This window comes from Cavia porcellus, unplaced genomic scaffold, assembly GCF_034190915.1.
Source record: "Cavia porcellus strain 051 isolate PalLab524CR breed Dunkin Hartley unplaced genomic scaffold, mCavPor4.1 scaffold_19, whole genome shotgun sequence".
Taxonomy (NCBI): Eukaryota; Metazoa; Chordata; class Mammalia; order Rodentia; family Caviidae; genus Cavia; species Cavia porcellus.
Genome location: NW_026947502.1, coordinates 30,600,825 through 30,722,720, shown reverse-complemented (window position 1 = coordinate 30,722,720; position 121,896 = coordinate 30,600,825). Strand labels below are relative to the sequence as shown.

At 51.2% G+C, this 121,896-nt stretch overlaps 2 protein-coding genes across 5 annotated transcripts; one reads left to right on the top strand and one right to left on the bottom strand.

Annotated features, from left to right (window-relative positions):
- Positions 1–662: 662 nt before the first annotated feature.
- Positions 663–16,318, top strand: Hk3 (hexokinase 3). 3 transcript variants are annotated; one of them, XM_063230829.1, is made up of 19 exons: positions 663–788; positions 2,438–2,559; positions 6,376–6,538; positions 6,680–6,834; positions 6,917–7,036; positions 7,123–7,218; positions 8,078–8,177; positions 8,258–8,441; positions 8,859–9,014; positions 9,168–9,401; positions 9,710–10,005; positions 10,129–10,268; positions 10,347–10,466; positions 13,062–13,157; positions 13,329–13,428; positions 15,043–15,226; positions 15,332–15,487; positions 15,672–15,894; positions 16,003–16,318. In XM_063230829.1, the coding sequence occupies exons 2-19, from the start codon at positions 2,464–2,466 to the stop codon at positions 16,306–16,308; spliced, it is 2,925 nt and encodes a 974-aa protein (XP_063086899.1). In that variant the 5' UTR covers positions 663–788; positions 2,438–2,463; the 3' UTR covers positions 16,309–16,318. The 3 variants fall into 3 exon arrangements, with proteins under 3 accessions (XP_063086899.1, XP_003473407.2, XP_063086900.1); XM_003473359.4 differs by having other exon boundaries at positions 15,672–15,905; XM_063230830.1 differs by lacking the exon at positions 663–788 and adding an exon at positions 2,933–3,072 and having other exon boundaries at positions 2,432–2,559.
- On the bottom strand, positions 16,291–76,263 carry Unc5a (unc-5 netrin receptor A). Of its 2 annotated transcripts, XM_003473235.4 has the most exons (16): positions 75,993–76,263; positions 32,269–32,490; positions 27,112–27,255; positions 26,748–26,851; positions 26,403–26,583; positions 25,629–25,796; positions 24,884–25,048; positions 23,326–23,514; positions 22,916–23,218; positions 19,839–19,926; positions 19,472–19,640; positions 19,034–19,267; positions 18,768–18,917; positions 18,528–18,692; positions 17,699–17,877; positions 16,291–17,467 (listed from the first exon to the last, which is right to left on the bottom strand). In XM_003473235.4, exons 1-16 carry the CDS (start codon positions 76,060–76,062, stop codon positions 17,302–17,304), a joined length of 2,697 nt encoding a protein of 898 aa, XP_003473283.1. In that variant the 5' UTR covers positions 76,063–76,263; the 3' UTR covers positions 16,291–17,301. The 2 variants fall into 2 exon arrangements, with proteins under 2 accessions (XP_003473283.1, XP_003473284.1); XM_003473236.4 differs by lacking the exon at positions 25,629–25,796 and having other exon boundaries at positions 75,993–76,258.
- Between the last annotated feature and the right edge of the window lie 45,633 nt (positions 76,264–121,896).

The window sequence follows — 121,896 nt, the reverse complement described above, 5'->3', positions numbered from 1 at the left end:
GAGACGTAATTCAGTGAGAAAATAGTTTGGTGGCCAGCAACTCCACAGAAGCTTGAGTCTCCTTCTTTCTTCCAGTAGAGAAGTCCCAGTGTAAACCTTATCACACCACTTGGGGTGATACACCAGAAACTAAAGGTTGGACTTCTCAGTCTGACTGTTAACCTTCTTTCCCACCATACATCCCACCTACATGTGTCCTCTGTGGGCCCTAGTAGTGTGACCTGTTGCAACAATACCCCACGGGTGTGTTGACCGTGACCGTGTTGACCTGCCCTCCTCTGTCCGCATGCTGCTCCTCAAGGCTCAGCTTCCACAACTTTCCCTGCCCACTCTCTGCACAGTCAGTCCATATTACTTCTTGCTCATTAATACTTAGCACATTTTGCAAAGTTGTCTATTACACGGCGTACTTCCGGAGCTAGGGTCTTCCTGCTTTTCCAGGGATGAGCTACCATCTCAAAACCTGGACTTCAAGTGTTTGTAGAAGGAACAGAGCTCTCGGCATTGCAAAGGCAATGTTCTGTAATCCCCGACTCAGTTCAGCACTGACTTGTGGCTATCTTGCTTAATTTTGCACCATGGCTCTGCCTACCCTCGTCTCACAGTTAGTAGGAAGTGCATTCTTATGAATTAGTGGGTGTCTGGTAAGCAGTGACTGAGGAAGAGGGAGGAGCTTGGAGAGGTTATACTCCAGTCACGTCTGAGTTTCTCTAATGTCACTGTGGTGCCTCAGCTTGATTGAGAGGGAAGAGCTCAGACCTGAGCGTGACTAACAGTGCGTCTCCCAGGTAAGCGCTTCCTTCCGTCAACTTGCCTGCTCCATTCCCAGCCTTCTTGGACTTTCCCTTCTCACTTTGCTCACAGCAGAGGAAAATAGAGGCTGAAGGACCAATGCACTGATCCTTCAGCAGGAATTTCTGGGGTATTTTCAGAAGGAAGGCACACTCCACGTAGCTGGTTCAGCCGAGGGACACCAGGTAGCCCTTAGTTCCAGTGTGTGTAAACTCTGATCTGGGCTCAGGAGATAGAACAATGAAGGAAATGAGTCCCTCCTTACAGTAGCCCTTAGCTGGAAGAGACAGACCTGAATACACTGACCTGGCGTTTAAATGCTGGGGTGACTTAGAGGAAACTTCACAAGCTAGAATATGCTGAATAAATATCAGATGGCTGAAGGGATGAGTGAGTGATGGAGCTAGCTGGTCCTTGAATGGAGAGAGTCATGTATGTACTAGCCTTTTCCAAAGGCAATTGCCTCACTTACCTCATTTCATCCTTGAAGCAGATCATGACATTTATGGAATGGATATTCAGCATTCCCATTTGACAGCTCTGGAAACAGATTTGAGTTACACATGATTTTGGGGGGAGATTTATCAGAAATTGATTTCTTGTGGGGGCCACATGGACAGGAAGGACTATATTTCCAGAAGTTGGCAAGGACAGGCAGAATGCTCAGAGGACAAATGCCTTTGTGTCCATCTTTAGCCTGCCTCTGTGCTTTCCTTGTCTCCTGAAAAGCGCCTGAATCAATCAGAGTGTGCACTCTGAGCAAGATTCTTTTGCTGTCATTGTCTCATTTGCCCCACGCATCCCATTTCACAGATGAAGACCTTGAGGTTGGGAGTCCGGGTATAGCTGCCTTGTGAGAGCTGGGCCTGGCCTCTGAGCGCAGCTTTTTCCACTCTGCATCACTGCACTTTGTAAAACCCATGAGCTGAGCATTGCATTTCATAAAGCATCTCCCCAGGCTTTACTCCGTTTAGTGTTCACGACAGCCTGCTGAAGGTATTATTTCCTCCTGCTTTACAGATGATGAAACTGAAATTCAAAGTCATAAATGGCTCCTCCAAAGTCATGCCATTAGTGGAATCCTTTCTTATAGCAGATTTGATTTCCAAAGCACAGACCCCTTGCTATGTCTCCCTGTCATCCTCAGGATGAAATTTATATACCTTACGCTGACATAAAGGCTGTGTGTAGGCCAGCTTGCCTGCTTCTGTGATGGATCTTTGTTCCCTTATTACGCCTTATAGCTGCTAGGACATTCCTGGCCTCCCGGCCACAGCTTATCTATTACATGTGTCCACCTCTATCGCTGCCTTTGCCAGACCTGCTACAATTGTTGGTTCATCTATAGCCCAACGTCCAGCACATTAGGCATCATCAGGAAGTAGTGGATGAGAATGAATGACTGACAGATAAATGAATGAATGACATTTGAACTTGAAATCAGCCTTCCCACAGCTCTCATCCGAGCTTCTGGAAAATAACTGCTTTCAGGTCATTACTAAAGAATCTTTGATGGTCAGAGGTTCTAAATTCTGCCCACTTCCTGGTCCCCTTCAGAAAGAAGGAAGTTGAATGTCTCTCTGTAACAGCCTTTTGGGGCCTATAGGTTAAGTAGCTGACCCTGGCTATCCCCTTTCTCCTATAGGTGGCCAGACTCCATTGCGGACCTACATGGACTCCACTGAGCCTGCTGATTTGAAGCCTGGGGAAGGAGCCCCAAGCTGTCCCCAGAAGGGCTTACTCCAGCCCTCCGACAGCTCAGAGCTGGTAAGCTCAGCACTGGGGCCTATTTTCTGCTTATTCAAGGCTGCCAAGAGAAGGATGACTGGAGATGCTGTGCCCCAACACTCACATTTGCACAGTTTCTTTCCAGTTTACTAAGCCGTTCCTTTCATCTGATACCTCTCTCAGGTTCCAAACAACTGGAAGGTGGGAATTAGTGCAGGGTCTGGAGAGGTGCAGTGACTTGGGTTTAAGGTCGACAGAAGCTGGAGCTGAGGTGTGTCAGCTCTGACATAACAGTTTTCCACCTGGTAACACACCTCCCCTGCCCTAAGTGGGCTGGTGTGTCCAGAATGGGCCCTCCTAGGATTTTATTGCAAAAAAGTTGTGTTCTTAAGCCCCTTTCCCACTTTTCCAGTCCCTCCTGGACATGTCCCTGACCTCGCATGGCCACTGCAGTCAGGCACCCCGAGAGGACTATGGTGCCGAACTTGTGTTGAAAGTTATTATGTAGTGTGGAAGCCTTGGCTGCCATATCCTCAAGCAGGAAATGCTTGTGTAAGTCATTTCAATATCTCTTGGTCTCTGTGTTTCCACACAAGGGAAAATATAGTTGAATACTCCCTTCCCTCGGAGGGTTAAATAAACACATGGGGATAAAAGACCTGTCCAGAGGAGAGGCACTTGGGAAATGGTTCCTGAGTCATTTCCTTGCAGTTTCTGGCTAGTTCTAGCATCTGCTTAGCTTAGTGAGGCTTTTCTAGTTGTGGAACTTTATGGTATTTCAAGCTTGCCCAACCTGTGCCCAGACCCTGCTGTTAACATTTCCTCTGTGTTCAGCCATAGCTGGGCCGCAGGCATGAGCAATAGCTGCTCTCTGTGGTTTGTTCTGAGGCCTGTCATCATCTCCCTTCTCACTTCTTGACCATCTTTCCTTTTGTGCAGATACACCTATCTCCACTATCTCCATTACATGCGCCATAGTTTAAAGACTTCTCTTCGGGCGAGGTATACTGACACATATCTATAATCGCAGCTCCTCTGGAGGCTAAGGCAGGAGAATCAAGGCCAACTTAGGCAACTTAGTGAGACTGCTTCAAACAAATTTTTAAAAAAGGGCTCTGGAGATGTAACTGAGCGGCAGAATACTTACCCAGCCTGCATAAGGTCTTAGGTTCATTCCCATTACCACATTAAAATTTTTTTTCCTTTGGATTTGGAATACCTTATAGGGATGCCAAATTTTTTATGGTCTTGCACACCACCTCAACACTCCAGGGCTCACTACTGGCTCCTTTCCTGCAGTCTTAGGTTAAAAGAAAGATTAATCACATGTTATCAGTGTCCAGCCATTCTCATAGTCTCTTCTTGGACCTTTCCCCCAACTCTTTTTTTTTTTTTTGTCACCAGAGAGGGTGCAGAATCAAATCCTTCTAAGCCAATTGTGCTTTATGAGCAGAAGAAAGGAAACCCCTAAATTTCATCATGCAGTTCCTTTGTGTCAGACACTATTTCAATGCTTTACATCTAGTGTCTTCTCAGTGTTCAGGGCATCTTTGAGATGAGCACTATTACTGACCCCCTTGATAGAAGAGGTAACTTGCTCACAGAGGAGAAGTAAGGGGTCCAGACTGACTGACAGCAGATTAATTAAGGAAGACAGTGTGGAAGCCAAATTGGACTTCACACACTCCCTAATGCCGCGCTCCTTGCTCTCTTGACTGAGGTCTCCCCACTCTTACTGTGAGGGAAGAGGACAGTTCTGCTAGATTTTCCTGGCTGGTGAAGACCCTACCAGAATCTACTAGAGAAGTTCTGTCTTTCTCATGGCTTTAGTTTAGTTCTCTCCTCTTGAACCTCTGATTGTAGTCAGAAGGAAAGGGAAGAAAAACCATCAACTTTTGCATAACTCAGCTGGTTTCATTTAGCAATACTAAAACACTCCTTGCTTGTGAACAGCATTTTTCACTTTCACATCCATTATCCTCTTTAACCCTTATGTCACCATTCAATCAACAGCTCCAGAGAGCCTGCGTGGAGCCAGCTGTTCAACAAGGTCAGGGGGATGCAAACACGATGGGGCCTCTGGCCTTGTAGGACTTCTGAATAGTATTATTTTCTCAGTTTTGCATAAGAGGTGACTGAGGTTTAGAGAGAGGTGTGACTTTTCCAGGAGCACACAACCAGAAAGAGGGTGAGGGATCAGGACCTTGCACTTGCCAGGCAGGTGCTTATGCCGCTGAGCTAAATCCCCAGCCCTGGGTGAGGATTTTGATGTAAATTTTCTCTTGCCAGGTGATTTGGGATTTTCCTCCTGCAATTTCCATCAGCATTGGATTCTTTTCAAAGAAGCTAGCTAGTTTTTACAAGACTTTAGGTTGAGGTGGGAAACATCTGCATCATACTGCTCTGGGTTCACAATCCATACCCTGCTCCTTGCAGTAGTGGTTTGTTGGGCAAGGCAGTGATTTTGCTTCCTCCAAGCCTCCCTTTCCTCATTTGTAACATGCACATAACCACTCTTAGTGTGCATGGTTGCTGGAAGCATGAACCACATAATGGAATGTCTGACACTCGCGTTAGGATTGTGGGCCTCCCTAAGGGGATGTTTTCCAACATCTTCCTAAAATAGGGCGTGTAACTGAGTCCTCCCATCTCCCTCAGTGGAAGCCCCTCCTCCCAGGCTCTCCTTAGAGGGGATTTATTGTTATTCAGGTGCCTGGGTTAGTTTTTCATAGATATGGGTTCAGTTTGGGCTAGGGTCCTTGGAATTCCTATGTGACAGGAGACTGGCTTTTGGAAACCATGAACTATGGAGTGGGCTGCTGTACTATGACAGTGGATCCAGGGAGGCTCCTGGGGCTTTGACAGATGGACAAAGGGGTGTCCACAGTGGGGTCTGCACGCAGAGGTGAGGTCCACAGGGCTTGTTAGCACCTGGGCTTCTGGTGGAGTAAGAATCTGGGTGGTTACACCCCCTGCCTTCTCCCACCTTCTCGGCTCTTTCTTCTACCTCTGCTCCACTTCCCGAGCAGTCTTCCCCTAAACCCATCCCTTGCCCAGAGAAGATCCTTTTATGCTCTTCCCCCAGACAGTTTGCTCATTTCTTTCATTTAGGTCACCTCCTCAGGGAGGCCTTTCTGGACTCATGTCTAAAGATAGTTCTTTCTTCCTACATCCTTTTCTAATGTCTAAATCCCTTTCTTTTTGTAGTCACCTTTATTACCAGAATCATATTATATGTTCATTTGCCTATTTTCTGTCTCCCACACTGGAATCAGAGCTTTATAAGAGCAGGACTCAGTTATGCTACTTAGCATAGTGCTGGGGTGTGGTAAAAGCTTGGTCAATGTGTCAGAAACCACCTTCCTTGTCTTTTCCAAGCTTCTGGGCTGGGCTTGTTCAGCCTTGGATTTGAGAGTGGATCAGAGCGACAAACACTTGAACTTGAGGTTTGTTCACACATTTATTCATTCAACAACTTGTTGCGAAGTTTTTTGTTCTGTTTACTGGGGTGCTGGAGAGTAACCAGTCATAGTGACGGGAGGAGAGCCTTGCCAAACACTGAAATCAAAAAAGTGGAGGGGCAAGGTAGATGAGGCAGGAGTGGAGAAGCCATCAAGACACACAGCAGGAAGAGGAACATGACGGCTTCTGTCTCCTGAAAACACAAGAATGAAGTGCAGGCTGTGAGCAACAGAGTGGGTGTGACTTATGCAGGTGTTAGGTGCAGCCCCTGGGGAAGCTGAGGGCTGGGAGGCTGGATGTGAGCTGAGTGGGGCGGGCTCTGCCCTACTTGGAATTGGGGGGTATGCTGAGCCCAGTAGGCTCCTTTCCAGATATTGGCTTGTTTTTCTCCAGGTATGGGAGTGCCTGCAGCAATTCAAGGTGACAAAGACACAGCTGCAGCAGATCCAAGCCAGTCTCCTGGGCTCCATGGAGCAGGCCCTGACGGGAGGGGCCAGCCCTGCCTCTGGTGTCCGGATGCTGCCTACATATGTGGGGTCTACCCCACATGGCAATGGTGGGTGGCACAGAATAAGATGGGTGAGGCTTGTGCCCATCTCTAAGGCCCTTTAACTAGATTCTGAGGCCTTGGGAGTTTCCCTGGGAGGCAGAAGGTGCTAGCTAGTTACATACCTTTCTTTGACCCGCTTGCCCCTAGAGCAAGGAAACTTTGTGGTGCTGGAGCTGGGGGCTTCAGGAGCATCACTGCGTGTCTTGTGGGTGACTCTGACGGGCATCAAGGGGCAGAGAGTGGAGCCCAAAAGCCAGGAGTTTGTGATTCCCCAGGAGGTGGTACTGGGCACTGGCCAGCAGGTGAGCGTTCACGGTCCAGATTGGGAGGCAGGGTTGGGTGACTGGGCCCAGTGAGTTAGAGTAAGAACCTGCTGTCCCACAGCTCTTTGACTTTGCTGCTCGCTGTCTGTCTGAGTTCCTGGACGCACATTCTGTGGGAAGCCAGGGTCTGCAGCTTGGGTTCAACTTCTCCTTCCCTTGTCACCAGACAAGCCTGGACCGGGTGAGGTGGAGGAGGATGGGGACAGTGGGTGGAAAGGAACCCCTGGGAAGGCCTTTGGAGGAGTAACCCAGCTTTTTTGCCTTCAGAGTACTCTCATTTCCTGGACCAAAGGTTTTAGGTGCAGTGGTGTAGAAGGCCAGGATGTGGTCCAGCTGCTGAGAGAGGCCATTCAGAGGCAGGGGGTGAGTGCGGAAGTAGAGGGCGGGTGGGAGGGCTGCTCTTGCTGGCCTGGGCTTGGTTTCTGTAGGCTGTGTGTGCTCTGCTGGTAGATCCTGCTTTTTTCTCCTGTTCATAGCCATTATCCAGTTTAACCCTGGGGTGAAACATTGCTACCATTCCCATTTTATAGGCAAGGAAACTGAGGTTAAAAAGACTAAAATAAAGGTTGGGGACTGTGGGAGAGGAGAAAAAAACATGAAAAGGCTTTGACCCTGTCCTTGAGGACTCTGTCCTCATAGTCTAGTGGGAGAATACATTCTAATGAAAGGCGGTCCCTGTGTTTGGATGACTTTGGCAGCACAGGGGCTGGGGACACAGGACTTAAAGGAGCAGTTTGCCTGGTGCTTAAGATGAGCTGGAGAGGAAGATCTAGTTCCAGAGAAGGGCATCTGCCATGCCTGGGTACTGGAGAAAGGCAAATCTGTTTGCCTGACCTTGAGGTACCCCCTGTAGAGGCTAGAGGTCAGGCTGAGAGCAGCAGCTTGGGGATCCAGGTCAGGATGCCAGGAAGGCAAGGGAGGAACAATCTTCAAGGGTATGTTCAGTCTTGCAACCCTCACCCCTATTTCTGTGAGGTGCACTGGAGGTATGGCTGAGGGTGGGAGCCCCTGTAACCCTGGGGGTCTAGATTAGTAGAGGGAGGAGTCGGGGTGGGATGGGAGGACAGCCACCTATGGGAGCCTGGAGTGTGTGTGGAGCATGCAGCCATGTGTTTCATTGACTGGATGTCCATCAAAGCCAGGGCCCCAGGCCAGCCTATTACCCAATTCTCCACTTTGGCCATTCAGGTTGGCCCTGACCCCTGCCCTCTCTTTTGCCCAGGGCTACAGCATTGAGGTGGTTGCCGTGGTGAACGATACAGTGGGCACAATGATGGGCTGTGAGCCAGCTGTTGGGCCATGTGAAATCGGCCTTGTTGTAGGTGAGCCACAGGCTGTTTGTGATGAGGAGTGGGGATACAGCTGCCCATTGGCAGGCCCTAATGGATATCATTCCTACTAGACACTGGCACCAATGCGTGTTACATGGAGGAGGCACGGCACGTGGCAGTGCTGGATGAGGACCGGGGCCGCACCTGCATCAGCATTGAATGGGGCTCCTTCAACGATGATAGGGCCCTGGGCCCAGTGCTGACCACCTTTGATCATGCCCTGGACCATGCATCCCTGAATCCTGGTGCCCAGAGGTGGCTTGGCAGGGGGGAATCTGATTCTGTTCTAGGCTCTATCCCTGCTCTGGCCCACACCTCTGCTGACCCTGCATCAGGCCCATAGATGTCTCCAGATTGCCTCCTGGGAGACTCTGGCCAGGTGCAAAGAAGAAAGGCCTCAAGGTTTCAGCTCTTGGCCCTGCCTTATTCTTGACAAAGGTTGGGGGTTGAGAATAGTGACTCTACCTTCCCAGGTTCCTGTTGCCCCTCCAAAGACCCCTGAATCTAGCCTACGTCAAGAATGGTGGTAGACAAACATCTACCTCTCCTGTGGGAAGCCATTTGGTTCTGGATCCTCTAGTCTGGGGATCTTGAAGCAAATGATTTCTCGCTGGGAGCTTCCAGAAGTGGAGCCAGGGCAGCTCAGGTCTTAGCTCCTGTTCCTCCCTGCAGGTTTGAGAAGATGATTGGGGGCTTGTATCTGGGGGAACTGGTACGGTTGGTGCTGGTCCACTTGGCCCAGAACAGAGTCTTGTTTGGTGGCTACACCTCTCCTGCTTTGCTGAGCCAAGGCAGCATCCTCCTGGAACATGTGACTGAGATGGAGGAGTGAGTTGGGGAAGCAAGCAGCTTAAACAAGGGGATTCTCAGCTTGGGAGAAGGGAGGATATTCTGTCCCTGAGGTGGCTGTGAGGCTTTGGTGGGATAGGGAACTACTGGGCTGTCTGAGTCCCAAACCAGCACTCTGTCCCCTATTCCCAGCCCCTCCACTGGAGTAGCCCGTGTCCATGCGATCCTACAGGACCTGGGCCTGAGCCCGGAGACCTCAGATGCTGAACTTGTGCAGCGCGTCTGTGCAGCTGTGTGCTCACGGGCTGCCCAGCTCTGTGCTGCTGCCCTGGTCGCCATCCTGTCCCACCTCCAGCACAGCCGGGAACAGCAGACACTCCAGGTTGCTGTGGCCACTGGAGGCCGAGTGCTTGAGCGGCACCCCAGGTACTGTGACACCGTGATCTATAAATGTGTGTTTGTGATACACACTCAGAGGGCACTGTATAATCATGCGTGCAAAGCCAGTGGATACCAATGGCAAGGGCCAGACTGGGCTGTGGGTGCAGGAGACATCCAAAGAGAGAAAGAGGCTACTTTTGTGTGTGTACCTGAGAGGGGGTCATCCAGGAATGGGATGTATGATTAGTTCATAGAAAAGATTCAAGATTGAATTGATTTAAACTGGTAGGACTTTAAATCAAGTCCCGGGGCTCAAATGCCAAGTTGGGTCTACCTGGTGTATATCTGTGTAGGTTCCAAAGCATCCTACAGGAGACAGTGACGCTCTTGGCCTCAGAATGTGATGTCTCCTTCGTCCCTTCTGTGGATGGTGGTGGCCGGGGTGTGGCAATGGTGACAGCTGTGGCTGCCCGCCTGGCCTACCACCGACGTCTGCTGGAGAAGACCCTAGCGCCATTCCGGTTGAGGTGTGAGCAGCTGGCAGCAGTGCGGACACAGATGCGGGATGCCATGGCCAAGGGGCTACGAGGGGAGCCTTCCTCCCTCCGAATGCTGCCCACATACATACGGGCCACACCTGATGGCAGTGGTGAGGACCTAGCCTGAGTGCAGCACTGAGATATGGGCTCGGGGTGGGAGGTGGAGCGTAATAACATATGCTAAAACTGGAGGTACGAGCTGTACCCTGACACTGAGGGTCTCTGCCCCACAGAACGAGGGGACTTCCTGGCTCTGGACCTCGGGGGCACCAACTTTCGGGTCCTCCTGGTGCGTGTGACTGAGGGAGGTGTGCAGATCATCAACCAGATCTACTCCATTCCTGAGAGTGTGGCTCAGGGATCCGGGCAGAAGGTACTCACTGCTCGGGCTGATGTCAGAGGTAGGGAAGGGCCAGGATGGAGCCCACTGTCTGACTTGCCCCACCTACAGCTTTTCGACCACATTGTGGACTGCATCGTGGACTTTCAGGAGAAGCAAGGCCTGAGGGGACAGAGCCTCCCCTTAGGTTTCACCTTTTCCTTCCCATGCAAGCAGCTTGGCCTGGACCAGGTAAGGGAAGGAAGGCCAGAAAAAGCGACCCCTCTGCGGGGCTCCCACCCACATATCCTTCATGGCCAGGGAATAACCCTGACTCATGGTGGTGGGGGAGCATTGCTGGGCTGGGCCTGTCAGAGTCCCTAGATATCATGTGCCTATGGTTAGGGTCAGGACATTTGGGGGCAGCACATGCCTAGATCAATGCTGATCAGAGGAGAGTGCCCGTTGAAGCCATGGCACTAGTGGTCTGCATGAAGCTATATTTATTCCTTTTTCTGGAAGGGGTAAGAGACTGCACTCCTTTTTTGTTTGTTTGTTGGTGTCTGTTGCATTCTTAGACACCTGTGGGAAATGAAGCTCTACCTCCTTCCCCATCAGCCTGCGTGTGCAGTTTTCATCCTTTCTTCCTGTCTGATCTCTCTTCAACACTCCACTCCTTCCCTTTCTTCTTTCTCACTAAAGTCCCTTTGGATGGCACAGTTGCCACCTTCCCTCTGCTGGTGTGTCCAGCTAAGCGTTCTTGCTTCTTTCCATTATTCCTTGCAAGGAGGGAGAGGAGGTGTCACTCGGTGTGCAGCTCCAGGCATGCAAGAAACCCAGTCTGATTACCTGTCCGTAACTAAATTTAATTCCTGTGTTGAGCCTTTGAGCCCACATTCTTCCCCCACCCTCCTCAATACTGGGGATCAAACCCAGGATCTTTGCACTGAGCTACCCAACCCCCAATTTTTTTTTGGAGACAGGCTCTTGCTAAGTTGTCCAGACTGTGCTCAAACTTGCAGCTCTTTTCTCAGCCTCCCAGAGTGCTGGGTTTACAGGTGTGAGCCGCTGGACTTGGAGAGTCCTCATTCTTCTGAGAGGTAAATGTTTAATGTTAATTGCTGGAGGGAGTCCTTTTCCTGGTGTAGGGACTCCTCTCAGCTCCACAGCATCCTTTCTGTTCAGACAAAGGAGCAAATCTGAGACATGCCCAGGCCCTGGCTCTCTGGGTGCCCTCCTCTGTCAGTTCATCTCCAATCTTGATACCTCCCCGGTACTTTCCTTGATACCTATGGAAGAAGGATAGTGATCTCTTCTGCTTGCGGATTGCTCGGATCTCTTCTGTTTCTCTCTTCATACCCACTTCCAGAGCAGTTTAGCCCAGGAAGGAGGGCATAGGACACCTTTCTCAGGAATCCACTAAAAACCTGGATCTGGGTATGATTTCTGCTCTGCTTCCCCTTCCCCAGAACAGAGAGTCTGTCTCATTTGGGAGCAGGGAAATTCAGCTATTACACATCATCTGGGCTGTCTCAAACTGCTTTTTCTTCTTCCTCCTCCTCTTTCTCTTCTTTCTCCTCTTTGTCTTTCTCTTCCTCCTTCTCTTCTCTTTTCCTCTGCCTGTTTGTCTCTGTCTCTCCTCTCATTTCTGTTTTTGAGATAATGACCATAGAACACCCTAGTTGCTATACAATGGGAAAGAGATTGAAGGAAATACATTAGGGGGAAAAGGTTGACTTACTATCTCTCAAATCTCCCTCCCCAGCTGGCCACAGCAGCACACCCAGGTAGTCCCTTTGGAGACTGAGTCAGGAGGATTGCAGGAGCCTAGGAATTTGAGGCCAACACAGTGAGACCTCTGTCTCAACAAACAAAGACAGCCAGGAGTGGTGAGCCATGCCTGTAATCCCAGCACTCTGGGAGGCTGAAGCAGCTGGAGAATGGCAGTTTGAGCCCAGTCAGAATAACTTAATGATTCAGCAAGACCTGCCTCAAAATTAAAAAAAAAAAATAGTTAAAATAAAATAAGAGGGCTGGGAATGTAGCTTCGTGAAAAGTCCTGGGTGCAGTCCTTAATACTTTAAAAAAAAGTCTCCTGCCTCAGAGGTTTTCAGACCTGATCTTGGTGCTTCTGCCTCGGACAGAGTAGTCATTTCCCTGGCAGGTATAGTCTCATTTCCATTCTCTCTGCCTCTTCAGAAAAGCATGCTAAGAAAAGGACAATCCTTTTCAGGTACAGTCAAGCCCTCTGTCACTATTCTAAATCCAATTGCTCACAATAAAATTGTGTCTGCCCGGCCCCCTCCCATCCTGCACAGAGTCTGGCTTTTCTATTTGTCTTTCACCCATAACTGGAACAAAGGAATGAATTTCACATTGACACAGCTCCATCCCTTACTCCTTTCTTTCAAGTGATTCTTGCAATTTCTCTCAGAAAGTGTGCATTCTGCTGGTGTTTGGGCCTTTGTGCTTTCTCTGTCCTTCTCTTTCTTACATATAACATTCACTTTGCCAAATCTGTTCATTCCCAACCCAATTAAAAAGGGCCATTCCTTCTGGGCAAATGTCTTAAAATGGCCAGTCCCTCAGACCATCCGAGCATCCTAGAACTAATAATGGAAGACGTAGGTCAAATTATTATTAATAGGTCTCTTCACATTGAAAACCTCCTGGGGAGTTGGGAGGGAGTTGGAGGCAAGGTCTTCAACTGCAGGGCAAAGTGGGCAAGGAATCCTGCTTGAGGCAGAGACAGGAATCATGTGCTTCTGGGGAAACGTAGGCTTTGAGGAGGCAGACTGAGATTTAAAGGGATCATTCCGCTTTCTGGCCCCTCTTGGTTCCCTCTAGGGCATCCTCCTGAACTGGACTAAGGGTTTCAATGCATCAGGCTGTGAGGGCCAAGACGTAGTGTATCTGCTGCGGGAAGCCATCAGGCGTAAACAGGTAGGAGCCTGCCTCCAGGGATGCTTTGGGACCATGGCAGGTCTTGAGGAGACGAAAGGGTCTTCTGCTTCCCGAAAGGGGGGCCCTCTGCAATAGATACCTCTGGGTCCAGCACTGGTTGCCGTGACGACTGCTGTTGCCCAGTAACTAGCAGCATCCTTTTGTGTGCAGGCAATGGAGTTGAATGTGGTTGCCATTGTCAACGACACAGTAGGGACCATGATGTCCTGTGGCTATGAGGATCCCCGATGCGAGATGGGCCTTATTGTTGGTGAGGAGGGCCCTGCCCTTTCATAACTTACTTCCTCATAATTTGCTGTTTCCTGTCAGTTCTTCAGGTTGGGCTTTGGGGATGTGGGATTATACTTATCTGACCTACTAGGACTTCAAACACTAAGTTGGGCTGGGAGTCTGGGACCAAGCCCTTTAATCCAACTCAGTTACAGATTCACAGTCACTGAATCTTTCTGAGTCTCAGTTTGCCCATCTGGCAAATGAATCTCTGCTTTGTAGTCATATGGATTTGAGTAGAAATACAAGCTCTGACATTTCTACCTATATGACCTTGGGCAAGTCACTAGAGCTTAAGTTTCCTCATCTTAAGATGTAGATAATAACAATGCCTGTCTCAAGGCATCATGAAGATGCAATGAGAGAGAGGCCAGTGTGGCACAGTACTAGCTCATGGTTCATACTCAGTGTTTGAAACCGGGCTGGGTGTTGGAGAGTGATGAGCTAGAGAGTCCTTCAGCAGCCTAAGATTTCAAGTCTGTTAAGCCTCTACTCTGTAGCCAGCTGCTATCTAGAAAAAGGGACAAGAAAACATATAAAAGAAGGGAAAATCTGCCTTCTCAGAACTGACCATCCAGCAGAGCTTGGGCCAAGAACAGCACTGGCCAAGAAAAGAGCTGGCTGACTCCACATACAGAAGGCAAAAAGGCCAAAATCAAAAAAGAACAGATCCTGAGAAAGTAGGGTTTGAAATAAAAGCTCTGAAGAGAAGATTTGCTGGGTATTGGAAGAGGACTTTCAAGCTGCTTGAGCACTGGTCTCTTAAGAGGATAAGGTACATGGTGGCCACCCATGGATGGGAACTTCTTGAACACAGAGCCCAGCATGGGTAGGTGCTTGGGAAAGGCATATCCATGTTGCCGTGTGCATAAGCTATGGAACAGAGGAATTTAGGTGGGGCCAGCAGGAGTCTACTTGCCCCAAACTGGAAATCTATAGGCAATGGAGGAAATGCCTTTATGCAGGCTGTGCCTGCTGCCTGAAATGTCTTTTTCTTCTCCTTATACCTCTTGGGTTCAAAGCCCAACTCAAACATCACTTATTGCCTATAGCTCTTCTGACTTTAGGCAGCAAGACCCACTTTGTGTTCCAGGGCTCCCATAGGCTGTCCTTTGGCTTCTATCAGGGCTCACAGACACATTGCTAGAACTGACCGTTCATTGACCACCTTTGGCCAGTTTGCATTGCCTTGTGTTGGATTCCTATGTCTCAGCAACTGACCCACTAGCAATTAGTTTGACTAAAGGCTTAGAACTCTTGAGAGCTTTGGACTTTTACCACCAGTTAGATAGTGGGGCTGTTGCACATCTCCCAGAGCAGTGACATATCTGGGGGGTGTTGTGGGAGCACTTTAGGGTAACAAGGTAGATACACTGGTGGTGGTGCTGGTAGGGGAATCCATGGAGGCTTCAAAGCCTTAGTGCTAGCAGAGTCTCATTAGGGACTTCAGGAAGGAGAGAGGAACAGGACCAGGGACAAGTTTTGAGTACAGAAGATGAAGCAAGGACCCAAATTTTATCATTTTGGTGTGGTATGTGCTCAGACGTGCCTTGTCTGTATCAGTAAATGAATACACTTTGTCTGGCCTCTGCAGGAACTGGCACCAATGCCTGCTACATGGAGGAGCTCCGGAATGTGGCAGGTGTGCCTGGGGACTCAGGTCACATGTGCATCAACATGGAGTGGGGTGCCTTTGGGGATGATGGCTCTTTGGGCATGCTCAGCACCTGTTTTGATGAGATGGTGGACCAGGCATCCATCAATCCTGGCAAGCAGAGGTGTGGCCTGGGCCTGGGCAGGGGTAGCTGCCATTGGCTGGCACTGGTGATGTAGCTGGTGGGGTCTCCTGCCATAGGTAGACATGTATACACACATTCTTGTAGATTCGAGAAGATGATCAGTGGCATGTACCTGGGAGAGATTGTCCGCCACATTCTCTTACATTTGACCAGCCTTGGGGTTCTCTTCCGGGGCCAGCAAACCCAGCGCCTTCAGACCAGGGACATCTTCAAGACCAAGTTTCTCTCTGAGATTGAAAGGTACCTGAGGCCTGAATTGACTCCCCACCTCCCAAAGGAATCTGTCTTCCCACTAGGAGAATGCTGGTGGCTGGTGTGTGGGGTCTAACCTGGCGGACAGAGTGGAAGGAGTCTTGAAGATGGGGTGCAGGGGAACTAACACAGGACTGTATCTTTCTGTGTTCTGTTCCTTCCTGGCCTTCAGCGACAGCCTGGCCCTGCGGCAGGTCCGAGCCATCCTGGAGGATCTGGGGTTGTCCCTGACCTCAGATGATGCCCTGATAGTCCTGGAGGTGTGCCAGGCTGTGTCCCGGCGGGCTGCCCAACTCTGTGGGGCAGGTGTGGCTGCTGTTGTGGAGAAGATACGGGAGAACCGGGGCCTGGAGGAGCTGACAGTGTCTGTGGGAGTGGATGGGACCCTCTACAAGGTGCATCCTCAGTGAGTCTGGATGAAGGGGCCAAGCAGGGCAGCATGGGTAGGTGGGGCCAGGGTCAGTGTCTTGGCCTGCGCTAACCTCAGTCCCTCTCCCTCACAGCTTTGCCAGTCTTGTGGCTGCCACAGTACGGGAGCTGGCCCCTCGCTGTGTGGTCACCTTCTTGCAGTCAGAAGATGGGTCTGGGAAAGGTGCAGCTTTGGTCACTGCTGTTGCCTGTCGCCTTGCCCGTGTCTAAGGAAATCTCCAGGAATCACAGTATCTCAGCCCCCGCCTTGTTGGACCAGGGCTGGGCCTAGGTACCCAGGACTCCTGAAACAACCTCTATGTGACCTCTCTGTGGCCATCTGCCCAACTCGTTGGTTTTCACCAAGAGAAGTAGCACAAGGGTTAGCAATATATATATAATTTATTTACATTCACGTCCGCTAAAATCCCTACGTGCCCCGGCGGCCGGGCAAGGCTGTGTACATAAGGCCAAGTGTAAGTGCACAAAAGCACTTAAGACAGAGTCAGGACACAAGCTTCACACGACAGGCCCCACGCAGGGGCACTGGCCAGCCCCAGGAACGGGCACACCATGGCACACACACTCGCCATTGTACAGCCCGGGACTCCCATTGCATATTCACACGCCCCGCCAGGCAGGACACCTCGAGGCTGGGGACAGGGGGTAGGATCAGGGAGGAGCCGTCGGGTGTCCCTGGGTGGGTGGAAGAGGGCAGCATGTGAGAGGCAGATGTGTACCAACACCGGGCGTGAGAGACGTGAGCGGCCTCTGGGTGACAGCGGGAGATGTGTGTGGTGGTGGCGGTGGGGTCTGCATGACCCAGGAGTGGGTGTGTGTCAGATGAACACACAAGGCATGCGTGGGCACATGCCTGTGTGGTGGTTGTGTGCCTGAATCCAGGGGCAGCCCCCTCTCTGGCTGGGCTCTCAGTCCCGCAGGCCTGGAGCTGTGCCCTTCCCCAGCAGGCACAGAAATGTTTGCATAAGGCCCAGCTCTGGCAGGAGCTCCCGGGCCATGTCCGAGCCCAGTGTGTGCATGCATGCCGTGTGTATGCGGGGCCCTTGGCGAGGGACAGAAGGAGAGGTAGCATCACACGCACATATACACACACAGATGGGCTGGGCCCCGCCCAGGTTCCAGGCACTGTCCCCCCAGAGACCCAGGGCTAGGACAGAGTGAGCAGGTGGCTGTGCCTGCCTGGCTAGGCAGGCCACGGAGGAACTGGAGTTCAGGCAGGTTCTGAAGGACCAGCGTGAAGGGACAACATTGGCCAGGAGGGGGCCTGTCCAAGCAGCTCTCCCCAGTGTGGGGTAGGGCCCCTGTCCGGCTTCTGCCTGTCCCTGGCGGGTGCCAAAGCTGGTGAGAGTGTAGGCATTTTGGCCTGGTTGACCTCAGCACTCGGCCTCTGACACTGTGAAGAGGCCAGCATCTGGCTGGCCCAGTCCAGCCACTGCTGCCGCCAGCTGGCTGAGGTTGCCATTGGGAAAGTGTCGCGCCTCCCATAGGTTGAGGATCATGGCTGTGGGGCTGGGCTTGGAGGCAAAGAAGCTGAGATGGCTGTGGAAAGGAGAGAGCCTATCAATGGCCGGGCCTCACCCCAGCCGGCCACCTCCTGTCTCCCACCTAGGCAAGGGACAGGGCTCCCCCCTCAGCCACATGCACTGACTGTCCAGACACTAGAGGACGTGGCACAGACGTGCTGGGGCTCCGGTCCACCCCAGCCAACCCACCTGCCTCAGATAGACTGTGGGTGGCCTTTGCAGCACCTTCCCACCCATTTCCACCCACCTGTCTAGGTGGAGTTTCTGGGCTAGAGTCCGCCAGTCGGCACCCCGGCTGCATGGCGGATCCAGGCTGGTAATGATCTTCTGCCGAATGAGGAAGGGGATCTTGAAGGCACTGGGGCCCACTAGGGCTGGGACCCCCCCTTCACTCTCCAGAGCAAGCAGCTCAGCAAACCTCGTGTCCTAGGTGGGGAGAGACAGGGAGGAGGTACCTGTGAGAGCCTGGCCACTGCTGCCTCCTGCTGGCGGAGTTCCCAGACCACTCCAGAGCTGGGGACAGCAAGGGCACTAGGGCTTCCCAGGTGCCTCTCTGTCATGTGTCAGGCCCTACTCTGAGCCTAGGGCTTAGAAGAGCTCGATCTGTCCAAAATCACAGCCAGGAGCAAAAGAGGCCCCTGGTCTCATTCCCCTCCATTTCGACCCTCACCCTTAGTTTTGCCTGCCAGCCTCTGCTGACCATTTAGCACTCTCTGCTCTCAGGGCCTTTGTCCTCCCCACTCCATTCATGCTGCCACAAATGTCCTTCCCACACTGATGCCTGTCAAAGCCCTGCTCACTGTGGGATCAGTGCAAAGCCCTCCTCACTGTGGGATCAGTGCAAAGCCCTCCTCAGGGAAGCTCTTTAGGGCTCCTGCCAGCCCTCCTGTTCCCCCACCATTTGGCCCAGGTTCCATTTGCATCTGCACCTCTTATCCCAGGACACTTGGAAGGAGGTGTCAAGGGGCTTCTAGAAGGAGAAGGTATAAGGAAGGGAGAAGGGGCTTGTGGCAGGGTGGAGCAGAATTGATCCGAGGAGAATATTTCTAGTGAGATCATGTAACTCTCCTGCCCACCTTGGTGATATTGAAGTTGATGTTGAAGCTCTGCCCATCGCCCTCCACCTGCCACACCCACACCTTGCAGGCCAGGTCACTGGTGCTGGAGCTGACGCGCTCCAAGGTGAAGGTGCAGTGCAGGTATTGCTGCGTGCCATTCCAGATGTGATAGAAGGGGATCTCCTGGGGAGTGCAGAGGAGATGTCAGGTGTGCCCAGTTCCAGCCCCTTGGGTGCTGGTGGTGGGCTCTGCCAATACCTGGTAGCTGACAAGCAGCTTGCTCTTCCACAGGGAGCTGGGCACGTCATGGATGGACAGGCGCAGGTTGTGGTAACTGTCCTTGAAGTGCAGAACTCGAGGCTCCTGAATCAGCTGTCCACCCAGCTGCTTCTCCAGCTGCACCACTTCCTGCAGGGCCCAGGTGGTCAGCAGAGCCTGGGGCCTGTGAGGTCCCCTCCCTATTGCCCCTGAGGCAAGAGGCCTCCATGCCTAGGGCTTGGGGACAGGGAAGGGGTCGTTGGTACCTTCAGTGCATCATGGGTGTCATGCAAGCAGTAGACACGGATGTTATACTCAAGGGAGGTGCAGGCCACAGGGGCGAATAGAAGCAGCTTGAGGCGCTTGGCGGCAGCCACGCTGAGAGCCTCTCCTACGAGGGCGAAGCGTCCCAGCTGCTCAGTGAAGATGTAGCAGGCACTGGCCTCTAGCTGGCAGTAGTAGAGGTGGGAGGGTGCCTCCTCACCCAGGTGCAGCACATCCTGCAGGCAGAGCCCAAAGGGTGAGTTCCACCAGTCTCAGAGCCCTCCAGCCACCTCTGCTCTGAGATGCAACTAGAGACCGAGGGGGGTCGGGACATGGTACTGAGCCACATAGCTACTGAGAGCCCAGGGAGAGTGTGCAGACCACATCCCACGCTAAGGCCAGTGCTTGGGTGGGCAAGCTTAGGGCTATCTCCTACTTACCTCCCAGCTGCCCTCGCATGATTGTTTTTTGAGGCACAGGCTCCAGCTTTCAGGATTGGGCTCCCCACAATGGTCCATGGCAAGGATGACTGGCCGGGTGAGCAGGACTCCAGGGGGACCACAGCTAACGATGGGACTCAGCAGGGTCTGACAGCCAGCTAGGGGCAACCTCAAGTGGGGAAACATGGGTGGAAGGAGAAAGGTGTCAGTAGTCTGTCAGGGAAATGTCACCCTAGGTTGAGAGGCTAAGAGCTGCTGGGCTCTTCCCCTTCCCTCCCTCAAGCCTGCCAGACCCAACAGGGTGCACAGTAGGCAAGTGAGATCCCAGGGACTCTACCACCCCCAGAAGCAGGGCCCAAGTCCACACCTCACGTCCTCTGGCTTGTGTAGTGTGAGGTAGATCTCATAGATCTTTCCTCGGGGGATGGCGTCTGGGGGAATGAGGAGGCTGATTCCTGTAATGGAGCAGGAAGAAGCCCAAGCTTACTTGGTGCAGATACCCAACACCACACCAGCTAGCCCTTCTGTAAGTCTTGTGCTGGACATTGGCCAGTCCCAGCTTGGCTTGAGATCACAAGGGCTGCAAGGACTGCCATGCTGTCCAACCCCTCACATAGGGATGAAGCTGAGTCAGTCCGGGGACAGCTAAAGAACAGCTGGGGTGGGAAAGCATGCATAGTTAGCTTGGCCACAAAACTCTGGGACCAGGTCTGCTGTCCCTACCTTCTGTATCACCCAAAAGTCATTGGCTAGGACTAGGACATTTCCTGCTTAAAACTTTCCCTAACTTATGGTCCAGCTTCATGGTCCCAATGTCTTTCCAGCAGCGTCTCCAGCCCACCCATGCTCCATACTTAGAGGTTCTGGAACCACTACCCTGCTCCAGCTTCTCCCCTCTTCATTGGCCCAGGCCCCTCTGGGCCCTGGCCACTGCCTGCCCCTGTCTCTGTCTTTGCAGGTGTTGGCAGGTTAAACAACTCCATGGGCTTTGTTAGCCCTCCTAGATTTGGGTACTGGCACAGAAGGACTTCCTAGGTCTGGCTGCTCTGTGTGCCTCTGCCCCAGTGTCTTGTAGGAGAAGGATCAGAGCATCTGTGGAGAAAAAGGCTTGAGAGAGGGAATAGGACAGGGTATGTCAAGGACAGGCCCTGGAATTTACTTCAGGGTGCAAGTAGCTCTCCTCCACCTAGAACAGAGAGCCCCTATGTCAGAAAGGAGCCCCTGGCTCAGCACAGGGGAAAAGCAAGACAGATAATCTGTGACTTTAATCCCAAAAGCAAACATACTTTCTAGAGTGGGTAGCTCTGAGGTGGGCCAAGCTGCAATGGCACAAGTCATGCTCCACATATTTCCATTGATGACAAACTGCCTATGTGACGATGGCTGCATGAGATTCTATCACCAAGTGACACCAGAGCTAACCGGGCTTTCTTTTTTTTCTTTTGTCGTTTTGGGACAGGGTCTTACTATGAGGTTCAGGCTGGCCTTGGGCTCACTTTGTAACCCCAGCTGGTCTTGAACTTGCAATGATTCACCTGCCTCAGCCTCCGGAGTGCTGGGATTACAGGAGTTATACCACCACGCCCAACTACTAACTAGGTTTTCATAATCCCACTCTGTGATGTCTACACAATGATGAACTTGCCTACGGGTGCATTTCTCAGAACACATTCCCATCATTGCGTGATGCATGACTATACTTTATAGAAAACTGGGGTCCAGCAAATAGAGACATTGAGGGCATATTTACAGTGATTGCTCCCTTCCCTAACACATGCTGCCCTCTAGTACTTAGGGGCTGGTGTTGGTGCCCATCCCAGACATCCTGGTGTGAATCCTCTTGATGGGGAGGTACACATCCTTGTGTACATTCCAAGAATACTAATACGGGACATTCAAGAAGGCCAGAGAAACAACAGACCTGCTTTCATGAAGCTTAGCCCACTAGGAAGAAAGAAAAGTAAACTTCAGAAAGGATGTGGGACAGGTGGCATCCCTTCTCTACCAGGGAAATGGGGGCTGGTGGCCACCGAACATCTCCTGTTTGCCTGCCTCTTTGTTAGCACTGACAGGAACTACCTTGCCACCTCTAATAGTCCTCTGAGAGGCTTATGAGCATTCTCTATCTGGACGGGACTGAGGCATAGAGCACTAGAGCATTAGGATGCAGAGGAGCCAGTGGAAGGGGCACAGGGACTCTTGGGTACAAATGGAAGCAGGGTGTTTTGGGGTGCGGAGAGTGTTATGTGGCTGCCATATATCGGAGAAGAACACGTGGGAAGGAAGAGGTCCAGCAGCCTTGGCACCTCCCCAGCAGGGAGCTCCAGGAGGGGAGGGATATAATGAACTCTGGATTCATTGGATAAACGTTTGGGGGCTGGAAATGAGATAAAGGATGTGGCGGCTCTAGCTGGGAGAAGCATTAGGGTAAGATAAGAGGCTGGTGGGGTAAGAGCTACGGAAATGGGAGGACACACAGGAGCTGGTGTGTCACTGAAGCAGGCACGGAGTTTAGGGGACAAGTGAGGAAGAGCAAGAGGTCATGTGACCCTCAGCTGGTTTCTGGCTTGAGCAACTGGACTCCTGGACTCTGCTGTGAGCTGGGGAAAGCTGCAAAGGAGGACACACTGGGGGAAGGTGGGAGGCAGCTTCGGTTTAGGCACAAGGAATCTGAGGTGCTGGGAGACATCCAGATGGAGCTGCCCAGGAGACAGCTGGGTGTGCAGTTCTGGCACCCAGGGGTGGTGGGCTGGGGCTGGAGGAGTGGGAGCGATTGGCACAGACATGGTGACTAAAGCTGTGAAGAAGGGAGGTCACAGGAAGAGAAGGGTGCTGAAGTGGGCTCCGAGGAATACTTAGGTTCAGCCACCAGGAGCAGCCAGGGAGGGGCGAGGAAGCCAGGGCACGCTGGGTCACCTATACTAAGGGAATACAGAATTTAGCCTCACCAAAGGCTGCGATTCTCCCAAGATGGCCACAAGAGTGTCCCTGGATTCCCTAGTAGGGGGTTTCAGAGACCCTGTCAGAGAGATTACTGTGAAGTGCAGGATGGAAGCCAGGAGACAGGGGGGCTGGTCTGCATTTGTCTCTGCCATCTCTTTGCCTATTTGTAAGTCCCCTGGGGCTGGTACATGTCCCACCTGAGCCCAGGGCTCAGCGTAGAGCCCAGCACATGCAGGCAGTCTGTGTAAATGAATGGACAACAGTCTCAAGTCCACAGGCAACAGAAAGGAGGCAGCTGTGGCCATAGCCCCAGTGCCAGTGCTCCTGCCAGCCCCCACTGAGTTCTCTCCACAACTCTAAGCCTTGCTTGGTGGCTCAGCTCTGTCACTCTAGGGTGAATGAGCTGCCCAGGAGGAACATCTGGGCTGTTCTTGTGCTCCCGGCGGGAAGCAGAGGCTAGTCTTGCCTCTTGGGCTGCCTGGGGTACCAGGCCCTTCCTACCTGTATTAGGGATCATCAGCCGGCCCCCGAGGAAGTTGAAGGTCCCATACGCCATGTTGCTGGTGCCGCGGGGTAGGGAGCGGAAGTAGTTCTGAGTGGAGAGGCGGGAAACGAAGTCCTCGGCCTCCGAGGTGGGCGAGCTGTGGTGCAGCGTGTGGCGACCACTACCCAGAGGGCTGAGCAGGTGCCCGTTGGTGAGCTGGAACTTGGGGCTGGGCCCATCTTGCCGGGGACACAGGCTGCCCTGGTAGGTGGTAGTGGTGGTGCTGAGGTCTGGCTGGATGGTAAGCAGATGGGGATTGTCTGCAGGGATAAAGACAGGCTCAGGGAATGGCGCCGAGGGCTGCCTCTCCTCAGGGTAATTGGTATAGAGGCCTGGGCATAAGTGCTGGGGGCAGGGGCCATCTCACCTGCTTTGCTGGGCTTGATACTGACAGGCTGGAAACCTGAGGTGAGGATAGATGAGTCGGCCACATCTGAGTCCAGCCCCTCCTTCTTACGGCAATAAACAAGGATGAGGACGAGCAGCAGCAAGACGAGGCATACAGCCACAGCAATGAGGCCCACGTAGAGGGCCACATCCTCGGGGCCGGAAGCAGCTGCAGAAGAGAGCACGGCCGTGGGAGAGGCAGGGGTGTGGGACTTGGAAGCAGAGGTCAGTGGGCAACAGCCAGGAGGATGAGGCCTCCAAAGGAGCATCGGCACTGGCTGGGCAGTGGACACTTCGGGCAAGGAGCATGAAGCTGGCCTGTGTACTCTCTAGTTCTGTACCTGCCACTACCTTGCTTGTGATTCTGAGTAACTCACATTTCTCTTAGGCATGAGATTCAGGCTAAGGCGGCTGCCAGAATAGAGGCGGAGAGGAGCTCTGTCCCAAAGTGGGCAGCCTGGTGCCTGTATACTAGGTTAAACCTGCTCTCTCCTAAACCTACTACTGATCACTGCCCCAGGTAGCTGGGGCAGGAGTGAGCCTCTGGGATTGCCAAGGCAGGATGCTATTTCCAGGGTGCTTATATTAGAAATCTGGTCCTCAGTGTGATGGTATGAGGTGGTGTGACTTTTAAGACAATAAGCTCAACTGGAAGTCTTTAGGTTAAGGGGTGCTGTCCTTAGAAGGGGTTAAGGTATTTTTTGTGGGACCCTTGTAGGCTCTTGTGAGAGGGTTGTAAAAGGGTAAGACTAGGTCCTTGCTGATCTCTCTCTCTGGGTTCTTGTCACACTATGTGATCTCTCCCTCTTGCGTGAGCTCCCACCTTGATGCTGCTCACCATTAATTCATGCAGGTAAGGGGAGCCTTGCCAGAAGCACTGCCATGCTATTTGGAGGTTTTACTTCCAAAACTATGTGCCAAATAAACTCTTTTGTTTACAAGCTTCAGGTATTTCACATAGTAATGGAAAACAAATATGCATGGGATCCACTTCCTGTGTGGTTCCTGGTCAGTCCCTAGGCCTTTCTCCTTGTCTGTCTCTCCCAGACCTGGAGCTGGGCTGGGGACAGGGAATTGACTGCTTGGGGGAAGCTATATTGATTTTTGAAGAGTTTTGCATAATGGAAGAAATGTCCATCAGAAAGGAATTGACACAGATAATTAGATTTTTAATTGAAAGAACGGGGGAGGGTGTGTTCTAGAGAAAAAAAATCCAACAGAGATCTTTAATTGTTAGTTATGGCCTTGTAATTAACAGGACTCACAAGCCTGGCGTCCCCATGGGATTTGTGTGTGCACCTGGGGGTTGGGGCGGATGTGAGGCTGTAGGAGGGGTGTTTGGGTGAACAGATGGGTGCACACAAGTCAAGGTTGAAATTCATGCCTGCTTCAGGAGGCTTGAGAGGTGGTGCGCATGCGTGGGTGTGTGTGGCTGTGTTAGGGCTAAGGGCGGCTCCCGGAGTCCTGCTTTGGAGAAGGATGCAAACTGTGGCAGGGGAACGACTGCCTTAGCCACCACTTCCCCAGTAAAGACTCACTGTGCACACAGAGGTCGCTGGTACAGTTGCGGGTGTCCAGGTCAGTGCCCCTGCATTCCTCGCCCCCATTTCGGGGTGCTGGGTCGGAGCACTCACGGCTCCGCCAGTGTGTGCAGTCGAGCCCACAGGCTGACCACTTGCTCCACGGGCTCCAGCTGCCATCCACTAGATGAGAGACAGGCAGAGAGGAGACGGGGCAGTCAGCCTGGGAAGCCAGTCCAGTGTAGCCCCCCTAGGCATCTGGATCAGGCAGGACGAGCTGCCCAGGACCTGGCCATGCTCCCAGGGCCAGGCCCATCAATCTGCACGCCCTCCAGTGTCCAGCTGGCTTTGATGACACATGCTAATGACGTGGAGGCGTGGATGACGCCAGGGGCTGCTTGGCTCTCCCCACCCCAGGCAGGCTGTCTTAGTTCTGGGCTAGTAAAAGGCTCTCAGTCAAATGATGACCCTTCCGATCCCAAGCACAGGTAGATTCTGTGGCCCCAGGCTGAGCTCCAGACCCTGTCCTAGATTAAACTTATACTCTGTGACTTAGAGCCTGTGTTGAACCACAAGTCTGGACAGTGACTGACCTCTGACTCTGAAGACATACTGCATCAATAGCCCTGCCTCAGACTTAGCCTGGCCCTGCATGGCGGGCGGGTGGGATGGAGCCATGGGGGGGCAGGCTGGTGGGCGCGATGGAGCCAGGGCACGGAGATGACGTGGTGAGAACGATGTGGGAGGCCGTGGGCGCTGGTACCTGGGCACAGGGTGGCGCAGGCTGTTTTCTGGACATTCTGCCCCTCACAGAAGGCGCCCCCGTTGAGAGGCGCCGGGTTGGTGCAGCTCCGGCTCCTTTTCTGCCAGCCGCGCCCACAGCTGGCACTGCAGACGGACCACTCGGTCCACGTCGACCACCCACCGTTCACTGGCCGGACAGAGAAGGACTGGGGTCAGGGAGCGGGGGCTTTCTCAAACACGCTGGCCCAGGGGACGGGAGTGAGCACAGGGGCTGTGAGTTGGAAATGGTGGACTGTGCCTGCACTGGGAGAGAAGCCCTAAAGGGAGGGCCGAGCCTGTGCCTTCTGTCCCAGGGGCTGACAGAGTCCCCTGCAGGACCTACCCTTTTCCTGGCAGGTGCTAGGGCAGCTAACAGGACTGTGCTCACCAGACTCCGACCTCTCAGAGCAGCTCCCACATCCTACTCTGCCTGCTCCTGGTGTGCCCAGGACCACTTGGCTCTCCTTCCCATTCTGGGGACTCAGGAGCACAGGGGATGATTTGCTGCCTTCCCTAGATCCCCATCCTATCTTTTTATCTCCTGCATGATGCTTCTTTCCTACAGATGACTAAAAACCTGTCCTACTCCTCTTACCCAGTCATATCCCTGGCATCACCAAGCACTGTATGAACCCTGGCCAGGCCACTGATAGGTCTGCCTGGTCTTAGCTCCACGACTTTCTCTACTGTGCCAGTCACACATCACTCCCACAGTGGCACCACAGTGCCACCAGTAGGGAGCCTTGGGACCCACCGTAAACGATGACAGCAGCGGAGGCACTACGGCGACGAGCCACAATGTTCTTGGCCACACAGGTGTAGTTGGCTGTGTCAGCCAGCCGAGCCTGCCGTACAACCAGGCTGTGTTCTCGCGTAATGTACACATTGGGGTCCAGGGATGGATCCACCAGGTCCTCGTTGCGAAGCCATTCCACCTGGGGGAGGAGCCACAAGACTGCATGGCCAGCCCATGCTGGCCCTGCCCAGAGCACAGAGTGGCCCCTGGGGAGAGGAGTAGGTGGCAGGGTGGAGTCCAGGCAGATAAACCAGAGAACTGGGAGCTTTGCCCACCTGGAGTGGGCATGGGAGCCCCTCTCACCTCAGCTGGGGGGATGCCTTCTGGGGGGCGGCAAGGCAGTACAATACCCTGCTCCAAGGATACCTCCTTGGCCAGCGGTTCCTGCTCAAAGTTCTTGCGCAAATCTGGAAGAACAATAGTGTCTTCTCACCTGACTGCTTGCTCAGCCTGGTCAGCTCTATTTCATGGTCCTACAGGGCCATGGTACATGGCAGGAAGAAGTATCAAGTGCCCAGGAGTTTCAGGGGGACTTTAGTAACATCCCTACAGATTTCCTCCACCCAGTACAGGCAGGACAATGGGGTTTTCTGACCACACCCCTTCTTCTGGGAAGTCTGCCTCATTCTCCCCTGGTGACACCCTGGGGGAGTGGGCTAGGACTCACAGGCAATGCGGATGTAGGCCTTTTGACTCTTGGTGGTGCCTGAGGAGCTCCACGCCACGCACTGGCACCAGTATTCCTCCAGCCCGAACACCTTCTCAACTTGCTGCCTCGAGACGTTGATGCGGACCTCCATGGCTGGCAGCCCTGGGGGCACAGGGGCCACTGCTGAGCCTCCCCACCCAAATGGATGATACCCTGTCACCCACAGCAGCAGAATAAACAAGGAAAAACCTCCAGTTGGAGGGCACTCCAGTTATCCCAAGGCAGTGCTGATTTACAGCCCCTGCAGGCCAAGAGTAGAGTTTAACTTCCATTCATTCTATTGTTACCCAAGGCCTATTCCCCTGGGTCACTGACAGAATTATTCCTGGCCGGGGATAAAGCTCAGTGGTATAAGCACCTGCCAGGCAAGCTCAAGATCCTGAGTTCAATTCCTGGAACAAGAAAAAAAAAAAAAAAACTATTCCTAAGGGGGCTTCTGGCGGAGCAGGTTCTCACCTCTAAGGACCCGGAAGAGAAACAGTTGGGCAGACTTGCTGAGCTCTGGGGCCTCTGTGGGCACAAGAGGATGAGGAAGGGTCTGCCTGCCTCTTTGGATGGCCAGTGGGTAGATCCTGACGGGTAATAAGATCACAGCAGAAGACTCAACAGCATAACTGCTGCCCCCTTGTGTAGTCTTGGTAATAGACCCCTGGGATTTAGTGAGGGTTTCCTAACTGTGTCCGTGGGGGATACTGTCTCACTCAATCTGCTCTTGTGATATTGCTCCCACCTGGACAAAAAGCCACAGAAGAGCACAAACTTTCCTAGCACATGGAGCCATCTGAGTCTAAAGTGTGGTCAGGGCTCTGAGATCACCCCACTATGGCCTGGGGGTGCCCAATCCAGAGAGCAATGGTAGTGGGCAGCCAGCAGAGGGGAAGCTGGGCAGTGATTAGGGACCCAGAGTCTGCTCTGTCCAATGAGGGTGGGCTGGGAGACCCCCTTCCAGCAGTCTCGGCTCCCCACCATCTGCTACACCCAGCCCCGGGTAGTGTGGTGTGCTAAAAGGGCTGGGTCCCTCTGATGAGCCTGAAGACAGATGACAGCCCTCCTTCCCTCCTCTGGGCTGCAGCCAAAACCAGTGTCCCCAGGAGTGAGAAAAGACTGTTTGTTTCCAATTTCTCCTCCTCCTGACCCCAATTTCCCTCGGGTCATTGGCTTATCAGAAAGAGGGAGTGAGGCCGGGCAGCCAATGTGTTTCCATTGTTAACAGAGAAATTCAATTAGGCCTGCATCGCAGGAGGAGCACAGCCCAGCTGAGCTGGGCAGGCCGCGAGAGTGTTTTCCCTCTTAATTTCTCTAACATATCTTTTCCTGACCCCTTCCCAGCTCTTTTCTCGTGAAGTCTGCCCAGCTTGTACACTGGGCCCAACTGCCCCTGTCCTCTTGGCCAGTAGTAGGGGGTGCTCCTTTGGCTGAGATTGCTATTGCTAAGCTACTTCCTCCCTTCTGAGTAGCATCTCCTGCTCTGCCTGGTCCTGCTCTCTAGGACACCTGGTGTGCGTATCTCTGGTGTGGGATAGGGTTGAGAACCAAGGTCCGTGAACAGGAGAGTGTCCTGGGTAGCAGCCACTTTTCAAGCACATGCAGACTTGAGGTGGCTGAGAAGGAATTGAGAGTAGCTCCTTCTGGTTTTTTTTTTTTTTTTTTTGTCCTTTTTATTTATCTTGGGGGTTAGAGGAGGGAGACTTCCAGAACATCCTGAACCAGGAACTTTCCTGTCCCTGTGTGGAGAGGTCTATCCATAGCCCCACCATCCCTGTGGTGCCAGTGGAGTAGGGAGAGGGTTGGCAACCTCACACACACCCCAGGCAGCTCAGCTCGAGGACAACAGCGCTCCCCCTCTTCTACCCTGTCATCTCCTCTCCCTTGAGCCCCACAAGCTCTGAGAGGTTGAGGCCTGTGCTGGGGACCTTACCTCATCCTTATGGCAAGGGCTATGCTCTTCTTCCTTGCAGGTAACTGAGCAGCCTAGTCTCTGGGAGCAGTTTCTGGGTTCAGCTGTGTGTGCCCCTATTGGTAGAAGTGAAGTGCTAGCCTTGGGGAGGGATGGAAAGAAAGAAGGAAGAATCCCAGGCTAGTTGGCCTGGGAAGTGTGTTCATGTGTGAACCACGAGGGCCTTTACACTGAGAGGTAGAGTTGGCCTACGTGCTCTGAGGCCTAGCTTAGAGGTTCACCTTCTCAATCTGCTTCTAGTAAGCAGTTAGTTTATTTTAACAGGCAACAATCATTCTCCCAATGCTTAGTTTTGCAAATATCAGGACTTTATAGTGACAGCAGTCTTGGGTTCTAGCATTCTCAGGCTTTGGTCCCTTCCCTTGGCTTTCTAGTGGTGAATAATTGCAGATGATGAGCGCCTGCCTCCTGGGGGTGTCCATGCTGCCTACCACCCAGCCCCATATGTGAAGAGGCAGGGCTGCAGTGCTGGGTGAACCTCTGACCCCTGCCACAGCTGTCTGACCACAGAAAGTTACTTGTTCAGAGCTTTGGTCTGTGTACTTGCCAGGCGCCACTGCCATGGCGTCTTTGTGGGTAAGTAAGCAAAGCCTTTCTCCTTGACTCCAGGCATTTAATGGCTCTGAGTTGAGAAATCAATGGGATCAATGAACATTCAGATGCACTGGTCACAGGAGGCCTGAGGTTGGGAGTTCGGGCCAGGAGGGGTCTTAGTTACGAGTGGGGCATGTTTCCATGATCTTGGCTTCACTGCTTGGCTCGAATGGAGAAAGTTTAGAGGGGCTGCTGGGAATATGGGCTGGGGACTATCAATTTGTATGCTGGACCAGGTCAGTGACTGCTCATTTCAGCAAGTACTTGGCTCCCAGACAAATCACGCTCCTGAGACCTTGTGATGGCAGTGAGCTGTGTGTGTTGGTCAGACAAGAAGAGATGCACAGGAGCCTTCCACGAGGTTCAGGACAGGTCTTCAAAGCTGCAGCAAAGCAGGTCTCTAGCTGCAGCTTCCTCCATATCTATCTTTTCCCGGTGGATCTGCCCCAGCAGTGGGAGGACTCATCATGCTGCAAAGTGGTGCTGGGCCCCAGGCATAGTGTGGGAAGAAAGGAAAGGGCTTATGGAGCTCCAACTGGGTTCCCTTCACTGACCTGTAAGGGTTCTCATCTCCATTTTAAGGATGAAGAAATTGAGAAGGGGGGTGGCTGGGGGAGCTTACCTGAGGTTCCCAGTTGATCCTCCCACTGGGACAATTGGGCCCTAAAGCTGTTCTCATGGGTCCTGGGAGACACTGCAGGTGCCTGGAACCTTCCTGGACTACACTGGTCACTAATGCTCTAGCTACCTCCTCAGGGTGGAAGGCACTGCTGGATCACCTTTTCTGAGAGCCGCACAGCTTGAATTGCTAGTACCTAACCTGGTACCACAGAGCAGGTGTGCAATGAACACCTCAGATCTGTAGGCAAGAGGTAGCAACCAGCAGGCATGCATGAGACCAGGACAGTGGAGGGCACAGAGGCCTGCCAGGAACCATTACTCCAGAGAGGTGGCAGGAAAAGCCAAGTCTTCTGGTCATTCGGGGTTCTGGTTGGTGGGCTGAGCTGAAACTTGGGGATAGGACACCACCTTCCTCAAACCCTAGTGGAGAAGGCTGAGGTGAGGGTGACTTCTGCACGCTAAGGTTGGACCTGGTTGGAACACTTTTGGGCCAATCTATAAAAACCAGGCCAGTTCTGAGCACTAAAGATAACTATCTAAGCTCAGGGCTCTTCAGCTGATGCTCAGATTACTGCCAGTTTCCAAAAAAATTCTCCCCAGCCACAGCCTCGCTGTACTGCTGTCCCATCTGCCCTGCATGATCTTCCCGTGGAGCTCCTGTGACACAGCCCACAGTCACTTTCCCACCCCAAATCTGACCCACCTAAAGGGCCTGGTATCTGAGCCTGAGCTTGGTATTGGCTTGAGTCCTAGGTGCTGCCTGATGGCTCCGGCCTCACATTAGCCTGCATGTCCTGCACGGGTTGGCTGAGGCCTTGCTGGGAAGGGGCTTAGGACTCAACTTAAGGGCTCTTTTTGTATGGGCTGTTTTGCAAATTGGCAAGGAAAAGACAGGTCTTTGTCAGCTTCTGCCTGTCTGGTGGTCCTGTTCTTGGAGAGCAATGGAAACCAAACATGGGCTCTGTCCAATCCTTATGGCCCACCTGCTGCCTAGGCCAGCGCAGGGAATACAGGAATGCAGTGTGTGGACAGGGCACCTGGCTCTGTCTGCTGGCCCAAACACCCCTGTGCCTCTCAGTTCAATCCTGCTGATTCCCTTTCCTTGTGTCTCTGGTTCTGTTCCTCTGGTCAGCAACCCCTGAGTGTCGCTAACAGATCTGGCCACAGAACTCAACAGTCTGCAGTCCAAAGACAGTGACATCTTTTCAGGCCTCTTGCACACCTGAACCCTCCCTGCTGATCCCTGGCCAGTATGCTGGTCACCTGCCTTCTGCCTTTATGTTTTGTGCTGTGTCCCTTGCCAAGAGTGCTTTTCCTCTCTTCTCTTTCTGGCCTTCTCTCCCTCAGTTTACCTCCCCTGAGGACCCTCCCTGTGTGCCTTGGGCAGTCTCAGTCCTGTTTTCCTTTCCCTGAGAAGTCTCCCCCTTACCTGCCTCTGTGGCGCTGTGCACCTGTCAGGGGTAGGTGCTCAGGGAATGTGTGAATGTATGCATGCACGAATGAATGAACAAACACTTCAGAAATCAATCACAGAATGTGAAGTCTGAGTTCTTTGATCATCTGGGACCCACTCCCTCCAGCTCCCCTTTCTTTGCTGGCACCTCTCACCACGTTGTCCCTGGCCCTGCCCAGTCTAGCCTGGCTCAGACAACTGCCCCGTGCTGCCTCTTGCTGTGAAACACTAGGGCATTTTGAGGGGGACCTCCCTCTTAGTCCCCCACCAAGCTGCTGAGGCAGGGTCTCCCAGGGAAGGTCTCTATGTGTACACATTGAATCCCAGGCCTGGGAATCCTGACTGGTGACATGAGACAGTGGGCACAGAGCCGGTACCATCAGGGCCTTGCTGCTCACAGGTGTGCAGGCAGAGGCCCGGCAGGCCGCTTTGGGCTGGCAGAGCCTCATTTCCCCTCTGCGGCCCTCCCAGCCACCCGAGCCGGCCTTACCACTGCTCCCGTCTGTGCTGCGCTCGATCACGTGGTCCACCTGGCGCACCCACTCGCCATTGCACTTGAAGAAGATCTGTGTGGCAGGCACAGCCTTGCACACCAGCAGCACCGGCTTGTTCTTGACGATGTACACATCCTCAGGTTCCACCAGGAAGTGGGGAAGCAGGTCTGGGTTGGCGCCCGGCACTGGGTTGGCTACTGTGGCGCTCTGCTGGGCATCTATAGCAGGAACAAAGGGGAAAGTAAGCGGAGGCCTCCTTGGGGCTTCCTGAGGCAGAAAGGCTCCAGCTTGGAATGGGGCTGGAGGACAGTCAGTGCGGACTCAGCCACTTCCAACCAGACAAAGTCAGGCCGCTGGACACCCTCTCTGAGCCTCAGTATCCTCCTCTGCACACCAGGGGAAGCAGCAGCCCACACACTTCTGCAAACTGGTGAGACACAGTGACACTGCAGCGGAAGTTTCAGAGCTTAGAATGTCCTGGACACAAGACAGAGGTGAAGGTTCATTACTTCCCGAGTAGAAGCTCAGAGATCTGGCAAAGCAAGCCACAGGTCTGGGAGGTTGAGGGGAAAACCGGAGGTAGGTGGAGGGGATCTTTGCAGGACAGAGAGCAGCATGGGATGGAGTCACTTTACCTGGCTTCCTAGCCTGTGGCTGCTTCCAGGCCCCCGCTTTGGCTGGTCCTTGCATATAGCAAACGCTTAGAAAATGCAGTGACTGAAGGAAGGGAGCAGTGTGGAAGGGGTGCTGGGTAGTGACACTGAGGGCCCAGGGGAGCTGGGTGTGGGGAAGGGGCTGGCACGGTGGGGCTGCTGGGGGAAGGAGAACAGACAGCAGCGGGGAGCCACTGTGTGTCGGGGAGTCCTGGGGACCTGGGCCACTTCCCACCTCTTCAAGGAGATCTGAATATGGGTTTCCTTCCAATTTTAACCAAAAACCACAACCATCCCACAAGTCATTTGTTTCTAATTACACAGGTAATTGGCTCTGAGGCACTGGTGAAGGTAGATCCCCTGGAGCAGTCTGGCTTGACAGCGAACAGCAGGACCCGAGAGGGGTGGGGAGAGAGTGGGGGCACCCTCAGCTCTGTCTCCTCAGGCAGGCAGCCCCGTGACCTCCCTCACTCCCAAGGCTGTAGTGATCTCCCACCAAAGGACGTCCACAATTAATGAGAACCTCTGGGCATAGGGAGAAGAAAACAAAACCTATTTTGTTCCTTGATACTGGGAGTTTGGTGGTGGCCTTGGGAAATCACTGGCTTCAAAATCTGTGATGTGGAGATCACGCTGGGCCTGTGGGGAGTCTGAGGCTCCTCATGCAATTGGCCTGTTGGCTACTGCAGCCCCCAGTCTAAAATTCACAGTGGTTTTAAATGGGAAAGACTAACTCCTTGTCCCCACAATTGCCCCCAGCAAGTACCCACACCAGGGCTCCTCTCTTTCCAGGGCAGGAGTCTGCCTCTCTATCTCAAGCCCCTGGCAGTGATGGTGTGCACGGGGGTCCTGTGGCCATCGGTACAGAGTGTGCATGGGTGGCAAATTGGGGTTGCTGCCGAGAGGCCTCAGGGCCTCAGGTGACTTTGGGCAAGTCTACCCCACCCAAAGCCTGCAAAATGGGAAGACAGAGCGAGCTCAGTTCTGAGTTTTAGGGTGAAATGAGGTACCTAGTGCAGCTGACATCAAGACCCAGGGGTTTCGGTTCAGCTCAGAGCCAGCTCTTAGGAATAAGGAAACTGAGGCACAGAACTTGCAGGCACCTTGTTTTAGGACGGCAGGGGGGTGATTTACTAGTGGAAGGCCAGCTGTGCCCTTGCTGCCAGATCAAGGCACAGTGGGTATGGCAGGGTGTGACACAGCAGAGTGAGGGTGTCCCTCCAGCACCCTCCCTTTCCTCCCATCCCCCTCTGCCGTTCCCCACAATGTGTCCAGACTCTCAGTTTTCCCTGGGTGCCCTTCTCCAACTTGTAACCTCCACTGGTAGCTATCTGCTCACATGTTCCTGCAGCTCCATAATGAAAACCAGCCACATGTGCAGCTGGTGAATGTGAGGTCCCTGTCCCTGACCCACTGATCTGAGCCACACTTTGCTTGCTAGGTTTAAGGTCCTGGAAGTGGGGGATGCAGCACAAGGGAGCTGCCATCTAGAATGCTGAGTCTGTTACCTCAAAGCCCAGCTTGGACTCTGGATTCACAAGATGCCCACTGGGCACTGCCTCATGACGTGTGCATGAGGTGCTGGGATGAAACCCAGGACCTCCCACATGCTAAGCACATACTCGATGACTGAGCTGCACCCCAGCCCCCGCGTGTTTTCCACTGCTCCTCAGCAGCTACTGCCCAGCCCCTGAGCCAGGCAATGGGCCCAGGGAGAGAAGGGCTGAGCCTGGCTCTTGAGTGTGTGAACTGTGTCCCAGGCCCATCAGGCTCCCTAAGGTCTGGAGAATGAATGGCAGGGGCTGATGGTTCTGGAGTGTGGGGGAGAGCAGGAGCTGGCAGCCCAGTGACCTCTGTAAGCATTGGTCAGGACAAGCCATGCATCTCGGTGGATGCCAGTGCTCCAGAGAAGACTGATCATGCTGGACCCCAGAGCAGGGGGTCCTGGAATAGGGGACAAGCATCACGGAAAGCTCCCTGGGGCAGATTTGTACCTACTTCCACCAAACTGCATAACAGACAGAGGCCCCCAGTGATGGCTGAGCCTGTCTCTTGCCTCATGGGCAGGGATCTCTGGCTGGAGATGTGGGGCAGGGAGAGGTGCACAATTCTCCAGATTCTCCAGTCTCCCGATCGATCACCGTGCCAAGCACTGCTCACGTCAGCCGCCCGCTGAACCCGGCACAATCCCTCATGTCTGCATTTAACTGCTAATGAAAAATAAATGTACTGTGACCAATAAGGGACATAGCTCACTTCTCCAGGGCCTCCGTCACGCCAGGCTGGTGTGCCCACCCCCACCTGGGGGACATTTATTGTGTGGCCCCAGGGGGCACCCTGTAGGCTGCAGTTATGCCCTCCAGCAAGGACACTCTAGGGCCATGGGGGTGGTAAATTCAGGCCCTCCTGGATGTCCTCTAGAGATGCTGGGGTGCTGCCTGGGCAGTCAGAACTAGCATCTCTGCCGTCTACCTCCCTGAGCTCACCCCTGCCCTGTGGTCACTACCTTTGACTGTTGCCCTCTCCACAATATCCCAAGTAAGACTGCTCACCTGGAGAAGGCACATCATGAACCTAGGGTCTCTCCCCTGCCATGTTGCAGGCCGCAGCAGCAAGCATGCTTTATCTCCTGCATGACACCTGTACTTGTTTATCAAGGACAACATCAACCCGTGCATGCTCAGAGTCGAATGATCTAAGACCTTTGCCAATACAGTATGAGTGCCCACCAGTGCCACAGTCCCCACTGTTCCCTATTGCCCTATGCTACACCTGCTTCTTCTACAGCCCTTGTGTCCCCTGCTCCCAGAGTTGACTCAGGAGGTACCTTTGGCTGGCATTCCTGAGCCTTTGTTCTGGCTCCAGTCAACCCTGCAGGAAACCCACTGATAATTCCTGGGCTCTAGCATCTCATCTCCCATTCTTTCCTCTAACCAAAACCAGAAAAAGCACATATCCCATCTCACTCGCTCTGTACCTGGAACCTGCCCTCCCTGGTGCTGTAGCTCTCTGCACAGGAGGAGCAAGTGGGTGGCTGAGGCATCTGTGCCACCACCTGACTGCCCCTCTCTGCTCATTTCTGGCCTCTGCCACCTGCTTCATGCAGGTTCTGGCAACTGGTGATGGAGTGGGATGCCTATCATTGAGGATTTGGAGGCTATGGGGGGACAGCTGTAGCAGGAACAGGTACACCTGGGTTGCAAGTGGCTCCTGGGCCTGTAGGAGAGTGGGCAGGCCCAGCTGTGTCCTGAACCCTGCACACCTAGTTTCCCAGAGGCCTCAGTCAAGGGTTCCCACTCAGTGAGATGCCACCCAGCTGCTCTCTAGGAACTGAAAACTCTTCTCTCGTTTACAGCAGATCCCCACTCATGTTTGGCCACCACAAACTGCAGACGGGCCTGCGGAGATATTACAGGTCCTGAAATGAGAACCCCCTTTGCAGTGAATCGCCTGGCTGGCCAGCGGTCCCTGCTTCTTCCAGGAGAGCCTGGCTGCCTATGTCAACCAGCGGGGGCACCTCAGCAAGAGTAAGAGCAGCAGTCCTAGCAGTCGCTACTCCCAGTGGCTTTGTAGGGGCAGAGAAAGAGGGGAGATGTGCGTGTGTGCGCGTGTGTAAGGAGGCCGGGGACCTAAGTGGGCGGCAGCGGTAAAAGGAGTGGTCCCTGGTTGAGAGCTGACCCTAGAACACATGCCACTTCTCCCATGACCTGAAATGCATTTGACAAATACCAGTGCCTGCTATGTGCCAGAAAGCGCTCTGGGCACTGGGATACAACACTGAGAAAGACTGACAGAGGCTCGGCTCTCAGAAGCTCAGGGAAACAACGCAACAAAAATCCAGACTTTCCAATGTGGACAAGGGTAATGAGGAACAGAGAGGGGAATATGTTTCAGAAAGGGGTGGATGGTGAGCGGGCTCTGGAGTGGAGGTGGCTGAGGGGGAACATCTGCCAGCGCCTGGACGCCAGGCCAGGTGGAAGAGTGTCGTGGGAAATGGAAACAGTGAAGGCCTCGAGGCAGGAAGCAGCTGGCTTGTCTGGGGCCAGGCAGGCTGGCAGCATGGCCGGAGCAGAGCGAGTGCCGTGGAGACTCCCAGTCGGGGAAGCAGCAGGGCAAGACCTCAGGGACCTTCAGGGCGGAGCAAGGAGGTGAGATTTCCATGCAAGGGCCCCGGGGAGCCACGGGGGACTGTGTGCAGGGCTTGGTGGTGGTAGTGGTGGGGGGGGGGTGCAGCAATGGGTAGCAGACGGGGAAGCTGCTGTAGGCATTTGGCAGAGTGGACTGTGATGGGCCTGCCCGACCTGGGAAGCACCAGCAAGGCTGTTGCCTCCTCTGGGAGGTCTTCCTGGACCCACACTCTTTGTCACTCACCCAGGTAACTGTCCCATCTCCTGTGCCTCCTTCCCGGGCTTATGCCACCTTCAGTACTGGTGCTGCCTCTCTCATCAACACCAGAAACTCACGCGGAGCAGGAGCCGGGGCTGAATGCTGTGGGAGTGCTTGAGTGGCTGAGTGATGCCTGATCCTTCTCCGTAGAGACTAGGAAGATCTATCCAGGGGAGACCCAGAGAGGGCTGAGTGAGCACAGGCAGCCCAGGGAGGGAGAAGGCCACTGATCCCCGGCTCCCCAGCCACACCTGGACACACTGCTCTTTGAGGCTGACTCCCACCCGCTTTGCTCACCTGCAATCTGAGGAGATAAGAGCTGCCTAACTCGCAGGCCCAGGGTAGGTGTGACTGTGCTTTCAAATGTTTTATTTTTAAAAGCACCACGAAAATAGGAGGTGTGATTAATCAAGCTATTAATGAACTCGTATTCACTGAGTGAGGCCCCTGTCTCTGGAAGCAGGGTAGGAGGGCGGGGGGCAGGGTGTCACCCGGCCTCTCACAGCCAGCAGAGGTGAGGGCATCTTCCCCGGAGCAGCCTGCACCCCTAGCAGCCCCCACTGCCACCTGCTCCTCTCATGATCCCACTGGCCCGCCAGAAGCATGGCAAGGGCCAGACCGTAAGCCACTTTTTCTACTTCCCTGAAAAATGTTCTAACTTGAAAGGAGTCAGGGCAGAGGCTGGGGCCCAGTGATCTCTGTCATTCTCTTGACTGACTGCTTCCTGGCCGCCAGCCCAGTGCTGTCCCCTCCCCAGGGGTCCTGTGCTCCCTGCCTGTCAGGGGAGCCTCATAGCTGTTTTCTCTGTGAAGATTTGCAGTTGGCAGTCTGCTTGGGACCTGGATGTCCAGTTCAATAGGTGACACAGGTGCCCAAGCTGCAGAGGAAAGTGCCAGAAGATAATGCATCAAGGGACTAACTCCCTCTGTGTTCTGGGATACTTTGACTCTCTAATATTCAAGGGCTTTCACCCACTCTGTTAGGGTCTCCCTCCCTTGTACAGCATAGCTAACTGTGCCTGATTTCCCTCCAAGTGGGCCACCTCTTGTGTGCTGACCCCCCTGGCCCCTGTTGGGCATGCTCCCTCTCCCATGAGAACCCCCAAGGCCTTGCTCCCAGACAGACATGCGACATGGAGGTCTCTTTGTCAGAAGAAATAGGACTCTAGGATCTTGGCTGGGCCAAGGGAAGAAAGAATCTTTCTGCTGGGCTTGAAGCCATGGATAGGCTGGAGTGTCGGGGCTACCAGTGGGAGAGGACTGTCCTGCACCTCTGCGAGCCAGGGTGAGAGCAGATGCAAGAGGAGGCTGTTCACGGTCTGCAGCAGGAGCCTGGAGAATGTGACAAGCAAGTCGAGAGAGAAACTGACTTCCCACTGCCAGCATGCTGGACTTGAAGGCCCTCTGGATCCCAGCCACATGAGCCATAGACACCAACCCGCCCCGTGATATACTCTTGTTTTGGCTGAAGCCAGCTAGAATTCAGATTCTTTCATTCCACTGATCCACTTGATCATCGCCTACTGGTCTGGCTGACTTCTGCTCATCCTGAAAGTCCTACCTAAATATCCTCCCCCATGAAGCCTTCCTTGACCAGCAGGCTGTCCTGCTACAACTCCTCTGAGCTTCTAGAGCTCCCAATGGAAACTATTCTCAAATGGTCAGAACGCTGTAAGCAGGGACTAAGCATTTATATCTCCTACCTGTCCTGTGCCTGGCCAGTGTCAGACACACAGCAAGGGCCTGGGGAGTGTTGGTTGAACCTCATTCCTTGGAACAGAATCACTGTCCAGAAAGGAAGGGCTGGGCATGGAAAACACAAATTCTCATTTGCACCAGGACTCAGCTAGACTCACCTTCCAGTTAATCAATAAACCAAACAATTCTTTGGGAAGGGAAGTGGAGTCCTTGAATGACCGTGCAGATCTTGCAGAGGCGGAGACCCTGCTGTGGGGAGTGCCATCTCCAAGGTAGGCAGGTGAGGCAAAAGTCCCTGGGCACTGTGGTGGGGGGAGGGAGGTGCAGGGACCAAGCATGGCCCCACCTAGGTCTGCAGGCACACAAGGGAAGCAAGATCTGCATTCTTCTCCCAGCTACGTGCTGTGGCCTGAGATGGCTGCATGAGTTATTACTTAAACATGGACAACTCTGTGACGAGGCAGCTGCATGAGAGGGTCTGATATGTAGAGCCAGTCAGACAGACAGAGAAGAAGAGACGACAGAGGAGAGCAGAGAGAGGGAGGAGGGAATAGAGGAAGAGTGCACAGACCCCCCAACCCCACCAGAGGCTCCAGATCTGGAGGGGGCACATTAAGAGCCTTGAGGTACCAGGAGACAACACTGGGGGTGGTTGGGGTGCGACAATTCTTTCAAATCCCTCTGCGCTGCCCACCACCCACCTCCCTGGCCTCATGGAATCTAGCTCCAGACCCCTGTGCAAACCGCCTATTTCCAGATTCTTTGTGTTTCCTCCTTTGAGAAATGGGACAAGGAGCGTTGCCCTGGACAGGTCAAGGTGGGGCTGGGAACGCACAGCCCTTCTCCCTTCTCGGGGCCTTCATCCATCCCTCAGTCTTCTGTCCCCTGCCTGTTGCTCCCAACAGCACAAGATCCCCCAGAGGGCAGGGACAGATCAGAGTCCAGACTTGGCATGTGCTGAATGCGTGAAGAGGGATCCATGAGGTCTCTCCCATTCAGGAGCATGCAGGACATGGGGTGACCAGGTGGGGTGGACAGCCCCTTGCAGTGTCCCTCAGAAGGGAGGCTGCTTCCCCAACCTGTATTCATGCACAGACGTGTGTATGCAGCACTCTGGTTTCCATGGTGACACGTTCGTGAAAGTGTCACAGAAGTCACAGCTACCTCCCTGGGATCAGAGGAAAGTCACCCTCTTCCACAGTGGGCTCCTGGGGCCTGGTCACAGGGACAGGCACAGGTGCCATAAGAAGACGCAGATAGGCTGGTCACAGAGGACAAAGTGGGCAGGTGGGGACAGCGCCACCTCGCCAGCTCAGAAGGGGTGGGTGGCTGGGCTCCGCTGCCCAGTGCCACAGACCAGGTATTATCTGGCAGCTGTGCTCAGTTCCTTCTACCTTCATCTGGTGTTTTGGATAGGGAACATGAGGCTCAGACGAGTTGAAGTTGTGTGACCCAGAAAATCAGAGGGACTTTTGCCCAAGAGCTGGGGCCAGACACGAGGCAGGCAGGCAACCTGGGTGCTTCCTGGATCACTATCTGGCCTTATCTACCCATGTAAACTCTTTGTTTGCAAACCTACCACAGGGCCTTTGCATCTGCTTCAGTTGCCTACAATTCATTTTCTCTGGCTCTCCCCATGGCTGCTTCTCCCAAGTCCCTCAGTCTCAGCTCCAATGTCAGCTCTTCTGAGATTCCCCCAAAGGTCACGTTCAAAGTAACCCCTGCTACCTTCTATCCCTTTCCCTATTTTCACTTTGCTTGCTTTTTGTTTTCCTTTTCCCATAAAATGTATCACGACAGAGGGGACCATGTTTTTCTGTCCACTGCTGTAGTACCAGCACCCACACAGGGCCAAGGCCTTACACAAGAACTAATTGTACCAACGCAGAAGTTCCGCCTCCCCAGTCCAAGTCTGCTTCCCAGAGGCGCATCTGACACTTTGGCCATGGCTGAGAGTCTCTGAGCCCACCAGTAAAGGAGACCCGGTACTCCTGGGGCGGGAAGGCTGTGATGGGGGGACAGGCGCCCGGGACCCCAGCCCAAGCCCCCATCCTACAACGGGACTTGCCTAAGGCCAGAGAAATAGTTAATAAAGCGGAGGTCTAAATAAGCATTTGATTAACAAACGATAAAATAGCTATTGTGTCCCCGAATTAAGCTGTAATTGTGGCTGATAATTGGCTGGTTAGAATTTAATAAGCTGCAATTAAATAGAATGGAATCCAGGGTAATTATGTGGTCACAGAGCCCAGGGAGAACCGGGGAAGGAAAGCAGGCAGGCTTCTTCCTGCTTTGAATGTCTTGCTGGTGTGGTGTGCGCGGCTGTGGGCCCACTTCTGGTTTGGGTGGTGGTGGCGGTGTGTGTGTGTGTGTGTCTGTGCGCATGCGTACGTATGTGTGTTTGGGTGGGTGTGGATGTGTAGGTGTGGCCTCCTCCATCTCTCATTTGGCAGAGGTGGCCAGACAGTTGGCCCGGCCCCCTCATCACCACTTTATAAGCCTGGCATGCAGCTTTGAGCCCTGCCAGGACCTGTGACAGCCCCAGCTGATGGAGACATAAGAGAATTTCTGGCACAGTTCCTTGCAGGATGGGAGACCCTGAGAGGGTAGCCAGGAGGGTGCCTGGGACACAAGCATGGCAGGTAGGTGGGGAAAGGCCATTCCTATCTTCCTTATAAGGAAACCAGTTCAGAGAGGGGAAGCATCTGCTCAGGGTCACACAGCAATCAGAGCTGGACTAGATTCTCAGATAGGCCCGTGGCTAACCAAGGGGAACTGCATGGCCGTGTAGGCAGAAGGATGACTCCTAGGTCCCCGTACCAGCTTCCAAAGCACCCTTGTTTCCAGTACTCAGTAGGAACGAAGCAAGTGTCCCACAATTGCACCCTGAAGCCAAGACCCTTGGTCCCAGCCAGGTGGAGGCAAGAGCTGTACCAGCTACAGAGGCTCCTGTTGCCGCTCCTGATGGCTGTCTCGGGCCCCATTGGGCTACAGATATCCCTGGTGGCTGCAGCCTGCTGTGTCCAGCCCTGTCCGCAGCCCAGGGAGCAGGGGTGAAACGTGTGGCAGTCTTCACCTGCCAATGGTCTCACAGTCCGTGTGGCCCCTGGCAAGTCTGAGTCCGTGGAGATGATAAATAGCATTGCCTATGCTGCTGTTTATGACCCCATCAGCATTTTTACAATGTTGCTGGCAATTAATTTAATTAAAGACCCTGTCCTGGATATGGTGGCATTTCATATCTCACTGGTTTAATGTGATCCCAGCCAGAGTGGGGCCGGGGTGGTTCAGGAGCAGCAGCAGCTTGGGGTGGGCAGAACAAGGACTAGAGCCCAGAGACACAAGGAGAGTCACAGCCACCTGCCCTTGGCCAGTAGGAGACACTGCCAATAGCCACAGCCACTATGTGCGCATGTGCACACACGCACACACACTATCACAGCAGCAGTGGTGGCTAACTTCTCATGCATTTTCTTATTTAATGCTTATCTTTACAATGCTCATGAAAGGGAAGAAATAATTATTATTATTATTGTCTTTTTGAGACAGGGTCTCACTATGCAGCTCAGGCTAGCCTTGGGCTCACTTTGTAGCCCATGCTGGTCTTAAACTTGTAAATGATTCTCCTGCCTCAGCCTCCCAAGCACTGGGATTATAGATTTGCACCACCATCCCTGGATGAAGGAATTACTTTTCATTTTGAATTTATGGGTGAGAAAACGGAGGCATGGAGAGGTGAGGCAGTAAATGATTCCTACCCAGGCAGGCTGGCTGCAGTGTCCTTGACCAGGGCACGTTCACTCAGCAAATATCTGGTGATACCATGCTGTATTGTGTCTGCCAACTGACCGTGCTTGAGGTGGGCTCACTATTCCTGCTCTGAAGGAGAGGCCTCATGACTCAGCCACACCCGGAAGTCCGGGCACAGCCTCCCAGAATCACACTGCTGCAAACTGGCCTCTAACATCAATAGTGTCATTGCCCATTGTCTTTTGGCCTAAATCTGGCCTGGATAGAGGACGCAACAGGAAAATATAGTCACCCAGTGATGGAGCCAGTTCCCCCCACCCATGGGCTCTCCCAGCCACAGGTGGTGGCAGTGGCAGTGACTGATACACAGCAGCTCATCATCTCAGCCTGATGGCTGGCATCCCTCATCCATCTGGGGTCTGACTGTCCCTTGCCCCTGTCTAGAGGCCCACTTCCACAGCCTTCCACCCACTTCTGCTCATGGGGCCCCAACCAGGCTCCATTGTGGAGCCCTGTCCCAACACGTTCACTGCTCCCAGAGGCTGCCCTGGGAACCTGTCCCGAGTTAGCTTGGTGGCTTCCCCAGATCTCCAGCTCCCTAGGATTTCAGCCCACCAGGCCTCTGCCTCCTGAGCAGCCTCTGCAGGAATCTCAGGGCAGCCACCTCTCTGCTTTCCACCATCCACTGTTCCAGGCCTGTGTCCCCTGACTCCCTTCCTGCTTCATGGTCACTGGCCCTTACCCCTGCAGCACGCCTGTCCTGGACTAGCACAGCCTTTGGTATCAAGCTCAACTACGCCACCATGGTGCTATTTCTAGAAAGAAAATCTGCCCCACACTGACCACAGGCAGAGTGTCCTGGTTCCCTGTACAATCCCACAGCACCAATGCAGCGGCCTTGTCCCTGCTGGCCCACCCTCCCACTCACCCCAGCAGCAGACTCGGCCATACACACTGATTAGAATTGGAGCCCTCACTCCAACTGTCCCGCAGGGCACCTGCCTACTCCCACTGCCCCGGCCCCACTGATTCATAATTCTAGATGTGGTCTCTCCTGAGACATCTCTCCATGGTCCTCTTCCCATGGTGTGCACGGCAGGTTCAAGCCTTCTGGTCAACAGCATCCAGCCCAGGGGCTGACAAGACGGGAGGTGACCACCAGGTCCTGTCAGCTCCCTACCTCGCTGTGTGACCCTGGGCTAGTCCCTTCCCTCTCTGGGTCTTAGAGGAGGTGGCCCTGGGTCAGGGGCAGCACACTTAGCTGCCTTTGGGGGCTGGGTGGGGCATCAGGGGCATCAGGGGATGCAGAGAGATGAGGTCAGCTCTGCCCAGCCAGCTGCTGACTCCAGGGCAGGCTGGCCAAGATGGGCAGGAACTTTTTCTTTCGAGAGAAGGTGGAAACCCGTTTTTAGGTGAAACCTTCTGTATTAAAATGTTGACAACTAATTTAAAATTTTAAACACTGTGTGGGCCAAACAAGTTGGCAGGCCAACACCAGGCTGGACAATGGCCAAGGTCTCTTCTGACTTTACAAATCAGGGTCACAACAGGGCCAGGGGAGCCTCCTCTCCCAGCTTTGGCACTGCCACATGCTCTAGCTCTGTATCTGCTTCACCCTCTTAATCCCCTCTCTGGCCACTTCTTCCTGTCCTGGCCAGCATTTTGGAGGTCCCTATGACGATGGCAGAGCTGGACAGGTCAGCTGGCTAGGGACTAACCGCTAGCGCAACATATTCACCACCAGCTGAGAATTGCGGGCACGGCTCCTTTTCAGCAGTGAGGGCGCCTCCAGAGTAGAATTCACGAGATGGGGTCAGGGGAGCAGGCTGAGAGCCCCTGGCTTCACCTGAAGTTGGTGTAGACCTCAGATTGCTACTCAGGGTGAGCCAGCAAAAGGATGCTGGAGACAGTCATGGCAGGCTGGGGATGGGGAGCCCCACAGAGGAGACCCCTGCAAGGTATGCCCCCCCACTCTGGGTGAGAAGGAGCCCAGCCACTGTGACCTTCCAGCTGGGAAGAGAGTGTCTGGCCACACCCATCACACCCCTGATGAGACAGTAATGAGCCCTCACCCCATTTTAATTACCCACTGTCCAAATAATTACCAGCTTGTTTATTTGACTTAATGGCAGCCGTACTTTTGTCTCTTGGTATTGATTTCATGTTTTCCTGGCTTGTTCATTATCTTTCCTGCCCCTTTAATGGGCTCCCAGGTCTTGTGGGTAGAGAAGAAGGGGCTGGAGGGAACACAGAGGAAGGAGAGACGGGTGGCCAGGGCTTGTTGTGCACTCCAAGGTGAGCTGACGCCTTCCTGGGCCTTGAGTCCGAGGACCCTGGACCCCTGCACACCCTCTTGTCCTCCACTAGGTGGGAGGCTTAAAATGAAAGAAAGCAGAGGGGTAATGGGAGAGGGAAGTGGATTTACTTCTTCCCCAAGAGTCCCCAAAAGACAAGGGGTGAGGTGGAAAGGGGAAGGGGGCCGCTAACGCCAAATGGGGCCCAGAGGAGGCTGTGCTGAGGACCCACTCACGGGGGACGGATGCTGGGTGGACAGGTGTGGAGGGGCTGGTGGGCGACCTCCACTTCTTGTCCTCAAGGAGCATCACCTCCCAGGAGCCCAGCCCCGGGCCTGACCTCCCCCCTTGGCCTCTGCCTCACCTGCCTACTGTCACCATGGAAACACAGGCACTGCTGCCGCTGGTGTCATCTGGGATTTGGAGGAGGAGCCCATTTCTCTGGTTTTGGTGGGGGAGGGCAAATGGGGGCTAGGAAGAGGGAAGGGGAAGCCCAGGGCCTCTTTGGGTGAAGATTTAGAGTCTCTTGAAGAGGTTATTAGCTCTTTAATAAATCACTAATAATTGCATGAATATTTAAATCTTAATAAAAAAATACAGTGGCCCAGCGAGTCTCCCCGTGTGGGTATTTACGGCTATTGGGCTGGAATATATAAAAGTTGGTATCGGTCTGATTGAACTGCTGTTATCGCCACAGCTAAATGGGTAATTGGGAGTGAGAGACGCTATCAGTGGATATAAATTACATACAGTAAACCGAGGGCATTAACTGAGGGTTTATTATCAATTATCTCTATACTTGTTCCCCCTAAAATGAACTTTAAGTATATTAATGGGAAAATTTACAGGCCTTAATGAATTGAGGAAAGCAAGAGAGTGCACCCCCCTACCTCGGCACCTGGGACCCTCGGTAGCCTGTTCCTGGGAGGGGGCTCCCACTAGGAGGGGGTGACCCTAGAAGGAGGGTGCAGGGTCAGCACACCTGGCCGCATACAGCTGCACAAGGCCAGGTCCTGCTCCCCCACCTGCAGCCAGGACAGCCGCTCATTGCTGGACGCTGGGCCTGACCCTCACTCACTGGCCCTCAGCCCCGAGAACAGCACAGGATGTGAAGGGGACAGTGTCATCGGAGCCCCCTTTCCTCCACTGGAGACCCCACCAGGGCCTGTTGTGTGCAGAGAATCAGCTGGACGTGGACCTTCCTCTGCCCCCGAAGCAGAACATGGGCACCACCATCAGAGCGGCACAAATGGAGTGTGAGGGGGGATGGGCAGCAGGAGGGCTGCAGGCGCCCATCTTTCCTGGCTCCCAGGGTGTTCCCTGCGGAGGCTCCAGGAGAGCAGAGCATTTGTGCAGCATCCGTCCATCCCACTCCGGAGCACGTCCGCCCCTTGCTGAGATCCACTCCAGCCGCTCAGAACAGCCCACAGGCCAGCTCGCTTCAAGGTCAGCGTGACCTCCTTCTGGACCAATTCACCACCCGGCAGCCTGGGCTCCCTCCGGGGCCTCCACGCCAGAACTGTGCCCGCTCTTTCTGGTGTCTTCAGCCTTTCCCACCACGTGCCAGGCCCTGGGTGGCAACTCAGATTTGCCACGCGGGGGGGAAAAACCAGGGTTAGTCCCTGTCTGGAGCCCACCCACTCATGGCGGGGCAGACTCTGGCCAGATCATCAGGATGGTTAAGTCCAAGGTTTCAATCTGTAGTAGAGTTTGGTCAGGAACTGGTGCACAGGGCCTGATCTGGGATGGCTTCCTGGAGGGGGTGTCACCTGGTTACGTAAGATGCCTCAGTGCAGTGGTCCAAAAGTCTCTCAGGCTGTCCAACTGCCCTCTGTCATAGACTGAAGCCATTCACAGGACCCTTACTGCTCGTCCCTGCAGCCTGGGACCCTTTTGTCACTTCCCTTCCACATCAGGCCTCCCTTCTTATCCCTTTCCTGACTCAGCCCTAGCAGTCTGGCTTCAGCCTTCAGGGGAGGCTTCTGTGAGGCTCCCTCACCTCCTGCCCCCCTCTTCCTCCCTGGTTTCACCATGGACCTCAGAGCAGAAGGCTCCCAAATCCTCAAGGCAGGACTTCCAGACCTGTCACCACAGAACATTACGGCCACTGCAAATGATGAGCATCCTATATAGACAGCACAGTCGCAGCTGCAAACCTGCTGAATGTGGCTCTCCTGTCTCCTTAGGTTCCAGATATCAAGGTCCCAACACCTGGCTTGTCCTGTTCTCCCAGCCTTTTAAGCTCGGTGCTGCCTCAGGACCTTTGCACCTTGTTTCCTCTGCCCGGCAGCACGCTGTTCCCTCAGATGTGGTAGGTCATTTCTCACTGTCCAGATTTCAGCTCATAGCGCGACCTCAGAAAGCCCTTCCTTGCATGTCTCATCTCAAAAGGGCCTTTGTGATGCCCCATGCCAGGTGCCCACTGGACTACTTGTTTCTTTCTTCCTGGAGTACCTGCTCTGTGCTAGGCCTGGAGCCCTGGGCTGCAGAGGATGCCTGGGTGCTCGCTGTCCAGCCGGAGAAGCAGCAGGCACAGGATGCAGCGTGTATGGGCCTTGGACACTAGGCGGGAAGAGGAGGGGGAAGTGGGAAGGGCATGACACACTGGGGGAACAGCACAGGCAAAGCACTTGTGGCAGGACACATTTGGACACAGCAGGGTTGAGTTAGAAAGGCTTTGACTTGAGGCAGGACACTGTCCAGAGAAGGGTAGAAACAGGAGGAGGGCAGCTGGGGTCAGGGAGCTCCACAGAGATGATTTTGCCACCGGGGAGTGGTGGTGGCAGCTGTCACCACAGGGAGCTGCCTGACCTCAAGAGAGGGGGAATGGATGTGAAAAGCGTCCCGGGGGCAGGGTGTGGAGGGTGACCAACCTGCCTGGGAGGAGGCAGGGTGGGGGCAGAAGATGCCTCCGTCATTTCCTGCCTGGACAAGTGGGTAGGTAAGGCGCAGCCAGGCACACATAGCAGGCAACACCTCTGCTACTGCTTGTTCTCGGGGGGAGGGCAGATTGGGCGGCCTCCAGATAGGTGGGGCTTCTCTAGCAAGTGGCAGGAGCCACCAACTGACCCTGCTGCAGACCCTGCTGTCCACCTTGCAAGGTCCACTGCAGGCACGGTGGGTCCGAGTCACGGAGTCACCGAGCCACAGTTCTGCTGGGACAACAGCAGGCCAGGCCAGATTTCAGAGGCTGCAGACCCTGCTTCACATGCTCTAGATATACTTTGCAGGCCTACACGCTACACCGGGATTTGAAGACCAAGAAGTTCTACAGAAATAATCGGTTTTCCACCCCCTGTTGAGGAAGTGGAAGCCAGGTCCACAACCTCAAGCCACAGTGGGCTGTTTCACCCTGAGCCCTGCCTGTCCTTCCCCTGGCACATACTGGATCTAAGGAAAGCCAGTGGGGCTGGTCATGGACACGAACACAGACCTGAATCCACGCTGAGATTCCAGAGTTGGGGGCATCTGAGGCTGCCCCACACCCCACCAAGAAAACCGCATTAACTCTTGGGATTCTGGGATTGAGTGCTTTCCCGAGCTCTGTCTGGAGGCTCAGCCAAGGCCTGGGGCCTCTGATATGTCCCCTGAGACAGGCCGATCAGCTTGCACCTAAGTTTAGATACAGCTTTTATTTAAAAGCCACAACACAGTCTCATTTGCTTAACTCTCTCCAGCCCTCCACCTCGTTTCCACGCCTCTCTGCCCCCTCCCTCCCCCACCCCTGCCTCCCGTCTCTGTAAATAATTCTCTCCTCTGTGCCTATAATTAGCCCCAAGTAGAATAATTCATAACAAACTTTATTTCTTGTGGCATCTTTCTTGCTAACGTGTCACTGAGCGCCTCGCAGGATCAGCAGGAGGGAAACCAGACTCCTGGAAACTGCGGGGCGCCCTCCCCACGCTCTGTGTCTGTCAGTGATGCCAGGAGCCGGGCTGGCCCGTGGTGCACCCACGGGGTGGGAAGGGGAGCGGAGTCCTCCTGGGCCACCTGAGCATAGCCAGGTGGGTCACAGATGTCCTGGGATGTCCACCAGTCCCAAGAATCTTCCCGGAATAATAATCACGGCATCAGCAACAATGATAAGGGCAGCTAATGCTTGTATAGGGCTTACTAGGACCTGGCTTTGTGTTTTAAAATCAGGGTTTAGAAGGATGAAACAAAACTCACCCTCTTTAAACCTATATACTCCGATGAATTTAGACAAACGTTACCCACTTCACTAAGACACAAAACAATTCACTACCCCCCAAAACTCCTCTCCCATTCCCTTTCTTTTGAATCCCTTTTCCCCACCCCCAGAAACCACCAATCTCCTTTCTATCATGACAGTTTTGCTTTTTTGAGAATGTTACAGCAATGAAATTCTAGTCTTTTGTGTCTGGATTCTTTCACTTGGCACAATGAGGTTCATCTATGTCGTTGCTGAAGTAAGTAGTTAGTTCCTTTTTATCACTGAGCAGTAGCCCACCGTATGAGTTTCTCTCAGGGTGTTTATCTACTCGCCAAGGTTGTTTCCAGATTTGTGTGATTATAAATAAAGCTGCTGGGAACCTTCACATATGAGCCTTTGGTGGACACAGATATATCTTCATTTCTCTTGGGAGAAGGATTGTTAGGCATATGGCAAATACATGTTTACCTTGATAAGAAATTTCCTGTCTGGGGGCTGGGGATTTAGCTCAGCGGTATAAGCACCTGCCTTGCAAGCAGGCAGTCGTGAGTTCGATCCCGGGTACCGGTAAAAAGATTAAAAAAAAAAAAAAGAAATTTCCTGTCTGCTATATGTCCTGTAGCTACTTGTATTTAATATTTCACTTAATTCTCTCAGGAACTTTATGACTAAGGTGCTACCATTGCCCCCATTTCGCAGATGACAAACAGAGGCTCAGAGATGTTAAGTAATTTGCTCTAAGTCACACTGCTAAACATGGCAGAGCCATGCTGAAACCTCAGCTCCCCTGAGCTCAGCCCAGGATAAGGCTCTCAGGTGGTGGACAGAGTCCTAGCTCCACCACTGGCTAACTATATGCCCACCACAGTCCCTCAGACTCTGATATGCCCTTGTCTGCAAATGGCAATCACAGTGGCCCATGCCACTGAGCAGCTCTATCACTCAAAGGAAATAAATCAGAGCAGACATGTGGTCCCCACACAAATTTAGCTGGCTGTCATTGCAGTGGTCCTGACCCCTGTACTCACAAGGTTAGCTGAAGCCCAAGCACTGTTTCAGATGCTTTCCAATCATGCTGCATCCACTCAACCCCAAGTCGCAGACTCCTCCTCTATAGCAAAAGAGATGGATGAAATTTTTCAGCCAGGGAGGAAACAAAACTTAAGAAGTGAGGGAAGCAAATAGAAGTACCTGTCCTCCTCCCAAACCCCACTGTCAGGGCAGCAGCTTCTCCAGCCTCACTGCTCAATGTCAGTAGGGGGCAGCAGTGAGCAGGGCCAGAAGGGAAGTAGGCCTGGAGCTTGCTAGGCTTCTACCCTCACCTGCCTTTCCAGAGCAGTCATCACAGTGTTATGGGCATAGGTCTCCCTCTGTCTGGTATTCACACTGCAGGACCCATGCAGAGTGAGGCTTCTCTGATGTCAACCTAGACTTGAATGCATACACTTGGATGATGACTTGGCGGGGGAGGGGGGGTCATTAGGCAGGCTGGGTGGAGAGGAGCCTCCCTTGCCCTGCCCATGAGTTCCCTCCTGGGATTCACAGAGTTGGCAGCTCACACGTGTCCTCCGCCACCTGAGCTCTGCTCCAAAGCAGCAGCTTCTAGAAAGGATGTGGGTCCCTCTTGGAAGTAGAAAGAGATGAGGTAATGGGCACCCCCTTGAGGAATCTGACTTGTCATTCAATCAGGAGCACAGAAGATAGATGTGCTGATATGAGGGTGTACTGATTTAGGGGAACCGTAAGACCCGCTGGTGGGAAGGACTATGGCTCTGGCACCTGTTGTCTCCCTCGACTCACAGCCCAGCCCCTGTCCCTGCACCCTCCCCCGCTTCCCCCCAACACCTCCGAGTTCCCTTCCTTCTCTCTCTGACACTCCGCTCCAGTCTCCTCTCACTGAGACAAAGCAGGTTCCTTACAAGTCCTCCACGCCAGCCCAGGCCAACATGTGAAACGTTAATGCATGGACAGGAAGAAGGAAGCAATGAAGCCACAGCAGGAAAAGGAGCCCAGGGTGTGGCCTGCTTCTACTTACTTCCTAGCATCTGTCTCCTAGGAATCCCATGGAGCCCCCCGAAGTGTGCCCACTCTCAGGCCAGGTCACCTCCTCCATGTGTAGTCTCTGCCTTCCTATCACAATTTTACCGGCCCTGCTAGGCAGCCTCGAGGGCAGGGATTCTACTCACACACCAGGCAAGTCTATGAGACAGTCCAGGCTGTGTGACTGTGCACCACAGACAGCACCATGGACAGCTCCAGGGCTGCCCAGCCAGAGGCTATGACACTGCTGTCCCATTCCACTGAGCCAGCGTGGCATCCACGACGCAGGCTACCACACATATGCTCTGGGATGCATGTCACTCTGCTCTGTGCCTGTGGTTCTTGCCACAAAGCTCTGGGTTTTCTGACTTTCAGCTCACACACTGATGCTCTAGAGCCTGAGCTATCTATATCTGGCCCTACCCCACCCAAGTCATTCGTTTGCCAGTTCACTATCTACTTGGGACAAACAGCATGTGCTGGGTGCTTTGGAGGATGAAGTCTTCAAGCATAATGAGAAGACAAAAGGGACAAGGAAGCAAAGTGCTGGAAGAGAACAAAGAAAGTGGATGTGATTCTGGGACGAGAGACAGAAGCAGTATCAGGAAAGCATTTCAGAAAGGCCTTACAGGTGGCCTTGGGTACAGGTGGAGTGACAGAGGGTGGGACATCAGACAGACTCCAGCAGGTGAAAACTCACAGGAGCAGCAGAGAAAATAGCATGCTTCATGATTGGACACCTGTTGGCTGCCTCCTCAGTGTCCGTCTCTCCCTTTTCCACAAACAGCAGCCTCCTTTCTTTGGGGAATCCACTGCTGTTCTATAATCATCCACGTGATTTGGGTGGAAATGACTCAAAACCAGCTTCAGGAGTGGACTCTGGTTGGCTTAAACCAATGGCATCTCCTGCCCTGGCTCTGGCAACTGCTTTGGGATGGGCTTATGAGCCAGTCAATGAGGTCCCGGGGGTGGGGAGAGGAGATGGATCCGGGATGCTACAGTCATCTCATCAAGACAGGGAGGGCATGGAGACGCCAGAGGCTGCCCCGAGGATGTAACAAACACCAGAGGCAGAGCAGAAAAACGGAAAGAGCAGTTCCAGAGTGAGATTGTTTTGAGCCAATGGATCAAATTTTGCCCCAAGTCAGTCATATCATTGGGCTTTTCAGTTATAAGGATCAATAACATCCACTTACTGTTTAAGTCTGTTTGAGTTGAGTTTTCTGTCATATTGCAACCAAAAAGATCTTTAACTGAGAATCTAGTTTGGTGGAGTGTAGGAGACATGAGAAGAGAAATAAAACTGGAAAGTTAGGTCAAAAAGGAACTGGAATGACAGGTTTGGGAACTACTGCTTACTTTTCTAGGCACTGGGAACCACAGAAGGCTTTTCAACAGGGAAGTGACCTTGTAGTAGCCCAAGATACCATCAGAATAGGGTTTTATCAGTCCCTACTTCCCACGGCGTCTGATTCCTCCCACCAGAGTTAATCAGCAGAATCAAGTCTCTAAGAAAACATAATGTGTGCATACTCCATAGTTCTGTAGGGCCACTGTGTTAGTCCATTTTGTTACTATAACAAAGTATTTGAGGCAGGCTAACTTCATAAACAAAAGGTTTGTTTAGTTCACAGATTTGGAGGCCAAAAGTCCAAGATCTGGCAGCTGCCTCCGGTTCAGTCTCTGGTGAGGACACCACAGCAAAGGATGCCACATGGTTGGAGAAAGTGTGGGAGCAAAGACTGGGGGCTCCCTAGAGCAGGGCAGAGCTGGCAAACCTATGGCACATGGTGTTTTTTTCTTTTTAAGACAAAAGATGTAAGTGTATGAGTTGTTTTTCCTAAACTAGAACCTCAGTATTCAGGTTTAATTGCAGTGCTGGTGATTTGCAATAAATAAGTAGGTTTTGGGTTGCAGTCTGGGCACTCACCTCTAAAAGGTTTGCCATTACTGCCCTAGAGCAAGTGTTTGACTGTTTTCTTTAGAAATATACTCTCACCGCCAAAATAGTGTCCAGCACAGAGTAGGTGCCCAATAACTCCTTGCAAATGAATAAACAAAGTCACAAGAAGTCTCCAGGCATGGTAATGGGGACCTCTAAAGAGAAGCCAGCAAAGGGAGGAAGCAGAGCTCCAGACACAGGCCGAGTGACACTATCCGTTGTGCTGAAAAGACCGGGCGGCCAGGTTCGCTGTCCGTGGTGCTACACTGCTGCCTGCAGCTAACTACACAGCCCATCCGTGGCGACTTGGAATGGATGCAAAGCATCCTAGGAACGAAAATAGGGAGGCATACTACACAACTTCGCCTCCCCTGCTAATCCCAGTCCCCCAAGACCTTCTGCATGGGGTAGATAACCTGGCACAGATCCACGCAGGCCTGTTTTCTGATAGTGACTCTGTCCCCAGGGTGGATATCAGTCCATCACGGTGCCTAAGCTCTCCAGGGTTGTGGGTTCCTGAAGGGCTTGAACATCAACCTCAACTCAGCCAGTCTGTGCTGGGGACCCTGGGAAGAGCAGCCAGGCAGAGACGGGCTCTGGGCAGGCAACCGGGGAGCCAGGCCTCATGCCAGCAGTATTCATTGGAGGGCCTGGCAGATTCCAGCCCTTGCTAGCTGGTGGGCACTGCCAGGCAAGGTTCCTATGCTAGAAGGCAAGGCACAGAAGGAGGAGTGGCCATTCTGGGATGGCAGGAGAGATGTCAGGGGCAAGCTGGAGACAGAGGTTGGCAGTGTAAGAGGGGAGATCTGGGAGTGGGGCTAGGAAACCCCACGGGCTGGAATTCAATGGGGGCAGGGTAGTGGCAATGGGAGAAAGGCTCTGGAGGCACTGTTCACAGCACAGGTGTGCTGGTGAGAGGCAATGGCCTCATCAGACAGGGACGAGCTGTCCTAAATATAGACAGCGACAAGTTATCAGGTGCTTGTGTCTGGCCCAGCTGTTGGCCCTGGCAGGGACTTCCTCTGACGTCATTCTCGCAGGGCAGAGGCCTCCCTACATTCTAATTTTGCCCAAAAACCATCCTGGCTCTGCCATCCATGAACTTATCTAAACCTTTCTCGAAGCAATTTATATTTCCAGCCTGTATCACCTCTAGGGGAAATGATTTTCAAAGTTTATTCCCTGCTGAGTGCAGCAGGATTTCCTGTTATTGGTTTTAAACCTACCTCTCCTGAGCTTTCCTGGGGGCCAAAGTGGGGAGGGCTCCTTCCATCAGGCTGGGTTTCAGTGAAGAAGCCCAAGTTGCCCCTTCTTTGTGCCCTTTCCGATTTTATGGATTCCTGCCATTCCCTCACAGCCTCTTGCTGCCTGAGACTGTCCCAAGTGAGCCAGTCTGATTTTATATGACAGTTACCTTTTCATCACAGCTCTCCTGACAACAACCACTCACAGTTATACAGAGCTTTACAGTTACCTACGCGTGTCGTCTATGCGAGAGTCCACTGCTCTCACACCTCTGGGGAGAAGGTCCCTGGGAATCACTGCCTCCATCTCACAGATGTGCAAACTGAGGGAAATGAATGACCTACCTCACATAAAGTTCCCCCAAAGGTCAGCCTGGTGTCCCCCTAACGAGGCTTGACCCTAAGTGTGCAAGACTGTTGTGTGCTGGGAGAAAGGAACATCTCCAGCTGCCCCTTTGTCCAGCCTGCAGTTTCCCTGCAGGAAAGCAGCCTCAACCCACCCCCCAAATGTCCCCCACATCATCTTCCCTTTACTAAAACTTGCTTGCCATTCTCTGCCCAGTCCACTGCCTTTCAAGATGAGCTCTCCAGAAAGCTTACCCTTCACCAGGCTGGCATTTTACCACCACCCAGGAGAGTTTAGATTTAGCTGAGAACTTGGTGATTTCGCTGTCATATCCTCTTCCAGATCTTTTATTTAAATGTTTTTAAAAAAGACGTTTGCTCCAATTCTTGCCTGAGCTCACATCTTCCACTTCTTTATCCAGCAGACTCTTGAGTCATTCACACTTTTTGTTTCCTTTCTTTGTCAGCTCCTTATCGATGAGAAAACAGTTGCTTCAAATTCCAGATGAATCTGATTTTAAGACACATTTACACAGGGAACCCACACTCCAGAACACTTAGGATACATACAGTCACAAGGCGTGCATGTGCATGTGTGTGCACACGTGCATACACACACACACATTTTATTAAAGGCATCTGTTTACACAGATGCTGGCACTTCTATAGCCGTGGTCAGGTGCACAAGTATTTACAACCATTCCTATACTCAGGCATACACCTGCACACTGGGAGAGATTCAAAGCTGTCCTTTGAAGAGCCCAGTGATTGCATATGTTTGACAGGCGGGAAGAGGACAGAGCCAGGCAGGGAAATGCCAGCACAGGAGAGAAATGCATGGGAGGCTTTGGAGCATCTGGAACTATTGGGAAGGGATCAGGGAATCTCCTGAAATTTGGACCATGTTTGTTAGAGAATGCTGGGTGGGGAGCTTTTTCAGTCACAAGCCGGGAATACAGCTGACTGCACAGCCTCCCCACCTGGGCGCATTCCTGGGAGACCCATTGAGAGCATACTGCATTGGCAGATGACCTCTGTTTAGACAGAAGAGAGGCAGACCTGGCAGATGGCCCTGAGCCCCAGGGCTGGCCTTGAGAAGTGGGTATTCCTGGCTTCCAAGCACCCACTAAGGTCACCTTCACCCATGGGCACACATTTCCTTTAGTCACAACCAATGCCCACACCCATCGCTAGGTGTACAAGCCAAGCTCCGGCTAAAGGTCCCAGCATGTGTGAGAATACCTGTCACCCTAACAAGCTCTGCCAACACCACCTCTCTCCCTGGCCCTGCTGCCCGCAGAGTATAGGGTTGCCCATAGTGTCTGGTATTTCTGAAAGCATCCAAGAGAAGCAGATACCACCTGAGATCCCAGAGGGCTGGTGGCTCCCAGCCCAAAGAGTTACACAAGTCCCAACCAGAGCCCACACACTCCAGCCTGCCTCTCACACCCAGTTCTGCTTCGTGGCTGCCATACTGGCTCATGTTTCCTCTTGTCCCTGGTGCAGGGTGGGTCCAACCAGCCAGCTACTCTGGCCCATCTATGGAGGGTAAGAGCACTGAAGCTGGTCCTCAGAGAGACCCAAGTATGAGCCTGTGGCTCCTCAGAGAACTGGGAGGGAAACAAGAGGGACGCAACCAGACTGACAGCATCTCCCAGCACCTGGGGACAGCCTCTCCCTGGGAGGCTAGGGGTTGGATGGGCTTGGACTCCTTCAGGGACACAGATAGGAGAGAGGGAAAGAGACAGGAGAGAGAAGTAGGACCCATCAGGGGACAAGAGGAAAGGTGATTGAATATTCACCGCAGAACAAGCAGGGCTCTCAGGCAATCGCTCTGGTCCCTCTGCATCTGTCCTGCTGCTTGGGAGTTCTGAGATCAGGTCTCTCTTGCTCTCTTTTGCCTCCTCCCCTGACATTTTTCTTCCTCTTAAGGTCCTCAGAGGAGAAGGTTTCATAGAAAGATCTTTAAATGAATGACCCCTCCCTGGCCCTGGGTAACACATTAGAGTTTGGAAGCCATGGACAAAATGGGGCAAGTAATCCAGGGAAGACAGGGAGACGTATTGGGCAGGCTGGGCCGCTAATGCCCACCATGCATCTCAGCAGGGCTGGGAAGCTGCAACCACTTCTCATACACAGACAGGACAGGGACAGAGGAGAGAGGAGGGGGAATCCCATCTCGGCTCTTTTGTTCTCCTCTGTACGCTCGACAGCATGTAATTATTTCATTTGTTCATTTGTTCACTGGCGCATTGCCTGTCCCTTGCACTCAAATATCAGCTCCACGAGGGTGTGCGCACAGCTCCACTGGACTTCCTGACAGCCCCGCATCCAGCTCGGAGCCCAGACAGACATAGTGCTCAACAAACATTTGCTGAAGACATGAGCTGATGCATGGAAGAGTGAGTGGGTGGGTGAATTAACAATCGAGGCCATGCAGGGCAACCCACAGCCTGCACCCAAGCTTGTCTGAAAAGAAAGCTGGGCTCCTAAGGATGCAAGGAAGCCCCACCCAGCCTCTGTAGCAGCCTGAAGATCCTCTCAAGTTGGGCCCCTTTCTGCTCTGACGTGGCCTCAGCTCCAGAAGTTCTTGCAGCTCCCTGGACTGTAGCCATTTACCCATGTCCTGAATATGAGACTGGCCAACACACATGCCAGGCTTGCTCCCAGCCCTTGGTAGAAAAAGGTAGGGCTAAAAAAGGTGTGAATTTTGGGTGAGGCCAGCCCAACACAGACCCTTGACTCTTTTTGTTGCTCCACCTCAGCCCAAAAGGTGACTGAAGTCTGCTCCATGATCCTTCCATAACTAGATCTGATTGTTTCCTAGTGGATCCTACTCATCTCCACAGCCTCAGATGCCACCACCATAACCACACTTGCAGTAACAATGAGGGATTGCTGTGCCCATTTTACATTTGAGAAAAGTGAGGTGCAATCAAGCAGCTAAGTCATGTACTCCAGATTAAATGGCAATAATAAAAATTATGACTAGATCCAAAATGGAGCCAGGTGCAGTGTTGTCCCAGCTACTTAGGGGACTGAGGCAGGAGGAGCACTTGAGCCCATGAGTTTAGGACCAGCCTGAGGATCATAGTGAAAACCCATCTCAAACAAAACACTACCACCACCACCAACAAAAACCCACAAAACAGTCTTGGGATGGTTGTGCATACCTGTAAGCTCAGTACTCCATTACAAGCAAGACCTTGTCTCTGAATGAAATATTAAAAGGGGCTGGGACTATAGTTCAATGTGAAGGCGTTGGGTTCAGTCTTCAGCACCACAAACAAAGCCCAAAATGTACTGGGCCTAAATATCCTTCTTGTCACCATTCTGAGCATTTCTCACAAAGGCTACTCAACCCCTGGAGGTCAGAATGCAAACTGAATAGCTGGCTACTATGTGCCTTGGTTTCTGCATCTGTAAAATGGGGTACACAATTGTGGCATCTCCTAAAAGCGCTGTTATGGGGCCTCAATGGGGTCTCTGGAAACTCTCTGGAAAAAACACAGTTTGTTCTTAAGCAGAGACAGTAATGTGATGGATTATGGGGAAATGGTAGATACAGCCACAGGGCTGGACTGGGTGAGGGCGGAACAATGGAATCTCAGCTATGAAGCAGTGGTCTGGCTGTGGGGCGTGGAAGTGGGCAAGGCCAGAGGAGACAGGTGTGGACTGCAGGGCTTTGCAGGAGAGCAGAGCAGGAGCCCAAGACAAAGCTGGGGCAACAGGTGGGTATGGCTGCAAAGTGGGGTGCTGCAGTAGGGCAGGTGGCGGGGGGAGTGAGCCTGTGCAGAGAAGGCCCTGGCCCACACTGGCACTTCTTTAGTGGAGCAGATGGGGCCAGGCCTAGGTTTAACCCTCAAAGGACCAGATCCTCCAGGACCCTCCTGTGCATGTGCTGGTTTTGAGCATTCCTGGGTAGGAGTGTGATGGATACAAAAGGTGCCTGGGCTCCCAGTATTGGAGACCTGGCCCCAGGGACAGGGAGCGGGGGCCCAAGGGGTTCCATACCAGCTGATTGGAGTTGCCAGCTGCAGCCCCATAAATCGTGCCCTGGCCCAGGCTGGCAGTCCATTAACATGAAAGATTTTATCGCACTTTACAACCTCCCTGTCTTGTACGGCGACAGCAGGTAATTAAAACAATAATTGTTTTCTGATGTTGCTTCTGCCGAACGATAAAAGCTTCCAGTTATTTTCCTTTCACTGGTATGGGTTGGGGAGGGGTCTGTTGGGGGGCACCTGGAAACAGGGGTTGGGACCATGGAAGTTTGGGAAGCACAGAATGTAGAAGGGGCTGCTGTGTGGCTGTCACAGAGGAAATAACTGCAAGAAGGAGCCTGACTCTTGTTCAGTAAGTATCTGAACATCCAATCACACACGCAGACACACACGAGCCAGTCCACAGAAGGAACAACCTACACTGGGCCCTGCAGGCACGTCCTTGTGGCCCAGCCTTTGGCTGCACTGTGAGCTGCTCTGCAGAAGGTCACCCTATTTGGAGACCCCAGGAGGGAAGGAAAGAGTCCCCAGCCAAGACTAGTGGCAACTGAGGCCTGAAGGTGCCAGTCTGTTGAATAACCTAGGGGAATCCTTCACAATGGACCTCACTGCACCCAGAAGGGAAGAGGACAGAGAGGGAGGCACAGACAGACTCTACGGAGTGGGGATAACGAGAAAGGAGGGGACTGAAGCCCTGTGAATATATCCTCACCCAGGGGTAAGGAACTGCACTTTCCAGGTACGAGGAAGCCTGACACATGAGAGGCAGCTTACTTGGGAAGGGCTAGTGTCCCTTAGGTTCCAGGAAGAGCTTAATGCCTGGTATGATGAATGATCTTCAGGGCCCACTAAACAATTGTACATCCTCCCTTTCAGGGGTCCGTCTGTCCATCTATCCGTCCATCCATCCATCCATCCATCCATCCATCCATAAACCCGTCTATCTATATATTTATATATTCATCTATCCACCCATTCACCCATAAATCCACCCATCTGTATATCTACCATCTATCCATCCATCCATCCATCCATCCATCCATCCATCCATCCATAAACTCACCCATTCACATATCTATATATCCATCCATCCATCTATCCATAAACCCACCCATCTATATATCTACCCATCCGTCCATCCATATGTCCACAAACCTACCCATTTATATATCCATCCATCTATCCATAAACCTACCTATCTATATATCTATGTATCATCCATCCATCCATCCACCCACCCACCAACCACTCATGTATGAGCAAGTCACTGTCTCTGCCCTCAAAAAAACTTATGTTTTAATTAAGGAGGCATAAAATAAGCAGATGAACAAGTCAAGGAAATAGGTCAACTCCAATATTGGTAAATGCCATGAAGTTAAAACACAGAGTGATGGGCCCCTACTTCAGGCTGAGTGTCTCTGAGAAGACAACACCTCAGGGAGTCCAGGAAAACATGGAAAAGTCAGGGGAAGGTGGAGGCTGTGGCTTCTGAGTTCCAGGGACCACCAGAATCAGTGGTCTCCACTCTCAGTCTGCTTTTTTGTCACCTCCGGCCCCATGTCCAGAAGACTCAGGTGGGCACAGTTAGGCATAGAGTGGTGACAGCTTGCACTGGTACCCATAAATGACGTCACACATCAGGGTTCCCTTGCCCCTGCCTCTACAGGCCTCCAGGCCTTCAGCAAATCACCCTGATGCTTTAAAACAAATACTTCTTAATCACTAAAAATTGAAATGATTTCATGTGAAAATGTTAATGTATTCGGAATCACAGCCGCGCACTGCGTCTGACAAATTAGCACCCAACTCACTGCATTGTTTGTAGCTGCATTTATCCCGGTGACGAGACACACACACAAAATGGAGCAGAGGGGCGGAGAGGGCAGCTCCTGGCTGGGTACGTGCATGGAGGAGGCGTCAGAGGGAGAAGGAGAGATGCGGGGGTGGGGGGAGAGGCCCAGAGGGTGGCTGACAGCCAGCTCTGACCTGCTGCTTGCTGCAGGGTACGTGTGCCCATGGGGACCTCCTCGGATTCCCATCCCGGACCAGGAGACCCAGCCCGGGCAGACTTCAGGCCACCCAGGGCTCTGGTAATGATAAAGAGGGGCACTGAGGGGCGAGCGAGAAAAACTTTTCAAGAATTTAATATTTCGAAGATAAGCACTGGGATGTGCAGAACCTGGAGCCCTCACACACTGCTAGTTAAAATGTAACTAAAACTACAAATGGTGCTGTTGCTGAGGATAAGAGGTTGGCGGTTCCTCCAAATGGGCATCACAGAGTTACCATATGACCCAGCAGTCCCCTCTGGGTCCCTAAGGGATCAGGAAACAAATACTTGTACGCAAACATTCATAGCACAAACATTCCACAAAGGCTGAAACAACCTAAATGTCTATCAGAGATGAACAGATAAAATTCGGTCCCTGTGCACAATGGAATATTAGCTAGCTACAAAAAAGGAGGTACTGATTCACCCTGGATGGACTGTTTACACATTATGCAAAGTGAAATATGCCAGTCACAAAAAGTCACAAATGGTGCGATTCCTTTTTACACAAAATACCCATAATGAGTGAGTCTACCGAGACGGAAAGTACTGTTTCCTAGTAGCCGGAAAAAGGGATGATTGGGAAAGATCGCTTACCGGCGATTTCTAGGGGCTGAGGAAAATGTTTTGGAACTAGACAGAGGTGATGGCTCCACACTGTGGATACACTAACCGCCACTCAACGGTGGCATTTACAAAAATATATTGCATAAAAGTCCAACTTCAATGGACCTCCTCGAGCTCGTTTATGAGTGACTGTTTGATACTGGGAGATGGGGACAGTGGGCAGCCAGACCTTGTCTAAAGAGCCCAGGGGGCCTGCCTGGCCTTCTCCCTCCACCGTGACCCTGCATGAAGCCTCAGGATCAGCTCGGTGATGGCCCACTGGTGTACTGTAGGCAGTTACTGACGTCACACGTTCCCTCAGAGGAACTTTGTCTCTGTGTGCTGTAGAGTCTAATGCAGTGCCGAGCAGCTGCTCCACTAATGCTTGTTTGATCCTGTGTACCTACCTTCACTGGTCCTGTCCTTTAGGCTGTCCTCTCTGCTTCCCTCAAGAGCTCATGGGTCCTGGGCCTTTTGCCCATTTTGCTGAAGCTGGGATCTGGCCCTGCAGTGGCCGCCATGTGACATCCAGCAAGTCATTTCTCCTCGGAGCCTACCTACAGTTTATGCACAAATACTCTCAAACTCTCAGCAAGTTTCTCCCCTGAAGCCTTCAACAGACGCGATATCTTTCTGGCTCTCGCAGGTTTGCATTGTCTACAACTTCCAAACGCCCTGCTCTCTGTGCGCACTGCCTGGCTCACTAATGCTGCCTTCTCACCCTGGTGTACTTCAGGTACCGGCTCTCAAGCGGCCGCACTTCCAGCTCCCAGCAGGGCCTCCAGGTCTCAGCTGCGGCCGTCTTAACAGCCTTCCTCATGGCTGCTCCTCTCCTTTGCAGAAGTTTAAACTCCTCCCCAGCTCCCACTGCTTGCTCCTTGGCCTCCTTCTGTCTTCCTCAGAATCTCCCACAGATCTTGCTGCACTGTCTCGGCAGCGGCTATTCCCCAGTGGCCCTTTTAGAATGGAATCTGAGCTCTCAGTGTTCATGACCAGTTCCTCATGATGGGTCTCGCCTCTCTGCTTCCTGCCATGACTGCATCTCAAAGTGCCAGTCTCAGGTTTCCAATTATCTTTCAGACAGTTCCACCTGACTATCCTCTGTCACCTCACATCGAACAAGTACACCCTAAGATCCCAAACATGAGCTCTTAGAGCTGGAAGGGGAGGGACCTGCATGTGGCCTTGGATTGACATGCACCAAGCACTGGGCAAGGAGTGGAGACTGTAGCCTCCCTCTGCACCAGGCAATGGGGATGAGCAGGGAGGGAGGTACAGGGTAGTGGGGTGTGTGGGCAGAGGAATCCATGAACAGTAGGGGTACATGTAGAGGACAGGCATACAGGGCCTGGCGGTGCATGAGATGGGCTGCACGGGGCAGGGAGAGTGCATGAGATGGGACTGCATGAATAAAGGAGTATACAGCCGAGAAGTACACAAGGATGGATGTACAGGGGGTGCATGCCCGCCAAGACAGAAGTCAGGTTTTAGCCCCTTTCCCTGTAAAGAATCACTGCGCCCAGCCCAGATCTTTCCTTGTTTCAAAGGAAGCCTGAAATTGGAATTTTTATGCGAATTCTCTTTTTTTAGAATATCTGCTGCTTGGGAGATGAACCTCCTATATGCTGCTACCTGGCCACCTTTAAATGGATATTTTGCCCATATTGTCGTGTCTTTCTCCTGAGATCCTAGGATGGGCTTCTGACAGGCAAAGGGCAGCAAAACCCAACTCCAACTGGCACAAGCCTAAAGCCATACATTCATAAATCAAGTTCGAGAAGGCTGTTGGAACAGCTCACAGGATGGAGAAAAGCTGCAGGGACCAGGGTCTTTAGGGCCACCAGGAGAGTCTCTTCCCTGTGCTCATTCCTGGGCTCCTTCATCCCATCAAAGCTCTTCCACACAAGGGAGAGCAGGTTCAGGCCCATCATCCTTACCTGCCTCTTTATTCTGCAAATCCAAGAGACACAAGGAGGATTCCCCCTCCTTTGCCCCCCACCTTTAGGCAGGACAAGCCATAGGATGGATCCTAAGGGCTCAGCCAAGGTCATTCACCCCCTTGAGCAATCACTGTGTCCAAAGCCTCCTATGGTTTTCCCAGCCCACTCAGGTGCTTTCCCTGAGCCATGGATGGGCCAGAAGCCTCTGACAGTCCCATCAGGACTACATCAGGGTGAGAGGTCACCAAAGAAGAGCAGAGGGGCTGAGTCCTTGAAGGAGTACATTCAATCATCAAAACAATGAGAAGGACTAGACAGACTAAAAAATGTCACTAAATGGGGCCATTCCTCTAGTTCCCAAAGAGTAAAAAAACTCCTCAAATCCAACTACTAGGGTTTGGCTAAGAGTGAAGTTCAAATCAATTTCAAAGTCTTTTCCTTTCTCTTCTATCATGGAGCCTCACGAAGCCCCCTTATTTATTACCTATTCCCGGTTTCCCTATGGGTCCCAACAGGATGAGTTTCAAACCATTCCGCTGCCAGGCCCTCATGCCACCGGTTACTAGAAAGGTTTTTCTCAGCCTCGTGTCTCACACTAGGCGGTCCTGAGACTATCCTGGAAGCTACACAGGCGGGAGCAAATCCACCTTCCCCAGACTGCTTTCAATGCCCTAAATTAATGAGGCTACCCCAGCTCCACCCCATCCTTCTGAGGGCTTCTCTCCTAGGATACAATGTTAGGTATGGACTTTGTCACACAATGTTCCTTTCAGTCCCTCAAACCTCTATTGCATGCCCTTTGCTTAGCTTGGCCAGAGCTGGTTTCTGTCCCTGAGTATCCCTGTCCACGTGTGAGACACAGCCCAGTGGAGTGGAGTTCTCAGGACGGAGTCCAGGCCACCATGGAGCTCTCTTGTTCTTTCTGTTTCTCCCCTGGCCCAGCTCCCCATCTATTTTCTGTTTCTGACATCACTTCCCCAGGCTCAGAGCTCTGAATCATGTTTGCCTCCTCCCCCTCCCTCGCCCCCCACATGCACCATCCAGATGCAGCATCCTCTTTTGTAATGTCTCCCACATCCATCTCTCTTACTCTGTCCCTGCTGCCTGCTTGCTGGGAAGGGAGGCCTCATCATTTCTTGCCTGGATGACCGCAGCAGCCTCCCGGCTGGTCTCCTTGCCTCCAGCCTCTCTCTGCTCCCATCTATCCTCCATGAGCTGCCAGATTAATCTTCCTTAAACACCACTCACTGCCTGTCACTCCCCAGCTCAAAGATGTAGCCAGCCCTGTTGCCCGCTGGCCCCCACAGGCACCGTCTGCTCCAGCAGGCCTCCCCTGTCTACATGCTGCCACCAGGGATTGCCTGTCCTCTACCTTCTCCCACAACTCTCTGGCCAAATCCCTCCACAAACCGAGGTTCCAGGCTGGGCCCCTCTATTCTTGTAGCGACAGTGCCCCCAGAACTCTGGGGATGAAGGAAGGAGTTAGCTAAGGACCCCCCCTGAAGTCAAAGGCCAGCGGGTGGTTTGTCTTTGCCTGGCCCTTGCAGACTCATACATGGCTGTGGGCCTGCCTCTCTCTGCTCTGCATGTCCTGGGGACTCATGCTGGCTTTCAGGCCACCAGGAGTCATACCTGGCCAAGTCATTCTGAGTGAATCATCCTTCACCACGTCAGCCTTCCTTCTCAAGCCCCCTCAAGACTGCCTGTCACCCCACATGAGCACTTTCCCAAGATGCCAAGCCTGCAGGGTCCTGCCCTTGGCTCTGCCTGCAGGTTTTGTAACCAAGGATCCTGCTCCCACACACGTAAATCAGGAGGGGCCACAGACTTGCCAAATGCAATGTGGCCACCGCTGCCCCCACAGCACACAGGCTGCAGCTCACACTTGCAGAGCATTTTCCATCCTGGGCTACCTGTTTCAGGCAAAACCTGTTTCATTTCATTCTCACAACTCTTACGTACATTTTCAGGTGAGAAAACTGGGGCAGAGAAGGCTTAAATAATCTAAGTGAGGATCCTAATCCATACCGTCAGCTTTAGAGTGCTGGCTTGTAAGCACTCTAGTGTGTACCCTACTTCCTGTCCCTTGGTCCACCAGCGTGCCAGAGCAGGGACCTCCCAGAAGTCTTCAGAAGTCAGTGAGGTCAGCGGAGAGAGTTTCAGAAAACCAGAGCTCATGCTCTGGACTCTTACTGCAGTCACCTCAAAAGGATGGGTGACCTTGGTCAGAAGCCATGCTTTACTGGAGCCAGTTCATGAAACTGTTAAAATTTCTAGAATTCTGCAAGCCAGTTGATGTCTTGGTAGCTTGAAACAGTCCATGATAGAAGTATTTACACCATTGAAAACTGGCTGCCAATTCCCTAGCCCTCCCAGAGAGCCAGAGAGCCAGAGAGCCAGGTGCTAACCCCTGACCAGGATAGCAGGGTTGGAGAGGGAATGCTGGCCATTCCCAGAAGGGCATCCTGGTCTCTGGGTTTCAGACCATTCACACAGAAGCCAGCCCCCAACCCCTGTAGGGACTGAAGCAGAAAGAGTACTGAGAAAACCAGGTGGGTGTCAAAAATGGACTTCTTACTGGGTGACCACAAAGAACTGGGAAGAAGCAGGTCTCTAGCCAAGTGTTAGGGCCACAGCTTGACAACTAGGTAGGCTCAGATTCTAACTAGACACACTCCAGCAAGGGAAGACAGGGGAAACCAAGGGAAAGTGGTACAGCCCAGATCACAGCACCATGCAAGCAATGCTGAGCGCAGGCCCAGCTATGGCTCACAGGAGACACCAAAGCCACACAGGACCGAAGTGGGCTCAGCGGAGGACGACCAGGAAGGGCAAGTTCCCTGGCTGGGGGATGCTGGGAAGCTCTGGCTCCTACTCTGCCATTTTCTTCCCGAGGACACTGAACTGGAGAATCAAGGCCAACTCTAATAAGAAAGGACTGAAAAACAAGGAGATGGGATAGGAGAGGTCACTGTGAATGAATGGTCAGGCATCTTGGTCCTGACAACTCACATGGCAGGTCTAGGAGATGGGCCTGTTGAACCCCACTGAGAAAGTGGGAGTGCAGTCATGGGGAACATGGGGAGCTGTGCTCTAGTTGTCAATAAAGGAAGAAAGTTGTTTCAGTGATTATGCCACTTAGGGTTCTTTGAGCAACAGTAACTAATTCTTGCAAGTTTAAACAAAAAAGAGAACATACTGGTAAGGGGCTGGGTTGTTGAGAGATGCAACAAGAGATAGAAAAGCAGGCTCTGAAACAGGCACCAGTCTGGGGAAACACTTACCTAGGTCACTTGGGCCCTGCTCCTGGGATGATGGGGCTTCCCCAAAACATCCACAGAACTGTATACAAGGACACAAGGCATGGGCCAATAGAAAACCCAGCAAATGTCCCCTGGAGTAGCCACAGCTCAGTGACCTTGATGTGAACACCATGCACAACCCTAATAGAGTGTCTCAATTCATGCGGGTGACTAAAGGAAGGAGGCGACATGCTGGGATCCCCAAGGACAATGCACACCAGACCAGCTTGCTTCTCTCTTTATTATACAGTGACTGTCGTGGTAGATTAGGGCCAGACTGGAAACACAGCATGTCTGGATTTCAACCAGGCACGTGATAAAATACCTTAGGATCAATAATGGAGATATATGAACCAGAAGACAGCCCAGCTACAGGAACACAAAACCTGTTGCATGACCAGTATTCCTGTATTTTCTAGCATGCAGGGTTAAATAGCTAATGTTGATACAAACTCAGGCTTTATCTTTGAGCAGGATGAATCCTTGGTGTAAGGCAGCATGACTATTCAATAAGTGGACAAAATATATTAATGGTTTACTGGTTAAATCTGAGGATAATTGTCCATCTTTTCCTGCAGAATAAGAAGCTTCAAGGAGTGGCAAACCAACTGGGTGATAAGACACTGGTACTGGTGGCTTAAAGCCCAATGTAATATGCATAACCATAACCCTGGCAGTGGCGATTGGCTCACATACAGAGCATAGCACTTGAGTTGGACCCTTTGGGGAAGATCGGGGCATTTGTTGGATGGTGGAAGGAAGAGATGCTTTCTCTTTTCTCCAGACCTGAGACTATGAGGATGTATGTATATCCCTGGGAGCGCCTGGCAGCCACTTTAAACTGTGAGAAAGAGGTTGTTGAAGAGTGACCCCAATTCCTCAAGAGCAGAAATGAGGAATGGTTCTTGGCCATACTCTTCTCTCTAGATCCAACCATGCCTGAAACCAGTTACCCTTGACTTTTCAGTTATATGCACCATTAAATTCCCATTTTTTTTACTTAGGGCAATGAGGGTTGGACTTTCCATTAGTTGCAACAGATACACTTAGTATCCTGTTACTCCATGCTAGGGCATTGAATCAATATAAGTTTCCAGGACCCAGGAGGGTGTAATTAATGTGCTGACACCCAGAGACAGGTGACAAGGGTATCGGGATTAAAGGGGGCTCACAACCATGCCAACCAAGGACCAAGAGGAGTGGAGATGCCTGGCCCAGAGAGGAGTAGATGTGGCCAGGCAAGAGCCTTGTCTTCAGTAACAGGCAGAAGGCCCTCCGACGTGGCCTCGAAGCACCAAGAGCCATCTGGGAGTGCTTACTGGAAGAATTCCACCGTGTTACAAGAAAGTGGTTTTGAACAAATCCTTTTAGATTAAAGCTCAAAGCCACAGGTGAGGGAAGCCAACTCCTAGAGGTGGGGCTTTCATAATCATACCCCTTCCCTGCTTTAGGTGGAGTCAGCACATAGATGGGGAGTGGGCTGGGGAGGTGGGAGATTTAACCCAAGACTACACAGAGAATCAGGGTCTCCCGGCTTTCTTCCATCAAGTCCATGGAGCACCAGAAAAGTTTCTGACAACAGAGTCACACTGGACACCAGCAGGTCAGTACTGAGGTCCCAGCTCTGCCACTTCCTAAGTGTGATCTCCAGTATCTCAGTGTCTTTACCCAATAAATGGGGCTAACCTCGCCTACCTCATGGGTTGTCCTGGGTTTTGATGAGATGATGTAGGCAAAGCCCAAGCACTGCTCCCAAACACAATGACTACCATCACCGAATTAAGAATAAAAATCTTAATAGTCTACACCTACTGAAGACTCCTTCTCTTCCTACTCCAAGCTCTCCCCTCTTAGGCAAAGAGGTTGTCAAACATTTAGACTGGAAGGCCCAGCTTGCCTCGGATGGCCAGGCCCTGCTGCAAGCCTCATCTGTAAAATGGGAATGACTATGCCAGTGCATGTGAAGCCCCTGACCTATAGGAGGTGCTCAGGTAATGTGGACAACCGCCTTCTGCAGAGAGATCAGCCTGCACCGGGTCGCTAGGGGGGATCCCTGCCTCGCCCACCCACCTCTCAGGGAGTCAGGGCAGGGCAGGTGGCAGGTAGGAGCTGTAGCTGGGCGCGGGGTCAGGAGAGGGGCGGAGGCCGCCGAGCAGCAGAGCCCAAAGGCTGGACGCCTGCTCCCCGGGTGGGCGGCAGCCAAGCGCTCAGCCAGGAACTTGTTAACAGGCCCCGAACAAAGAGCCGATAATCCGGCGGGCGGCTGCGGGCGGGCTGGTGGGCGGAGGGATCCCGCCCCTTCCCGGGCTCCGCCACCTGAGTTTACAGCGCATTAATTACCCCGCGCCGGGGCGGGGACAGGGTCGGCCGGGCAGCCGCGCCGCGCCTGCCCGAGCTCGGACGCCCCCTCTGGGCGCGAGCCCCTCCCGGAACCCAGCGGGCGCCGCAGCTAATTGCTAATCCCTCGGCTCAGGCTCCCATTGGCTCGGGCACCTGCAGCCCCACGGCCGCTCACGTGCCCCGCAGCTCGGCTGGCCAGAAGGACCCCGCCCGCCAAGCTACCTTGACAACGAGGTGGGGGCTCCGAGGCGGCAGAACCAGGCACGCAGGAGGCGCCAAGGAGGCCTTCCTATCGTCCGGTGCCTGGAACAATTGGGGGTTGGGGCTGGGGCTGGAAAGAAAGGCAGACCTGGAAAAAACATGCAGCCCTCAGCTCCAATGGGTCCCGTTCTTGTTGGGGAGGCTGGAGTCTAATTCGGGGTGTAAACCCTGCAGGCTCCTGGTGGGCTTGTGGGGCCGGGTGGGGCTCGGCGAGTTCCACCTGCCGAGCTGGCTACTGCAATACAGGGCGGATGAGGGATACCGCATGGGGAACTCTCTCCTCAAGACCCCTGAAGCTGTCCCTCAGGTCTGTCAATCTAGACAGACTTCCTCGCCCCTCATCTCCTCCCCAAACCTCAGCTACATATTTGCCTGAAGCTCAAGGTGACCCTGAGCCTTCCAGATGGACATAGTAGTGACATCCAGGCGTGGCAGGGGCTTAGCTCTAGGGGACCCACCAGTCTGGGAATGACTGGCCCCTGGCGCTCCCTCGGTGGCCCTACTCAGAGGCAGGGACTTTCAGAGACCTCTGCCCAGCGAAGTGAGCCAGGAAGCCTTCCTGGCTTTGTGGTCTACTGCGGGGAAGTGCTGCCACTCAAGTGTCCCCACACCTCTCTTGGCTCCCAGACTCAAACCCAGCTGAGGCCACCCAATGACCAAACTGGAAAGGGTCCTATATGTCCTGCCCATCGCATGACAAGGGACACAGGCCCCAAATGGGAGCCTCATCTTAGGCCTCTCCAATCTGGCCCTCCCACTGCACCCTCTCTCCCAGACAGCCACCTCGCATCCAGAACAGGCCGGAGTGGTGCCCCCTGCATATTCACCTTCCTCAGTTGCTGGAATTTCCTGAATACCTACCATGTGCTGTGACGGCCTCACATCAGTTGGTTAATCTGTACAACCCTGTGCCTAGATCTTCTCTGAAGCTCTTTTTAATTTTTTTAAGTAGTGCTGGGGATGGAACCCAAGCCCCGTGAGCTATAAGACAGGGCAACAAGAGCAGGCAGGAGCTGAATCCAGGGCCAGGTCTAAGGGGAGGCTAAAGTGCCAAGGGCACTGGAGGGTGATTCTCACTCTTGGGAGGCGGTTCTGCACTGGCACTATGTAGAATGGTGCTTCAGACACCTCCTTTGCTCACCCTAATCTGGTCCAAACCCAGATACCACAGCCTGCCGACTCACCCGTTCCAACATCTCCTCACCTGCCTGGGGTTCCAGCCCCTGGGGACCTCAAGCAGTCTGTCACTTGACATGGGTGCCTGGGAAGAAGGTGGGGCTCAGGCACTGGCATCCTGACCTTCTGGGGCCCCCTGAGAGGGCCTGTTTCTGTAATTAGGGACATTGCCAGCTGAAGCAGGATCTGGTTTCCTGGCTCAGGAGCCAGGACTGACAATTCCCACCTCTGTCTCACAGCCACCTTTGGCTCTGCCCCAGTTGCCACCTGGCTCCCAGGCAATGCAGCAGCCTCTGCCAGGGATACTGGTATCTTTGGCAGGTGCTGGGCAGGTGTGAGCAGTTCTTGGTGGGGGGAACCTGCTATTGAGGGCTGACTCTAAACCCCACTCCCAGACAGCTTCCTGGGCACCAGCTTCTATCCTGATGGAGTCATCAAGACCAATCCTTTAGTATACAAAGAGGCAGACAGCACAGAGAGATTAAGTGATTGGTCCAGATCACATAGCAACCTAACAGCACTACCCAGGGTCCCTGCTCCCCTCTGGTGCCTCTTTCTATGTGGCTGAAGAACTAATCATCAGCACACAGTTCCAGGACAGGCTGGAACAACTACCTTTTCAACATCTGAAGACCCTGCAAAAAGAGGTTATATGTGCTTCTAACTAGAAGCCGCCCATCTTCCTGCCTGGTTCCTTTCTGGGATTGGAGCAAGGAGCAAGGAAGCAGCACCTCCCACGGAGATGCTTTGCTCTTTGGGCTTGGGACCCAATATGTCTTAAATTTCCAGTTCTGTCCTGACTGGCCTGACTCTACCCTCATTGCTAGGAAAATAGAGGAAGGCAACAGACAGGCCATAAGCAGCTGCTAGATGTTGGGGTCTACTCTGGGTGTTTTCTCTGTTGCCCATCAATTTACTACTATAACCCCAGGAGGGAGACACAACCCCATCCTATAGATGCAGATACAGGCTGGAGAGCAAAAATTACCCAAGGACACACAGCTTGGAAGGAAAGCCAACCCTCTCTGTCTCCAGAGCCCCAGCCTTTTGTACTCCACTTGGTAGAAAAAAGATGCCAAGGTTTCCCAGATACCAAAGGATGCTTCCATGGGTGCAGACAAAAGGAAGTGGGAACAGGCAGAACTGACTGCACAAGTCTGAGCCTCCCACCTGGGTGACCAAGTATATTGGGCCCCAGCAGCCCAATCTTAAGAACCAGGAGCTCTACATAGATAAAGCACAAAGCAGCCCAAAATCTTGGTGTTAACTCTCCGAATGACACTATTTGCACAAGAAAACACCTACTCTAAGGAAAATCTATGCCAGGGTAGGGATGGGGTGGGCAGGGAGATCCCTACTCAGCAGTCAGGGGCATGCAACTTGTGTGGGTGACTCACAAACACACATTCTCTTGTGGGCTGGTTTGCCATCTGTATGTGAATGCAGCACCAGGGTACAGTGTCCCTATCTGCCATTGCCCCACAGGAGGGAGCCTGGCTTTATGGATCCCCAGCCTGCACAGGAGGTCATTTCCAGCCTTGCTGGAGTAGGGCAGTCTTATCCAGGGACAAGGACAAGATCACTGCTGAAACAGATCTCTCTCCTCCTTGTCCCTGACCACAAGCAGCTCTCTCTGCTTGACCAGACAATCCAAACTCCAGTCAAGGAAACAGAAAAACACTAAACACTTGGCTGGCCATGGTTCTGAGCATGTTGGGGCAGAGAGTGGGGTCACAGTCCCACACACGATGGTTTTACATGTGGGAAGCACTGGAAATCGTGGAGGTGGCTCAGGCCAGAGGCTTTTGGCAGCTGCTCCAGGACTGAGAAATCACACTTCTGTCCTTCAGCCCAACCAAAGCACATCAGCCAGCATGCCTGGCCCCTGTGGAGGGGAGGGCCCAGAGAGGCCTTCTGGACAGAGCTCTGGAGAACAAGGTGGGGATGAGCATCAGTAAAAGGGCCTGGACAGAGCCAAAGGGGGCTGGGATGTCAGGTGGAGAGCATACTGGCAGGATCAGGTAACACCAGCTTCTGCAAGCAAAGGATCTACAGTCTGGAAACCAGAGCTGTCCTGACAGTGCCCAGCACACCAGCCCAGGAGTGTACCCAGCCTCTTATCAGCTGGTGATGCAAAGCAAGGAAGGCCATGGTTTTCCTAAGGGCCCGTCAGGCCCCTGACTCAGACTCCACCTGCAGGCACTGGGGAGCCACAGGAAGCACGGTGCCATTCCAGATGCCAAAGGGCTTTGTATGAGAGGAGGAGGCATAGAAGAGGAGTGAGTGGGGGTGGCCACCACAGTAGTCAGGTGAGTCAGGTAAGGGAAAAAGGAGCTGAGGATTGGCAGGAAGGCACAGGACTTGAGGGACACAGCAATGTCACAAGTAGGACTGAGCTAGAGGACTTGGTGACAGATTAGATGTGAAGCGTGAAGGAGAAAAGAAAGCCAAGGGATATGCAAAGGTTTTCAGCCCCAGGCTGGGGAGAAGCAGGCAGGGGATGGTAGGTCCCCTGTGAGGACAGGGCAGAAGGAAAGGGCTGGCTTGGAATAAGATGGTGTGACATGTATGTGCACAGACACATAGGTTCCCAGACGGCAGCTAAGCTCAGCAGTAGGATCTCCATCTGCAGAAGGGAACCCCCATCCAAGCTTAGGCCTGACTCTGCAAGTATGGGGCTCAGAGCAGCCCCATGCAGGAAAAAAGGATGTAAGTCAGGAGGGGCCCTGGGCCCCAGTGAGGCCAAGGCAGCTGGTCCTAGGAACCAGGTGTTTGGTATCCAGATTGATGCAGTCCTGGTCTGAGGGTAGCCCTTCCTAACATGGGCAAAGAGGGAGCAGGAAGGCTGGTCAGGGGATCTGCCTTCTCCTGGGGGCACCAATGCATTCCAAACCCAGCCTAGCCTATGTAAAAGGTGAAGTGAGAACAGGGTGTCTCTAGCCCTGGAAAATGATGACCTCCTCCCAACCATGCCAACCTGGGAATGGGAGTGGACCGAGGGTTTTAGGTCAGCCCTGAGGAAGAGGCCGGGGGTCAGAGCAAGGGGGACAAGGGCAGATTGTTGGGGTCAGGATAGGCGATGCCACAGCTCGGTGCCCTTTAGCTCCCAATGCCCCTCCTCCTCAGGAGTGTAAGGGTCTCTGTGACGGGAAGCCCCCTTAGTAGACAGGCCTGCATGCCAGCTATCTGACTGGCAGGATATAAAGGGGACAGTTTGATGAGGCAGGTGGGTGCCTGTGTGTGCAGACACAGATGGGCCTTGTCCAGGTGCATTTGTGCTGAAGGGTCAGGCTTTGTGTGAGGTGGTGATGTGCCAGATCAGTGACAGAGGATGGGTGCATGATCCAGGGAGGGTGGACTGCAGAGTTCCATCTCACTAGCCCCCGGCGTCCCCTCTGCCTGCCCAGCTGGCTGTCCCTCCCTCAGCCACTCACAGAAGCATTTTTCACCCGCTGCTGTTGCTGCGGAGCTGATAGGCGGGTGTGAGAGGAGCTGGGGTCACTGCAGGGCCAGCCTGCCTGGGCATCCACATGTGTCCACAGGCTGTGGGGGACAGTAGGAAGGGACTCCAGCAGAAAAGGAGGGCCCTTCCCTACCTCTGTCTCTCTGAGCAGCTCCTATCACAGACCTGAGAGTTTATGCCTGAGGCAGGCTCTGCTCCAGGCAGCTCTGCGGCACCCATGCCCACCTGCTAACCCCGGGCAACCTGACATCAGGCCCCAACAGGTGATGAGGATCCCACATCCCATGGCCTCCATGCAGTCCAATCCTTCAGTTCTGCTTCAGTGCCCTGACTTACCAGCACCTGTCACTCATACCTATACATGCTCACCTGTGCAACAGCACACAATCACCACACACGTGCAGCAGGCCAGCCTTCACACACACTCATCTGGCCACACACGCACATACATCAATGCTGCAACCATGCCAACCCTTCTATCACCCAGGCACACATGTCAACCCACAGCCCTTACACGTGCTCACGTGGCAACTTGCAGCTATGACCACACAGTCCTCTTACACACATCCGACTCAGTAAACATTTCCTAGGCACCTACTTGGCATCTGGCAACACCTCGCCTATACGTGGAAGGGCTAATGCTTCCAGCTCACCATAGTCAATGGTGCAACCCCTGCCCCCAGTGCTCATCTGGGGAGCTGCACACATACCCCTAACCCACACACGTGTGCAGCTCACACACCCATGGCAGCTCAGTCTTCCAGCTCTATTAGGATTAGAAGGGAATGTTATGGGGAAGACATGGTTATTAAAGTGAAGATCTAGGGGTGCTGATGGCAAAGACAGATAAGTGAGATGGAGAAGGCGGACTGAGAAGGCAGGATGGGGACAGTCAGGTAGAGGTACAGGATGTACTGCATAGACTCTTCAAGGAACCAGCCATCAGCTTCAATCATCAGGCTGGTCTCTGAGCTCTCACTCACTGATCTCCAATCAGTCTGGGACTGCAGTTCAGGAATCCCAAGATCCCCCAAAACACCTTTGTGATGAACTGTGGCCTGGCAAGACGGGTGGGCAAACCTTCACTCCCCACTCCCTTGTTCTGAAGGCTTCGAGAATTGAGGGCAAGCTCCATGCTCCCTTGACCAGACAAACGACACCCTCCACAAGCTCAGCTCTGCTGAGTGCAGGGGGGCAGAGATCAGGAGGCCCCCACAGCTTTGGCTGGGTGGAGGTTCCAGGAGACCAGACAAAGGATGCAGGGTAACTTTCTCCTCCAAAGCCCCCTCGCTCGAGGGAAAGAAGGTGGGCTGAGGTCTGACCAGGTTAGGTGGCTAGCCTGCCATGCAGGGAAAGGAAAAGCTGGAGTTTCAAGACGGGGAGGCTCGCTGTGCACGATTCCAGCCTGGGGTCGGGGAGGCTGAAGAGCCACGGCACTGACCAGAGGGGCTCTGGTGCTCTGGCTGTGCTGGCTGCAAGAGCTGGGGGCTGCTGCATGCGCCTCCACGCCTGAGTGTGTGCGTGTGTAAGCGTGTGTCACAGGGACAGGAGGACACTGTGTTCTGGACGTGGGCAGAGGCCAGGTGCCAAGCTGGGAAATTGTGAGTGGCTGTTGGGGCAGAAGCTACAGGGAAGAGGTATCTTAAACACCCCTCCCCTTCCATTTTCTGGGCAACGGCATGTGGTCAAAACCCTCTATCTTTGCATCCTCAAAGTCAGGCTCCTCAGGGTTGATCCAAACCCCGAATCTTGCTCTGGGGCCGGGCAACCAGCAAACTTCCCCCACCCAGAAGCGTGGGGCGTCTACACTCGCCATCCCTGTGCGTTGACAGCTGTTCCTGGACTTGGCAGAACCCAGGCTTCCGGGAGAGAGCGCGGGGAAGCTGCGCAACAGCGAGAGGCTGCCCCCGCGTCCCGCCTCGCAAAGTTTGGCCTCCGGGGGCTCCTCGCCGGTCAGGCGGCACAGGTCACGGGCCCCCACCACCTAGAGCTGTCGGCGTTCGCGCGCACGGTCCCCCGCAAGCCTCCCCAGCGCGCGCGCGGCGTGACTCACCCGAGCCGCGGAGCCAGGCGGCGAGGACGATGCCCAGGAGTGCTGGCCACAGGCCGGGCCAGACGGCCATGGCCGCGAGCGGGTGGGCTGGGCGCGGGGCCCCGCGGGCGGGAGGGAGGCTTTCAGCCCCTCAGTCCAGAGCCCCACCTCGGGGCGCCCCCGGGGCCCATGCCAGCGGACTGCGCTGCCTCGGGTCGGCCGGCAGCTGGGCGCACGCGGCGCGTGGCTCCCTTGGGCACCCGGAGCGCAGCAATGCAGCCGGGGCGGAGCGCAGCGCCAGCCGCGCCGCGCACCGAGCCAGCCACCGCGCGGAGCCCGCAGCCGGGGAGCGGGCCGGCGGGCGCCGCAAAACCCGGACTGGAGTCACGGAACGGGGTTGTGGCGGGGCGGGGCGGGGGAAGGAAGGAGGGGCCGGGCCGCCCCGTTTGGCGCGCGCGGGCCACCCCCACCGCCGGGGATCCCTCCGGGCGATGCCTGAGGTTCCCCCCGGAGGGGGCTGGGGTGGTGAGCGGGGAGGTCTCCCACCGCCCCTCGCGGTCTCCAGGGACCGAGCCCCGAGTCTGAAACCCGGAGTGGATTAGTTCTCTGGATCTGGGCTCTTGGGGGTCCGCCAGTCTGTGCACAGGTGGCCCGGGAGGGGCGCAGGGCTGCGGCGACCCCGGTGCGGTGCCAGCCTGCGGAGAGCAGCCCAGGGCGGGGGTGCCCCGGAGAGGTTCCGCTGCAGTCCTCTCTCTCGTCCTCGCCTCCCGGCCGCGCTCAGAGGCTGTCGGCGCGCCGCGTAAGCTGCCAGCCGGCGGCTTGGATAGGGGACTGCGGGAGAGCTCGGGGCCCCGGAGACTGGCAGGTCAGACTCGGGCCATCCACAGTCCCACACGCAGCCTCTTAGACTCCAGGGACGAGCCTATCAGCTGGGCCCAAGGTTTTCCTAGCCCCTCGCGCAGTTCGCCAAAGAAAACAACCCGAGGGCGCAGCTTGAGACAAGTCGCGCCGTGTTTGCACCCGGAGAGCTCACAGCGCCTAAGACGTGGGCGGGAAGGAAAGAGCTGGGCTTCGGGTGCTAAAAAGTCCCGGGGCAAGGTCTAGATGTCGCTGGCTTTTGGCTCTGTGACCTTGGGCAAGTCACGTACGTCTCCCGGAGCTCCAGCAATGACCGCGGTTGGAATCTCCTGTTCCCCGCCCCCATTCCCTAATCCGGTTAAAATAAACAGAGGGCTGCCTTGAAGGAGAAAGGAAATGACAGACGCGCTCCCTGTGCGTCGGGCGACCGATCTGAGAAGAAAAGGTTGCCACTCTGGGTCAGGAGGAGAATGAGAAGGCTGAGGGCAGGGTCGCGAACTCGAACGCCTACGGGGCCGGTCGATAATATAAATTGGTGCTGCAGGCTAGGAGAAATAAGAATGGTCTTAGCTTCCACAAAGAGATATGAGCTTTCCTATATTTCTTGAGACACGAGGCCCTCTCTCGGTCTGTCTTTTGTTTCCCACTTTTGATAGAGAAGGGTTATAAGAAATGTTTTGCTTCTCTCTTAACTCTACTATAAAAAATGTCAGCCAAAGCTACAGATGTGCGCTGGGGCCCCAGTGCCAAGAAGGGACAGGGCACATTTAAAGGGCTAGATAGCTCCAGGTGCCAGGTGCCAGTTGTGAGAGAGGGCTCTATCTTGTGAATATGGCTCTATCTTGTCAGTAGGGATCACTGAATCAGAAATATCTTGATTTTAATTTTTTTCCCCAGCATTGAGGATTGAATCCAAGGCCTTCACATTGAGCTGTACCCCCAGCCCTATTTTATTTTTTTATTTTGAGACAGAGTCCTATTAAGTCACTAGATAGCCTATGCCGGGCTGGAAACTTTGAACTCTCCTGTTACAGCTTTCCAGCATGCTGGGATTACAGGCATGAGCCTCCACCTCCATCTTGATTGTTAAATTTTAATTAATAAAATTTTTTTTGTAACTGCATGTGAGCCCAAATGAAAATGTCCATCAGCCTCTCCTTTTCAAACTGTTTTGGAGGCTGCTTGTGTTTTTGCAAAGTCAAGGGGTCCTGATCTATCCAGTGGTGAGAAAGGGTGAGGGAGAAAGAGACAGAGACATAGACACAGAGAGAGGAGTTGGAAGCAGCAGTAGGTGTCCATTGACACCACCACCTCTCTCCTCATTTCCTGCAAGAAAGATGGAGAGATGGTACAGTGGCAGAACCTGCATTTGAGGCCCAAGGTATTGGGGAAATGATTAGGACCCCGCGTCTGGGCACTAGAAGCCGATGGTTGAAGATGCAGGAATAGGATGGGGACTGGAATATAAGATGACTTTATAATGGTGTTTGCTGGATACAGCTATGTCCTTGCCGACATTTATAGTTTGACTTGTCCTCCCATACAGTTCTGTTAAATCAATACTACTCCCATTATACAGATGAGGTTGCTGAGGCTGGGGAAAGAAAGTACTTCATTATCAATGTTTCTTTTGTGACTTAGAACCAGCTGAGATGGGTCTCTTTTTGGATTAAGATTCCATGCTCATTATACTTCTTTTTCCTGTAGTTTCTGCTCTGGGATTAAAATTTGGGAACCAGATTTGGGATACAGTAAATCTTCTGTTTGCTATTCTATTTAGTTCGGCTGCTTTGTTCACTTTTCTGTCCATCTCTCTTTAGCCAGAATAGATTAGGTTATGTCACAGTAACAGATAGTCCCCAAATCTCAGTAGTTTATTTCTTGTTTGTCCATCATGGATCTACTACTCTAGGACATCCTCACTCAAGAACTCTGGATAATGGCACTTTCTGGAACATTGTTGGTCATGGGGATAGAGGAACAAGGAACTCTAGAGGCATACCTCCCAGCAATTAATTGCTGAGCCCAGAAAGAACATGTGTCAATTCCACTCAAAATTCATTGGCCAGAATTTGTCCCAAGGTCCCAACCAAGAGAGCTAAGAAGTGCAACCTAACTATGTTACTGTGTGTCTGGGGGCAGAGCAATTGATGACCACAGCCTGTAGGCCCGCTGTTATCTGGCCTCTGCCCACCTCTGCCGCTCTGCCTACACCCCAGTCATAAGGACCTCTTTTTCATTTGTCCAACACCTACCTAAGCTCTTTCCTCCTTCCGGACCTTTTCATTTGCTTTTCTTTCTGGAGAATTCTATCCCAGGCCTTCATATGGCTGGTCCCTTTTTGTGGATAATAAGAAGCCTCAGCTTCGCTGTCCCCTTTTATGTGGTCCTAAGAGTCATTTCAAAAGGCTGGATGGCCTTGCAGGAAGGAGGGGTAGACTTCTCATCTGAATTCTACTTACGAATTCCAAGTTGAAGAGCTGCCAGAGAAAGTCTTATCTCAGACCCACAGGTAGGATGGCCCAATGGGAAGGTCTCAATCAGCTGTCAGCCGGTGACATCACATTCCTAATACCCACAGGATGAGGTGCTCAGAGCCTATGGTGAAGCCATGCTTGACATGGAGATGCGTTGAAATGTTTGCAATGCTGGGTAAAATGCAAATCTCAGCATCCTGCCCTATCCCGATTCTGACTCAGCATGTCTGGGAGGCATCTAGGAATCAGTGCTTTTCCCAAGATGCCCCACTCCTTACCAGCTTTTCCTATTGCTGCCAATGGCCTCAAAACCCACCACACTTTGAGAAACACTGCCCTCAGACTGCACTATACGTTCTGCCAACAACTGAGTGCTTCCCATTTGCCCTTGGGGCCCTGGTTTCCTGCAACTAGATGCAGAGACTTAAATTCATCCCAATTATATTCCATCATATTGCATCTAATCCCTCTTTTCCATATGGAGCTGTCTAAGGATGTGGGTGCCGTCAGGCAGGATACTTGCTATTTTCTTCAGCTTCCTGTCATTCCCAGACGAGATTGGGGAAGTCATAAACCAACCAAGTTCTTGCTGAAGAAGTTGCGGAAGTCAGAGACAAGGTCAGAGCCCAGCAGCTCCACACTCAAAACGGCCTTGCAGATTACACTGAGAGAAAACGTTTAACTTCTGTTTCATCTACGCTAGAAACCTCTGACCGTACCATCGCTCAGCTCACATTTCACCACTGCATCCACACAAATAAACAGAAGAATTCTACAGAGTTCTCCAGCTTTGCCCTGATCTGCCAGTTCAGTCACCCAATGAAACCGGAAATTAGTTCACCAGACAGGATTTATCCTTGGGAAACCCATATTGAACCCTGATGGTCCTTCTCCCAGTCTAGCCATTCAGATTTACCTACTGTTCAGCCTTGAGCTTCCATCTACTGGGAGCATTATCCTGTCTCCTTTGAGGGACTACACCTCCCCACATCAGTGCGCAAGACTCTTGTTCCAAAGATGGCACATGCTTTTATCCACTGTTCCCTGAACCACAGTGATTGGTTCCAGAATGGGTACGTGACCCAAGGCAGCCTACTGAGGCTCATTTCTGAGAATTTTGTTGGAGTTAAGGGAGGAAAATTTTCATTTTATTGCTGGACTTGAAGCAGTAAGGGGATGATCTTGCCTTGAAGGTGCCATCACATGAGGAATATATGCCTGAGACTAAAGCCTGGACAGAGAAAAGCAGACACAGAATCCTGGTTTATTATTCAAGTCTCCTGGATCTAGTTGCTTCTAAAACTGCTAGGAATGGCCCTGGATTTTTCAGTTACACCAGACGACACATTTCCTATTTTGTTGTTTAAGCCCATTTGGGTTTCTGTCATTTGCATTAGAAAGAATGATACAGAATTATCCCTCATAAAAATTTGTTCTAGAGCTTTGCCCAGGATAAGACAAGCACTTAACTACTAACTGCTATTTGCAAGGCTCAGTGTTATCCACTGGGAGAATCATCTACAGTCTATGGAGAGACATCAGTGTCCTTTCCATTTTTAGTGAGGAAGAAGTGAGAGCCAGGTCATAAGAGAAGTGAAAGATACATGAGGGTTGAGAGGTGGTATATGCCTGTAATCCCTCAGAAGGCTGAAGCAGGAGGATCACTGTGAGCTTGAGGCCAGCCTGAGCCATATAAGCAAGATCGAGGCCAGCCTGTATTACATAGTGAAACCCTGTCTCCAAAAAATCCACCAAAAAAGAGGAGAGAAAACTAGAAAAAGCCCATTCAGAGGGCCACCAGCAACGTCTTACACACACACACACACACACACACACACACACAGAGTATACCTGCACCCACTCAGTCTTTATACCTAACACAGATGCACTTCCCACACTCAGCTCACACCCATACACACTAGGCAAACAAGCGATCTATACAGGTATACACGTCCATGCATACATACACTTCTGCACCTCTCCATCCCATTCCTGCACAGACTGTTCACATGTCCATCTGCCACAGCCCCACGCTGCTGAGACCTTTGTGCCTGGAACTCTCAGCTGGTCTGGGAATGCCTCTCTGCCCTCGCTCTGGGGCTGCCAGGACAAAGGAAGGGCCTAGGATTTCTTGAGAACTCGCTGCATGTACAGGACAGAAGTCAATCCATTACCTGATTATCTCTTCCAATTCATGCAACCTCTTGTGAGTAAGGACTGTTATTTCATTGTATAGACACAAAAACTGAGGCACAGAGAAGGGACGTAACTCATCAGCTAAGGGGGGAACAAAGGTTTAAAGGTTTAAATGCTGCTCCAGAAATGTTCAGTGATTGAAAGAATGTTCAGTGTAACAAATGGTTTTATTAGAAACACATGCTCCTGTAATGCATGTGTGATCACACACACACACACACACACACACAGGAGAGGGGGGGGGGGAGAAAAAGAGAGAGAGAAAGACAGAGAACCTTTTCCAGTTCTGTTAGCTCCATAGCATCTCAGGCTCTGAGGTTTCCCTGGCTACAGTCCCCTTTTCTAGTTTCCCCACTGGGCACTCTCAGGCAGGTTTGGAGGTGAGCAGTTCCCTGTGGAGGGGCCTATGTTGAAAGGGAAGGGGTGGGAAATCATCAGGAAGGAGCAGGAGGAGAAGAGGAGAAGGGGGGTAGACCAGGCAGAAGCCTGGCATTGTGCCCTCTGCAGATGACCTGATGAGCATTTTGCAGAGTTAATTTCATTAGCGTCTCTGGGAGATGAACAATTAGCAAGATGCTCTGATGCCTTAAAAGCTTAAGAGAAGGAGAAGGATGCCTTTCTTGCTTCCCTACCAGACTGCAGCATCTTCCCACCCCTGCTCTCCTCCATCTCCATCTTTCATTCCCGCTCATTCCGTCTTTCCTTCTTGTGCTGTTCGGCCCTCGAGGAGCCGCTTCTATTCCCAGCCCAGCCCACCCTGCCTCCCTCCTCCCTCTTGCAGGCTCCATCTCCCCCAAAGTGGCCTCTTGCTGGAGATGTGTCCATGCCATATCAATTGGTCCCCTGTGTTCTAATCACTCAGACACCCAGGGCTGAGGCTTGGCTTTGGTCCAATCCCCCAGAGCCACTGCTTTTTTTTAGGCACACAGAGAGAGCAGGGCCAGGTAGGGGTTCTCTGTGCTTGATTAATTTTGCTATCAGGTCGTTGGAAGCTTCCAGTTAGGGTGCTAGTGTGGATTGGAGCTCCTATTGCAACTCTAGGGCTGGACTGGTAGGCAGCGCAGGGGTAAGCTGCCCCCTCCTGTCCTGCTGCTTCATATACTGAGTCCCTGGGACTAGGAGGAGATTGGAGCTCACAGAAGTGAGGCCCAAGTCAGCATGACTTTGTCACCTAGATGGAAAACAGGACACCAGACACCTGAGACAAGTTTGCCGCAGACCTCAGCTGTAGTCTCAGTGCTGGGGACACCTCTCATCATGCTTTGTGGGAAGCCAGTGCCAGCCAGGTCTCAGTCGTCATGGCTGAGCTTCCAAGTTCTCCAGAATGCAGAAGACACTCCAGGGAGACTCTCTCCTCTCAGACTAGATGGCCCATGACAAAGCAATGGCTCTGGGGGATTGGACCAAAGCCAAGCCTCAGCCCTGGGTGTCTGAATGATTAGAACACAGGGGACCAATTGATATGGCATGTGGTCATATTACAACTCACATCCACCCAAGCTCCTTTCCACCCTAGCCCTGTATTCCATCAGGGCATGAGACTCCCCTGGAGGGTGCTAAGACCGGTTTGTGATCCCTTCCCCAGGCCTACTGACAGGATCTTTACAAGGAGGGGCTAGATATCTGTATTTTAGGAGCTGGGTCTTAGAGGCTGAGAACCTAGCAAGCCAATGGACAGGGATGGCAGAAGAAGTAAAAAAAAAATGTTGCAGTCCAAATCTTCATTGGAGCCTTGTCAGGGGTGGACACTGGTTCTTTGAGGATAAGGGGGTGGGTGGGAAAATCTCTTTCTCTGTATAAAGCACAGATGTGTAAACTGCACACAGGCACATATGCAGTGTATTTGTGGATAACCTCAGAGGAGGGTGACTGAGTAAAACTGTCTACAAAGGTTCCCCATGAGGGCAATAGTTAAGTTGAGAAATGCTGCTTACCACTGACAGGTCCTAAGAAGCACAAGAACACAACACGCACCCCACATCTGGCAGCACACACACTCCCACAGCTGATGACACACCCACACCTACACTTGGTGACACACATACACAGTCTTACAACTGAAACACACACACATCCCCACACCTGATCATATACACAATCGCATACTGCAAAAACACACACAGACTATCCCACATCTGACAACACACACACACAATCGCACACCTGGTGACACACACACACATTACATCTGGTGGTACACACATAACCTCCCAGGGACATATACGTATATGTATATAAAGCCTCACACCCCGGGACACAGGCACACATACACAGGTACATGCAAACACCCACAAACATACAACCCCACATCTAGGGACACTCACATTTGGACACAGAGGTACACTTCACACTTGGACATGTACACACACATATACAAGCCCACATCCAGAGACATATATATCCTCATGGGAACACATAACTCATATCCAGACACACATACACACATACACAAACATGCACATGTGCAAACAGACCCAGGTACACACATATGCATAACTCACATCCACATATGCACGCAGAAACCTCACGCTGGGACACACACCAGCGCATCCTACACACTCTCCCTCACACATATGCAAATGGTCACGCTCACCTTCAGCCGCCCACGCAGACATCAGGAGACTCCAATAATATGGCTATGGCAAAGAGGAGACTGGGCTAGGATGTTAATAAGCTTTTAAGCAAATAAATATGTAAAAACCCCTTTACCAAAGGCCTGGCTTCTTATTAGTTGACCTCCCTGGCCTTGTGCTTCTAGAGAACAGAGGAGCCATGCAGCTGTCTTCAAGGGTGAACATAGTGCACGTGGGTGGGCACACATGTGTGTTCTGTTCATGACTGAAGAAGGAAGGTGTCCTCGACAGGAACATGCGTGTTCAAGCATCTGGGCGTGTGGTGATGTGGGCTGCTGTTGGCTACAGGTCAGGAGGGAGTTGTGTGCACGAACTTGAGTCTGGGGTCGTAGGTCCTGAGTCTGGGGTCCTAGGCAGACAGAAAGCTCAGTTTTTGTATTCTCCCTGTTCATCGTGGTGTTGCTTACCTTTGCCAGCACTCAGTGCGCCCTCCAAAAACACATGCCAAGTAAGTGAACAATAAATGAGTGTAGTTTGCAGAGCATCTTGACTAAACCTCATAAATTTCCCTGAGACCTGAGTAGCTTTGTGGTCATATTACAGATGGTAAAACTGAGGCTTGGAGCAGTGGAAGCGGCATGTACACCTCATCGTCAGCGAGTGGTAATTGAACACAAGCCTTCCGGCTCACAGGCTTTGCACAGGCCTTGGCTTTTCTATGGATTTATGGGCGATCCAGGTTGACTTCTCTGTGGTTGACTCTGTCTAGGGAATCACCTGCAGAATGCTGATGCAGAGGCAGCCTTGTCGGAATCTAGAACCTGGAGCAAGACCTCCCCTGCCCGCTCTGCTCTTCCTTGGTGCCCCAGACCCTCTGGCCCTCACTGTTCACTGTCCAGGCCCCTTGAGTGCAGGCCAAAGCTAGCAATACAGAGCAGATGGGTGTTGTTCACCCAACACAGCAATTCTGACTCAGTCCCTTGAGGGTTGGTACATACTGTGTGCCAAGGTTAATTAAACTAGCAATTAGAAGGAGAAACGCTTAATCTATCTGGTTAATAAAAATAACCCCCCTCGCATGAGCACACGGATGCTGTCACTCTGCTGGGCAGACAGAGATGCCACAGCCCTGGCATTACCGGCTCAGCCAAGCAGAACGCTCCCCACTCCCTCTGTGCCTGGCTTCTCCTCTCCTTGTCCCTCAAGTCCTGAAATCAGTTTCTGAGCCTTTCTCAGGGTGAGATCTTGGAAGAAGTTTTGAGGGGACTAGGACTGAAGAGGTACCCTGGGGTGCCCTGTCCCAGAGAATTCATCAAGGTGAAAGGAGCTTGTGTGCCTGGCACACCTTAGGGAACGTCCTGTGTCAGCCAGACTGTTCGTGCCCTTGTGAACCTTCATGCCACTTCGTTTGAGGGCTAGAGCTGACCTCACACTTTAAATCACATCCTTGATGAATATATTTAAAATTTAACTTTCATACATATATAATAGTAATACCTTTTTGTGTAAAACAAACAAACAAAAACAGAAAAACAGACTACAAATAACCGTATCCCAAATCCCAGGCTTTTCCAGGGATGAAACCCCTGGTGAAGTCTTGCCTGTGGCCTTCTGGGCTTTTCTCTCCAGATTTATAGGTACATATGTGGATCTAACTCTCTAGGCATAGTTTTGTTTGATTTTAGATTGTTTATAATACCATATCTTGCTGTCAGCTTCTTTCTGCAGTGTGCTTTTCCCCCCTCACTCAACAATAACATAAAGAGCTGACGTTTTCTTCAATCAGATTTCACCAAGATGGAATTTTCCATGTGAGAGGAAGAGCTTCCCTGTACTCTGGAGCCCACACCAGGCATGGCCTGGGACTTGCTCAAAGGCATCTCCCGATAGAGGACAGAGGCCCCTCACCGCCTGCTCCTCCTGCTGTGGCAGGGCTCAGTTGCTCGCCACCTGAATATTCCCAGAACTGTTTCTCCCCCCTGATGAGTGAGAGAAGGTCGCTGCAGCACTCTCTGGCTCCTCCGCCTCCATCACCCAGCTATCATGGCAGTTCACAGAAGCCCTGTGGGTGTGTGAGGCGCCACCGCCCCACCTCGGGGACACCTCCTGCAAGCTGCATAGGCTCATGGCTCAGCTCAGGTGCTGGGTCCTCAAAGACCCAGGCTGTTCTCCACCTCAGAGGGTGGAGTAGCAGGACCTGGAGGACGCCCTGCCTGGGCAGCTGCGAGCAGGACAAGGGTGCTCTGCTGGTGAGTGGGGCTCACTAGAGCAGTCCAGCTGATGTGCAGGGGACAGTGGGGTGAGGGCAGAGCATGCCCGTGCAGAGGAAAGGGTTTTATTGACCTCCTAATGATTGGCTTATTGGGCTTACAAGTCAGGTGAAGTCAGCAACCAGGGCAGGTGGCGCTGAGGCCGGGTGTGAACTGGGGTGGCCGGTGGAGTCTGAAGGGCCTTTTGCTATCAGATCTCTGAGTCAGTTTCCAGCCTAAAGGAAACAACAAGACACACATTCATTTTTTAAAAAAAGCAAAAGGCAGGTTAGAGGATAAAGACAAATTAGGCAGGGCATGGGCTCAGCCCACTCTGCTGCCAGTGCCAGCTGCGTGTTCTCAGGCAGGCCACATCTCCATCAGATCCCTGGCCACCCACCCACGCACTCACCCACTCATCCACCCACCCACCTCATCTCCACCCACTCACCACCCATCTGCCCACCAACCCATCTGTTCGTCCATCTCTTTGTTCATTCAACAAGTATAGGTTGAACATCGTTGGTCTGAAAATCTGACGTGCTCCAAAACCCAATATTTTGTGAGCACCAGCATGACACCCAAAGTGGAAAATTCCACCCCGCAAAACTTGTTTTGTGCCCAAAATTATTAAAAATATTGTATACAACTACTTCCAGGTTGTATATAGAAGGAACATATGTAACATAAACAAATCCTGTGTTTAGATTTGAGTCCCACCCCCGAGATGTCTCAAGTCTATGTAGATTTTCCAAAAATCTGAAAAAAATCCTAAACACTTCTGGGTCCCAAGCATTCTGAATGAGGGCCACTCAATCTGCATTTGTTGACCCCCAACATGCCAAGCCTGTGCTGTGTGGATTCTGTTCTTGGAGCTGAGAGCTCCAGTGGGGACAGCAGGCAGGAGGACTGACGACAATAAATAAGCAAACAAATAAACCAACAAGATAATTCCAGATGGTGGAAAATATAAAACGAGAAAAGTAGCGGGGAGAGAGGCAGGCAAGAGAGGTGGAGGGCGCTAATACCAAAGTGTGGCCCGGGAGGGCCTCCGAGAGGGCGCTGTGTCAGCAGGGACCTCAAGGAGGAGGTGGCTGTCCCCGGGAACCCTGGGGAACAGCAAGAGTGAGCATCGAGTGGGAAATGATGTGGTGCGTTTGCAGCACCCAGGGGCAGCCATGAGAAGCCAGGGCAGCAGTGCAGCCGGCCCCTGTGTGCAGGCTGGGACGGAGTCTGAGGGGCGGGCAGCCACAGGGGCCAGAGCCCCCGGCCCTGGAGGTGAGGGAGGGGAGTTGAGACTATTTCCGGAGCCACAAAAAGCCAGAGGAGGACCACGATGTGATCTGAATGGAGAAGACTTCTCCTGGCTGCTGCGTAGTGGTAACTGTGATGGGGGAGGGGAGCTGGGGTGGCCGCCAAGGATTTCTAAGTCCCTTTCAGTTCCAAACTCCTGTCGTGCCTCACCCCTCTCCCCTTCTAAAAACAACGCTAAAGATAATCTCTAACATTCCACGGGTGTTTTCACTGTTTACAAATCACATTGAGGAACGATTCTGTTTCATTTGCACAGTGGCTCTGCTCAGTACTTCCTGGGGAGGGGGTTTCTCTGGGCCTCTACAGGGCAGCTCTCACAGCAGACCCCCAGAGATAGAGGATGCTGGCCTTGCGGTGGATGTCCGGAGTGCCAGCTGGGCTCCTGTACCCCTCTTCGGTAGCCGCACTCCCATTTTCCTTGGCCAACCATACTCACAGATGGAACCATTCCCTACAACCACCCTGGCTCCGGGGTGCCCAATCAGAGCTGCCCAACAGCCTGGCTCCTGCAGTGGTTGGTTCAGCTTGGGGCCCCTCTGCTTACCCATGTGAACCAGTCATGGGGCTCCAGCTTGGGCCTGTACAGGAGAGTGCTTCTTTTCAGGTGGGGTATATTGTGTGGCGGGGTAGGGACCTAGCGTCCTGTGGTCACCTATTGGTGAAGACCTGACTTGACCAGATGATCTGAAGCCAAACCTGAAGCGCCATCCCGGAGATTCCAATTACAAGAATCCACGAGTTCCCTTCTGAGGTCTGAGCCAGTTTGCTGTGGATTTCTGAACCTTGCAGCCAAATAGGTCCTCACCAATATGCCATCCAAGGCTGTCTCACACACAGGGTCTGATCCTATTCTTAGTGCGAATCCGGATGTGGGCACTGTTACTCCCATTGCACCGAGGGGAAGAGCAAGGCTGAAAAACCGAGGCACCAGAAACAAAGCCCAAGCCTCCCGCCATGCCTGTCCTGCAAGAGAAGAGCGAGGGTACACACAGCCTGCTTCTCAGTCACAGCCAGGTCACTGCCCTTACTTCAGGCCTGCCTGACTGGCTGCTTCTTCTCCTCTGCTGCCCGCTTCAGCCTGAGGCTCCTGGACACCAGACCCTACTGCTACCGCTCCTCTACTGCCACTTCAGGCGGGCAGGTGATGGGGCAGCTCCAGAGATGATGCGCCACGGAGGAGAAAGCGTGTGACACGGTGCCCCGACCTTTCTCTTTTCTGACAGCAGTGTGCCTTTGGATGTACGCTTTTACCTCTTGGGGCCTCAGTTTCCCCACCAGTAAAATGGGGTCAGCACATGCCATGTACGAGTGTGGACGTGACACAACATAAGCCAAAGAAACCCCGGCAGGGTGAGCTTTAGCCTCTTGACTTCCCCGGAAGTCTCAGCATCGCATGGTCAAGAGCTTCTTCTTTTCCATTCTGTTGGCTGCTTGAGCATGTGCTGGCCATTTGGGGCCCCTTCCTCTGTGCTTCTCTTGTTTGCTGAGGGATATTTATTAATTACCTACTGTATGTTGGGTTCTGCTCCAGACGGCAGGTTACAGTTGCAAACAAGGCCAGAGCTTGTATTCCACAGGGCAGAGATGGACTACAACATATGCCAAAAAGACATTTCCAGGCAGAGATATGAGCTAAGCAGAAAACAGGAACAAAAAAAACCAGAGAGTGACCATGGAAAGGAGAAATTAGGATGGGTAGGGGTCTCTCCCCTGAGACCTAAATGATGAGAAGAAGATGACCAAGGCAGGAAGCTGAGCATTCTAGGCAGGGGGCACAGCAAGTGCAAAGGCCCTGAGGCTGGCCTCAGTTAGGGGAACAACAAGGCTGATGTGGAAAGAGGGCTGTGAGGGAGGGAGGAAAATCAGGACATGAAGTTGGAGAGCTTGGCAGTGATAAACTCTGGGCCCTTGTGGGCCGTGGGCAGCATTTGGACTTTATTACATGTGAAACAAAAAGCCATGGGAGGTGGTGCACAGGGGAGAGATAGATCTGCTGCTCATTCCTGGTGAGGGGAAGCAGCCTGGCGGTTTTGGGAGGCTGCGTGGCGGGGGCTGTGCAGAAGCAGGGCAGCCTCATCACGTCCTGCAACTCCGATGCTAACCCGCAGGCCCCTGTGAGCAGCTCTGGGCGCCCAGGGAAAGACGCAATTGGCAGACTTGAGGAGACACTGGATTCTCCACCACCTCCTCAGCTTCCCCTTGATGACTCATCCCTGGGGAGTAGTGCTCTCAGAAATGGTCGGCAGTTTCCTATTACAATCCGAACAGGCACACTTCCTCAGACCCCGAGTGGCCTGCACCAGGGAGCTGCCTCCCCCAGGGCCCCGGGGACTGCCTCTCTTCTCACCAGCCTGTGCAGAGCCTGCAGGCTCCGCCCCCGTCTCGTGCCCACGCCTGCGTGTGGACACTGTCCAGTGTGCCTGTGGGTCTGTGAGTGTGAGCTGATGACCGTGGACAGCAGGAAGGGAAGGGAGAGCGGCGCAGCTGTCCCCGGGAAGGATCTTGGGAGAAGACAGAAGGGCCCTAGGCTACAGGAACCTGGCCGCTGCCGCTGCCTGTCTGTTCCCATCAGGAGAGCCATCGGCCTTGCTGGCTATTTTATCTGTGTTTATTTGTCTGTCTTCCTGTGTCTTGCTCTATCTTCTGATGTGTCTGTCTCTCAGCCGTCAGATGCCCCCTCGGCTGGAGCCAGCTTTTCAGAAGACAGACTCAGCCCGCATCCTTTTCCTGGAGGCCAGCCGTGCACACGTGCAAACCCAGCAAAAACAGCTCCTTGGCCTTACAGCACTTTACAGTTTGCATTTCTCGATCCCACGCGCTGTTTAATTATATCCCCGCCTTGTTCTCGAAGGAGTCTGTGTCACTAGCCTTCCCTGTGTTCCTTGCAATGACATTGGGGGGTGGGCAAGCGCAGACTCAGCCTGCTGGCAGGCGGACGGACAGGTTCAGAGGGGCTTCGTCAAGGCCGCTGGGGCCTGTGTGGTTGGGGTGGGGCAGGGACCCCAGCTCCTGGACTGGCGCTGTAGGCGGTTTCCAGAGCCGTTCCTGGCCCAGAGGCTTGGAGCGCACCCCTCCCCTCCCCGATCGCGGCCCAGCAGGTGGAGCCCGGCCCCTCCTGGTTCTCTCAGGCCCCCATTCCAGCCCCAGCCCTACTTTCCCAGCTTTCAGAGAAGGCTTCAGGGAGCAGTAAATTGGGGAACCTCTGGGGAAGTGAGGGGGGTACTGGAAAAGTCTGGGCTGAGGTAGGGCTCAGGGTGAGGCTGCTCTGACCCTCCCACTGTGCCCCACCCTTCACCTGGCCCTGCAGGGCTGCAGTCCGGGGAGGGCTGGCCGGGTCTGCAGGGGCTGTGGCAGGGACGCGAGAGGCTGTCCAACGACAGCAGGTGACAGGATGACTTGGAGTCGAGCTGCTGCCACTGCGGCAACAAAGGAGGGGGCAAGGGGGACGATGAGGCTTGGCAACCGCTCTCCCAGCTGCTCTGGGTTTGAAGCTGAGCCATTTTACTGGCTCCGGCACAGCGCGAACAGGTGGCAGCAAGATTGGCACAGCCAGGAAAATCCATCTTGTGGAGGCCAGCACGCAGCAGAGTGGGAGAGGAGGCGCAGCCAGACGGGGTGGGAGGAGCCACAGGACGGGGCGGGGCTTGAGGAGAGGACCCTCCAAACCTCTGCACAGCCAGCTCCTCCCTCCTGGAGATGGGGACGCTCCACCTCGGAGACCTTGCGCTGGCTGGGTCCCTCACCCCACGAAGGTGCGCACAGGACACCTGTTTTCCCCTTTTGCCCTGTTGCTCGACCTTCCACCCATCTTGTGCCAGCCAGGATACCCGCTGAGAGATACCAAGTGATGGAGGTGCAAGACCATCCCCATGCAGCCCCCAGCTTCTGGAGCAGCAGGTTAAAGTTCTTTGCCTGGCAGCTCTGTCAGGATGGGGAGCCCCTCAAGGTGTCTGATGATCTGCAGACTCAGTCAGCAGGGCCTGGGATCACAGCCATGTGCACCTTGCCAGAAACCCCTGAGTTCTGTCCGTGAGCGAGGTGCTGCCTGCCACTCAGCAGTCGCAAGGCTGTGCACAGTGACCGAAACATCTAGCCAATGCCCAGTTAAACCAGGTGGCTCTGGCATTTCTCCATTTGGCAGATGTCTCTGAGTGAAATACTACTCCAGATGTGGAAGATGTGGCAGGACACACAGAGAGGAACAAGTCAAACAAAAGAGAAAAAATCATTTTTAATAGTGATGTGTGTAAAAATAAAGTGATGCTAAAATTAACTGGTGAGGCAGGCTTCTAGATGGGACGACCAGGGAGAACTTCTCTCTTTGTGATGAGACCTGAAAAATCAGCCCATTATAGAAAGGACTGGGGGAGAGTGCTCCAGACACCAGAAATAGCATGTGCAAATGCCCTGAGGTAGACAATCTTGGACTGTTTGAGCGACAGAAGAAAAAATGATAAAATCAGGAGAAGATGGAGCTTGAATCATGCAAGGCCTAAAGGTCATAGAGAATAGATGAGATTTCATGCTAAGCAAGAGATTCACTTGGTGCCCATGAGGAAGACAAGATGGAGTCAGGTGAGATGAAGAGAGAGACATAGAGTCCAAGCAGGGGTGGCTGTTGTTGGCCAAGCTGAGTGTGCCTGATTGGACTGGAGGCAGCAGGCATCAGCTGGGGTGCGGTGTGTTTTGGAAGTGGAGACTTCAGGACCTGCTCTGGAGTTGAGTATAAAGAGAAGGACTTAAAGATAAGACCAGTATTGAGCCGGGGGTGGTGGCAGAAATTTCCTGGGCCAAGGGAACTTCAGGCTCCCGTGAAGTTAGGGAAAGAGACATAAAGGAAAATTCGCTTTCGTTTTTCCAAAAGCACAATCTGAAGGGGATTCCTATCTTCTCCGTGCCTAGTCCAGAGCAGTGCCTGCCTCACCCCTGCCCCCTGGAGAGACCAAGTGCACATCCTTACCCCCGACACATCCTCCGAAACCCCCACTTTCCTGTGAGCTCTGCGTAAGTCGTGTCCCTTCTTGAAGATGGACGGCACTTTACAAACTCCATATGCTCAGTTTTCTTTTATTATTTTAATTTCTAAATACTTGGGCAGGGTTCCAGCACTGGCTTCTGCTGTGATTCTGGTGCCAGCAAACACTTTGCTCTCCCCCTCCTTCTCATCCTTCCTTCCTCCAAGCCATAAAGATCTCTTCCAACCTGGAGGGGAACTGGGACTCCAGGAGGGAACTTCAGCTGGCAAGTGGGTGCCCACGGGGCTGGTCAAAGATGCAGCTTCCCCAAAGGCAGCTTAGGCTGTCAAGGGTGGTGGTGGTGGGGAGGTGAGGGGTGGCCTTGCAAAGGACCCCGGGCACAGAGTGGGAGCTGCAGCTTCCTCCTGGGGCCCAGTCCACTCTTCAGCTGGCCGCCCCTCTGGTTTCTCTCTGTGGCCCCATCCCCTCCTTCAGAGCAGCTGCCTTTCTCTCTCCCAGACACCCCAGGGCCTTTGCTTCGCTTCCTTTGCTGGGAAAGTTCTCTTCCTAAAGCCTTTACAAAGCTCACTCTTTCTCTTCCCAACAGCACGTCTTCTGCGACGCCTTCCTTGGGTCCCTGATCTAAGCAGGCTTTCTGAAATATTCTTTGAAGTCCTTGTCACTAGCAGACGGCTCGTGTATTGCTTTGCTGACAGGGTCAAACAAGAGCAGGAACTTTATCCATGTCTGCTGTCTGTCTGCTCTACCTCTGGGGACTGGCATGGTGCCTAGCATGGGGTTAGACATACTTGTTGAATGAATGAGCAGGTTTTGGGGTTTCCTACTCATTTCCTCCTCCTGCCAACTCTTGTCTGTGGAAGAGAATGAGGTTTTCTGGGTAACTCAGGGTTAGGTCGGTGGAGGAAGGGGACACCATTTATTGACTGGCTGCATGTGCTAAAGACAGTGTGACTGCATCCAACATGTTACCCCCATTTCAGATGCAAGCAAGCAAAAGCTCAAAAATAAAATAAAATAAACTGCCAAGAATCAGACACCTCCTAAGTAGAGGAGCCGTGGTTCTGATAAGTAGCTTTCCTACCATACCAGGCTGCTGATGGACCACGGATACATGACCAATTTTCAAAGAATTGGAATAATAAAGTGCACTTAGCAGCACTCATTGTTGACGGTAAGTCAATGCTGCTTTGATGACTCAGAAGGTGATGATTTCAGAGCTAAGCGGGGCACCTTCATGCAGACTCCTGGTCTCCTGGTTGGGGGCTGCCCCTGCATGCAGCAGGGGGCCAGGATGAAGCTGTGTGACCTCAGCCACAGCCTGGGGCTGCCTTCCGGGCTGCTTTTCTTGCCACAGCAGATGGTCTTTTTGCTTTGTGTATGGAAGAAAGGCGGACAGTGCCTTGATGTGGGGTTTCCTGCAGTGGGTAATCTTGACCAGTGGGAGCCTCTACAACTAGCTCAATGAGGAGGGAAGGCAGTGTGGCTAGGTTCTTTGGAATGGGGCCTCTGTTCCTCCCTGCTGCAGAGATCCTTCCCAGGACAGCTGCCAAGCCTCCAGCCTCACGGCCTGCTTGTTGGTGGGCACTGCATTGCTTCTGAGAGCTCAGGCCAGCCTGTTTGCAAGGTGGCCCGGGGCCGGCAGTGGTGTTCTGTCCCTTCCCCACACTCCTTCCAAAACGCCGGCCACTCAGCACTCCACGGGTTTGTATTTGTTACATCCTCCTCCCTTGCAGCTAGACTGGAAGCTCTGTGAGGGCAGCGCCTGTGCTGCCTGATTCTCTGAGGCCCCAGCACTGGTGCATGGCTGGCACCCAGTGGATAATGCATGCTCTGGGAATGAGTACTTCCCAAGCTTCCATCCTGCAGGGTCCGTGGTCACAGCTGCGGTCCTATCTGTGCCTCCCTTGTGCCCACCACTTATATTTTTTCTTTCCATAAGCCCCCTGTAAAAAAACATTAAAGAAATAAAATGCAGAAAGGAAGCTTTTTTATCACTGCCATAAATGGAAAGCCAATATCGTGTGCCATAAATAGAAGACAACTGTTAAAATAAATGCCACAAAAACAAAACAATGTGATGAAATCCGAGCAAGCGCCTGTTGCCTGCACGAGCAATAAGACGAGGCTGGCTCTCTTTTTTGCTAAACAAAAAGGTGGTCAGTTAGTGCCAGAGAGGTATTAAAGGTTAGCGGGGCCTCAAGACTTTGTCTTTGAGAAAAGGTTCTAGAGAAAAACAGAATAGAAGTCTTTTTCTCACTACTTAATTCCATTCCCAACATCTCCAAAATCATCTTTGCACCTTGGTCCTGCCCTTTGGGGAACATAAAATCCAGAAAATTTGGTAGGGACAGGCGTGAAGGGACTTGGCCGTAGTCCACGTGTGTGATCGGCTTCCAGGAAACGTACAGATTTGAATGGAACTGCTTAATTGAACTCCAAATAGTCAAAATTTCCTCCTGTCCAGAGAAATAACACTGGAAATATTTATCTTAGTTCTGTTTTTTTCCCTGAAGCTTTCCAGCACCAGGTTAGTGGTTGGATATTTCGATCCCGTCTCCCACGTCCTTTGGAAGAATTTTGTCTTTCTGATTCCTGCGTTTTCCTTTCTGATCTCTTGCCAAATTTGTGGGGTCCTCTGTGTGTACTTTTCTGGGCAGTGGACCAGCAACTTAATAAAGTCTCAAAAGGATCTGTGGCCTAAAAGAGCTCCACTGAGAGGGCTACTACCAGCTCAAGGTTGAACAAAGCACTGCTGGCAGGACCAGCAGACAGTTTAAACTCCTCTACCCTCAATGTGTCTGGGCAGACTCTCAGTCCCACCACTGTGTTACGTGCAAGACCCTCCACGTGCCTAGGAAGTAGCCACGGTGTACATTTTACAGATGAAAAGATTGAGGCTGCCGAGGATCTATGATTTGCTCAAACTCATCAGTGGCCTAATAGGCTTGAGCCGAGGACTGGCTCTAGAGATTTCCTTCTTTGTAGACCCTAAGCTAACCCCCTTAATCTCCAGGATTCCTTAGAGCCATCCAGTGATGTGAGATCAAATGGCACTTTCTCAGATCTGCTCATCTCTAGCCTGGGCAGGAAAAAAACAGCCTCTGTGCCCTTTGAAACTAACAAGCACCCAGCTTTGCTTCCATCAGCTTGGTGATCTGGCATGTTGATTCACTGTCACAGCTTCAGGTCCCTCATCCTGAAGCGGGACTAACAATCTGTACCTTGCAAAGCTGTCTTGGGAGTCCCTCTGGGTGTTCCTTATGACAATGCCATATTCCTGGCCAGGCCTCATGTAGGCAAGGGGCTACTCATGCATCCTGCTTCTCCCAATTTGGGAATGTCTCTCATCGCTCACGGAGGAGCGGAGAGAATCATCCAGCGACAGTGTGGCTCAGGAAGTGAGCTCACATTTGGGAGTGCTGTCACCCTGCCAGGCGCTATATATTGTCACACTCCATCCCAGCAGCAGCACCGCCAGACAGGTGCTGTCAATATCCCAGGGTGAAGTCACTTGATTCAGGTCACATGATAGTGGAGAGGCTGGGATTTGAACCCAGGTCTATCAGAGGCCAGAGCTGGAACATTCGCCTCATATTCTGCCTGCCGTAAGCCAAAGGGCAAAGTCTATGGCTGTTTAATTGAGACACATGGGATGCCACGAGGCTGGCCTGGCCATCATTTAATGTAGATTTTTTCCTTGCAAGCTTGTCAAGGAGGTAGCCAGGGGCTGCAGCCCAGTTGGGGACAGCCTGGCCGGCCTCACTGCTTCTCCCTCCCTCCCTCCCACTCTGCTCAGTGCAGAGCTCACCCATCCCACTGCGCCCCAGAAGGACCCTGCACCCTTGCACAGGGGACACAGGGGCTTCCCATTCCGGTGCACGGAGCCACTGCCACTGAGCACTGTTCCAAATGGCTCCAAACGCCATAAAGCAGCTGAGGAAAAATGACGGTGGGCAAGGAAACGAGCCACGGAGGAAATTAACTCGCACCCTGGGAGCTCCGTGGCTTTCTGCTGACAGAGAGGGCTGGCTACCTCATAAAACTAAACACTTAAACTCTCCTCTTTACAATAATTACAGCGCCTTCCGAGCCTCTTCCTCCTGCTCCGGCTGAGGCTGGTCCCTTCACAGGCACCAAGGGGGTCTGTGGGCAGGAGCTGGGGCTCAGGGGGCAGAAGGGACGGGAGATTGGTTTAGCTGCCAGAGCAAGGGTCACCTTGATAGGGAAGGCTGGCCAAAGGGCCAGAAAACGCTAAAACTGGCCAGGGACTTGGGGACCAGTTTCTTCAACCTCCTCATTTGACAGATGAGGAACCTAGGGACAGGAGAGGGCTGGTGACCAAGTGAAGGTTATCCAGCCAGTTAAAGGCTGAACTGGATTAAAAGCAACTCCTCTCCCTGTGGGCAGTGACACCCGTTTCCACCAAGTCCCTGCCTTAGCCACACATATTTCCTGAAGGCCTGGGTACAAGCCAGAGCCTGGGCAGGGCCTGTGTGAAAAGACAAAAGGTGTGGCCTTGGCCCCAGTGAGCAAATGCTCCGGAACCATGTCTGCCTCTTCATCCGAGTCCCGGTACCCAGAGCAAGACCAGAATCAGGGAAGCCTTTAGGCAACAATGTCCTACTCTCAGGCACCCAGTTTGGGAGATCCAGGAAGGCGCACCCCCTTCATCCCTGATCCTCTGTGGGTGATCCCAGAAAGATGCAAAGCCAATCAGGAGCAAAGTGCAGGTCACAGGGGCTAGAAGGGGCTGACCTCCACCTAGAGAGGTGGGTTGGGCTCTTGCTTCTGGGTGGCCTTCAGACTGCCTCTGTGGGCCTCTGCGGCTGCCCTGTGGGTGTGCTGGGAGGATCTTTATGTTCTGTGGCCCTGGGCAAACCAGCCTCTCAGCGTCCTGGTCACATTCCTCACTAGGACACCCCCCCCCCACTTGCTTTCCTCTTCATTGGCACCACAAAAGCTGACTTTTGTGCTCCAAACCCCCTTCCTTCCTCTCCTCCCCACGTGGGGACAGCTGTTGGTTTTCCTTGCGGGCACTGTCCCTCTCTCTGGCCCCTTGCTCAGTCCTGGAGTTTTGGAAGGAACCAGTTATTAGGGGGAGGTGGACATACCCTAGACTTGGTCAGTTAGTGTGGCTCCTACCACCCTGGTGACCAGGAGTAATTGGACACCATTCAGGGAACCTGAAGTACAATCAAAATGAATCCTGGACTTACAGGAAGGAGTGCCTATCTTTGTGCTTAGAATGGTTGGGCTGGAGATGTAAACCTCATGTTGCTCAGGATTTGAGAATGATGCCAAGGCAGGGACGGTAGACCCGAGATGAGAACTCACACCTTCCCGATGCCTTGCTGAGCGCCTGGATGCAGCCGTACCTGACATTATATGGGCTAGGAATTTATACTATTAGTTATTATTGATTATGATGATTATTGTCACTATTACTGTTACATCAGCCAGCCTGCATTTAGTTTCTGTCACTTGTGACCAATACAGCAAAACAGCTTTGGGACCCAGCTAGCAACTTTTGAGCCCCAGAACCTACCAGAGCCTGAGTCAATTGGCCCTGTTATTTCACACCCTCTAAATGTACAAGGTGAAGATCTTTTGCTGAATTCAAAGACTGCTGTCTGTCACTGTCACTTCAGGCACATCGGAGTAAACAAGCGGGTCCAACTCATGCTGTCACGGCCTCTGAAGGTTCACTGTCACAACTTTCCCTGGACTCTGGCATCCAGTGTAAACAAGAATTCAGCCAGATACACTTTTTTATGTTTTTAATGATAAATGTTTATACATACATTCTTGTATTAGAAGGCACGTTGGGTTACTAAAATGAAAAAGAAAGAGAAAACAAAATGTCCCTCCTCTACTGGCTGGCCTTAGCACTCCCACCCAGATACCGCCCCTCTCAGGGGGTAGGGACAGGAACAGGCATCTGATTGAGGCTTGGCCACCCAGAGTGTGCCATCTCTGACATCGTGATGTCAGGTGGAGACGTGACCCTGGCCAGGCCATAAGGACGGTATTCTGGGACGTTTACTACCTCTGTGAAAGATGAGGTATTTCTAGGTGCTGGGGATTTAGCTCAGCGGCATAAGCGCCTGCCTTGCAAGCAGGCAGTCGTGAATTTGATCCCTGGTACCGATAAAAAGGAAAAAGACAAAAAAAAAAGATGACGTATTTCCTTTCTCCTTCCTTTCTTTGCCTGCAGCACATATATCCGGAGTGGCCGAATCCCACTGTGGAGAAAAAGGCTGTCAAAGAGTGAAGAGGAGGCACACCTGGGGTGGGGAAGGGGAGCAGTGTCCCGATGACAGGGGCCTTTACGCCTGGACCCAGCCATGCGGGACATTGCAGGTTGTATCCTGGAGCTTCTCATTTTTCTTGGGTCACTTTGAGTTGGGTTTCTGACTCTTCCAAACAGTAAATATTGACTAACATAAAACATATGCCAAATTAGTTGTTTTAAGAAAATCATTGAGTTTTTTTGTTTGCTTTTTGTTTTCCTTGTTACCCCAAATTGAACTCAGGAACTTGTGCTTACCAAGACAGGCGCTGTGCCGCTGGTATCCCTGGCCCAAGAGAATAATTGTTTTTAGAAAATAACTACAATTTATAAGATGCCAAAGTCATATATGATAGTTATACTAAGTAAAGGTTTAGAGAATCAAAAGCAGGGTTTAATAAAGACTGGCCTCGTTGAGTAGCTGGGGGAAATAGAATGGTGCTTGCATCTTGCCGCTTTGCAAACACCATACCTCTAAAAAAATGGGATGGTTTCCACCAGCCACACTTACCAGATGGTTCAGCTCAGCTGACTGACTCAGGTTTTTCCTTCTTTCCCTTCCACTGGGGATAAAAGGAAGCACCTTCACTTAGCTAAAGGTAGGACGCTGGCCAATCATCCCACTTCCATGCCCAGAAAGGCAGGAAATAGAGACTCCAGGCCAGTGATGGTGTTATGGTTTGAGTCTGGATGCCCCCCAAAGCCTCATGCAGTCGTGAGGATGAGCTTCTAGAATTTGTGACTAATTCGTGGTCCAATGCTGGGATAATGGGGTGAGTGCTACACCTGCCCCTGGGTGGGTGGCCTACATACAATATAAAGGACAGGGTCTTTTCTCAGTGCTCCTCTCTTTTTACTCTTGCTGCTTTTGCTGTCTTCAGCCTCCATGAACTGTTGCCTCTAAGCCAAGTGCCACCTTGCTTTTGAGCCAGCTGATTACGGACTGAAACCTCCACAAACTGTGAGCTAAATAAGCCTTTCCTTGCTTAAGTTTGGGTGTCGGGTATTTTGTTTCAGCAATGAGAGAAAAGTAATCAACACAGATGGTGAACTTTTTAGTTTTCAGTGATAGAAACAGCCTGCTGTGCACACATGTATAGGTTCCCCACCACCACTCTAGGCAGAGTCAGGGTCCCCAAGACCATCTTTCCAGTTCCTGGAGTCTCCTGGTATGACTGTATAAACACAATGTGGGCACCCCTTCCAAAACCTGTGATAGGCTTTCCCACTCCCCTGGGGCATCCCACATGGTGGTCCTGCTGTTACCAACCACTGTCAATCACTGGACTGGCAAAGAACTCTATCTGGAAGGCACACTATCCACGAAAATACTTACTGTCAGGGCCAACGACAACAGACTGATTGTATTCTCTATTTTCACCTATTTTCTCCTTTTGCTAAATGAAAGCAGAATGTAGAGGGCTTTGAAACTTCTCCAAAAGAAGTTACCAGAAATCCTTGACCCTTGAAATCTCTGTCTGTCTGTCTGTCTCTCTCTTTCTCTTCCTCTTTCCCTCTGTCCCTCTCTCTCCCTCTCTCTTTCGTCTCTTTCTTATCTCTGTCTCTCTCATGTGTCACACTCCTGCTCAGAAGTCCTCAGTGGCAACCCATTGGCAATTGAATTGATTCTGGTTTTACTCTGATTCTGAATACCTTCTGGGCTGTATGCTCCCCGTACAGCTTTTCAGAGAAGGGTTTCAGGCGCTCCTGCTGCTTGCTATTCCCTAAGTCATATGTCTGTTATAGTAAGCAAGATAAGAAAACAAGACAAAACAGAATTTTGCTGCTCTGATGGCTGCCCCATTGAGTTTGTGTTGCCCTGTACCCTGAACATCCCCATCGGCCAACGGTCATTAATTTCAAGCTCCTAACAAGTGCTAGCTAGCCACTTTGCTCCTTGCATCAGTCTGGACAGTACATGCATGACTGCCCATTTTCAGGATAGAAAATCAGGTTCTCAGGAACTCAGGTGATTCACTCCAGGTCAGTATAAGTGGGGAAAAAGTGGAAAAATCTAAGACCTCCTGGTCTGGCTCCAAGCTCAGAGCCCTTTGCTGCTTCCAGGGTCCCTCTTCCCCTTTCTGCACGGGAGACCCCACAACCATCAAATGCTCTCCTTCCCCAAATGCTCCTGGACCTGCTCATACAAGTCAACTGGCATCTTCCCACTATTTCTTTAAAATAATCACACCCTGTGAATCCGACAGGCTTCCCTAGGAAGACAGTAGGCCACTCAGCTGGGGCTGTGAGAGGGTTTAATGAAGATGCCTTTTACAGAGGTGCATGAGGGAGAGGTTACCAGGGAAGCCACAAGGTGAGTGCAAGCCGCAGGTATGAGCCTCGCAGGACACCCGTGCCATCCTGCTAGGAAGGGGCTGAGGGGCACCATGTGGCCAGAGCTGGGGAAAGCTGTAGCAGGCACTGAACACACAGCTGCTGTCAGAACCGCCACCCAGGCCAGGAGTGAGCACAGGGAGAAGTGTCTGACCTCTCCCTGTTTCCCACTGGCTGGACACCAGTGTAAGCCAGAGTATCAGGGAGACAGGTCAGCCTCCCAGCTGCGAGAGAAGCGCAGAGAGGACGGGCAGGGCTTAAAGGTGCTGTATCTGTTTCTTATTGCTGCTGTAACAAATGGCCATGCGCTTGGTGACTCACAGGAATACATACTTATCAGCAGTCTCCCCTTATCCATGGCTTCAGAAACCCATGGCAACTGTGGTCTAAAAATATTAAGTGGGAAATTCCAGAAATAAACAATTCATAAATCATATGTTGAGCTGAGTTGTATGAAGAATCTTACGCTGCTCCATTTTATCCCGTTGGGATGTAATCTCCTTTTGTCCAGTGTATCCACACTGCAGTGTTACCTGCCCAGTAGTCACCCAGCCGCCCTCCCTGTTATCAGCCTAAGTGTCACAGTATCAAAACACGTGTGCTCAAGAAGCCCTTACTGTATTTCATAGTGACCAAAGTACATGACTGGGAAGGCAGCACCAGAGCATGCAACACAGAAGGGCAGAAGGACAGGCTAACTGTATGTCCAAGTGCGGCAGGGCACAGATGGTAGCAAAAATACAGCATACAGAGGGCTCGGGACTGCCTGCCGTTTCAGGCCTCTGCTGGAGTCTTGTCACGTATCCCCATGTGTAAGACGGGACTGCTGTATTCTCTGATGGTTCTAGAAGCCAGAAGTCCAAAATGAGTCTCACTGGGCTAAAATCAACCGTCAGCAGGGCTACGTTCCTTTGGGAGGCTCTGGCTGAGGGTCTGTTGCTTCACCTTTTCCAGCTTCTGGGGGCTTCCTACTTTCCTTGGCTTGTAGCCTCCTTCTACCTTTAAAGCCACCAACATCTTGCTGATGGTTATTTCCCTGGTTCTGACTCCTTCCGCCTCCCTCTTCCCCACAATAACATCAAGCCCACCTGCGTAATCTATGATGAGCTTCTAAAGCAGCTAAGTAGCAAATTTAACTCTAACCATAGTGTTAACCCTCCCTTGCCTGTAATTTAACATTTTCCCAGGCTTCAGAGATTAGGATGTGGTCCTCTTAGCAGCAGGGGAAGGGAAAAATCTATGATAGGGGCCAAACAGAAAACAATTAGCCCACCTATTAAATATTGGTTGCCTGGGATTTGGCTTAATTCCCCTATGGTAGAAGCTTTCTGAAGAAGAGATCTGTTGGGGTCATTTATTGCTGTGTAATAGGCTAACCCAAGGCTCAGTGGCTTCCAGCTAAACGTCTTTCTCCTCACACATGCATTAGATGAAGGCAAGCTGACCTGGGCTGGGATGCTGAGCACGTCTGTCTTTTGCGGGTTAGCTGTGTGGCCCAGCTTCCTGAACTTCATCTCTGGACCAACGGGCCAGCAGGGTGGGATCTTCCCAGGCAATGGCAAACGTGAAGGATAACACACAGGACCTCCTGAGTTTGCTGTCCCTTCCACCCACCTCCAATAAGTCCGTGACAAGACTCCAACCAGTGAGGAAGCGAGCTCCACTCCCAAGGAGGCCATGGCAAGCATGACTGCACAGAGGAGTGACAAAGGGGTTCCTCCAGGGACCTTCATCGGGCCTTTCCTGAGTTGGTTCTGTGTGAAAAGGCATCGGACAGGCACATAAGTGAGTTCCCATAAAGGGACATAGTCAGCCAGGCTCCGTGTGTCCTTGACTGCAGCAGAGTTGGGCTCCACCCTCTTGCTCTGCATCTAGAGGTTGCAACGGCTGGAGCATGAGCACCTGACAGCCTGTCTTCCTTTGCAGGTTAGCACACAGCTCTGGGTGAGTGTGTAAGGAGCTTGCTTCCCTCCCAGCAGGCTTCTGGAGGACTGGGGCGCGCCTGGAGGATGCGACTCCTAGGGAAAAGCAGGCTCCATGCCACACAGAGACCCCTGGTCTTCATTCCCTCCCATACTCCCTCCTCAGCAGGGAGGAGGGAGTACCTGTCCTGCCTGAGTACCCGCCTATGGGGTGGCTCTTGGGTGAGACCCACAGTGCTAGGGGCTGCCTCTGAGGTCAAAATTTTCACATAAAACTCTGGATTTCCACTTTCCTTCAAGAGTCCAAAAACCGGTTAATCAGGCTTTGCAACGCAATTCAGCAATAACCAACCAGAGTCCACTTGCATCAGGTCCCCATGCTTGCCAGTTTGTCAGAGTTCTCACCCTCCCTAGTGGGTCCAGAACCATTTGCCCCTGCAGTGCTAATGCTCTGTTTGACATTTTCCCTTCCCCTTCAAGGGCTGCCTCATAACAAAGTGTCACAAACCAGGTGACTTAAACAACTGAAACATATTGTCTTACAATTTGCAAGCCTAGAAATTCAAGATTAAGGGCTGCTTCCCTCAGAGGGATGCCGGGTTGATCTGCTCTGAGCCTCTCCTCCTGCCTCTGCCAGCCTTGGCCATTCTTGGAGATAGCGTTCGCTTTGTGTCTTCATGTGATCTGTCCTCTATGGTGTCTCCATGTCCAAATTCCTGTTTTTAAAGGACATCAGTCATATTGGATTAGGGCCACCCTAGTGGTTTAATATGAATTTGATTACCTCTGTAAAGACTCTGTGTTCAAATAAGGTCACATTCTGAGGTCCTATCTTTTTGGGGGAACACAGTTCAACCCCTCACACGCACACCATTTTTTCATCACTTTGCATCTCCTGCCTGGCCCTTGTGTCAGTTGCAAGGATGTAACAAAGCCTTCCTGGCACAATCAAACCTGTCTGTTGCAAGAATCTTGCAGCAGGGAGCACCAGGGATGCCTTTGGAAGGCAGGGCGTGGCCTTGGGGGACTGAGGAAGCTGGGGCAGGGCTGATGGCCCTGGAAAGGAGGCGGCAGAGCCTAGAGGGAGGTGGGATAGAGTCTGCAGGGCCTGATGCGTGCTTGGAGCAGGGGAAAGGGAGGCTGATGCCCAGGTGTCAAGCTTGAGGGAACACTTGGGCGGCTGTGATTTGCTGAAGGAGGGAGCAAATTTTAGTGGAGGTTTTGTGCAGGGTGAAAACTGCACACTGAGGTGGGAGAGAGGAGACAGAATTTCTTTGGGGAGAGACCTGGGTCCAGGCTGACAGGAGAGAATGGAGACACATTCACAGGAGAAGGGGACAGAGGTGCACTGATGGCACCACCTCAGAGCAGGGAGGTTGGGCCTGAGTGACTGGACCAGAGCTTTCATCCGTGCTGTGGCCCTCCCCTTGCAGACTCTCCCCTGGGAAGCTAGGGTTCCCCTTGAACTTAGGCTTCGAATTCAGCCATAAGACATGATCTAGCACTGGCCAAGTATATGGTTTATATCTAGATGTCCCCCCAAAGACTCATGCAGTCATAGATGAGGGTTTGGGGAGGTGACCAGATCATGAGAGTGCTGTCCTCAAAGTGATGTTAGGAGGTGGAGTCTGGAGCTGGTCACTAGGGAGTGGCTGGAAGGGTCCAGCTCCCGCCCTGAAGGGAGCTTCACTGGCTCTGCTTCCTGTCCACCACTGGCTGCCAGAAACAGCTTTCCTCTGCCAGGCCCCTCCACCATGCTGTTCTGCCTTGGAGCCAGCTGACTATGGACTAAAATGAGAACCAAAGTAAACCTTCCTTAAATTCCGAGGGTTAGGGATTTTGCATTAGAGATGAGAAAGTGATTAAGACCCCAAGGAAGATGAGAAATACATGGAACAGAGCCAAGCTCTGCTGACTCCCTGTGCAGCCCGGCTGGATCCATGAGCATCTAGACAACCTGCATGTTCCTGAGCCAAGCAGCACTCATCCCTGTACTTGCCCATGAGAGTCCACAGTTGCTTGTTACACAGCAACAGCTGACTGATAGTCAGCCAAAGCATGCTATTTTAAAGGTGAGGAAGCTAAGACCTCGTGAATGTGAGAGGTTGCCCAATGGCATAAAATAGTAAATAGCAAAGTCTCAGTTCTTCCAACCTAACCTAGGGGTCTTTTTTTTTTTCTATTTCAGAGCAGTGACTGTCACCTAGCATCTAGTTTGCTCATTCATTCAACAAACATTATGTTTCTACAAATACACAACTGAGTCATAAAAATGAGAAAGAACTGACCAGGCAAAACTCAAGAGGGAAGGAGTTGGCATGAGTGTGGACTAGTGTTGAAACTCCAGCCTGGGGCTGTGTGAGGGGAGTGTCGAGGGCCATGAGGGGGTTGCACAAGCAGACATCAAATTCTGCTGAACTTTCCATGTCATTAGGATGAGGCAAGGAGGCTGGGACCTGGGACTAGAGGGGCAGGTAAGGCCACACCCTGGCCGTTATCTCAAAGGGAGAGCTGAACACCCCTCTCCAGCAGGGGACCGGTGGTCATTGTGGTCTCGGTTTTGGACGGTTGCCTCTTTCTCTAGCCCCTGAGTCCTGAGTTCTCTCCCTCCTCCCCTTCCACCTTTCCCTCTCCTCTTCGTCTCTCTCTGCAGGGCTGTGCATGGAACCCAGGTGTGCCTGCTCGGCATGGGCTCCACCGCTGACCTGCACTGGACCCGGGATCTGTCCACACTTAAAGCAAGAGCTTGGACAGGCTGCCCTTAGGGGCTTCTCCACCCTGAACCCACCATGGAGTGGCCAGGGATGGGCACCGCAGAAGGTCCCGTCTACCTGACAGTTGATCCAAGGCCAGAGCTGAGGACGGGGCTTCCTCTGTCCCAGGGATGGGTGGGGTTTTCGTGTCACTCAAGCAGCAAGTGACATTTCCCTGGACAGAGAGTGCATACAACTTTTCTCTAAGCCGAAGGCTGGGCCGGGAATTCAGAGAGCAAGGACAAACTGGACAGTGGCATTAATATAGGACTCTCCAGATGGGGGAAGTGACTTTCTGTCTCCTTTCTTCTTCTGTGCAGAGAGGAAACCCGGGGACTGAGAGGCGTGGGAGTTTGGGATTGGTCTCTGGTGTGCCGGCACATTTCAAAGACCGGTGCATGTCCAAGAGTGACTTCACGCCCTGTCTCAGAACCCCAGACAGAGGCCACCCAGAGGAAAATCAGACCCAAGTATGAATCCCCCTTTAACAGGAAAGTGGGATCGAGCCAGGCTGGCAAGAAAATTTCAGGTAATTGATGCTATTTTCCCATTGACTATGTTCTGTTGGAAAAGATTTTGGTTACAGGTTGTAATCAAATCACACTTAAGAATTCTACTAAAAGATTACTTTTATAATGAGAAAAAAAATGTACTTTAAAATAGGAGTCTGTGGTATAAACTCATCAGAGGGCAATTTGGCAAAGCCTTTACAAATATGAAAGGCATACACACTCTGGGATGACAATTCCACTTGCAAGAATTTGTTTCATATTTGTGCCTGCACACACACATTGGCACAGGAAAAAAATTCTGTCTGCAACATTGTCTATGATAGTAAAGATTGGAAAAGAACACTGTTGTCAGGAAGGGCTCAACTAGATCCATTAATAGGAACCCACAGGGTGGAGTACTATACAACCACTGCAGTAAGGAATTGAGTAGACACACTAACAGAATGTCCACAGGGTGGAATACTACATAAGCATGAGAAAGACTGTGGCACATGTGTATGGGATTTTCAAATAGCATCATTAAATGAAAAAGATAAGAGAAAGAACACTGGGCACAGCACACACCATGTACACAGAAAATCGGAGAATGAATACAGAGAGATGAACAGGAGCTCTATAGTAAGTTCCTGTGGCTTCCATGAAATGTTACCATAAACTTGGAGGTATAAAATAACAGAAATTTATTTTTTCACAGCTCTGGAGGCCAGAAGTCTAAAATCAAAGCATGCTCAGGACCACGTGCAGTCTGGAGCATCCTGGGCAATGCCAGGGTTAACTTCATGCATTGACTTGACTGAGCCACAAGATGCCTGGATATTTGGTCAAACTGTCCTGCATGTTTCTCTGGGGTGTTTTAGTACGATGGACATTTGAACTTGTAGACTGAGTTGAGCAGACTTCAGGTCTTAATGTAGAAGGGTGGCTCATCCCATCTGTCAAGACCTGAGTAGAGCAAAAATGCCAGCACTCCCCAAGCAAGCGGGTTCTTCTTGCCTGACAGCTTCAAACTGAAATATTGTTGGATTTCTTTCGCCCTGCCTTCAGGTTCAGACTAAAGCCCTGGCTCTTCCAGGGTGTGGAGCCTGCTAGCTTTGAACAAAAGTTTAAATGTCATAGCTCCTGGGTCTTTAGCATGCTGACTTACTCTGCAAATCTTAAGGTATGAGCCAATTTGTGTGGCCATGCCTGTGTGTGTGTCCTGGTTTCATTCCTCCGGAGAACCCCAAATGATACAATAACCCACCCATGGCCTCTTTCGACTTCTGGGAGTTCCCGGTACTTTTCAACTTGTAGCCCTATCACACCAATCTCTGTTTGCATTAGACTTTGGCCACTATCCCAAAATATCTGAGATAATCAGCTTTGAGAGGAAAGAGACTTTAGTTCACAGTCCTGGAGATTTCAGCCCAGGATCATTGGTCCCATTGTTTTGGACCTGTGGAGAAGCAACTCACCATGGCAGGAGTGCGTGGCAGAGCTAAACCATTCACCTCCTGACTGGGGAACAAGCAAGACTGAAGAGGGGCCAGCGAGTCACCTAAAGACCTCCTTCCAGGCCACACCCTTTAAAGGTTCTGTCACCTCCCATAGCTCTGCCCTGGAAACCAAATTTTAATGCATAATAGGCCTTTGGGAGACACTTCAGATTCAAACAGAGCACTGCATCATGGGTTGTCTTTTTCTCTTTGTGTTGCATCTTATTTTATAAAGATATTGCCACTGGATTTATGGGCCACCCAGACAATCCAGGATAAGTTTGTTATTTCAAGATTCTTACTTGATTATACCTGCAGATTCTTTTCTCAAGTAAGGTCACATTCACAGGCAGTCGGGCTTAGGACATGGCAGCATCTCCTAGGGGTCACCATTGGATCCACCTCAGGTTCCAGCTCCATGAAGGTAACGGCCTCTAGAAAAGGGAACCAAGAGACCAAGGGGCCTGGGTGAGCAGGGGACCAGTTTTGATGATAACCGTCTCTGTGGCATTGGACTTCTTTCCTCTGGTTACACATTTGCTGTTTTTTCAAACCTCAAACGATGTTACTCAGCTGCTCGATTTTTTAAATTTTAAAACAAAAAAAGAATAAAAACAGTGATACAGAATTTCAAGACAAAATAATGAGAGATTAACACTGGTTAATATATTGCATATTGTTATCTTCAAATAGTTGTTCAGATTATAAAACAGGGGCTGGGGATTTAGCTCAGCGGCATAAGCGCCTGCCTTGCAAGTGTGTGGTCATGAGTTCTATCCCCAGTACTGATAAAAAAAGAAAAAGATAAAGAAAAAAAAAGCAGATAATAAAACATAGGAATGAAAAAAAGAACAAACAATCGAACAATGAAAGCACAAACTGTTCTTTTTAATGACCTAACTGAGATTAGTAGTATAATTGTCTATCTTGTATATATATATATATATATATATATATATATATATATAAAAAGTCTTTTCCCTTTTTTCTTTTCTCCTTTCCTATATCTCAGTTAGTCTTTCATTTTGAGCAGTTTCTTTCCCTTTCACTGTCACGTTATCTATTGTACATTTTGGATCTTTCAGTTTCTTTCATGAAGGAGACAATACAATATTTACACATGCAAGTCTGATTTATTTCATTTTTGAGTATGGTCTCAACTTGCATCCATTTAGCTATAAAAGCCTCAACTTCATCCTTCTTTGTAGCTGAGTAATACTTCATTATATGAAAATACCCCATCTTTTTTATCGATTCTGTGGTTGGTGGGTATTTGGGTTGTCATACAAGAAATGCAAATTGAAACAACACTGAGATTCCATCTCACTCTAGAAAGGATGTCTATCATCAAGAAATCAACCAATAACAAATACTGGCAGAGCTGTGGGGAGAAAGGAACCCTTCTCCACTCTTGGTGGGAATGTAGACTGGTACAACCACTGTGGAAATCAGTGTGAAGATTCCTCAAAAAACTAGGATTAGAGATTCCATTCAATCCAGCTATTCCCCTTCTGGGTATTTTCCCAGAAGAACTGAAAACATCATGCCACAGCAATCTATGTGCACCCACGTTTATAGTACCATAATTTATGATCGCTACATTTTGGAAACTGCTCAATATTTCAGGCACCTTAAATGGGTGTTCTGTATCCATCACTTCACTAGACCACACCCTGCTCTTCTGCCAGGATGGAACAGAGTTTCCAGCTCCCCAGGTGTTGTGGCTTAAATGTCCCCCCAAAGCCTCACGCAGTCGTGGGAGATGGGCCTTTGTAGGGTGACTGAACCTAGCATTTGTGATTGGTTCCTTGTCTAGTGCTAGGATTGACAGTATGAGTGCTGCACCCACCCAGGAGCGGGAAACCTGCATACAGTACAAGGAAGGGAAGGAAGCCTGCTTTTCCCCTTTAACCCTGTTGGCTCTTGTGGTTTGCAGCCATCATGAACAGTTACCCCTCAGGCACACTACCCTGCCTTGGGGCCAGCTGAGTATGGACTGAAACTTCCAAAAACTGTAAGCTAAATACACCTTTCCTTTTTAATTTTGGGCATCAAGTATTTTGTCTCAGCAACAAGAGAAAAGCAACCAAGATATCAGGGCACTCATTGGTCAGTCTTCAAATATCTTTCACAGCTGGGCCCAAGGAAGCTGTTTATGGGGTTTTGATCCACATTCAAAGAAAGATAGTAACTTGCTCATTCATTAAGCATGGTTTTCTTTTTCTTTCTTGTTTGGTACCAGGGAACAAACTCATGACCTCCTGCTTGCCAGGCAGTTACTTACACCACTGAGCTAAACCCCCAGCCCGCCCTTTCACTAGGAAAATGATTCCAGATCTTCAAAATGTTGAAGCGTACTCCAAGCTGGTTACACACTTACATCCTGACTATGCCAACATAGATTCTGGTGTTGTCCATGCAGTAGAACTAGACCCCAGTGTAGAAGTGACAATGTCTGAAGCAAAGGCCAAACTCTTCCCCAGCGACACCGAAGGCCACATATGGCGAGCTGAAGTCTGTCCACTGTGCCATCCTGGGCTCAGCTCTTTGGAGGCAGACACACTTGGCTTGCATATCAAATGGGTTGGAGCTGTCTCCACTTCTGTCAGTAGTATTTCTCTCCCATCTTTATTTCTCTCTTAACCTGTTCACCTACTTTCGAGAAAGAAGGGCTGGAGAAATATACTCCTTACTTCTTAAATCTCCAACAAGAAAGTCAACTTGGCAAAGCAACACTCCTCGCTGTGATGGGGAGACCTGGTGGTGGGGTGGGACCTGTGATGCGAAGACAGCACAAGCTCTGAGAGACAGTCACCAGCCCACCCAGCCCAGGCTGGCTACTCCGGAATGCAGGCCGCAGGGTGCCAGAGAGTCTGGCTTTTCGGGAGAAAATGATCAACCAAATATTTACATAAACTCTCCCAATAATTCCGTGTAGGAAACTGATTTAAACTTTTTTGAACTGCTGTGTAGAGTAAATAAAACACACTCAGATTTAGCCTAGGGGCCTCTTTATAGAACTTTCTTCGAGTGTCTTAGCACCTTGAGTTCTGGACCAGCCTCAAGCTAGGTCTTCACTTTGTTTTTACGTTCCAGTGCATCCTCATCCTCCATTTTTACCTTTCATTTTTCTCGATTCTTAAACTAAGCCTCAGCCTAGAACACCGTCCCAGGGAGCAGGAAAAGGACTTCTGCTCCCTTGGGAAGGAGAGATGCCGCCCTGCACAGGCTGCTGGGGAGGGGTGAGGGGGGAGGGTAGTGGCTGCTCCTGGCAGTCTCCAGGTTGTTTTGGACACTTCCTTCTGCAGACTGTTCTGTTCTCAACCCAGTGATGCCATTTTTAGTGACTCATTAGGATATTCATTAAGAGTTGTTAGTACATAAAAACAGTGTCGGTGAGGGCTGGCCAAAGGCGGCTTCCTGGACATTAATGGTTGTCTGAATTTCCTTGGCAGCAGGGAAGGGACAAAAAGACAGCCAGCTGATTGCCAAATGCCATCAGCTCGGAGGGTGCTGTTTCTTCGGCACGTGCTTACGGAGCACTTACTGTGGGTACTTGTGGGCATATTTTATCTTCCTTCGATGGAAGAATGAAACACAAAGTCCTCATCTCCTGACTCTCCCCAGTTCACCCTCTTGGGTGACACTGAGCTTTCTATTCCTTGGACACATTTTCTTGGCCCTGCCACAAGCTCTTTTCATTTGCTGTGCCTCTTGCTTGGGATCTTCTTTCTAGACCTCAGCCAAAATTATCCCCTTTTGGAGAGATCATCTGATTCCCTGTTTGCTGTGGGGAATCCCTGTCCCTCATTCTCCAAGGATTGCTCTAGGTTTTTGTTTGTTTGTTTGTTTGTTTTTAACTACATAGGATTTAGCACCAGTTGACATTATTCTACTTTTTTGCTTACTGTTTAACTGTCTGTCTCCTTCAAGTAGAATCTCAAATCCATGAGGGCAGAGACCAAGTCTGCGAGGTCCCTGGTGCTCATAAAAGTAGCTGGCACATAGAAAGTGCTCAATTAATATTTGCTTAACAAATACATAATGATAAGAAAGAAGTCGTCCCCTGCCCAGTCCAGGGTCACAACTGAATTGGTGTATTCCCCATGGTACATTCAGCAATACCATTAATGGCTCTATGCTAGAAATCTGAGATTTTTCTGAAGAAAACTAACATGTGAGATAATGCGTTAACTTCTTTAGCTCCCCATTCTCCTCAGTAAAGGAGACCTGTGTGGTGCCCCAGCCCTGGCCTCCGCCCCTGCCTGCTCTGAGTAGCGCCTGAAGTGAGCCTCAGGTGCTGGCGGCAGCAGGTGGAGAGCAGGCAGGGGCATCCCAGGGCCAGGTTCTGCCAATAGATTATTTCTCTGAGTAATTAAGATGGAATTAAAAATTAATTCTTTCCTTCAGCCTGATTGCATTTCAAGGGATAAGCTGAGTGTTACGGCTTTTGTGCAATTTTTTCTACCTAAATTAAATTGGGTTGTGTTTTCAGAGGTGAGGAGAGTGAGGTGCTGAGATTCATCCAGCAATTAAAGTCCCTAGGGAGGGAACCAGGTGATTCTGCCACCAGAGTCCGTGAACTTGAGGGTGTCACTGGCCTGGCCCTCACAGCGGGATTTACTCCCAGGAAACCAACCTGAGGATTCAGGATTCTGATCTGCTCTCAACACTAGAATGCAACAAGTCAAGCTGATTTTATGTGCTTCCCATGGGGGAATGAGCTGGATCAGCCAGAGTCAGAGCTGGCTCCAGGTCAGCACTGCCGTTTACAGGTTGCAGCTGTCTCAGGGAAGCTCTTCCCTCTTATCTCTCACCCAGCCCACTCATCTGTGAAATGGGTGTGAACCACCTGACTCACAGGGGTGTTGGGACGTAATATGATAATGAAGTTAGCCTAGCAGTGGCATAGGTACTTAGTAAATCCCCACCTACCAAACCCGAGCTGCAGAAGGTATTTCTTTCTTTTCTTTAAAATATATTTATTTATTTACTCACTAGGTAATGCATTCTCTTGGATCAAAAGGGAGGAAAGCATATATAGTGAAAGTTTCCCCATGTCACTGTCCCCAGGGCACCGATCTGCTCTTCAATGGTAACTGATGTTATCCATCTCTTGTTTTATCCTTCCAGATATATGCATCCACGAGAAAACATTTTCACATCACTGTTTCCTCTATGACAGTATGCTAGACATGCCTTTTAGCTCTTGTTTTGTTTTTCCTCCATAATATGTTCTGGAAAACATTCCATTTTGATGCATAATATAGCTCCCCCGTCATTCCCACATCTGGGTAGTTATCAATTGCATAGGTGTTTCATGAAGTGTCTAACCAGCCTTCCGTTGATGGACATTCATATTGCTTCCAGTCTCTTGCTGTTCTAAACAATTCTGCAATAAATAACGTTAGACATAAGTCATTTTTCTTACATGCATATATATCTCTAAGGTAAATTCCTAGAAGTGAAACTGTTGGTCAGAGAATCAACTACATTTGTTAAAAATAAAAAGTGTGTGTACAGGAGAAGAAGTATATAAAACAAGAGCTAAGAACATTTATAAAAGCTGAAGTTGATTGGGATGTGGGAATTCATGATATGATTCTTTCTACTCTTAGAATGCTTGAAAATGTCCATAATAAGAAAAAAAAAAGAATGATAAAAAGAAATGGAGCTTCCCATCTGATATCTTCCAGTAAGGAGCTTGGAACTATCTCTCATGTCCACACAACAAGGAAAAGAAGCTTAACAAAGTGAAAATCAGCAACTCTTCTTAGATCCTTCAGGGAACTGAGGACAGAGGGCAAACTACTGAGCCAAATCGGAGAGACAGGCAGGTAGATATACAATCATGATTTATTAGAGCAGAAACTCATGAGCTGAAACTTCTGGAAGAACCTTTCCGGGATAGGAAACCATAGACCATAATTTATAGAGGCTCAATGAGAACAATTTTGGTGGTTAAAAGCTCCAAGGGCCAGTCTGGGGTGGTATCCTAACGTATTTGTGAATTTTACCTCTTGTTCCTCGATCAGGTTCTCAAAGTGAAGACCAGAGAAAAATCACCCTGCACCTCTGGTGGTGGGAGGAGAAAGCAGCATTTTTACATATGCCACAGCGGTTATGTTGAGTCAGATCAGAACCTGCCTTCAAGAGAGACTATTCTACTAGCTTATTACACAAGGGGCAGCAACAGTCAGCTGCACCTGTCCTTTCTGCTCCACCAAAGGAGGAGGGGGTGAGAGGTGGGAAGAACTGAAAGATGTTAAAGAACAATCTGAGTGAGTTAAATTTAATAAAGTTTACTTGAGCAAAAAAAGGTCCTGGGACTGGGCAGTATTCCAGATTGAAGTTAGTTCAGAATGCCCTTACCTATGGTATAGTAAGTTCTATTTATAACAGAAAAGAAGTGACATAGAGAGATGATCTGATTGGCCTTTGCCTTATTTGGGAGCCAGCCTGGAATTGGCTGAGGACTCAGCTGCTATGATTGGCTGAGGCTTAGTTGCTTGGTTGCTGAGATATAATTAGGTTACAAAGTGCTTACACGTTTCAGCTAAGCTGCAGTTCACTATATATGGAGGTCACTATGGGCCAGATTTTATCACTCGAGTATGGAGGTAAGTTTAAGGTAAATTTATTTTAATTTAGCTGAAGCATCCATAAGGTCACAGCCCAAGAACCTCTCTGCTAACTATAAGACTGAGACATAACCATAGGACTATACGACGCTTCCCTATCCCTCCTACCTTAGCACAACATTGCTTCTTATCTGCAATAGTCCCTTCTATTAAATATATCATGAGCAGATTGCCATACCAAAACAAAAATACAAGGCACACTAAAAGGCAAGGCACACAGTTTGAAGAAAAAGAACAAACTAGATGCAAGCACGGCAGGCATGTTGGAATTACCAAATCAGAATACTTTCACTTAAAATATGAGAAGCTCTATTTATAAACAGAGAACTAGGAAATGACATTTAGAGGTTACCTATGATTAACAGGCAAAGGGTTTTGTCTTAGTCACTTTTGCATCACTGAGATAAAATACCCAACACTAACAATTTAAAGGAGGAGAGGTTTATTTTGGCACAGTTTTTAGAAGATTAAGCCCATAGTCAACTGGCTCCAAGGGTGGGGGAGGAGCAATGGGCACGAACCCACTCTTGCAGTCCCCACACCTCCAGCACCCAACTCCTACCAGGTGCCACCTCCTAACGACAGATTCTGCTACTGTGCTCACCAGTGGACAAATCTTCTAATGTGTATGGTGTCCCATGATCTAACAACCTTCCACATATATGAGAATTTTAGGAAACATTTTAGATAGAAACCGTAACAGGCCATACTCATTAGTGAAATAAATAAGACACACGTGTCAACATCATATTGCCTCATTAGTGTCGAAAGCTGAAAGAAATAACATGTATATGTGTATGCATATGTATAGAAAAATAGTTAAGATAATTATACTACTGATTACTCTAAGTTCACTGAAGAGAAAGATTGTGCTGTTATTGTTCAAACAATTGAATACAGAGATCTTGTGTCCTGGGTGAATGATTTGGGGATGACAATGTGCAATGTATATATCACTGTTGCCCCTTAGTGACATATTTTGAAGTTTTGCTGTTTTTTTTTTCTTATTATTTTTCTCCTTGAAATAAAATGGATTTGGAAAAAATAAAGAAACCATAACAGGTTATAATGGAAAAAGTAGGCATACAAAAACAGATGAGTAATGTAAACAGACAGGTGGAAACTCTCAGCAAGAATCAAAAAAGAAATTTTAGAAATTGAAAGTATTGTGATAGGAATGAAGACTGCCTTTGATGGACACAGCAGTGGACTCACATGTCCGAGGAGACAGCTTGAAAATGCATCACTAGAAGCTTCCAAACCTGGAAGTCAAAGAGAAAAAAAAAGACAGAGGAAAAATGGGACAGCACACCAAAGAATCTGGAGATGATTACAAAAGATGTGGCATACACACAGTAGAGAAAAACCCAGGAAGAGGAAAAAAAAAAAGAAAATATTTGAAGCAATTAGGACTGGGAATTTCCAAAGATTAATATTAGACCTCAAGCCACAGATCCAGGAAGCTCAGAGAACACAAGCAGAATAAATGTGAAGAGAGCTCTCCCTCGGTGTGTCATATGCAAACTTGGAAATTCTGATATGTATTAAAGTCTTGAAAGAAGCGGAGGAAGGGAGAACTCCACTTACAGAAGATTAAGGATCAGAATCACATCAGAGGGCTGGGATATAACTCAGTGGTAGACGGCCTGCCCGGCATGCACAAGGCCTTGACTTTACCCCCAGCACCACCACCAAAAAAAATATCAAATCAGAGCTAGGCACAGTGACAGACACTTAGCATCCCAGCTACCTGGAAGGCCGAGTCAGGAGAATCACTTGAGTTCAAGAATTTATGGCCAACCTGAACTACTTAGCAAGTTCCCTTTATCAAAAACAAAACTAAACAAAAAATCAGATTTCGCTGCATCAGTAAGAAGAAAGTATAGTGAAATATTGAAAGTGTTGAAAGGAAAAAAAAAAAAACTACCAACATAGAATTCTGCATTTAGTAATATTAACTTGTAGAAGTACAGGACAAATAAAAACTTTTTTAGGCAAACAAAAATTGAGAGAATTTGTTGTTATTAAAACTTCTTTGCAAGAAATGTTGAAAGAAATTCTTTTTGTTTTTAAAGAAATTCTTCAGAAAGAATAAAAATGTTACATGTCAGAGACTTGAATCTACGTACAGGAAGACTATTTAGAAGAAATAAGTGAAGGTAAAATAAACTTAGTTCTTAATTCTTAATTGATATAACAGATAAAAATTTGCTCAAAATAATAGGACCACTATAATTGGTGTTCACGGCTTAGAATAAGTGATGTGAAGGACAGTGTGATGGGGAGAGAGGAATTAGGAATACTGTATTATTATAAGGTATTTGCACACAAATCAGTATAATGTTATTGAAATTGGACTTGGACCAGTTCTAGTGTATAATACAAACCCTGTGGCAACCCCAAAAAATTTTTAAAAGAAATATAATTGACATACTAAGCAAAGAGAGAAAATAAAATCAGATAGGATGCTCGATTAAGACTACAAAGGCAGAAAACTTGTGGAAGATAAAAATAGGAGCAGAGGACAAGAGCAGTGAATATCAAACAGTAACAAGTATGGTAGATATTAATCTAACTGTATCAACAACCCCCTTAAACATCAGCAGTTTTATTCATAATTATGAAAACTTAGAAGCATCCAAGTACAGTATTGATGTTCCTCAATAGACAAATGGATAAATAACCAGTAGCGCATTCAAACAATGGACTATGATTTAGCACTAAAAAGAAATGAGTTATCAGCCATGAAAAAACATGAAGGAGTCTTCAGTGCATACTGCTAAGTGAACGAAGCCAATGTAAACAGGCTGTATAACGTAGGCTTCCAACTCTATGACACTCTGTAAAAATCAAAGCTATGGAGAAAGTGGTTGTCATGGGTCGGGGGAGGGAGGGATGAATAAGCAGATTGTACAGGATTTTTATTGCAGGGAAACTCTTCTGAGCGATGCTATAATGGTGGACACAGGTCATTACGCATTGTCCAAACTCAGAATGTACAACATGAAGAGTGACCCTAAATGTAAATAAATTAGAGGTCTTAAGTGCTAAATAAGTGTCACCATAGGTTCATTAATTATAACAAATGTACCACTCCAGTGGATGATGCGAACCAGTGGATGATGGGGAAGTCTGTGCATGTAGTGGGCAGGGGAGATGTGGGGCATTTTTGTGAGCCAACTGTGACCCATGATTCAACAACCTTCCATATATATGAGAATTTTAGGAAATGTTTTAGATAGAAACTATAACAGGCCATACTCATTAGTGAAATAAATATGACACATATGTGTAAACATCATATTGTCTCAGTGTTGAAAGCTAAAAGAAATAACATGTGTATGTGCATGCATATGTACAGAAAAAATAGTGAAGATGTGAACCTAAAATTGCTCTTAAAAAATAAAGTTTAAAAAACTTCAGAAAATAACATGCTGGCAAGGCAATAGAGGAATTGGAACCCTTGTGCACTGTTGGTAGGAGTGTAAAAGATGCAGTTTTGGAACACAGTATGGCAGAGTCTCCAAGGATTAAAAATAGAATTTTAATATGATCTAGTAATTTCACTTTGGGGATTTACCGAAAAGGCCGGAAAGAAAAGACTCAAGAAGATACTTGTGTGCCCATATTCATAGCAGAATTATTCATAATAGCCAAAGTCTGGAAGTGAGCCTGATACTCATTTATCTACCCAAAATGTGGTGATACATATACGGAATATTACTCACCCTTTAAAAGAGAAAGAAGTTCTAGCACATTCTAAATGATGAGTGAATCTTGGGGACATTTTGCAAAGTGAAACAAGCCAGAAACAAAAACACAGATACTGTATGACTCCACTAAATTCATAGGGACAAAAAGCAGTAGTGAGCGAGCTGGAGGAAAGAGGATGTATTGGTCAGTGTTTTACTAGAGAAACAGATATAACACAAGACACACAAATATAAAAAGATATTACAAGGTCAGCTTAGGATGGTCAGCCACAGAGCTGGGTGAAAAAGAATGCAGAGAGTGTCCGCACGCTGAAGACTGAACGTTTCAGTCCAAGGTGTGGAGTTCACTACAGTGTCTGTGCACATCTGTAGAGGAGGCCAATGAGTCTTCAATGGAAGGCTGAAGTATCTGCAGCAGAAGCCAAAGAGTCTGTGCTGGAAGCCAGGAGATGATGTCCAAGCTGAAGGTGAAGACGAGCTCCTCCAAAGAACACAAGCAGACCTGTCCTTCCTCATTTCCCCTTCATACCATCCAGGCGATGAGCTGTCCTAGCATGTACAATTGCTGAGCCAATTAGTTAAGCTTCTAAACTTCTCAAGTTGATTCAATCAACCATTACAGAGGGTACAGGGGACTGCGGTTCAGTTTTGAAAGATGAAAGCAGCTTTGGAATGGATGGTGGTGATGGTTACACAACAATGTGAATGAACTTAATGCCATCCACTTAGCAATGGCTCAGGTGATAGCAATTATGTTTGACATATTTTGAAACAAATGAATAAAAGTCAAAAAGGTCACTGGTTGCCAGGGGCTAGGGGCAAGTGAGGGAAGGGATGAATAAGGGATGCAAAGCAAACTTTTAGGGCAATGAAAGCACTCTGTATGATGCTACAGTGATGGACACATGTTATGCGGTTGTCCAAACCCGTAAGATGCACATGAGGACTTACTAATGTACACTACAGATCTTTATGGTAATGGTGAGTTCATGTAAGCTCACTGACTGTAACAAATACACCACTCTGGTGGGGATATTGGTATGAGAGGCTCTGTGTGTGGGGACAGGGAAGGGGCATGATATGGTGTACAGGAACTCTGTGTTTTCATCTGTGAATCTGAAATTGCCTTAGAAAATGAGGTTTATTAATTTTTAAAAACATAGAATGTACAACACCAAGAGTGAAGCCTAAAGTAAACTGTGGACTCTGGTTAACAGCTCTGTCAATGCTGATTCATGGACATGGCAGTTAGATTGGCTTTTCCAGGGATTTTCCTAGGATGGGTCATGGAGGTGCAGACTTGAAATCTGTGTCTAGCCCCTCGTCCCCCCTGCTCTGACACTCTTGCTCTGCTCTGCATCCTAGCTGCTATGAACTAAGCAGCTTTGTTCTACACTGCCTCTCCACCATGATGCTTCTGCCTTGAAGCTAGCCAATCATGGACTGACACTGTGAACAAATTAAACCTCTCCTCCTTTAAAATATAGCTGAAGATGCCAGGAATATGTAGGTGTCAGGTATTTTGTTTCAGCAATGGGACTAATACAGAAAACTGTTACTAGGAGTAGAGTTTTGCATGATTATACCTGATTGTGTAGATTTAACTTAGAGAAAAAAGCAAAACAGAAAAAGGTAGAAATAATACAGAATTTTAAAACAAACAGTGAGAAATCACTAGTTGATAAATTACATATTGTTATCTTAGAAGTGGTTGCTCAAGTCACAAAATCAAAGTATAAAAAGTGGATAATCAAACAATGACTACAAACCATTCTGTTTGATGAATTAAAAAAACTTAGTAGTTTGGTTATCTATCTTGCACACTTAAACATACATATAGTTATATCCTTTAGAGCACTTTCTTTCCTTCATGTAGTTGAGAACCCTTTGGAGCTGGTAGGAGTTTGGCAAGGTTCAAAGATGCCAGCTAGAAAAGTCTTACAAGCAGAGCCTGATAGGTAATTCTGACCCAAGTGTAGCAGACCAGAATGCTGAAAGGAAGTTGAGCAGTATAAAGTCCAGGCTTGTAAGGTTTCAGTTGGAACAAGGACTCCACTGACAGTTGGGCTAGAGTGTGCTATGCCCCAACATAAAATTCGTATACATTTTGCCAATCTTTTGAGACTTTGTGGGAGACTGGAATTAATGGTGCCCCACTAATTAATCTGACAGAGGATGCTTTATGACATTCGGGCTGTGCATAGATACTGCTGCCTTCTTCTAGCTGGACTTATAGTGCGAATCAAGGCAAACGACAGAGCAGAAAAATCTTAAAAACTTAAATTTTGGCTCAAAAAGAACCATGTGTAAAGTTGGGACCAAAGGAGGTATGACTGCTGAAGAAATTAAAACCATTAAAGAGAAACCAAGTACTTTGTACAGGAACAAGAAGCAAGATGCCTTCAGGGAATCTCAAGAATCAAGTAAGAGCCCAGTTGTTGCAGGTTTCGAATGCAAAAGTGCAAAGCTTTTCACTTCAGAAGAGAATCCCTGGGCGGCGCTCTGCTTGAGAAAGGCCTGCTATGGAACTGCTCCTACAGGGCTCATTTCACTACACTCCGCCATCCAGGCACTCAGGGCCACTGCTGCCATAGTTAAGGGAGTCTAGGTACTGCTCCCACTGTCAGCAGATCTTGGCATTGTCCACACGATGCTGGTTTTAGTGCCATGCAGAATAGAGGAGTTGTGGGTTCAGGGAAGCTTCCACCTGGATTTCAAAGGGAGGCCTGGAAGGCCAGGCCAGGACTTCATGAGAAAATAGCACAGAAAGCTGTGGGAATGAAACCAAGTGTGCAATGGAGATCTCAGGAAGCTGGAGATGCCAGAAACACAGAATGTCAGCTGAAAAAAGCCTCAGGAAGTGAATAGAGCCAGCTCAAGAGAAGCTGTGCGGGCTGCAGTTAGTGAGGCCATAGAGGTGGAGTTACGCAAGCCCTTTGGAATTCACATTTCATCACTGTGAACCCTGGATGTCCAATACAGAGACACACAATTTAATATTTGCCCTGCCAGGTTTGAGTCTTATTTGGATCTGATCCTTTTCTATGCCTCATTCCTCCCTTTTGGAATGGGAATGTTTACTCTGTGCCATTGTACCTTGGGTGTCACTTGTTTTTCATTTTCACAAAAGCTCACAGCTAGGAGTCTATGTTGAATCTCACAAGAGACTTGAACTTTAAAAAATTTATGGAACTATTGAGACTTTGGAGGAAAGGGTTATTGTGTTTCTAGTTAATACTAAATTAATTCTGTTAGGCTGAATTATGATGTGCTATTGTCTTTATTTGGAGAGTAAGTATGGCTTAAAGAGATGTGTTTAGGTAGTAAATTAAGAAGAGATGGGACCTGGTAGTTCGAGTGAAGTTTCAAGTAAATTGACCCCAGGGATTGGTGTACCATACATCTAGGTATATCTGGTGGGGCATGTAAGCCTGGCTTTGACATTTATGTCTGATCCTTGCCTCTCTGGCCTGGTATTCTTGTCATGCTTTCTGATGATCAGATACTATGTGACTTTGCTTCCCTAGACCCTTTGACTGTGATACCTCTGCCTTGGAATTAGCAATCGTGGACTTGAAACTATAAACAAATTAAACTTTTTTCTCCCTTTAAGTTTCAGTGTTGGGTATTTTGTCCCCATGTT

Bases quoted from the DNA above. Each gene is read 5' to 3' on its own strand.
- Unc5a (XM_003473235.4), bottom strand. From the start codon at position 76,062: ATGGCCGTCTGGCCCGGCCTGTGGCCAGCACTCCTGGGCATCGTCCTC. The intron at 32,491-75,992 runs GTGAGTCACGCC...TTCCTGCTATAG, and splicing joins CGCCTGGCTCCGCGGCTCGG to ATGCCCAGCAGAGCGCCACA. The intron at 19,641-19,838 runs GTGTGGACTTGG...TCCCCACTTGAG, and splicing joins CACAAGCCAGAGGACGTGAG to GTTGCCCCTAGCTGGCTGTC.
- Hk3 (XM_063230829.1), top strand. From the start codon at position 2,464: ATGGACTCCACTGAGCCTGCTGATTTGAAGCCTGGGGAAGGAGCCCCA. The intron at 7,037-7,122 runs GTGAGGTGGAGG...TTTTGCCTTCAG, and splicing joins ACCAGACAAGCCTGGACCGG to AGTACTCTCATTTCCTGGAC. The intron at 9,402-9,709 runs GTACTGTGACAC...ATATCTGTGTAG, and splicing joins GTGCTTGAGCGGCACCCCAG to GTTCCAAAGCATCCTACAGG.